At 42.1% G+C, this 132,534-nt stretch overlaps 2 protein-coding genes and 3 long non-coding RNA genes across 27 annotated transcripts; 3 read left to right on the plus strand and 2 right to left on the minus strand.

Moving 5' to 3' along the window:
* Positions 1-3,450: 3,450 nt before the first annotated feature.
* On the plus strand, positions 3,451-21,814 carry NDUFV3 (NADH:ubiquinone oxidoreductase subunit V3). Its single transcript, XM_024100536.3, has 4 exons — positions 3,451-3,853; positions 10,386-10,479; positions 17,035-18,003; positions 21,545-21,814. Exons 1-4 carry the CDS (start codon positions 3,575-3,577, stop codon positions 21,709-21,711), a joined length of 1,509 nt encoding a protein of 502 aa, XP_023956304.2. The 5' UTR covers positions 3,451-3,574; the 3' UTR covers positions 21,712-21,814.
* A 6,420-nt stretch (positions 21,815-28,234) lies between these two features.
* LOC122174583 (uncharacterized) lies at positions 28,235-34,444 on the plus strand. The gene is made up of 3 exons (XR_006176625.2): positions 28,235-28,415; positions 28,666-28,699; positions 33,844-34,444. It is a non-coding gene; the product is annotated as an uncharacterized LOC122174583 (long non-coding RNA).
* Positions 34,445-41,509: 7,065 nt separating this feature from the next.
* Positions 41,510-113,343, plus strand: PKNOX1 (PBX/knotted 1 homeobox 1). Of its 23 annotated transcripts, XM_065578037.1 has the most exons (16): positions 41,628-41,757; positions 57,998-58,087; positions 67,590-67,691; positions 68,977-69,078; positions 69,582-69,630; positions 77,084-77,211; positions 84,979-85,150; positions 98,688-98,858; positions 101,415-101,514; positions 102,792-102,889; positions 106,321-106,359; positions 106,503-106,631; positions 107,616-107,692; positions 109,098-109,270; positions 109,591-109,677; positions 110,487-113,343. In XM_065578037.1, the coding sequence occupies exons 6-16, from the start codon at positions 77,084-77,086 to the stop codon at positions 110,696-110,698; spliced, it is 1,386 nt and encodes a 461-aa protein (XP_065434109.1). In that variant the 5' UTR covers positions 41,628-41,757; positions 57,998-58,087; positions 67,590-67,691; positions 68,977-69,078; positions 69,582-69,630; the 3' UTR covers positions 110,699-113,343. The 23 variants fall into 23 exon arrangements, with proteins under 23 accessions (XP_065434072.1, XP_065434125.1, XP_005311030.1 ...); XM_065578000.1 differs by lacking the exons at positions 68,977-69,078; positions 69,582-69,630 and adding an exon at positions 52,935-53,187 and having other exon boundaries at positions 41,510-41,757; XM_065578047.1 differs by lacking the exon at positions 68,977-69,078.
* LOC135977395 (uncharacterized) lies at positions 90,564-114,524 on the minus strand. Its single transcript, XR_010594866.1, has 3 exons — positions 114,449-114,524; positions 97,744-97,858; positions 90,564-90,676 (listed from the first exon to the last, which is right to left on the minus strand). It is a non-coding gene; the product is annotated as an uncharacterized LOC135977395 (long non-coding RNA).
* An 11,396-nt stretch (positions 114,525-125,920) lies between these two features.
* LOC122174582 (uncharacterized) lies at positions 125,921-131,069 on the minus strand. Its single transcript, XR_006176624.2, has 2 exons — positions 130,333-131,069; positions 125,921-127,826 (listed from the first exon to the last, which is right to left on the minus strand). It is a non-coding gene; the product is annotated as an uncharacterized LOC122174582 (long non-coding RNA).
* Between the last annotated feature and the right edge of the window lie 1,465 nt (positions 131,070-132,534).

Consider the following 132,534-nt stretch of genomic DNA (forward strand, 5'->3'; position numbering starts at 1 on the left):
TCCCACCCCACCATAAAGGTCTCCCCCTTACTCTCACAGAGATTGTGGAGCACACAGCAAGCAGCAATAACAATGGGGATATTGGTTTGGCTGAGGTCTGACTGAGTCAGTAACGAGCGCCAGCGACCTTTTAAACGGCCAAATGCACATTCCACCACCATTCTGCACTTGCTCAGCCTGTAGTTGAACAGCTCCTGACTCCTGTCCAGGCTGCCTGTGTATGGCTGCATGAGCCATGGCATTAAGGGATAGGCTGGGTCCCCAAGGATAACTATAGGCATTTCAACATCCTCAACGGTTATTTTCTGGTCCAGGAAGTAAGTCCCTTGCTGCAGCCGTTTAAACAGAGTAGTGTTCCTGAAGACACGAGCGTCATGAACCCTTCCCGGCCAGCCCACGTTGATGTTGGTGAAATGTCCCTTGTGATCCACAAGTGCTTGCAGCACCATTGAAAAGTAACCCTTGCGGTTTATGTACTGGGTACCCTGGTGCTCCGGTGCCAAGATAGGGATATGGGTTCCATCTATCGCCCCACCACAGTTAGGGAATCCCATTGCAGCAAAGCCATCCACTTATGACCTGCACATTTCCCAGAGTCACTACCTTTCGTAGCAGCAGCTCAGTGATTGCTTTGGCTACTTACATCACAGCCGCCCCCACAATAGATTTGCCCACTCCAAATTGATTCCCGACTGACCGGTAGCTGTCTGGCGTTGCAAGCTTCCACAGGGCTGTCGCCACTCGCTTCTCAACTGTGAGGGCTGCTCTCATCTTGGTATTCTGGCGCTTCAGGGCAGGAGAAAGCAAGTCACAAAGTTCCATGAAAGTGCCCTTACGCATGCGAAAGTTTCACAGCCACTGGGAATCGTCCCACACCTGCAACACTATGCAGTCCCACCAGTCTGTGCTTGTTTTCCGGGCCCAGAATCGGCGTTCCATGGCTATAACCTGCCCCATTAACAGCATGATCTCCAAAGCACCGGGGCCCGCAGTTTGATAGAATTCCATGTCCATGTCCTCATCACTCTCCTCGCCGCCTGGTTTTGCAGGTTCTGGGTCAGCATAAACTGCACGATAACGCGCGAGGTGTTTACAATGTTCATGACTGCTGTCTTGAGCTGAGCGGGCTCCATGCTTGCCGTGGTATGGCGTCTGCACTGTTCACCCAGGAAAAAGGTGCGAAACGGTTGTCGGCCGTTGCTTCCCTGGGGAGGGTGGAGGATGTACCCAGAACCACCCACGACAATGTTTTTGGCCCCATCAGGCATTGGGATCTCAACCCAGAATTCCAATGGGCGGAGGAGACTGCGGGAACTATGGGATAGCTACCCACAGTGCAATGCTCCGGAAATTGACACTAGCCCCAGTACATGGACGCACACCGCCGAATTAATGTGCTTAGTGTGGCCACATACATTCGACTTCATACAATCTGTTTCCAAAATTCGAATTATATAAATTCGGATTAATCCCATAGTGTAGACATACCCTTAGTGATAAACAGACTGCTTTCTTAATGCTTTCCCTCCCCGGGGCTTTGCAAGGGGTGCTCATCAATAATAGTCACAGGACAGCTGAAACAGAACAAGTAGCACAAAGAGAAAGAGAAGAGGTAAAAAAGAGTGAGCCTGAGGATGTTTGGCATCCTGGGTCCCATGCTCAACCAAAGCTCCCTTCTGATAAATATAAAGAAAGCAATAGGAAAACCACTATATTCATATGTTCTAAAGGATTTTTTTTAAACTATCAGGACATACTATTCCTAGACATACAGTAAGAACACTGAATATTTTAAAATTAATCAAAAATGCAAATTGACAGTGTCCCTTAAACATTGACTAATATCCCAGATTTTGCAGACACTTTAAATTTATGCACGAGTAGTTTGACTGAAGTTAATGAGATAATTCATGTCTGTAAAATTATTCATACATGGATGTTTGTAGAAGTGGGGCCTAAGAATCAAAGGTATTTTCCCTCAAATCAGCAAATAAGTCTGTTCTACTTTTGGTCTGTGTAAATTATAACTTTCATAGGGCAAAGCTTTATAGAAAGTCAAGATTTTATTAAAAAGCAGGAAGCTTTAATTAATATTATCAGTACAAATTATACTATGAATATATAAACTAGAAGTGATTCAATCTAAATTTGCTACACTTTAGTCCCTAGATTTTTCTTTTTAATAAAAGTCTCTGCAAGTAACAGTTTATTTAAGTCTAGTTTTAGAAGGCAGTGTAGTTTAGTGGTATGAACTAAGGCAGTTTTCCTGAATTCTAAAGCCTACATCTGTCACATACTTGCCATAGGTCCTAGGCCAAGTAATTTAGGCTCTGATCCTACAAAGAGCTCTGTGTGCAGGAACCTGGATGGAAGTAAATTGTCAAACTATGCTGAGAACTTTGAGACAGAATTTATGTCCTTGATTGTTCAGTTTCCCCATTTGTAAAATATGGATAACAATGTGTACTTACTTGACATGTACTTTGATAATTATTAGTTAATGTTTGAACTGTGTTTTGAAAAAGGAGTCCTAGTGTATGTTCTATAAATGTTAGAAATTATCATTCTAGATAGTAACACTGGATACTTCAGGGGGTTGATTCTGTGCATACAGTCCTAAAATGTAATTGATAATACTTATTTCATTTAGCACTGTCTAAAAGTATTTTTCTAATATCACTATAACTAGTTAAGGTATTTTTAAAATGTCACTGCACCTTCACCTGTTATTGCAAGCAATTTAGACTTTGTTATGCATTGTGTTCATATTTCCAAGCAAAAATTTAATTATATGGCATGCTCCTTGCTAATATACTGGTGCCCTGCAAATTAAGATCTAATCTTGCACAACACTTAATACTGGAGGTAGTAAGCCCTCTGTTTAGTAGTTGGTGTTCTGCAGGATTGAGGCCTTAGAAAACTACACTGAAAAGAGCGAATAATGTCTTGTTGGAAAATCTTTGTCTTTACAAACGATCATAGCCAACCTTCTCTCCCGTTCTTCGGATGCTTCAGGACTGGCACTTAGTCTATACATGGGGCAGGATAGTCCTGTGCTGTGGCTGAAGCACAGGGATGTGAAGTCATGACCGCAGTATCAGGGACATAAGTCCTCCTTTCAGAGTAACAGCCGTGTTAGTCTGTATCCGCAAAAAGAAGAACAGGAGTACTTGTGGCACCTTAGAGACTAACAAATTTATTAGAGCATAAGCTTTTGTGGACTACAGCCCACTTCTTCGGATGCATATAGAATGGAACATATATTGAGGAGATATATATACACACATACAGAGAGCATAAACAGGTGGGAGTTGTTTTACCAACTCTGAGAGGCCAATTAATTAAGAGAAAAAAAAACTTTTGAAGTCCTCCTATCCCTCTGCCACCAGGCTGGAGGGAGTATGCACTTCCCAGTACCCAATAGGATCCCAGCGCTTCTCCTGTTTCGCTGGCCGTGCTCTTGGGCAGGTCACCCTGACTTGCACTCAGTGCTTCAGCTCCCCCAGCTGTGAGAGGGGGGCCGGTCCCCTCACAGGGACTGGGGGCTCCTCACTTAGGTGGGGCTGTCACGCGCATGCTGCCAGCCGCACCAGCGAGCGCGGCGGTGGGGCGGGGACGAGGGGCGGGCTCCTGTGGCGGTGGGCGGGGCAGATGGAACTCTGCCTGCCGGGGGCGGGCGTCTCTACACCGAGGCCCCGCCCACGCCGCGAGGACATTCAGAACGAGGCCCCCGAGAGGTGGGTACGTTTGCTGCTGGTGCCGGGTTTCCCCGAGGCGTTGGGGGACCGGTTCGGGGGACACAGACATGGCGGCCTCCTCGCTGCTGGGCTGCGGCCGGGCCGTGACGCGCAAGGTAAGCGGCTGGGACGATGCTCTCCCGTGGGCGGGGGTAGGAGAGGCGCAAGCACCTGTTCCCACTTGGCCGGCTCGCGCTAGCGGCGCTTCCCGTTCATATTACCCCAGGGCTGTGGCTTCTACCTGGGGCGCATGCGCCAGAACTCAGCCACGCCCCTCGCGCGCACTGTCTCAAGGGGCCACCGACTCCTTGGGTAGGGGCGCAAGGACAGTAGCCATTGCGCATGCGTCCGGGCTCTGCCGCCACTCCACTCCCCCAGGGTCGGTTTGCCTGGCCGGGGGAAGAGGCGGGGTGGGGCTAGTGCGCATGCGTCATGATGTCAATGCTTCACCTTCCCAGAGGGAGCCTGTATACAATGGGGGGGGCGCACCATAGGTGCTGCGCATGCGTCTTTGGGCGTGGGGTGGGTGCGCCTGGGCGGGGGCGGGGCTGTGCAAGTGCTGGGGGCGGGGCTCAGCCTTTTGCTCACCCCGAGAAAGGAGCCAGAGTCTGAGGCTGCTGCCCCTTGTGCTGGGCAGGTGGGGCAGTGAGGCCTCCGCTCTGGAGCCCAGGCTGGCCAACATTCCACTAGCACAAAACAGAACACTCTGCCCCACCCACTCCATCTCCCCGCCCCCCTCGCTCGCTCATTTTCACGGGGGAGGGGCGGGGATGAGAGGTTGGGGGTGCAGCAGGGTGCTCTGGGCTGAGATCAAGGGGCTTGGAGGCCAGGAGGGGGATCAGGGCTGGGGAAGGGGGTTGAGGTGCAGGCTCTGGGCTGCGCTTACGTCAGGCAGCTCCCGGAAGCAGCGGCTTGTCCCCCCTCTAGCTCCTATGCAGAGCTATGGCCAGGCAGCTCTGTGCGCTTCCTCCCCCCCCCCCCCCCCCCCCCCCCCAACTCCCATTGGCCATGGTTCCCAGCCACCGAAAACCAGACACCTGGCAACCCTACATGGAGACCAGCCTGCATGCAGCAGTGCTGTGGCTAGGAGCACAGAGCTGTGCTGGCCCTTTGTGGCCCCAGCCAGAGTGGTGTGGCTCAGTGCCCTGCTGTAGACAAGCTCCAGTGCAGAGGGAGGCCTATCTGGAAAATGTGTCACTGCAAATTTTCAAAACATTCCAGCTTGTTTGCCTGGCAGCATGCCTCAATATCCAGGACTGCTGTTGTCCCTCCTACCAGAGCCCAGGCTTCATATCTGGTCATGCCCACACCACAGGAGAAAGGTGTGTCTAATACAGAGGTGGGCAAACTACTGCCCGTGGGCCACTTCCGGCCTGCGGGACCCTCTTGCCTGGTCCTTGAGCTAGGGGAGGCTAGACCCCAGCCCTTCCCCTGCTGTTTCCCCTCCTCCACAGCCTCAGCTCACTGCACACTGGCGCAGTGCTCTGGGCAGCGGGGCTGTGAGCTCTTGCTGGGAAGCGCAGCTGCCGGGCAGTGGCCTGATCCGGTGTTCTGTGCTGTGCGGTCGCGTGGCTGGCTCCAGCCGGTCGGCATGGCTCCCTGTCCCAGTGCTCTGGGAGGCGCGGCTATAGCTCCGCCAGCCATTGGTGCTCCAGGCAGTGCTGTAAGGGGGCAGGGAGCGGGGGGATTGGATAGAGGGCAGGGGAGTTTGGGGGGTGGTCAGGGCGGTCAGAGGGTGGGGAACAGGGGGGTTGAATGGGGGCAGGGGTCCCGGGGGAGGCAGTCAGGAAGGAGGGGGGGTTGGATGGGGCGGCAGGGGGCAGTCAGGTGCAGGGGTTTCAGAGGCAGTCAGGGGATGGGGGGGGATGGGGTAGAGGTCCCGGGGGGGGCCGTCAAGGAACAGGCCGGGGTTGGATGGGGCAGGAGTCCTGTGGGGGAGGGGGGGCGTTAGGGAGAAAGAAGCAGGGGGAGGTCGGATAGGGGGCGGGGGCCGGGCCAAGCCTGGCTGTTTGGGGAGACAGAGCCTCCCCTAACTGGCCCTCCATACAATTTCGGAAACCTGATGTGGCCCTCAGGCCAAAAAGTTTGCCTGCCCCAGTCTAATACTTATTAGCCTTCCTCGTGAAGACGAGGCTCAGGCAGACTGGGCTTCGTTTGATGCAATCTGTTAGAATGGTGCTTGAAAATTGTTTCAAACATGGCTATAAGCAGACTTGGAAGGATTAGATTTTTACCAATAAATGTCAATATCACTGTCCATACACAAACTGATGAAAAATATTCCATCGATAATAATCAAAATTTATAGATAGGGAAAGTAGGAAAAACGCTGCCTGAGAACTTATTACACTCAAAAATCCAGTGATTTAGACTTTTAAGTTAGGCTTGTTACAAATGGACTAGTGAATGAATAATAACAACAGGTCTGAGTTGTTGTTTTAAAGATACCGCTTCTCAGCTTTTTTTGGCTAAGATCAATTATAGTTCTTGACATGATGTTGACAATTTGTGTTTTAATTGTTATAAAACTTTAATTTTTTAAGCTCAATATCTACTGTTATTAAATAATTATTGTTTGACTCCACCCCAGTTTCCTGCAACTGTGAAAATTTAAATCAATTAATATAAAAATTAATACAAATAAAAAATGCTTAAAAATAAACATCAATAGTATCTGTTAAAATTATATAAAAAAAATAGAATTCTGCCAATCCTAGTTATAAGCTCTAATATGCAAGGGCTTCTCTGCAATGAATCTTAAATGTTTCTACACAATAATTAAAGAAACAGCTCGAGGTGAAAACAAAACTCATGCTTCAAAAAGTAAACTGACTAAAATTGGCATCAGCAAGAAAATCCTACACACACATACTGTACCTCATTTTATATTTGACTGTGTGTGTTTAAATTGATTTTTGCCTTTCTTTAACAGGTAGTGGCTACTGTCTGACACTGGGCTAGATACGTAGGTAGATAATCCATGACCAGATCTCAAATTCTGTGCCTCAGAGATGGACCTGGTCTACACTGCGGGGGGGATTGATCTAAATTGCACAACTTCAGCTACATAAATAACGTAGCTGAAGTCAACATACTTAGATCTACTTACCGTGGTGTCTTCACAGCGGTAAGTCGACGGCTGATGTTCTCCTGTCGACTCTGCCTGCATCTCTCGCCCTGCTGGAGTACCAGAGTCAACGGGAGAGCGCTCGGCGGTCGATTTATCGCATCTAGACGTGATAAATCGACCCCCGCTGGATCGATCGCTGCCTGTCAATTCAGCGGGTAATGTAGACAAGCCCAAAGAGTTGGCAAAAAAGTACTGTGTATCTTTAGGCTTGGAAAGATTAGATTTTTATCAGTAAATGTCAATTTCAGTGTACACGCACACACTGACAAAAATATTTCTATTGATGATAATAGAAATGTACAGATAGGCAAAGTACAAAATTATTTATTAAAGTAAGAATTTATTAGTTAGATTTAAGGATATACTTTGTATATTTTGATGTGTGTTGTTGACAATTTGTGTTTTAACAGTTACAATTCTTTAACTTTTTGAATCTCAACATTTACTGTCATTAAATAATTATTGTCCGCCATCCCTCAGAATTTCCCACTATTGTGAAAATTTAAATAGATAAAAATGTTTTAAAATAAACATTACTATTATCTGCCAAAATTACTGTTTTTTTTTTAATTGATTTCTGCCAAACCTATGTATCTTTTTCTACCAAAACAGGATTGTTCACTACTGCATACTTTAAGAGTGTAGCCCACAGTGACAACAAATATTTGAACTTTACTTGCTGTTTGCTTTTTCTGTGTTTTTCCTTTTAATGCAACATAATATAAACGAGGACACAGTATGGCAGAATGTAAAACATGATCCAATATGGCCAAAAATGTCATTCTGGAAGGAAACAGTGTAAACAACAAATAATTGCTCTACAGAATAAGACTATAATTCTTGAATGCATACTGGGCAGCATTACCTTGACCCTTCTGGGAAAATGGTTAATTGGTTGCAGGGGGGGAAGCCCTTGAAACCTTTCGAGCAGAGATGGTTCAGTTTTGTCTAAACTAGAAAAAAATGAGTACCTGTATTACAGCGGCTGCGTGAAACAGCTTCAGCTTTGGCCTCGAGGGGAATTTTTATAATTGTATCATGAAATTCGGGTCTAAGCATTGTTATTGGCTGGCTGCTGCAGTACGGGTACTATTATTTTTTTCTAATATAGATGCTCTCCAGAAGTGTAAGTGCAAAAGGTTGTGTTTTGTGAAATTTCTTCTTGAACAGAAAAGGAGTAAAACTCAAAGGTATTTTCTTTTGAACTCAAAATTTGGATAATGCCAATAATGTTAGTTTTGGAAGAGCATTTTGGCCCTTCCTAACTGAGTCAGAGGCTCTGGTAACAAAATAGTTGTCCCCTGACCTGGTTTTACAGTACGGTTTAAAATTTGCAGAGTGAGCTATGGGAAGCCATGAACATGTGCAATTTTTAAACTTGTAAGTGCTCCATAGCTGTTTTCTTTTAAATGAACATGAAATTTGCTACTGTATAAGTTAAGGAACACTAACAGGTTTTTTAAATTTTTAGTCTTTCTCCCCTCTCTCCCCCCAGCCCTCCTAAAATTCCTAAACATTTTAAAAGCAAGGAAATAAATAGTGAAGGGTAGGTAAATAAATACTTAAATGTATTCACAGTTCATAGAATCTTACAGCTGCATGTGTAAAATCACATTGTCCTGGCTCAGAACAGTCCTAACTGCCTGCATCCAGCTTCGATATACGTATTTCATAACCACAACTTTTGAGAAATTTTTGCAATAGTTGTCTGCAAATGAAAATGTGGTACATTTTATAGACACATTGGAAACACTCTTCTATTCTGGCCGTAGTAGTCGGGTTGGGGTATTTGTGTAGAATTGATTGGATGTAGGTAGATATGTGATCTGTATATGAGTGGTAGGTGTTGGTCTTCAATTCAAAATGGGGAAGGTGTAATGGGATTTCTAATCCATATAAGACGCATGGATAAATAAGATTGGATTTTTTTGCCCCTCCAATCTTCCCCCCACCCCTCAAATTCCATCTAATATTCCATAAGGTGTTTCTGGAATGTGTATTGAGACTAGTCAACGAAATGTGGTTGTGATGGAGGAATGTTGTCTGGCCTATATACGAGAGAGTAAAAAGCATAATTTTGGTATATCAGGCTAATAATGTTGAGGGCACTGAAGGGGACTCCAAACCATATGAAGCAGGAGAGTCGTGACTTAATAGAGTTTGTAGCCTGCACTGGAAACTGCATAAGGGGGAGCTGGTAGAAACCCCTATATTTAGGTTGCCTTAGGGTGAGCAGATTACATAAACAAAATATCAGGACACATAGGGGGGCAGGTCCGGAGCGCCACTGACGCGCAATTAAAAAAAAAAAGCCCCGAGCCAGAATACATCCGTCGGGACGCGGGACAAACAACTGAATATCGGGATGGTCCCGATTTTATTTGGACATCTGGTCACCCTAGGTTGCCTAATGCTTTCCATTATAGAGAATGTAATGGATCCTTTTTGCAGCTTACCAGAAACCCTGACCATTACAAAGAACCTGGCCTGAGTTCTGAACAAGCAGCAGATACTCTGCTGCCAGAGCAGCTGTTATGAGAGTAGCCAGGGCAGTGGAGAGAGACTGGAGCTGGATTCCCTCCATAACTTCTCTCCAGACCCAGCTTGTGGTTCCAGTGTCTCATGCCACATACCCTCCTAGGGGCACCTTTATTGTAGGAGCCCTTCCACCTCCCAGGTGGGAAAAAGAGAGCCAGACTGGGCTCCATCCAAACCATGACCTGGATGCAGCAGTGCTTCTGCGAAGAAGAGCTCTGTATAGCTTGAAAGCATGTTCCTCTCACCAACAGAAGTTGGACCAATAAAAGATATTACCTCACTGACCTTGTCTCTCTAAAATCCTGGAACCAACACTGCTTCAACAACACTGCATACAGATTGATGGTTGTTCATGCAACCTTGACTTGGCTTCCTTGTGCATGTGCATTAGGATCTTGCAGTTACATGTTCGCTCCTCTTCAGTGCACAGCTTGGATGTGCAAGGAGGACAGATAACGCTATTTCTAGCAGTTCCCAAAGTATGAGTGCTTGGCTTTGCAATCTAACTAATGTTCTTTTAACATTTTTGTATATAATATAATGTAGGGTGAGTGGGCGTCATGAGGATTTCTGGTCTATAAAATCATACTGTAAGAGATTCTATGAGTTGAGTGTGTTTAACTATCTAGCTTTACCTGTTTCCTTCCATACTTTTAAATATTTGCTTAGTTTAACTGTATTATTCCTTGGTATAAGTGGTATACACAATAGCATCAGTATTTTATCTGTATAATTTAGGAACAAGAATTTCTGATTATAGTCTCTGCTGTTTCACAGAAAGCAAATCTGTGAGAGGAATCCCAATGAGAACCATTCCACCATCACCTTTGTACTGCATCCAGGGAATTCACGTCAGTCATCCCTCTTTGCATCTTACGCAAAACAGTAGTTAACAGTAAATCAGAAGAACACTGCAGATGAAAAATCAAAGTTTTATCTAATTAAAAAAAATAAGAGATTTGTTTGATTTTAATTTGCAGACTCTACAGCTAGAAGCATGGGGACTCCGAAGCCTCTCTCCATCTCTTTCTCTCTGCACCAAATCAGAGGGCTCTAAAAAAGGGCAAGAAAAGAGTAAGACATTTATTTTTCTTAAATTGATGGTTGTGTACATTTGTCATGTATATGAGCACATTAAAATAGGTGCACAGCTAATAGAAACTTCATTTTTCATTTGGTATTTAACAAGAAGCAATTTGAATGGTTTTTTTTTAGTCTGTAGAATGTCCAGATTACAAATTTTGATTTTTTCTTCTATGTCATGTAACTATTTATACATCTTAAGGGGAGGGGCAATTTTATCGATTTTGATTTTCATCTTAAACATAATCCATATCAAAGGACTCCCACACTCTGGACATCTGTGACATACATTTAATACTCCTGGGGGAATTCTGCACCACTGTGCAATGCAGAATTTTGCAGAAATTAACGTACGCACAGAATTTCCTTTTCCCCACAGAAATAGGCTGCATTGCTGCTAGCTGCCACTAGGGACCACTGGACCCAGCAGAACCCAGCCTGCACATAGAAGACATTGCTGGCGGGAGGGAGAGGGAGCTAGAGGGTTCCTGGCAGCTGCAGTTCCCAACATGCCCTGAGAGAAGAAGAGAGTGGCGCAGAGGAAACTCTGTGCAAGCCTGGGACCGAGCATCAGGCTTTCGCTGTCTCTGGGGGCAGGGGGTGTCTGAGCTGGGCTCTGGGGGGAGGGGGTGCAGGTGTCTGAGCTGGGGGGCCTCATGGCTGGGCTCTCTGCGGGAGGTGGTTCGAGTGTATTGGCTGGCAGGGCCCCGTGACTGGGCTTGGGGAGGAAGGGGTTGTGGGTGTCTGGCCCCCTGGCTGGGCTTGGAGGGGCAGGAAAGAGGGCAGAAAAACAGGAACTGGGTTGTCATAGGGGTTTCTTTAACTCTCTACTCCTGGGGGAATTTTTGTGTGTGTCTGTACTGTTACAGACATACTTGCGGACAGGTATTTGAAATAAATTACCAAAATAATTTAAACTGGTGCGATTATGTAGTGTTATTTTGACAAAATTTGCAGAATTTTAAAATATTGTGCACCGAATTTTTATTTTTTTGGCACAGAATGAACCCAGAAGTAATTAAAAAAAAACAAAAAACATAGGACCATATGAAACAGACTGTCCATTAAACAACAGCTTCTCACCACACTTCATCTTATTGTCAATCAGCAAACGAATAAAACTTAAACCCCTCACCACATGGAAATTCCACCCTCAACTGCCTCCACCTGCACTAGTGCTTATCAAACAGATGGGCTTTGCCACACGCCCATGTTAGCAAAGGACTAGTAGCAACTGGTTTGTATCAGGCAAAATGTAGACCTATGTATTGTAAGCCAGGGGTTTTCACCCTTTTTCTTTCTGAGGCCCCCCCCCGACATGTTATAAAAACTCCATGGCCCACCTGTTTCACAACATCTGGTTTTCTGCATATAAACAGCAGGGCTGGCATTAAGGGATAGCAAGCAGGACAATTGCCCGGGGCCCCAAACCACAGGGGTACCATGAAACTAAGTTTCTAAGGCTTCTGCTTCAGCCCCAGGTGGCAGGGCTCCGGGCTTCAGCTCCATGCTGTGGGGCTTTAGCTTTCTGCCCTGGGCCCCAGCGAGTCTAACGCCGGTCCTGTTTGGCGGCCCCTCTGAATCCTGCTCGTGGCCCCCCGGTTAAGAACCACTGTTGTAAGCCAAACATTTCTTTCCTGCCCTCCCCAGTGCAGCCAATACACCTCAGCTCTTACCTGCAACAGCTAAGCTATTGGATTTTTTGGCCTCAGTTTAGCAGATTGCTAGGATCCCAGTATGAAGTGGCTTTGGCATGTGAACAAAAAGTGACTGCAATGAGTCTCCAAAATTCACTTTTCACCTGTAACTAGAGATGGGTATAAACTGTAAAACTTGGATCTGGACTTCAAACATTCCCCTCAGAGCCTGGGACATTGGCCTCTGGTGGGTTGGGGTGTAGCCCATTATAAAGAAAGGTACTATTTGCAAGATAATGTTGGTATTGCACTAGCACCTAGGGACCCCAGTTATGGATCAGGGCCCATTGTGCTGGATGCTGTACAAACATGGAACAAAAAGCAGTCCTTCCCCTGAGGAGCTTGCAAGCTAAGTAGAATACAGATCTGGGTTGGAACTTCGAAACACTCAGAAAGCTCAGGGGTATTCGGATCATCTCTGCCTGCGACCTAAGTCAGAATCTGGATGTAAATTTCAAAAGGAGAGAACAGGATAGATTGATTTTTAAATCATGGACTTTAATCATGATTCAAATCTGTGACCAGAAAACCTTAATTTAAATCTTGGATTTTAATCTTGTTTTGCATTTATACTTTTTTAATTATTTTCCTAAAGAAAGTGATTCTCATTGGTTGTTAACTATTAAAACATGTTAATTTGCATTTAAATATGGCCATTACACTAAATTTAGTGCTTTTTGCAAACCAGGAGGATACACTATTTCTATACATGTTTATTTAATCAATTATGTAGCTTAATTTATATTTATTTGGATTATTAATCTTTTATCTTTCGTTAGAAAAAGTTTAATGATGCATTTCTTCTTAGATTATGATTAATTTTTCATTTGCGATTTGTATCAGGCTTTATCTGGATGGAAATTAAAATTCAATTAAATGCACAGACATTTTAAAATAGTTATTATTAGTTAAATAAACCTACCTTTTATGTGCTAGAGATGCAAGAAAAAAATATTTATCAAAACATGTTTTGCATATAAAACTAACTGCCTTATTAAACAAAGGAAGCATTATCTGTAGTTAGTGTATTCAACTGATTGTTTCTAGGTTACCAGTCCTTCAAGATTTTAGAACTAGTTGCTCTCATCCCCTCACCTCTTGTTTTAGGGTTGGAAGAGGAAAACAACCCTTCCTGTTCTACTGAGTACAGAAATTGGTTTCTTAACTTTGAATGAACTAACCATTGAACTGAACTCGTTGAATAAACTGAAATAAAGAGTTCTCTCTGCAGTTAGAGAAGAGGCCACTGCTGTCAAAAGCAGCTTCAGCACTTCAGACTCTCATTCCAATTGCTTAGCCAGTAACTTCCACGAATTCAGGGATTTGACTTTCTTTAAAACTTGGCAGCAAATGCACTGCTTAATATTATTTACATGATTTTATAGATTCTAGAACGTTTAAATTTTAATATAGGTGGTCACAATTTCAAATTTAATTTTAAATAGATTTTTTTTAAATAAACCTGTATTTAATTTAAATTTTAAAAATGGATTTTTTAAAATCAACCGATTCTTATCCACCCAGAGATAGACTTTATAAAATGCTGTAATATCTAGATCCTGGCACTTTTTTATCACTTAAAGTGAGTAAAAGTTGAGCAACAATTTCAGCTACATGTTTCTAAATAGAAATTGACCAGACTAAAGAGCAAGGCCCTAATACTACAAAAATAATTCAGAATTGTGGACTTTCATTCCTGAGCATAGTCCCATGGACTTCAAGAGCATGTGCTTGTGGATCCCTTCAGAGAGTTGGGGCCAATGACCTGTATTTTTAATGTTATCATAAAAAATGGAAATAGTTGCTTAAATGCCCTCAATCTCAGTTTAGCATTATTTTATGAAAATACTGAATGGGATTTTATGAAGAAGTGGAAAATGGTAGTATCTGATCCATAACAATCATGTTGGTTGCTTGTAATTTAAGCTTTATACATGCACATGTATTTCAGACCCAAACTTTCAGTATTTTTTAGGAGGCTAGGACTGAGCATATCTTGTTAGAAAATAACATATAGTTAGAACCCTATTTTTATTTGTTCAGACTTGTACATTGCATCTCTAAGTTATTTTCTAGGCATATGCAAAATTTAAATAACTTAATAATCAAACATGTCAAAGACAGATTAAAAAGAACCTGCTTGAAAAGTTTTCTCCAAAACAAACTCTCCCAATCCCTAACGTTGATCTCTGAAAAAGCTTGGGAAATAAAAGCTTGGATATCCTACCTGAGGGCCTTTGCTGCCTTCCAGTCATCATTGATAATGCTCAGAGAAGTGAAAACTTAAAATATTTTAAATCAATAGCTGCTGCCAGTTACTGTTTTTATAGTATCTTTGTTTTGAAGCATGGTTTTGGTAAAAATATACATAAAACAATAATTATATATGGTACTTTTAGGGTTGTCATCACTGTAGTATCATAGCATCAATTTCAGGAATCTCTAACTCTTGTAAGTCTCTGGATAGTGTAGAAAAAGACCAATTAGGACATCTTCCTTTGAGTACATGATTATTCCATCCAGTGTATTTTATTGGTAATAAAAATACATGGAACATAGCCTGATTTTTCAGATCCCAGCTTGAGGAGGTTGTGAAAATCTTCGTCTTGATAAAATGAACACATTTGTTGGGAAATCACTGAAAGGGAACAAAAATGACATTTCCATATTCTACTTTTCTGACAATGAACACATTTTAAACTGGTTTTACTAGTCCTACTGGCTGCTGTTTTCTATCATTTAGAGCCTCTGCTAATGATACCACTGTTATCTTTATCTTCTAAGTCACTCATGAGGATAATATGTCCATGCCAGCCACTGACAGGGACATGTTATTGGTTCCAACAGAGCCAGTTCAGTTCAATATTAGTTGAGTGCATCCTGTGGTACAAAGCTTGCAGCACCTTAATATTGCTAGTCAAAAAGCTTGATAATATAGCCACTGACTTTGCGAAAATGCTCTTCTGCTCAGTGCCTAACTAAACTTCTGTACCATTAATAATTTGATCGCATGGTTAATGATATATGCTGACAAATATAATATTTCACTCTTCACTGAATTTTAAATCATATTCTTTTTTTCCAGTCTTTAATGATGCCCAGTATTAATGCTCCATTTCAGTATTGCTGCTGCCTTCTTTTGTTCAGTTTCTAAAGACTTCCCAGCATGAACACAGCTCCAGCTTTTGCTCTGTTGATACTCATCCCCCCCCCGACTCTTGTGTTTACCTTGCCACTTCCTGTGTATTTAGTACAAGATCTTTTTATATTTGAATAAAATTTCTCAAATATCGGTGACAATGTCTGTAGACCATGGTGTCTGGGTTGATGACCCAGTATTTGATTTCGCTGTGCCTTACATACATTTTGTGTCTCTGAAATTATTTTTAAGTAAATAATATCTATATAATAAATCAGTATTTACCTTAAACTACTGTATTTGAAATATAAATAAAATTACCATATTTCTCTTCATAAAATGTTTTTAATTCCATGCATCTGTGACTTTACTGATGTCTTAACTCACATGTTGCTGAAGGCTTAACTGTACTCGGAATCGCTTATTTCTCATACATCCCAATTTATCTCCATAACTGTAAAACTGGTGGAAAAAGTATGTGTAGAAATAATCAATACCCTGTGACCTATGTGGTACGTTAGATCCAAGATACGCAGCATGGACTTCCAAGTTATGTGGCAGAGCCACACTAAACTACACACCAAAGTGGGAATCATACAGCTATTTGTGGGAGTAGTGGGACAGTTTAGTAGTGCTGCATGGCAGCTGCCAGCTTTTCCTGAAGCTCTCCCTGTCCTCACAAGAATAGTCTCTGTCATTGGTCTTCCATTCCTCCAGCAGGCCACACAATCTGTCTTGAGTACCTAAGGCCCATGGGTGGGTAACAGTTTAGAAGTTACTGCTTTTTTTCCAGCATCCCCAATCTGGACAGTAAAATTTACTGGCGGTACCCACCTCTACTCAGAGAAAGAGTGGCGGGCTGGCAATTTCTCTTAGCTTGCTACTGTCCCCAATATGGAATAATCAGAGAGCTGATGACAGGATCAGGAAATCCACTGAAATGTCCATGTGGAGAAATCCCAGCACAGAGAAACAGACAGAGAGGAAGAAGGCAGGAAGGCAAAATAGTAAGTGGAAAAGCTCAAGAAGAGGAAGGGACAGCATTTTGTGATCTTATGTAACAATTCAGCAGGTAAATTATGGGGACATTTTTATAACCAGTTACTTTATACTTTATATGAGGTCTTGAACAAGGGAGAGACATGTAGCCATCTAAGCAACATTCATGAGTTATCCCTCTGTTGCTTATGAAGATAGCTATTCTGTTGTGATGGTTATCAAATTGATCACTCAGTAATTATTGTTCTTTGTTGTCTTGTTCTTAGGTTTATATATAATATTTATCACTGTAGTATCTGAGTACCTCACATGCGGTAATGAATTTCTTCTAACACCCTTGTAAAATAGGAAGATATTTTTGTCCCCTCTTTACTGATGGGGAACTGAGGCACAGAGAAAGAAAGTGACATTGCAGAGCTCTCACAAGAATTCAGACACAGCAAGGAACAAAAGCCAGATCTCATGAGAGTTCCAGTTCTAGCAGTAAAGAATGTCTGATGCTAAGTAGAGTTCTTATTTTTACCACTTCAGATTTATGCACAATATAGAAAATGTAGCTGTCTGTTCCAGGGTTGTGCAATTAATGAAATAACACTTTCAAATTTGATTTTTATATCAGAGCAGTTCAGAAACTTAACGTTGGATGTTTAGGATCTCCAAATTAACAGGAGTGTCAGAAATGATAATAATCCTCTTTATGCCATTTCCTAGATGTGGTGGCACCTCAGGAGAGCACCAAACTGCTGGCCACCAAAACAACAGTTGAATTCCCTAAAAAGTTGTTTCCTAGTTCTCACCCACCATCTGCAAATAAAGGTGACACCAAGACCATAACTAGTACTAGCACTGATGAAGCTTTAAAGCTAACGGATGAAGAGGTGAGGAAATTCTTGTCAAGAAAAACTTTGGTAGCATTTCCAGAGAGAGTAACACTTTCCTCACTTGAGGGAAAGGCTTCTATCACAACAAGAGGAGGCTTGAGCAAGAAGTTGGCTGAGGAAGAGTCTTCATCCAGCTCTGAATCAGATTCTAGCTCTGATTCTGATGAAGAAGATAGCGCCTCAGGAGTTTCCACTAAAACCAGAGTAGAGTTTCCAAGACGAGATCCCTTCTTTTTTGAGAACAGAACAGTGAAGGTAATGGCATTGGCAGAAGAGCGCTTGTCCCAGAAAGGAGACCGAGACTATATACCTAAGAAGAAGCCCAGACCAGAAATTGAGGTGCCTCACATCAAGCAGATGGAGTCTGGTAAAACAGCAACAGCCAAGAGTAAAATATTAAAGTCAGAAACAAGAGAACCTTCCGTGAAACAAAGCCCAGAAGGGACAGATTTGCAGACGTCAATCTCAAAAACACAGGCTAAAGACAGCCAAAAGTCAACAGCTGTCAGACTTAAGGAATCTAGGCACTTGGCGGAGCCTCCCATTGGAGCCCCACCAGCAGCAGCACAGCTAAAGGTTCCGCCAGGGCCTCAGCAAGAAGTGGAACAAAAGCTGACTTTATTGAGATGGGAAGAAACCAAGACAAGGGAGGTACAGGAGACTGAGACAAAAGAAAAAGCTTCTCCTAAACTACAAGAGGAGTTTTTGAAGGAGACACCCTTCATGATAAACACTACAGCAGAGGAGGAGATCATTCAAGAAGCTGGAGCTCAGACTGAAGAGCAAGGCACTATACAGGGTACAGCTTTAAATTGTTTGAACTATATTGGCTCTTCTGGGGCTGGGGCTTGAAATAACATTTTTAATTATATCTACAGTATCAACTCTTTGATCTGGATTCTCCATATTCTGTTATAAAGCTAGCTGATATAGCACATTGTGGAGGAAATAGTCACACCTTGGTGATAAATTATTGCTTTCATGTGTACTTATGTTGAAAATCTTTCTCTCTTCTTTTTAATATGCAACTTCTAGTTATGATGGTGGAAGGAAACATTTTTTTATTTCATTGTACTTATTTTTTTCTTAAATCAACATTATACTTGTTAACAGATAAGGTAACCGAGCTTGTTCCAGTTTCGAGGGACCGTTCTAGTCATAGTCTGTTGTCATAAAATCAGGATTTTGTTGCACTTTCAGTAGAACCACATTGAAGACAGCCAGCGACCTGTGCCCAACCTCTGGATTCTCCCCTTTTTCTTCCTATCTAACTTCTGTATACAAACTCAGTAGTTGCCTTTCTGCTGAGCTGAATGTGCCACCATCCCATTTGTTCAAATGCTGCCACTGTCTCCCCCAGTTTTGCCATACCACAGATTGCAACAGATTTGGGTAGCATAGGAAGATCACAGGAGCAGGAGTTAGCTGTGAGACAGGCGGACTTGTAAGGCGAGTAATATGTCAGGCCAGCAAAGGACCCAACGAAATCAATAAGATAGCCTGGGGAGAAAGGGGCACTGATGTCTTTTTCTAACACACATCATGCCTTCCCCAAATCATCTCCCAGCCATATATCTGTATCTTGCCTAACCTTCTTGGTTATAACTGGTCTCCTTAAACAATTCAGTTTCCCACCCACAAATTGCATGAATCCCACACCCTCAGCCCCATTGCCAGATACTTCCTGTATTCCCCATTGTCCAATAAAAAGAAAAATTTCTCCATCCCAACTTGTTCAACACCTTCTGTGGTGCATCCTTCTCCTCCTCCAGCCCATCAGAATGCTAGGTGTCCTGTTTTTGACGTTCAAAAATCTGGCTACCATTTTGCTAGCACACTTAATTTAAAGAACCTGCCTACTTGCAAGGATGAAAGCACAAATAAGGCCTATTTGCAAGATCAGAATTATTTGCAAGAGGCTTAGATGACAAGTAATGCTTTTTGCATGTCAATTTTCAAGAGACAGTGCTGGGCGAAAGGGGTGCAGGTTTTATTTAAAGAAAAAGTCAACCACTAATTTGACCTACCTTCAGAGTTAGAATCCAAGGATATTTCCTCAATATTTTTAAAATACAGTCACTGTTATGATTAACCTTGCCAACTTTTTGCTCTTCTTCACAGCCAATGGAAGGCGCTTATGAAAGCTGTAAAACACCATTCCCTATGGTTGTCTATATTTTATGCTTCTCCTCTTTCCCCACAATACTATCTTTAACGAGCCAAGCCCTGTAGCTTCAGTCACTCCCTTCAGTAGTTAAAACCTAGAAAGTTACTAGAAAATTAAAGGAATGGGTCTAGTTAACCTCTGGTGAGTTGGAGAAAGGCTTTATTCTAAAATGCACTGCTGCATCAAAGTGAAGTATGCACCATTTTCTTAACTAGTTAATATTTTAAACAGTGGCCTGGGTTCTGCTTTCACTCATTAGAGTAAATCTAGAGTAACTTCATTAAAGTAAATGGAGGAGCTACTTCTGGTTTAAATAGGTGTAACTGAGCAAAATCTGGTTTTCATTTAACAATTTTTAAATTGTTGCTGGTCTTTTGCTGGTCTTTTTTATAAACAGAAGAGCAATAGTTAACAGCACTGGTCACAGATTTTGTGTAACCTACATTTCCTTCCTGTTTCTGTATCCTTTCATTTATCTGCAAACACAGCAGCCAGACCAACTTGCAAGACATATTGTACATTTTTCCTACTTAGAAATCTGTACTTTAAATCTGCTTCATCCCACAAAGTGGAATAGGAATGCTAAACATCCATCAAAACAAATGTGCCATTAGCTGTTGGTAAGTAAAATTACCAGCTAAGTAACTCAGAAGTGTACCTCCGACTCACTTAACAAGAACATCATGTGAAAAGCTCATTCTGCTTGAGAGAGAGTGCATATGAAGATTGAAGTATGAGGGAAGAACTCAGGAATAAAGTCTTCTTTTGAGGAACCAAGTGCAGTGCATTGTGGGCAGGAAAAAATGAGATTGTTCTTTCCTGAGCATCTGTCTCTTGACTTAGAAGGACCCTGTCTTGCAGGTTGACTGTACTATTTCCTAAGCTTGCTTATTCTTTGGGCTCTTTCCAGCAAAGATTGCAACACCTGGTTCAAATATGTATGTAGTGGTTTCTGTTGTATGTTACACTTGCAAGAGTCTCAGTTATAAAATGCAACAGATACATGTGTTGAAACATATGGTATCACTGCACCAATATAGAAGGATTAAGGAGAAAACACAATGTTCTATTTCTTGCTTGTTTATTTTTCTGGGAGACTGTCCCATTACCAAAAGAACAAATAACTGTAGAAGGTAAAGTTTTTGATATAAAATAAACAAATGCAAACCACTGCATACAAGTGGCACAAACTTTTATTGCTAGATCGCACTTAACTTTCTTTCTGACTGTCAACCCTTTTTACATAAAAGTACATGCTAGCATAGGAAATACTGTTTTGCTTTTCTTCTTGCTCTGGAAAAATTTTTCTCACAATTTCCCTGTGTGGTAAAGTGAATTGAACAGTAATGTTGTTATAAAAGATCTTATTTAAACTAGTGTAATCTTTCTAAAGTACAAAAATTAATATCAGCTTTAGTATATGTGATATCAGAAATTTAAGCTTTTTATTATTCATTCAGAATTATCTCTTTAGAAAAGAAAGCCAGTGTGAGGTTTTGAAAAGAATAAAGAGTATACAAGGAATTCCATAATGCGGGGGTAGGAGGATTGAAATATAAAGTCCTTGATATATTTTCTGATACAGCCACAGTTGAAATAATTTGTGGAAATCCTTTTTGTAACTAAGTTTTTATTAGAAAAGATCATCAGCTTAATGTGTTTTAATGTCCTTATTTTGTGGTCTGACATGATAGATATAAATGTGTAATTAATGCTCTTTTGCATCTCTTGGCTTGCTAAGAGTGTCACCTAATGTTCTGGCTGTGGGGAGAACCTGTAAAGCTAAGTGACATTAAGTATATACTAGGCAGCATTCAAGAGAGACAGACTCATTTCCATCAATAGTAAATTGTTTGTGTGTTGAAATAAAAGTACTGTTGCTAATGTTTTCCACCGTAAGGGAGTCATATATTTGGAATCCTGTGTTAGTTGATTCAAGTAATCTGTTGTTCTGTCTTTTCATTTAAAGACTTGTGATGTGCTTCCTTGGTATCTTATAAGATACAAACAGAAGTTTAGCAACTTTAGCCTTACACTGTAGCTGCTGACTTTTTTGTTTTTTTCTTCTTAAATGAATGAGGAGTCTCCAACTGTATGGAACTGATGCAGTCAGAAAGAGTGTTATCTCTGTTCTGGCATCACTAGGTTCACTAGTCTTATTTTTGTTCCACAGAGACCAAAACAGCTGCTGCATCTGCACAGGAAGAATTTGATAATTCTACCTACAAGAACCTCCAGCATCATGAGTATAATATGTATACCTTTGTGGATTTTGATGTGGAGCTCTCACAATTCAGACAGCCTCAGCCATCTTCTGGAAGGCTGTCACCAAGGCACTAAAAGAGCCAAGATAAAAACAAATGTTGAAGCCTATTTGAATGAATTGCTCTGACACTGCTGCACTGTCCATATTGTAAAAAATAAATAAACTTGCAGTAACTTACGCTGATGGTTTTGATGAGGTCTTCTTGTCTATCAGAGTCACTTTGTGTTAGAGTCCATTAGCGAGTTACAAATTAGTCACCCTGACTTCTTCATAATTAGCTTTTCTAGATCCTAGTGCATATTGACACAAGATGTAGTCTAAGCTAGGGGTGGCCAAGCCACATGCAGCTTTTTTACAGTTTAAAGTGCAGCTCATGGAGGGAGTCCCCCATTCTCTGCCTATCAGACTGGGGGGAGGAGGTTGGGGCTTCTGCCCTGGGGTGGGGAGATGGGGGTAGGGGCTTCTGTCCTGCGGAGACGGAGGTCTTGGGACTTCAGCCCTATGGGAGGCATCTGTTGGGGCTCACGGCTTCAGCAGGAGCAGGGCTGAAGCTCCAAGCCCCCCCTCCCTACTGGGCTGAAGCCCCAAGACCCTCCCTCCCCACGAGGCAGAAGCCTTAGCCCCACCACCATGCCGCAGGGCTGAAGCCCTGCTCTGCCTGGCACGCCCTGGCTTTTGAACTTCTGAAGATTGTCGTATGCAGCTCAGAAGGTCAGTAAGTTTGGCCACCCCTGGTCTAAGCTGACTACATATCAAATGTTAGGTATCTGATTCTAAACTTTGGCCTTGATCCTACCCTCTGATTCACAGCAGTGTTTATTTTGAAGGAAATCAATGAATGTGCATTTGTTTGTCCATTATATGCCTCTTTGTATTATTGTTACTTATTATTTATTTTATTACTTTTATTCTGCTAGTGTCCACATTGTGATGTTCTCTTCATACAAGAAGACAATCACCGCTTTAAAGAGTTTATGCATGCTGCATGAAGTGAGGACTAAAGCCTTTGGTTGAAGATGGGGCTATTGTAAAGAATATCCTTGTTGGTAGAAGCATGTGAATATAGATTTTCCTTATCTCCTTACATAATATACAGAGACACTCCTAGAACTTGTAATAGAACAAATGAGGGGGCACTCATAAAACTGAAAAAAATCAAGCTATTTAATATTTAAGGTAACAACAGTTGGGCAATTCTTAATCCATTACATTACATCAATTCAACTTTTAGGAGTATTATCTCCATATGTATGAGAATTGAATATTTAATAATTAAAGCAACAGTGATCATGTAAATCAATAACTCCTTGTGCTGATAGGCTAGGAGCTTTGGTGCATAGCATTGGGACCATATTTGATTTCTAATGTTCTTTCAGAATAAAAGTAAAAGTAGCTGTTGGGTCTCACTTCATCTATGAAAAATGTGCTATGATGGGAGAAGAGTAGTCTTCAATTCATAGATCCTATGTTAATTTATATTAGTCCTAGTAAATTTATATTTTTATCCTATTAGTAATCCCCTTCCATCCACTGGGAAACTACTTCGATGGTTGCCAGCTTATGTGTGTTTAGTTCCACTCTGGTTTTCTTGTTGTTTCTCTTATAAAAATTAATTGGCCTTCAAGCAATGTGCTTTGCAGCAAACCCAGAATTTTCCATTACCTGCTTTTACTTTTACAAACACTAGAACAAGTTTGGTCAAAGGGAAAATGAAGTCAGCCAGTGGACAATCTGGATATTGGCCACAAATCCCTGGGTGCCATTAATAGAGCAGTTATTTATATCTTCACCCACCAAAACAAATTTAAAAAGCATTTTATAACTGTAGTAAAAATGAGCAAGAGGCCCACATGAATCTGTTGCTCAGTGTTTTAAGTTAGGAACCAAGAGAAGTGTTTTCTTTGCTAATAAAATGAATGTAAGATGCACATTAATCCTCCATTAACTACACTTAGAGCTGTGAAATTTAAAAAGCAGCAAATGGAAAATACAGATCCATGTGTTTACTCTTCATGCACATTTATACTAATAATGTTGACACTAACATTAATGAAACATCAGGGTTCACTGGGTCAGCAAGTCCTATTGTGAAACCATATATACTGTACCTGTAAGATGGAAAGGACTGTGCTGTTACTAACAAACATAAACATGAAAAGTGTGTTTTCAAAAGTAGCATTGTGAGTTTTCCTGCTGAAGAGCCTAGTCTTACATCAATGAAGTCAGTGGGCGTTTTGTCATTGACTGAAATGGGAGCAGAATCGAGTCCTAAATGCACTGCATGTCAAGGCCTATAATACAGAACTATACCAGTGCTAAAATATCTGCAAATCATGGTTTTTGTTTTGTAATTACATATGGAGTCTGTAGATCATGTCAGATATTATTTGTATAAAGTAAAACTAAGAAGTATAGTCTAATAATAATGTGGGTCATAGATTTGCTAAATACAATCACAATGTTGTAGATCAGGGGTTCTCAAACTGGGGGTCGGGACCCCTCATGGGGTCATGAAGTTATTACATGGGGGGTCACGAGCTGTCAGCCTCCACCCAAAACCCTGCTTTGCCTCCAGCATTTATAATGGTGTTTGTTTTTAATTTATAAGAGGGGGCGCACTCAGAGGCTTGCAATGTGAAAGGGTTCACCAGTACAAAACTTTGAGAGCCACTGTTGTAGATGGTAAGCTCTTTGGGGCCAAGACTGTTCATTTTGTGTGCTCCTCCTTATTAAGTACACAGTCAGCCTCAGAAATGGGTAAATTATACATAGTTTAGTGGATCTGCTAAAATAAATGGATTCTAGTAGAGCAGAAACTCCTTTAGGTCCTAGTCTGTACTTGAAATTAATAGGAATTTGCCACATAAATCAGTGTGCACAGGATTAGCCTTTTGTAGTCGTAAAAGAAGGGTAGCAGAGACAACACACACAGAATATCCTTTTGGACTGTATGACACAGTTCAAGTAACAATCAGATGGTGACCCTTTTCTCCACATCTTTTCATAGATTCCAAAGCCAGAAGGGACCATTGTGGTCATCTAGTCTGACCTCCTGTAGAACACAGGCCATAAAGGTCAACATTGGAATAACTTCACAATTTAATCAATACATGCCCTAATACGATATTGTCTTATAGTCAGTGTTGTATTCTACAATGAAGAGAAGAGACCTTAACTGCTCTATGCTTCCTACCATCACCATAGAAATATAACTTCCTGGATTTTTGTAGAAAAGAGTGTCAGTACAGATTGGATTTCTTGTAGTTGCTTGTTATAGAAGGACTAGTTGCATTTCTTTTCTGAATGCAGTTTAATTTCAAAGCACCTCTTGCTCTGAAAACAGAATGTGATATAATGATCAAAAGATTTACAAATTTCTAACCTATCATTTTTTTATCATTTGTTTATAATATATGATATGTAATATATGATGACATCATCCAGGTCAGGATTGTGTCCCATTGTTCTACACATTTGTCAGAGGTAGACATGCGTCCTGCACCAAAAATCTTTCAGCCTATGATGTTTATACAGTTCTGTTACACCTCCAAAAGTAAAACAAATTAGGCCCAAAACAAGTTCTACAAAACCCAGCAGAAAATTCTTAATACAAATTTAAAAGCAGTGTTTGCAATCCAAATAATGTAGCACTGTGCAAGTAGATGAGAAAGTAAGAGAAACTCACTAGAATCTAACTAAAAGTGAAACTGGTTTATTTTCGTTTATTAAGATGCAGAAACAGCAGAAATCGATAAAAAATAAGATTTTTTTTAATTCAGATGCAATTATTGAAGTTACTCATAACAGAAATGTAAAGACTTTTTGTTTTGAAATCCAGCTCAAACCCAGTAAACAGGTTTAGCAGTAGAGAAGTCAGTAGTCTTTTTTCAGACCTGTTTTAAATAGGTGAAAAGTCTTTTAACTTGTTGGTGTTTAAGCTAATTTCTTCCAAAGTGTGTTCCATGTTTTGAACAGCTGAGCAGAAAAACAATCACTGCTGTTCAAAGTAAATGGTTTTCTGAACAGTTGCATTCGCCCTAGCACGTGAGACTTGAGCCCTGTCTTGTCATTGACCAAGCTGCTTTTAAATGTGCATTAAGGTCACTCTGTCTTGTCTGCAGTAAAAAGATAATGAAAATACCAGGACCTTTTCCAATTATTTAGGAAGGTCTGAGGAAGATGGGTAACTCTTCAAATAGCTCATGTTCTCTCTTCCATTAGTACTGGAATATGAGAACCAAAACTGTCTGAGCCTGCTGGAGAGGTGTGGCAGAGTGGGAATGCCAGTTCTGTGGAATGTTCTGTCCACTTGGAACTACTCGCTTGAAGAGGTCATGCTGGCTCAGGCAATTGTGCAGAGGGACTGTATCTTCAGGCTGTCCCAAGTGTGCTGCTTGTAAGGGATCTGTTTTAAGAGCCTTACCAGTTCTTTGTTCTGAAATCCTCCCCAATAGGCTAGAAGTGAACTCAGGGATTTGAAGTTGAATTATTTGTATTACCAGAACACCTAGAGGCCCCAACCAAGATTAGGGTCCCATTGTGCTAGGTGCCATACAAATACATAGTAAAGGACAGTCTCTGACCCAAAGAATTTACAGTCTAAGGTCCCTATCCTACATTGTGTAGCATACAATTGTGTAATTTAAGACTGTATCATATCCATGTGCACAAGGGAGGCAAATTAAGTTTACACAGGCCACCTTGATTTGATGTTTCCTAACTTCTGAGAGCTTGACTTTGCTACCTTAATGTTCTTTTAATATTTTGGTTAGGTTTTGCAGGGGTGGTGGTGGAGTGTTTATATATAATTTCCTTTCTCCTCTTTTAGATGACAATCGTCTGTGGGGATTAGGATTTTAAATAAAATATCCCATCAACATCCTTTCCAGATTTTTCCCATTTCTAATTCTACTCTGCCTAAATAGTTTTGGATTTTTTTGTTTTTTTTTTAACAATAGCATACACTTCATGGCTTTGGAGATGTATCCTAAATTTTTATTTCAGGAAGATAGAGTTCCCAGTGTACTTTTTCAGATCTGTTGCTGTTACCCCTTGATAAACAGCGTACATTCAGATATTTTTGGAAATCAAACCCTTACCCAGTGCTGTGAAGCACTTTTACAATATGTAATAGTGGGGAAAGCCACATGTGGTGGTGGTGGTGGTGGGAAATATAGCACAATGACACCCATTTGATGCATGTGTTGGTCTACAGCATCCGACTGTATACTATACATAGTGTATTGTATAATGTACTTGTATCATATAGGTCCAGTAAGATTGATACTTAGGTTTTTAGATGACAACATTTTTCTGTCCCCACAAACCACTGTGCAGTTTGCTGAGCACCAGCTGGTGCCAACCCTCCCTCCCACATGTGGCTATTTCAATAGCACTGGATGGATAGTTTTTAAAGCACTTAAAATCCTGTCACATAAAAGCTACTTAATTGTAACATTTGTATTTTTATTCAAATTATCTTCTGATTGCCTGCTACCTTTTTTGGAGAATTTCAGGTGCTTCAGTTCTGTATGCTAGTTCTACAGTGGAAATGTTCTGTGCCCTAAAATCTATGCAATATTCCACAGGAGAACATGTGAGTCTTGGTAAAGACAGTTGAGTCACAGCATGTACCATATTAGACAGATGCTAGTACCCCAGGTAAATCAGTGGACCGTGATCATGATGGCTTTTCCTTGAAGCTCCAGAAGGGGGCTAACGGAGGTTAGCCCACCACACTTTCATTTCCCATTCTCATACATTCCCTCCCCTGAAAGTATCCCCCACACTTAACAGTTTAAATTCAAATTCAGCAATTCAAGCTATGTTTAAGTTACCCAAACTCTCTTTGGGGCTCATGTGAAACTATGAGCCAAATTCTCCAGTCTTTAGAGGGAAAAGTAGTCTTTGGAAAATGCACGTAGGATGTGAGAAGTGAGAGGAAGCATGATCTTGTGGCTCAGGCACTGGACTGGGACTGGATTAATTGCCTAAGGTGCTATAGATTCCCTGTGAGACATTGGGCAAATCACTTAGGCCCGGATCCATACAGGTATTTAGGCTCCTAACTTTCAGTGATTTCAATGGGATTTAGGAGCCTAAATATCTTTGTAGATCTGGACCTTAATTTCTCTGGACTTCAGCTCCCCTTTAGTAAAATGGGGTAATAGTACTTACGTTCTCCCATCCTTTGTTTATTTTCAGTGCCAACTGGAGTAAAAAGTAAGAAAAGCATTTTTTAAATATATCTTCTATAAGTGATCATATAATCCAGAAACTTTAAGCTGCTGCTAGTTCCATTTCTCCCCAGGACACACATTATACACATTAACACCATCAGAAAAATATACTACAACTGCTCTGTTTATAAATTCCAGCAATTCTGAAATTACAGTCAAGCAATGGTAGACATTCAGATACAAAAGGGCTTTACAAATGTTCCAGATACTTACTAGCCAGAGGCCTACTAGTGAAGACAGGGAAAAAGGGGTTTCCTACTAGGTTATTGGATCCTGGTCTGGGAGTTTCATATCAACCTCCTCTTAGCAGGTATCTGATAAAATTGAAGCCTTATTTCCAACCTCTCCTTCCCCTCAGCTGCCGGAAGCGAGAAAGAGCTTTTTCTCCCAACTCCTCATCACAGTCTCTTGCCTTGTTGTTTGGGGTGAGGGGGAAACAACATCTGCACTACTCTAAACTTCCCCAGCATCCTCATGGATACCAATGGGCAGAGAGGGATCTGCTAGGCTACACTTCCCACAGCCTCCTGGTTGCTGCTGTAAGTAGGCTTGCCAACTTTCTAATTCCAGAAAACCAAACACCCTACCCCCTCCCACTGCCCCTCCCATTCCCAGAGGCCCTGCCCGACCCCTTTCTGAGGCCCCGCCCCCGCTCACACCATCCCCCCTCCCTCCATCACTTGCTCTCCCCCACCCTTGCTTGTGCTCATTTTCACTGTAAGGCCCAAAGAGGCATATTTATTGTTTTGACAGATATATTATGCTAATTTCAGGTTTTATTTGTTACAGGACGCTAGAGCTGGCAGCAAAATAGTCAAAAAGGGTAATTTTTAAAAAAAATTCACAAAGGTTTTTATGATTTTCCCTCCCCTCTTCCCATTTTTCATAACCAGCTCTATGATTTTTGTTCACTAAAGTTATTATAATTTTATGAGTGGAATTAGGACCACACATTATCACAGCTTCAGTGGATCCATTAAAGGCCCACTCCTGAAGCCCAAATACAAATCCATAGAGCACAACCACAGAAATGCATACCTGTTCATATACCTATATAAATAAATCTGTAGAAACTGACTCCGACACCTACATGCAGATACACACGTGTATTCATGTGTACACATCTAGCATGCACTAACACATATACTTCCACGTTATTTATTATTACAATTGTTTAGTGCCTAGAAACCCCAACTAAGATCAGGGCTCCAGGATGGTAGGTGCTGGACATACTCATAAAAAGAGAGAGTCTGCAACAAAGTTTATAATGTAGCTAGACTGAGGGAGGGAGAAATGTATGATACATCGGCTCTTCTGCAATTACTAGTCAACAACATTCACTTTTTAAGAAATAATACATTTCCTTTAGAGTTCCCTTCTCTTTTAAAAACTTGTTATGAAATGAATACACGCATATTTTATGTCATCAATTTTTTGTGTGTGCAAGCCAGCAAAAGGAATAAAAATCAAAGAGTTAGGCTGCAAATTTTATTCACACAGGTATACACACATGCGGCAAACATGCACCTCCCTACACAAAGAGAGACAGTCTCTTATACACATACAATGCATGCGTGCACACACTTGCCTACACAGAGACACCCAGACAGGAAGGGAGAAGGGTGGGCTGGAGGGGAAAAGATGGGGAATGGGGGTAGAGGAGAGAGGATGGGGAGGGAAAGAGGCCAAGGATGAGAGCAGGGTGGGGGTGAGAAGGGGCAGTAAAGGAGAGAGGAGGGGGTATAGGGGATATGGGGGGGTGGATGGGGATGCAGGGGGAGGCAGAAGGCTACAGGTGCATGAGGCTGTGCAGGGCACAGGTGTATAGGGACATAGTGGGAGTGCAGCAGTGTATGGAGGTGCAGGGCTGTGGGGGGTGAGGGACATGAGGGTGGTGGCTCTGGGAGGTGGAGAGGATGGGTGGGAGAGTGCTGTAAGGGGTACAGGGCTGAGATGGGTAGGTGTGGGGGGCAGGATGGGACGGGGAGGGATGCAGTGAAGGAGGTAGGGGTTGGGGCAGGGAGGGATGCAGTGAGGGGGATGGGGGTATAGCCCCATTTCCAGCACTCAGAGATGAGGATACATACCTCCAACTCTGGGGTCCAGCAATGGGGCAACAGACTGCGGTCCACCGCAGGGCATGAGCCACAGCTTGAGCCCAGCCACAGGAGGAGCGCAAGGAGAAGAGGGCCAGCAGCAGTGGGAGAGGCACGCGCCACAACCCCTCAACAGCCACTTGCTAGGCGTGCTAATTCGTCTCCTGCCGTGCCCCAGCCAATGGGAGCTGCGCCTGCAGTTGGGGGGCAGGGCAGCATGCGCACCCCCCTGGCTGCCCGTAAGTCTAGGAGCCGGACATGCCAGCTGCTTCCCAGGAGCCACATGGTGACTAGCAGAGAGCCTGCCAGTCCCGCTCCAAGGCGCCGCCAACTGGACAGTCAATGACCTGGTCAGCGGTGCTGACCGGAGCCGCCACGATCCCTTTTCAACCGGGTGTTCTGGTCGAAAACCGGACACCTGGTCACCCCATCTGTAAGCTGTGAGGGTCTTAATCACCGTACCCTAGGCTCCTTATCCTTGGGTATCCCTTCTCCACAAATAACTTCAGTATTTGCTTCTGCTATCACTTAGTGCTTTCCCAAGCATGGTATTGCCAACTCAGAGTATTTGAAAATCATGAGGTGTTCCCAAAAAATCATTAGATGGACTAAAAATCATGACAGTTAAACATTAATAAAGGTTGTGTTCTGTTTATTTACCTTCTGCTCTTGGAGCCTTAAGTGTTCACATTTTCAAGTTTTTCCTTGCAACCATGAGGGATGCAGAAACGGGTTTTTTTAAATGGAAGTTGAGTTTCTCAGGTAATAACATGATTCTAGCAGCTGGAGCCTTAAATAAAACATCAAATATCATGAGACTTATGATAAAATTCAAAGAGTTGGCAACACTTGCATGAAGCAGCAAAGTGAAAACAATCTGTTTATTGTCAGTTTCATGTTTGTTCAGGTATTCTGTGAACTTGACCATTCTGATCTGTTTTACTCTGCTGTATCTTAGGAAAGCTGTGAGCAACAGCAAAGGCAGTGATGCTGTCTGCTCTGAAAGCACCACTAGCGGGGTGAAAGTAACTTAAAGGACTTACCGGTACGCCGGAGTCCTTAGGAGGGGGCGGTCTCAGCCCTGGATCCTTTAAATAGCCACCAGAGTCCCGCCGCCGCTACCCCAGGGCTCCGGGGATGATTTAAAGGGCCCCAGGCGGTAGCTGCGGCAGGCGCCCCGCGCCCTTTAAATCACCGCCCGAGCCCTGCCGCCACTTCCCCAGGGCTCCGGCATCAGGGCTCTGGTGGCAATTTAAAGGGCCCAGGGCTCCAGCCGCTGCTGGGAGCCCCGGGCCCTTTAAATTGCTGCCAGGGGAAGCCGTACTGGGGCGTACTGGCTTATTTTCACCTCTGACCACTAGTGATGTTTCCCAGGGTTGTGAGGCACCTAACTACCAGTTACCCTGAGCATGAAGAAGTCTTGTCTGTGTGGATCAGCTCCCTCATTCTGCCAACCTCTGGCAACACAAACACTGCCTTCCAGGCCTCTGCTAGCTTTGCTCTCTCTGTACAGGTTAGTCCTCCAAGCATCTGTCTGGAATGCCCAGCTCCTGATCCACTGAATGCTCGTAGAACTCTCTGATTCATTACTCACAAAGGAACAGGACAGGCTAGCTTACTAGTTTTAACTCAGGATCACCACTCTGGTTAACAAACAGCACTTAGATATATTTATAGTGAAAACAAGAATAAGTTTATTATCAAAGAACAGAAATTCAAATGACAGTAAGTAAGAGTATTGGAAACAAATGGTTACATAAAAACCAAAACCATAACATGCTTTCTAGAGCCTAAACTAAACTCACAAAACATTCCTGTTTCCTGCTGAATAACTTACCCTAAGTCCTTTTCCTAGCATTTTCAACCAGGATTACTGAGATCCTCTGTTCATAAGATCATGCCTGCTGGCAATGTGTCTTCACAGATTGAAGGATGCCAGGGCATGTCTCTGCACCCCAGATTTACTAAACCAGACCTTTGATCTTCAGCTGAAAACAGGGTTCCCTCCCCACCCTTGTTTACCTTTTCCTGTTAATTTCCTTCTGAAGTCTCCACAAGCTCTTCATTAACATTTCACTCAATATGCTAATAGATTTCTATTGTAAAACACGCAGTACACAATGGTCCACCAAGGAAATAAGTATCTCCCACTTCCAGTCTGGAGAAGTTTTTTCTCAATTTGAATGACTTGCATTTAACTACAAGGCCTAGAGCAGGTAATTTTCAGCATATATACATAAATCCTCACATTTTCTGTGCATACATCTCACAGTGATTAGGATGACCAGTGTGACACAGACTTTCATTAGAGACCTTGCATGACATTCTTTTGGTGAACCCAGGGGATCCCTGCACTGCCATGTATCCCTGTGCCCTCTGCCAGTTGGCATAAAGAGGTGCTTGGGCCATCCCATTGGTGAGAGGATTTTACAGCCCTGAAATACAACACATTATAAGATTTAAAAACATATATCAGTCTAAGAATCCACCAGGATCCTGTCCAAGATGAACCATTCATAGTGTTAACAGATTTTTCATTTTTACAGTATGTATTTTCTCAGTTGGTTTAGATCATAAAACAGATATATGTTGTCTTTTTTTATACGCAACCCATAAAAACTTATTGTCAGTAAAGTAAGCAGTTCAGGCTCTGAATGCACATAAGAAGCAGCTCTGTTGAGGAAGAAAGCATTTTCACATAGTCACTTTTCTAACCATATCATTTTAAAAACTATTTGTTTATATAGAAACTAAAATATGGTGTGATCTGCTGTTGCATGGATAGCCACCTCACTGTGGAACTGCAAGTTGATTCCCTGTTTCCCGAGCAATAGTGATATTATGAAAGATACTGTACTGATACACAAAAATACAGAGTAAAACAAATGGGAAAAGACAAAACTTACTTTTGAGCTTGTAAAAGGAGTTTTCAAACAATAGATAATGAAAGATTAAGTAAAATGAAATACTCTTTAAACATTTTTGAGACTATGGGTGAAATTCTGGCCCCGTTGAAGTTAATGGCTTCAGTGGTGCCAGGATTTTGCCTTGTCACTACATAGTTTTTATGGTGAAAGTGTTTCTTGTCTGATTCATTTTTACTGTTTAGATAAATACAGAATAACATTTTCTGGTGTTTTTCAGCCCACGTAGGGCCCAATCCTGCAAGATGCTGAGTTGTTGAGCAACTTGAACTCCTAAGTTAAGGGTTTTCAGCACCTTGTATGAGGAATTTAGCATCCTGCAGGACTGAGCTCATAATTGGTGGACATGTATACATTTCCTTCCATGGATTGTGTTTACACTGGTTGATCCCTTTTTATTATTTTCTAAAATCTTCATAGTTACTCATAGCTTCCCTTTCTCTACCCTAACCTGCCCCACCCATTTCATTATTATACTGAGTTTTTATTTTTCAAATCTTGGCTGTGTTATCGGGTATCAGATTGCAGGCTGGGGGCATTGGGATCCCTGGAGATCTTAACAAAACCTCATAACTGTATATTTAAAGTCCATATTTTTCATTGTTTCTCAATAGTCACCTTATTTTTTCACTATATTATTCACTCAGTCTCAAGCTGTTAATAGTTCACTTTTGCATTATGAATTTTTATAGCTTTCTATTCCCCTTCTCTTTTTTCAACGTCCTATCTTTTGTTTAAAATAGGTAGAATAGGTTAGGTAATATTATTATTGCTACACCATATAGTAAATTTTAGGTGTCATACTGCAACTAAGAAGGTTTATAGTATACAAAGGGGAGCGGGTTACTGTAAGTGTAACTGAATAGGTAGTAGGGTTCATATATAATGTATACATCTGTGTGAGGGATAACTTTTTATTCATTATGAAATTTTCAAATGACTTGCAGATGTATTACTGCTGCAGCTGTTACAGATCTTATAATGGCATTAAGCTCTGACTCAGAGAGTAATTTTGAGCCAATGGATTCTGGCAGTGACTACAGTTGTGATATTCCCACTAAGAAAACCATTATCAGCAATAGAAATGATGAGGAGAGACTGGACAGTGGAAAAGCCTGGACCAAAGCATGGATTTTGAAACCTTTCTCTCTTTTAACTACCCCAATAATGTCCCACCACAATACTTTCCACTAGGGGAGTATCTGGAACTTATGTAGTCATTACATGTTTTCACCCACACGATATTTTCAGTTTCTAAATATCTTCTAACCAGATTATTTATACTAAATAAATGTTAAATAAATGGTAAAATATTATTGGTGAACTTTTTAAACCAAAAATGTACAGTTTTTATGGTTTCTGTAGCAGCTATAATTGGGCACCATTGTGCATCTGTGGTGTCTTGTGTACACTTTTATGTTATAAAATTGTGGTACTTTGTGCCTCTGGAGACTATATATAATAATCAATATATTTATTTGGTTGGCAGTGTGAACCATGCCATTGTTCTAAGGATTAACATATAAAATAAACAATATGGTCAAATTACAGTTGACTTTTACCTTTTACATTGAACTTCCTGACTCTTATGGGCTTAAAAATGTCCACCATAATACAGAATTAATGTGACTTTTTGCATTTCATTTTCTAGTTTTTTTATTAAAGAAAGAAAATGTTGAGAATTGATTGAACTTTCAAATAGGCATACAGAGTACATTTATCTGAATGATATCACACTGAAATAGACAATAAGTGGGTTTGTTTCAATCTTCTGATATCAAAAATATATGGGAAATACAAGCATGCTCATTTTTGTGAGCAGACATTTTAATTTGCAGGGGGCAGCATGGCAAAAAGTGAATGAGTCTGACAGTGTTCAGTGGTATTGCTCATTAAGCAGGAATATGTGAAACAGACCCTTGAGACAGAAAGCTGAATTGGACATGTGAAATCTTTACTGTGGATAACATCAGAAAGCACATATGAAGAGGGTATTTCATTGGTGTAACTTCTGATATTTCAGAATGTTTTATAGGGTGTGCCCGGTTACAGTTCTGAAAAGTTAATTTATGGTACCTCAGAGGGCTCTTGTAGTCTATGTAAAGGCAATAAAGTCACATATAATAGTATTCCTGACCCTCATTGAAAGTACTTCAGGTGATGACACCAATATTTGAATTCTGGACACAGCTCAGTGTGATATTTAAGTGTATAGTTAAGTATATTGAGATTTATAAAAGGCACACAATCAACATAAAAGTACGCTGTATTAAAATATCCTTATCACTGGTACTAACAACACTTTACTTTATTAAAAAAGAATTTTTAAAATATTGTTTACTTTTTACTATTCCTGGAATTCTCAAATATTTTGATAGTATAGACCATATCTTAATGGAGATTCCTCGTAATAAAACTCCTCATGCATTTTTAGTCACATAATATCACTCTGGGAACTACAGCAGTTGCTTGTATTGAGCAGTATTATCAGGAAAATATGTATGTATTTTAACTGCCTTAATGCAATGCATTGTGTCTTTTTTTAAAAGTTAATATTATTCTCTTCTTTTCCTCTTCCTTTCATTTTCCCCCTCCCATTTGTTCTGTTTCTCTCTGTTCATGCTTCTCTACTGTCTTGCCATCTTTTACGTTTCTTTCACTACACATGCTTGCTTGTTATGTAGACCTCCTGTTCCTCTGCATACATTTTCCCACAGCTTGATTCTCTTTTCTCCTGGACATTAGCTCCAGCAGCTACCTGGTCTTTTGGACAAACCACCCAGCTGCCTTGTTTTCTTTTCTTCTGCTCCCCTGGTCACTCCGCTCCCATTTTTTATTCTAGATGCTAAGTGTAACTCTTGGTTCCTCTCCTGTTCCGTTTATACAGCAGAGGCGGGGTGGCTGGCTGGCTGGCTCCTTCACCTCATTCCCAGCTGCTTTTGGAAAGCCTCCCAGTTCTTCTATGCTATAAAAACCCTGGAGACCTGTAAAAGCAGCTGGAAATGAAGAGTAAAGACAGGTCTCCATGGACCATAAGCAAGTGTTTTGTGGACCTTAGTTTGAGAACCTCTGATGTTTGTTTTCTTTTTGCTTTGCATTGCATTTCACTTGGGACCCAATCCATCTCCCACTGAAGCCAACAGGAGTCTTTCCACTGACTTTAGATTTGGGAGATAGATCTGGCCCATTTATTGGAAAGTGAAAGTAGACTGGTTTTATTTTTATTTCTAGTCAGTTTCATTTTCAGGTTCTCATGCACTGACTAGAACAGGGGTCAGCAACCTTTCAGAAGTGGTGTGCCGAGTCTTCATTTATTCACTCTAATTTAAGGTTTCGCGTGCCAGTAATACATTTTAACGTTTTTAGAAGGTCTCTTTCTATAAGTCTATAATATATAACTAAACTATTGTTGTATGTAAAGTAAATAAGGTTTTTAAAATGTTTAAGAAGCTTCATTTAAAATTAAATTAAAATGCAGAGCTCCCCGGACTGGTGGCCAGGACCCGGGCAGTGTGAGTGCCACTGAAAATCAGCTCGCGTGCCACCTTCGGCAAACGTACCATAGGTTGCCTACTCCTGGACTAGAACAATTTTGTTTGCATTTGAAACACTACAGGGTAACAGTTAAATAAAATGTTCTCATTTAATTTTTATATTTAAATCAAAAAAGTGTTTTGATACATATAAGGGCCCCCTTCCTTCTCTGCCCCCCTTTAAAAAAAAAAAAAGATAAAATTTAGGTTTAAAATTTACTGTGTCTTTTCAAACAGTTTATATTTTGGAAGAAAGTTTGCAATCAAGTGACCAAATAGCCACAATTCCTTGGCACCAATAAAAAACAGATAATTTCCCCTCAAACTCTGTCTATATAATTTATGATATCTGAAATGGAAAATAAATGTACTGAGTTATGAAATAATTTAGCTCCATTACCATTAAATTCCTGCAGCAAAGAGTGTTGCAGGTAGGAAGGCAATATAGCATTGTTTTGGGGTATTTTTGTAATACTATTCACTCTGCTGTATTTGTTGTGCTGGTACTATCAGCTAACTTTTCAGCCATTTGTTAAAACATTAAAATGGGAGTGAAAGGTGTCAAAGTATTGGAGAACATATAGAATGGAATATATATATATATATATATGCCTTTTATACTCAAGATAGCCTAACATTCTTTCCAAATAACGCATTCGATACCGGGTAATGCAATGACTCAACTGTATAAACAGATGGAATAACTATTATGCAGCCAGTGATTCAGCTAACGTACAGCCCTGGAAATTAGAACTTGTTTTAATGAGAGAGGGAATGCCAAACAGGAGATAGGATTTATTCCTTTCTCTTTTTGGGAAATGTCTTGAGGTCTTTACTTTTTCTCTGAACAGAGATGGGTAAATGAAACCACTGTGTGATATCTCATCCAAAGAATTACATCTTGATCAGTGTGCAGAATTCCCTTTGAGCCGTACTGCACTGCAGTGCCAGCATTTGATATGAGCCCAAAGCCTGCTGTGGAACATGATCTCTTAACATTTTTGCCTAGAGGGAATGTTATCAACTGAGTTATACTGTATTCATGGACTTAATATCTACTTAGACTCAGTTAAATCATTAATATTAACTTAAATAGATTATTATTAGTATTAACATGAGTCCCACATCTATTGTACAATGAGTCCCACAAGTTTTTTTCACTACTGATACTATGCCACGTAAAACTCTAGTAGACTATATGAATGTTCAGCATACATGGACAGACATACAAGGGCTGCTTTTCTGGATTCACTCCAGATAGCCATAGGACATCAAAATGGTTAACATAGATCTCTTATTATTTAACTGTTTTTTTCCCATTAGTAACAAAAGAGAGCAGCAATTGAACCCTTCCTTTGTTAAAGCTCAGCACTTAAAGAAACTGACATCATTGTAATGGAAACCTGTGCGAAACACTATTATGCCAATGTTATGCCAACCTGATCATTGGAACTAAAGTTTTTATTCAATATAATGTTATACACATTAGTGATTTCCACATACACAGTAACCCATCCCAACACCACTTTAAAAACATAGCTTTTAATGCTTAAATATCAAAAAGCTTCGAAGTACATAATAAAGCTATTGTCAAATGAAATGTTTCCTTTTTTCTGTTTGAATATGTTAGGTACAAAACTTACATCAATATGATACTATGCATACAGTTTTAACAATCAGAACTTAGGAATTGCAAAAGTTAAGGATGTCACAGTAACCTTAACAGGTGTACTGTGTATATACAGGATCCTGTTTTGCCCTCAGATACAACTGTACAAGTCCTATTTCAAAAAATTGTAGTTGTATGTATATCTCTGAGAACAGAATTGGGCTTGTTATCTATTAAGGCTACCTTTAATAACTTGAGTCCTGAGCTTGCAAACACTTATGCAGATGCCTGACTTTACCACCATGAGGAGTCTCATTAAAATCCTTAGGGTTGCTCATGGTGGTAAAATTAAGCATATGTATAAGTGTTTACAGGACTGGGGTTTAAGTTATTAAAGGTAGCCTTAATAGACAATAAGCCCAATTCTGTTCTCAGAACTACACATACAGTTTGTATTCAATATGTGCAGTATGAAAAAAAAGTTAAAATTAGTATGAGAACCTTGGTATTTAATTACTTGTAACTGCAAGACTTTAGTATTGCCAGTCATTTTAAGCTTTTTGAAAATTGTAATTGCAAGCATTAAACACTGTGACAGCTAGGACAATATCCTAGGCAAACCTTATTGAATTAAATTAAACCTTATCAAATTAAGTTTAAGTATTTTAACAGTTCATTAGATTAAAAATGCAAAAGTTTATGCACTTTTAAGGGACTGGATGTATTTCTGTGGGGGGAAGGGGATCACAGCCTTTCAGGAACTAAGAACAGTGGGAGTTCGGGAGTGGGGTGGGGTGGGGGGACGTGATTGGGCAAATTAACTCATTTTGTAACACCTTCAGAGAGCAACCACCACCTGGAGAGAGACTTGCCTATACTCGTTCAAACTGAATTATCCAGGGAATTGTCCAACAAAGAAAAGATTTTTGGTTAAATAGCCTGAGCTAAAGTGACTCAAGTGCTTCATTCTGATCCAGCAAACGGACAGACCTCTGCTCCAAGTGGGGCCCCAATCCTTAGGGAAGGGTTGGAAAGTTTTTGGTCCACTGAGGCCCTTTTAGATATGGGAGCAAGTTCTGAGAGAAAACTGTTATGAACTGGAGGGATTTGAAGGACTAATCACCAGTCAGAGCCTTGTTGGGGCAGGGTGATCTCTGGTAAGCTTACTAGCATGAGTGTAGGTTCTTTTATTGTTTTTAATGTGATTTGACTGTAGTGCTTTTAGCTTAAGAATAAAAGTGCTTGCTTAGAAAGAGCTGTATGGTAACTTATAACTGTGGGTAATTACACTGTCTACTGTCTCTGAGCAGAGCAGCAAAGCAGGCCTGCCAAGGCAGTCTATCTTTTGGGGTATAACACAGTGGAGGCAGGCAACTGTTCAGCCTGGAAATACCCCGGTCAGAAGGGAGAGAGACATAGGTCTCTACCCAAGAGAACTGGCAACTGCGGAGCCTGGAGCTGAGAGCCTAGAATGGGTTCCCTTGCTGGACCAAGGAGGGGGAATACAGGTGCAGTTGCCCTGAACTGTGACAACCATTTTATTCAAAAAAGTTTTTTTATTCACTTTTCAGAGTAGCAGCCCGAAGAAGTGGGCTGTAGTCCACGAAAGCTTATGCTCTAATAAATTTGTTAGTCTCTAAGGTGCCACAAGTACTCCTGTTCTTCTTTTTGTGTATTCACTTTGTATGTTTTCTAAGTCAAAAAAGGAGATTTGCACATCAATATCACCATTGGTTTATATTATGTACTCTCACAGCTATGGAACTCTACAGAGTGCAAGAGCACTCCACCCACCCCCTTCATTGTGGCTCTCCTCTACCCTTTGTTGTATCATTCCCCCTGTCCTGGACTCTTTGTGGTGCTGGGAAGGGGGAGCACATGATTGTTTGGCAGCTAGGTGTGGAGAGAGAAAAGAATGCATATTCTTTCCTCTAATTCATTTTCTACATTTTTCTTTTTCCTTGTTTTCTCCTTTCACTGTTGCCAACCCTTGAAATTTTAATGCAAGTCGCTTGATATTTTGTTGGTTTTCTTAAAGCTTTATCTTGTGGAGTCAGCTTTCATTTTAAAAAGAGGAAGTTTCTAACCCCACTGGTTGCAGAGTAAAGCCTGCCATGAACCCTAAAGGCTCAAAAGCCAGAAGGCAAATAAAAAATACAAAATGTATTATTATTATTATTAAAATCTCATGATTTTTCAGACAATATTATGAGTGTTGTCACCTGATTTTTGAAAACTTGGGGTTGGCAATACTCACTTCCCCCCTTACTGTCTCTGCCAGACTTATTCTTTATCACATTCAAAGTCTCTAACTCCACATGGATCTGAATGTACAGAGAAGTGGCAAGAGAGGGAGCTCACTTGGGGTATTGTCTACACTACACCACACTGGCACAGCAATGGTGCTGTAATGTAGACACTTCCTACACTAGAAGAAGGGGTCTTTCCTTGATGTAGTTCATCCACGTCTCCGAGAGGCGGTAGCTAGGTCAATGGGAGAATTTTTCCGTTGACCTAGCTGCATCTACAGTGGAGGTTAGGTCGACCTATGTTGCACAGGATATGAAGTTTTTCACAGCCCTGAGCAATGTCGTTAGGGCTACCTACGTTTTTGGTGTAGACCAGGCCTTGTAGGCCTCCTCAGGCAAGAAGGCGGCTAAAATGACAATATGTGACTGGCTAGGTGGTGATGGTAGGTGTAGCGTGACCAGATTCCAGAGAGAAAAACTGCAGGTGGGGACAGAGCAGGGTTTTGATAGACGGGGAGAAGTGGGGTCATGCTTAGGGGATATGGGACAGGCCTGTGTATTGCATAGACACTCAGCTAGCCTGCTGCCAATTTCACCAGCTCAGCTGGCCAAGGCTTGTCCCTTGGCCTGGGTTTGCAGAAGGCTATGGCAGAGTGCAGCAGTGCCCATTTGTGTAACACCAACAGGCACTGCCATTCCCAGGCTGCTGCTCCCCCTCGCCCCCTGCCTTTATTTTATTTGCATCCCTGACTGTGGGCAGCGAGGCCCTGGCGATGGGCTGGCTACGTGGGGGGCAAGCACAGGGCCTTGCACGGCGAGGGGGCGGAAGGGGACAGGGGAGCGACTGGGACACAAGCCACACACACAAGGGGACCTGGGGGCCCCACACTTGCCAGGGACTGGAGGGAGGGGCGCCCTGGCAGCAGAGGCATTTGAGAGCCTGGGGGCAGCAAAGTAGGGGCGCCAAATGCCAGGCCTCCCTCGCCAGCTCAGGGCAGAACCATAGGGGACAACAGCTGTAGCACGCCCTGATGCAGATGCCTGAGAAGGCGGCTCCCCCGCCCCCGCCACTCCCCGCGTCACTTGGTATCTCCGTCCCCCCGCCCTTGGGAGTTGGTTTCACCTCCCTCTAACCCCGACAACACAGAAGAGGCGGGGCAGAGACCGCACTCGCCCCGCCCCCTCTTGAGTATTCATTACGGACGTGTGGCGGCACGCCGGCGTGAGGAGGAGCCGTGCGGCCCGCCCAGCCCACTCGCTCCGGCGAGAGTAGTGGTGGGCGTGCCCTGCGCCGGCGCTCGCCCCGCCCCCTTGGTGAATATTGATGAGGCGTGATGCGCAGCGTGCTGTCGTATAGTGTGGCGCCGACGGCGATTGGCCGGGTGCATGTGTGCGCGGTGACGCGTGTCGCGGCGGTGCGGGTCCCGATTGCTGCAGCCGCTTGTCAGTGTGACGAAGATTGGCACCCAGGTAAGCGCTGTCACTCAAACCCGCTCCCAGCCATCCATCCATCACGGCGCGCCCGCCGCCGCTGGGCGGCCGGGCCCAGACACACAAGCAGACCGGGGATGGCGGAGAGCGAGAGCCCGCCACACGGAGCAGCGGGGAGGGGGGCACCCGCGCTATATCCAACCCGGGAGGGGGGGGTGGATAGGGGCGGCGGCGGACAGGCGCGGGGAGGGGAGGGGGGAGCGAGGAAATTTCTGGAACAGCCGCCGACTAACCGTTGCCTTTGTGGAAGCGCGAGGGAGGCGGCGCTCGCGCGCGCGCCGAGGAGGAGGAGGAGGAGGAGGGAGGCGGCGCGAGGGAAGGGGACGGGGAACAGCTGTTTGTGCCGCGAGGGCGGCGGGAGGGGGGATATTTAAAGGGCCTTTGCGAAGATTCCGATGGCGCGGGGGTCGGGCCGGGGGAGCTGCCGCCGCCGGGCTTTTGGGCGGGGGCTCTGCTCCCCCCCCCCCCCCCCCCCGCAGGCTGGGAGGTGGGGCGGTCGCTGCCGCTCTGGCCTAGGCTGGCCCGCGGCAGTCCCTGGGTGAGAGAAAAGAGCAGCTGCCTGCGTCTCTGCTCGCCGCCTGCCCGGGCACACGCGCCTCCGCGCGGTGTTAAACCCCCGGCCACGTCCCCGCCGAGCCCTGACCTCCCCGCCGGGCCGGGCTGTGAGCCGCCTGCCGCGGGCACCGTCTGCCGATAGCCCAGGTTATTGTTGGGCGCTGAGAGTTTGAGTTACAGTTTTTCAAGCCGGAAGAGCCCAGGAGATCATCTAGTCTGTGGCCCAGGCCGCCATCAGCACCACGCTGCTTCACCACTGTACAGGCTAGAAAAGCTGATCTGGGTTCCTGCCCCAAGGAGCCTACAGTCTAAATCCGTGAGCCTGACACCAATAGACCTGGCTTTCAGGAGTGGGTTATTAAGCCCCCACATAAACAACAAAGATACCCACTGTATAGTTCACAGCCCTCCTCAAATCCCATCTTGAATTCCATTTTTTCCTTGACACCCACAAGAAATCAGCCAGTTAATGAATAGTGGTCTGGCAGCATGATGCCTTTGAAATGACTCAGAAATTACAGGTTGTGCTCATAGCTAGGCTAGGCAGTGGCTGGTCTTATTAACTCTATGCTAAACTGACCTGCTACGTTATAGTTGTTGCAGCCTGTTTCAGTTTATATTATAAGCAATTTGAAGAATGGAGCATGACTTCCTACATGTTTGCACAGCACCTAGAACAATTTGGCCCCAAAACTTGTCTGTGGCCTTTGGCCACTATTGTACTACATATACATAGTAATAATATCGGTACCCCATTTTATCTATCCTGAAATATTTCCTCAATTAGCCACACATCCTGAGTCTATGGAAATGTGTGTCCTATGTACCAGTAGATATCACCCAGAGCTCACCAATTAAAACTTCACTGGTTAACATTTATACTATGTGTTTCTCTGCATGTCATGCTTTATTAATATTTTTTAAGGTTATTTTTCATCTGTACAATGGTGTCCCAGCAGCTAATATTTCCAATGCTCTTGGAGATGCAATTGCTGTTTTTGGCTTTGTATGCATCTTTCAATTAATGTCCTCTTTTTGCCCCAGTCATCTACAGACATGTAGCTGATGTGTGGTTTCAGGGGGGAAAGTGAGGTTTCAGGTTTATTTTGATAGCCTTATGAATTAGGAATGTTGTGCTACATAATAAACTATTTTTCCCACATTGAGCAATCCAGGCAAAACTTTTTTAATTTTTTTCCCTTGACCCTAATTGGACTCTGCTGTCTGTTCCTTTAAATATCTTACTGGAGTAGAGAGTATGAAACACATTTTGTCTTAGTTTGTAGACTTCTTTGGAGAACTTGGAAATCACAGAGGGTTTTTTGAAGATCAATTTACTTTATTATAAAAGGCTCATATAATTTAAAATGTCCAATTTAAAACTTTATTTTTTTTAAAAAGCTTTCTTGTACACAGTTATCGCTGCTTGCTTATTCTAAAGTCCATGATCTTGCTCTCATTTCCAATGTTTAGTCTATACTCAGTTTTTGTACGGGTATACCTAATTCAGTTAGGGGTTTTGTTTTGTTTTAACTTGAAGGAGTTATATTAGTTGGACCCCTAGTTATATGGGATTGGAAATAAACAATACCTATATGAGAATAGCTATATTAATATAAAGCACCTTTGTACTGGCATAACTGGGTCCACATAGGGATGTTGTACCTCTTTAACTATACATGTATAGTCAAAGTGATACATTTTAGGGCTTGTACACACACACACAAATTGTATTTCAAGAATGTTAATTGTGTATACAGGATACTTTAATCTCTCAGATTATATTGCAGGCCAGAAAACTAATGACTGCTGGAGCATCAGAAATTTCCTGATCCAAACCCACAATCTCCAGGGTAGCAGATAATAAAAATATATTGTGGACACATTTTCTTAATACCTCTGCCAAAAATTGCAAAAAATGTGTATATAAATTAGTAAGTACAAAAAGTTATAATGAACTGTCTTAAATTATGGAAAATATCTGAGAAATGAGACAAATAACAAATCACATTTATTTGGTGATATAGAACAGTGTGTCTTTTGAGTTTTTGTTTTTACTATAGCTTAGTATTTAGTGCTTCTTTATTTTTTGTTACAATGAGAATAATTTCAATGCTCAGTTTGTGTTCCAAACATACCTTCAGTTTAGTCTGTCACCATGAATACTTTCAATTTTAGATAGTCCCCTGCCCTGATTTATAATAAAGGACACAAATGTCAACGTCAAAATGTAAACTTTATGGCAAGTTCTTAATTTAGTAAATCACTTAATGACATACTTTAAGCATGTGAATAGTTTCATTGACTTCACTGACAGTGTGGTGTAGAGGATATAGCACTAGAATGGAACTCAGGAGAGCTGCAGTTCTATTTCTGGTTCTATCACTGACCTGCTGAGTGACCTTGGGCAAGCCACTTCACCTGTTTCTCCATTTGTAAAGTGGGGTTAATTATACCTGCCGCCTTTCATCTGTGAAATAGATATTTATTTATTACTCACTTGCTTTAAGTGCTCTGCTGAACTAGAACAGTATTTAGTTACCATTTGCTGTATGCTTTATGGAAGTTTAAGAACTCTGTATGGTGTGTTACAATGGAAATTGTGATACACACTTGGAAAGTCCAATTTAGCATACAGGTTGTTGGCTTGCATTCATTTTCTTTATAGTAAAAGGCTTAACTTTTAGATTTTTGTTTTTATTATTGTCCATGTCAAATATAGTTATAGAGGCCTGGGTACTCCTTTGAGGCATTCGTTATTTGTGATCTCACACTTCACGATAATGGAAGTGATTCTGATGTCCTAAGCATGGAACATTGGTAGCCCAGAATGAAAGTGGGGGAGGGGAGAAAATACAAGGCAACCTTCATCTGACCATGTCAAATTTTAGCTAAGTAAGCCTCAAAACAATCCTGCACGGTAAGTAAATAGAGGGTCCTGTGGCACGTTTAAGACAAACAGAAGTATTGGGAGCATAAGCTTTCGTGGGTAAGAACCTCACTTCTTCAGATGCAAGTAGTAGAAATCTCCAAAGGTGCCACAGGACCCTCTGTTACTTTTTACAGATTCAGACTAACACGGCTACCCCTCTGATACTTGGTAAGTAAATAGTAATAACTTAGTTTCTTCCTCTGTACAATGGTGATACTGAGGCTACGTCTATACTAGAGACCTTACAGCAGCACAGCTGTATCGATGCAGCTGCATCGGTATAAGGTCTCCCATGTAGCTGCTTTATGCTGACAGGAGAGAGTTCTTCTGTTGGCATAATTAAATCATCGTGGCAGTAGCTATGTCAGCAGGAGAGCATCTCCTGCCGACATAGTGCTGTACACACTGGTGCTTCTGTCGGGGTAACTTATGTTGGTTGGGATGTATTTTTGTTTTTTTTTCCCACATCCCTGACTGACAAAAGTGCTAATGAAGACATAACTTGAGGTAAGTGACATGTCCAAGGTCGCCCTGTGTTAGAACTGGAAATAAAACCTACATCTTCTGCTTTGCATACATGTGTTCTTCCTCCTTGCATGTACAGAACAATTTTGTGGACGACTTGTTTGATATGATAAATATGTGAGCTAGGATAGAATAGTTCTTGGTTATTCTAAGTATTTCAGTTCCAAGTGGCAAAGTACAATCAAAAATCTAATTTAAATAACCCTGGACTTCGCTGGGTACCGTATGGGAAGGAGGGAGGGAAGGGTTTTCAAGTTTAGCTAGGTCTCAGATTGTTGTTTCTTGTTCTGTTACAATCTGTGTGTCAGTTCTGTGTTATAATAGAAAGAGTATGTCAACAACTTAGTATTAGTACATAATTTAAAGCAGTGATACTCAGACCTCAGTGGTTCAGGAGCCAAAGTAGCGATCAACATTACTCACAGAGCTACAGTAGTGTGAATTCATTGTTTCATTTTCTATACATATAGAATTATTTTCCCAGCAAAATGACTGACCAGGTATTATTATTTTATCAACTACAATTGTTTAATAAGCTAGTAAAAGGATTCTGATTGGTTAATAATTAAATCATATTGTTTTAATATCATGTGATGCAAAGAGCCTCAGGAGACGCATTAAGAAGCCACTTGTGGCTCCTGAGCCTTAATCTCAGTATCACTGATTTAAAGAGTGAATATTCTGAACAATTTATAAAAAACCCAACTCTTAAAATTCAGTGGTGTGCATCAGCAGTAATAGGCCGTGTTTAAATTAATGTATTATTTTGTGCTGCTGTATTAAAAAACAAAAAACCCTTGCTATTCCTCATTTGTCTCTTACTGGTGAAGCTTTTAGTAAAGACTCAACTGATAACTGAGTAAAATACTTTATCAGAAATATGTAATAGTTGGGTCTACATTCCAGGCTTTGTAAAGCAGATCTTGACAACTGGGGATAGAATTAGCAGTTTAAGAAATAGTCATATATTGCCCTTAGAGTGGCATTCTCTGTCTGGTGGAACTCCCCATCTTCTGCAGTTCCTACTGCTGATAATAAAAGGGATATGGTGATTTACTTCTAGTGGAATAAAATAAAAATGAATTACACTGCCAGCAGATTAAACCTGTATTTATGGGCTTTCAGGATAATTTCTCTGCCCTTTTTGAGGATATAGTGAGTTTTGGGGGTAGTCACAGTGGGCTAGACCCTCTCCGCTTACTTACTTTAGAGTTAAAAACAGTGGACTAAAGAGTAGGGAAAACAGTAATACAGGCTTAGTTTTTGTTCTCTCAAATATATGTCCTATATAAGAAACATGGGGGATTCTAAAACAGGAGTTGGAACTTAAGTACATAATGTGTGTGTATAGAATATAGAGGAGTGAGAGGTGTGTGGGTGCATGTATGTATGCACTGCTCATGCTGTACCTGTTTAGCTAAAGAACTTATGTTTCCAGATCAGTCAGTTCATAACCACTAAATTCATATACACCTCTACCCTGATATAACACGACCTGATATAACACGAATTCAGCTATAATGCGGTAAAGCAGTGCTCCTGGGGGGTGGGGCTGCGCACTCCGGTGGATCAAAGCAAGTTCGATAAAACACGGTTTCACCTATAACATGGTAAGATTTTTTGTCTCCCAAGGACAGTGTTATATTGAGGTAGAGGTGTATATTCTAAGTGATGAAGGTAGCAATGCCTATAGTAAGGTTGCCTGACACTCTCCATTATAAAATCCTGTTTTCAGTTGCTTTTAACTTCGGCAAACGTAAACCATTTGGGCTATCTTAAACTGAATTATTTTGGAAAGTTACAGCTAAAAGAGTTCAAAGATTTCTGAGAATGAGGTTAAGGAAAAATACATTTTGCCAATTAAAAAACAAAATCTTACAGCCTTTGTTTTGAGGGACATGGATACAGAGACTTGAAATTTGATAGGGTGATTGCATTTGTGCCAGGATTATATTTTTGGCTGCCCTTGTGAAAACTTTCCCAAATTTATTTGAGTTATAAGCCTCTGGAAAACGTTTACATGTGATTAGCAGTTTTTTAGAGTTTGGCAGCTAAATTCCATGAAGATTCCATCTGCACTGAGCATGCAGCATCCCAGGGCTATAGGGGCTGAGCAGGACCTTCCCTGTAATTGCTTCTCCCAGTTACTAAGGGGTGGTCTACACTGTGTGTGTGTGTGTGTGTGTGGATGTAAGATACATTGACTTCAGCTATGCTATTCCCATAGCTGAAGTTGCGTATCTTATTTCAACTTACCTCGGGTCTTTACGGCCCGGGATCGACGGCCACGGCTCCCCCGTCGACTCCGCTACCGCCGCTCGCCCTGGTGGAGTTCCAGAATCGACGGGAGCGCGTTCGGGGATAGATATATCGCATCTAGACGAGACGCGATATATCGATCCCCGATATATCGATTACTACCCGCCGATTCGGCGGGTAGTCTAGACATACCCCAATACTACCGTGGTGCCAGGCGCAGGAACTGAGTGTCTCTCCTGTCAGTGCTCCTCCTACTGGTGCTCAGACTGCAAGAAGAGCAAGGAGGAAGCAGCCTGAGTGAAATGCAGAAGGATTGGTAATGAGGATAAGAACCTGGTGTGGAAGGGGAACAGGAATCAGGAAAGGGCAACAGGGGCATGATTCAATAGGACAAAAGAGGGGGAAAGGAATGAGGGGGTTAGGAACTAATGGGAACAGAGGGAATAAGGGAGCGGGACAGGAGTTGGGTGTGGAGGCATCAGGGGAGGGATGGGCCAAGAGATGTGAATGGGAGCAGAAGGGGATAGGGAGAGGTTAGGGGGAACAAGAGCAGAAGATGCTCTGACCATTACAGCACATTGGAATTAAACCCATTATTCTTGATTCAACATTCCTTTGCTAGCTACAAAATAGTTGTGAAAGCCACTGCCAGAATTTGTCTCATTTCCCTCTAGTAGCAGGTCCACATAGTTTTCTACTGCTGCTGGTTACTCCATTATCTCATGGCAGAGGACTTTGCTGTGGATGTAACCATCCCAAACCTACTGGACTCCTGACTTATTCAGTGCACACAAGGACTGTGCTCTAGAGAAGCATCGGTTTTGTAGTGAATGAGGCTTTGGTATTTAGGACCCTTGCTTCATTTGTTGCAGAAGTTGGAAGTTGTGCTGTGAATAAGGCAGGGGACTGCAGGATGAGCAAATGGTGGTTTTGTGGTTAAGACAATTGAATGCTTCACTAGAGAATTGGATTCTATCCCTGCCTCTGGAACGTAGTTCCTCTGTGATTCTGGAAGTTACTAAACCCAACATTTTCACAGTTAGATGCTTATTGGGTATGCTTTGTTTTCTGGGTGCCCAACAAGAGACATCTTGGGCCAAATTTGCAGAAGTGTGAAGCGCTCATGATTACAAGTGATGTCAATGGTAGCTCCAGTCTGAGTCTACTCATTGCTATAAAATACTAAGTACTTCGAAAAACCAGGTCTTGGGCTTCTCAAGTTGAGCACCCAGAATTAGTAGACACTTCTGACATTTTTGTCATTGGTCTCTGTCCCTTAGTTCCTCATGTCTAAAATGAGGATAATATCGAATCTCACAGGGATATTGTGAAGATAAATTCATTAATGTTTGTAAAGAACTAAGATATTACATTGAGAGCACCACAGAAAAACCTTTAAGAAATTAATAATTCTTTATTCTGTGCTGCTTTGGATGAAGTGCAGTAGATAGTGTATGGGCCACACTGAATTATGAGGCTAAAATAAAATATTGAATAACTACCCATTCAGAAAGCACCATATGTTAGTCCCATATGAACCTAATTTGGCTAATTGGAGGCCAAGTGAAGCTGCTAAAGCCAGTGGAAATAGGGGGCTGTGATGAGCATCCCAAGGTTCACTGACAGGAGGCCACAAGCTTTCTAAGGTTCATGGCGTAAGGAAGTGGGCATGAGCAGGTGAGGGAAAATTCATTTACCAGGAAACCCTAAATGGGTCCTGGAGACTAGTGAGGCACCTATGGCTGAGATACCCTTCATGGGACCTTGAGATCAAAAGGAGGGATAAGGAGATTTTTCCTCCCCCTACTCCACTTCTGAACTTCAGGTCTCCTTCCAGTCCGCTTTATTCCTCACCACTATTCCTGCAGAATTTAGGAGGACAGCCCAAGTCCTGTGTACAGTAGGAAGCTGAGAGGAAGGGAACTGTTGTGTTCTGTAGGAGAGGATCCCTGATTCTGAGTACCCTTGTAGAGTTACAGGACTTCTCTTCACCAGATGGGCGTGGGGACACTGGTTATTTGGAGACTTGGTAGCCAGCTGCCCCAGCTAGCATTCACTCCAGACCTCCAGGAGACCTTCCAATCTTTGGACCCCCTTCAGTTCATAGGAAAAAGGAGCCTTCCTCCAGCTAGTTTAAGGTTTCTTTTTAAAAAAACAGAACCTTTAAGGTGAAATGGAGATTGCAGGCATATATATTTGGGTTAAGTGAATGTTACCTCAAGTTGTATACATTTATATGTAAAAACAAAAAAAGGAAATGCAGAGTTAGGTTGCGCTTCTTAAATGAGGCATCCTAACTTGTTTAATTCTGCCTTCATAGTGATGCATTAAGAAAATTAAAAACTTCCTTATCCATCCATACTAAAGTTTCATTTTAACAGTGACCATAAAAACAAGAACAGGAGTACTTGTGGCACCTTAGAGACTAACAGATTTATTAGAGCATAAGCTTTCGTGGACTACAGCCCACTTCTTCGGATATCCGAAGAAGTGGGCTGTAGTCCACGAAAGCTTATGCTCTAATAAATCTGTTAGTCTCTAAGGTGCCACAAGTACTCCTGTTCTTTTTGCGGATACAGACTAACACGGCTGCTACTCTGAAACCTGTCATAAAAACAAGGTTCATTTAATCATACAATGGTTGTGCCACTTCACAACATTGTTAGTCATAAGTAGCACATATAAAATAATTTTACAAATTCCTGGTTTGACAAACTGTATATTGAAGGCAGTCTTTACTCACTCATCATTAAGGACCTAATCCCGTCAAATGCTGAGGGCACATAACATTTCATGTGAAATGCACAGTACCTTATAGGCTCAGTCTCTATGATGGCATGTGTCCAAGTGTCACTAGACACAAAATGATCCATATGCAGATTTAGCATGCCCAGATTATTACATTAGATTACTTACAAGAAAAAAGCAAAGATTAATGTAGTAACAAAGTAACAGTGAAGATGTCTCTATGAAACATAAATCCAGTGTTGTGTAATGCATATCTTTAACACTCCACATGCAAAGAAATGATGAAAATAAGCTTTTGTCTCCTCATGGGCAGAGTTTGGGTGCCTTGTTTGAGAAACTTAACATTTCCAACATTGATTTCCAACTTAACATTCTTGAAAGATAAGATGCACTCAAACCTTAACTTTGCCTTACACTCTTTTTCATGTCTGTGTGGGGTAGTGGCTTGATTGGATCCCAAAGCAGTCAAGGGAAAAGTTATATAAAATCAAATTTTCCTCGTACTGTAATGGAAAATCATACCAGTGACTTTCTTAGGGCTTGTCTACATTGGGCAAATGACTAGAATATTCTGCTATAGTGGAACAGTTATTTCGCTATAGCTAATTATTCTGCTATAGCTATGCTATTATAACTCCCCTGTGTGGGCATACTATTATGGAATAAAAGTGACACTCTGGAATAGAATGGCCATGCTGCAAAGTCACTCCAGCATAGCTATAGTGGAATCGTTATTCCGCTCTAGATATGATAGTCAATTTCCCTGTGTAGACAAGCTCTTTTTGCAAGCTGATACTCTGGGAATCCCATAGACACATATGAATATCCTTCAAACAAACAAAGATTACAATATTTTTAGCTATCCTGTAAACAACAAACACAGAACAACTGTAGTATATGCTCAGTAGTGTTTAGGTAAGTCAGAGACAAGTAATCACTGCAACCGCAGTGGAATGAGTGAGTCCTTGTGACACAGTACACTCTTGTACACTATGTTGCTGTATTATTGCATTAGTAAGTTCATTGATTTAAACAATATCTTTAATGTATGCATTCGTTAAGGTGTGCACAGGTCTTCGTGTTATTAATAGATGAAGTAGGCATTGAGAGAATGAGTGTGCAATGTAAATTCTTCAATTAAGATGCTAGGATATTATTTTGTGTGCTTTCTTTGATAGAATTGGGCCTCGGCTCAGGTTACCTTGTTTTGGTTTTTAGTACAAAACCTCAGTGGTGCTTTGCCTTTTTCAAGTGACAAAAGCAAACTGCCTTTGATTTTGACTTCCTAACCTATAGCGATATGCAGTATTTTACACTTGCCAAGTTACTGTACTCTCTCTGACCATATCAAGCTAAAATAGTCTCCATTTTGGCTTTCATTGGTTCCGTGGCCATTGTGATCATCTAGTCTGACAGCCTGTATAGTATGCACCTTAGAACTGAGGCCTCCTCCTCCCCTACAACATGCTGTAAAAACTCCTCTGCCCACCACTGCCACAACAACTGTTTTTCTGCATATAAAAACCAGGGCCAGCATTAGGGGGTAGCAAGCAGGGGCCCCACAAAGCTAAATTGCTCAGGCTAAGGCTTGAACTGTGTGTGGCGAGGTTCAGGGCCCTAGGCTTCAGCCCCGCACGATGGGGCTTCGGCTTTTTGCCCTGGGCCCCAGAGAGTCTAACATTGACCCTGCTTGGCAGACCTCCTGAAATCTGCTCAGAGCCCCCCCAAGGGGCCTCAGACCCCTGGCTGAGAACTGCTGTCTTAGAGCACAGCTTTTAGAGAAAATCCAATCTTGTTTTAAAAATTGCCAGTGATAAAGGAGCCACCATGACGCTTGTAAATTGTTCCAATGGTAAATTACTGTCACTGTTTTTAAAAAAAATGGTCTTATTTCCAGTCTGAATTTGTCTAGCTTCGACTTCTGGCTATTGGATTGTGTTATACTTTTCCCAACTAGATTGAAGAACCCATTATCACATATTTGTTCCCCTTATAGGTACTTACAGACTAATCAAGTCACCCCTTAACCTTCTCTTTGTTAAGCAAAATAGATTGAGCTCCTTGAGTCTATCACTATACCACATACGGTATTTTCTAATCCTTTAATAATTCTCATGGTTCTCTGAACCCTTTCCAGTTTATCAACATCCTTTTTGAATTGTGGACACCAGAACTGGATACAATATTCCAGCAGCAGTCTCATCAGTGCCATATTTGAGGTAAAATAACCTCTCTACTTCTGCTCAAGATTCCCCTGTTCATGCAGCTGAGGATCGCATTAATTCTTTTGGCCACAGTATCTCATTGGAAGCTCATGTTATGGTGATTATCCACCAGGATCCCCAGTTCTTTTTCAGAGTTGCTGCTTCCCAGGATAGAATCCCCCTCCTGTAAGTATGGCCTACATTCTTTGTTCCTAGTTGTATACATTTATATTTAGCTGTATTAAAATGCACATTGTTTGCTTGCGCCCAGTTTACCAAGGTATCCAGATCACTCTGTATCAGTGACCTGTCCTCTTCATTATTTATCACTCCTCTAATTTTTGTGTCATCTACAAACTTTATCAGTGGTGATTTTATTTTCTTCCAGATCACTGATAAAAGTGTTAAATAGCATAGGGCTAAAAAACAATCCCTGCAGGACCCCATGAGAAATACACCTACTTGTGACCTATCAGCTAGCCAGCTTTTAATCCATTTAATGTGTGCCATGTTAATTTTATGTCATTCTAGTTTCTTAATCAAAATGTCATGTAATACCAAGACAAATGCATTACAGAATTCTAAGTACATGACTTCAACACACCTTTTATCAACCAAACTCGTAGTATCATAAAAAAAAATACCACGTTAGTTTGACAGGATCTATTTTCCATAAATCCATGTTGATTTACATTGATTACCCTTCTTTAGTTCTTTATTAATCAAGACCCATATCAGCTGATCCATTATCTTGCCCTGGAGCAATGTCAGGCTGAGAGGTCTATAATTACATGGGTAATCCTGTTTACTATTTTAAAATATTGGAGCAACATTCGCTTTCTTCCAGTATTCTGGAACTTCTTCAGTGTTCCAATACTTATTGAAAATCAACATTAACGGTCCAGTGAGCTCCTCAGCCAGTTCTTTTAAAACTCTCGGATACAAGTTATGTGGGTCTGCTGATTTAAGTGTCCCACTTCAGTAGCTGCTGTTTAACATCCTTGTGAGATACTAGTGGAATGGAAAGAATGTTATCATATGATATAACTACCTCATCTTTTTTTCCCCTATATACAGAACAAAAATATATATTGAACATCTCCTGCCTTTTTTGCATTACTACTGATAAATCTACCATTTTCATTTAGTAATGGGCCAATACTATTGTTAGGATTCTTGTTGTTGCTAATACACTTTAAAAAACTCCATATTATCCTTAACTCTTCCGGTCATAGATATCTTCTTGTATCCCTTTGCTTTCCTTATCAATATTATACCATTCCTAGCTTCTGATTTATATTAACTACTATCAACTTCTCCTTTTTTCCATTTTTATATAATATATATGTGTGTGTGTGCCTTCACTTCCTCTACCAGGTAGATTAAAAACAAAAACTAATATGGTATTCTTCCTCAGTTGTGAGATTTTGGGCATTTAGTATGGTGTTCTAAATGATTTCCAATTATCATTCACATTTCTCTGATTAAATTCCTCCTCCCACCTGACGTGGCTATAAGTGTGTTAAATTTTGTGAAATTGGCCCTTTTAAAGTACCATGTGTATATATATTACTGGTCTGGACTTTACATATTTAGTGTGCAAACAGAATAATCAAGTCATGATCACTTGTATCTTAGCTACCATTAATTTTTAGTTCTGTGACCAGCTCCTTTTTCTATGTTAAGATGAGGTCTTATATAGAGTTTTCCCCCATGTTGGATGCAACACTTCTTGAATTAGGAAATTGTCATCTATACTATTTAGAAATCCAAGGATATCTTATTGCTGGCAGCATGAGACATCCAGAATATGTCACTCATATTGAAGTCCTCCATGATCATGTAGCATTTCCCCCTATATATTATAGGTAAGTGTGTAAGGAGCTGGTCATCCTGTTCCCTAGTGTGTTTTGCTGGTCTGTAGTAGACACCAACTAATACCCAATCTTGTGCTTTATCTGTTAGGACATTGATCCATAAATATTCAGGATCATTTTATTCTAAGTTGTCAGTGATTCAGAAACAGGTAATGTTATTTTTGACATAGAGTGCCACTCCCTCTCCCCTTTTGCCCACTTTATCCTTTTTAAATAGGGTGTAACCATTGATTTTAACATTCTAATTGCCACCAGGTTTCAGTAATAACAACTAGACTGAATTTATGCTTAAAAAATGAGCAATTCCTTTTATTACCAGGATCCTAGCATTGGTGTTTAGGCAATTAAAGAATTTATTCTCTTTGTCCTTTGGTTCCTTTAATTTTCTTCTCAACAGCTCAATCTGTTCTATATGAGTGCTCATACCTTCCCTCTTTTTACCCTCTTTAAATCTTGCCCTATTTCTAGGAGGAATAAAATTAGTTTTAAAAAACCTCAGCAATATTAGACTCAAACCTCAAAGGCTTCACACTGTCCCAACCTATGGAGGCCCCATGATTTCCTGTGGCACTCCAGTCTCCTCTCCCCCCCACTCCCTTTATCTCCAAAAAGATCCTTAAGAGGACAGCACATGCAAACCTCCTCCAACCCTCCCTCCATCATTTTCTCATCTGATGTCTTCTGGAGGAAAACATAGTGGTCTGCTAATGCCTCAAGTATCTTCATGGGGAGGACTGCACAACGACAACCCCATGTGATTCCCTCCCATCCAGACTAACACAATTTCCTCCCACAGCATCCTTTCCCATCCAGTCTCCACACTTCAGTAGCACCCTTCCACCTAGGTCCTGTCCTCCTTAAGCACCTTTCTCTGCTTACACTTGGTATCTTACATGAGGGAGGGTCAAGGGACTGTTTTTAATTCCTAGAGGAGCAGTGTTAACCCTCCCCCATAGAGTAGAATACAATCCCTAGCCCACAACAATACATATAACATGTACCGATAACATTCATAAAGCTAATGTGTTGTACTTAAAGTACTGCACAGGATCTTTTCAGGGGGAAAAAGGCAAAATGCCACATTTATTAATACATGTATTAATTAACATTGTATCATATGCATAGGAGATATATATATATAGTACACTCACACACACACAAGCACACTCCGTCTTGTTGTTACCAGTTAGTTGCTCCCCTTAACTACACTGGCCAGGTGAGTTAGATGGGGGAGGGGTGGAGCCGGACTTCTGCCGGTCCGGATCGATGCTCCCATGTTGACAAGATGAGACCTGGGGTCCTCTGCAAGACACCTCACTTTTATAGCATCTTCCCTCTCATTCAAAATATGTGTCTGTGTCCATTGGTCCTTTGTGCTTCCTTCTTCTGGGTGTTGTCCCAATGCTGCAAAGAGGGTGTTTCCAGAAGAAGGTGCTTGCTTCTAACCCCCGAGGCTGTCAATATGTCTGCTTGTCTGGCTCCCAGCCCCTCTCCAAGGGTTGAGACTGTCTGGAGGTGCTGCCTTCCATGCCTTTCTCATTCACACCTCCTTCATTCAACAGGACAATTGATTAAGAGTGGTCGGGGGGAGGATCTTGTTCTACTGCTAGCAAAAAGACATTTTCCTTCTATCTTATTCTATCCTTAGAGGCTATAACATTATACCAAGAGCAATGCAAAGTTTCTACATGAGACTTTGATACAAAGTTTCCATATACCAAGGCTCATCAATACACGATTTCTATATGAGGCTTTGATACAAAGTTTCATGAAAACAGAGGTCACACGTGGGTAGACCCACTACAAGGTTATATGAAGAGGCACAATGTAAAGTCATATGAAAATTATCAGAGATTTATCTACAAACGTAGTAATCCCCAGATATACTGCCTGCAATTGCAGTACTGAGGCCACAGGATCTCTCTCCACAAAGACAACAGTGGAGAGTTGCAGAAAACAAGGGGTGTCCAGCTGCTTGGGGGAGGTGGGGCTTTGGTGGATAAGGGAGAAAGTACTGTGAGCCACTGTGTCCTCATTATAGTTTATCCCAGGAATAAAAAACTGGCCCTTTGAGATATTGGTTCTACACTGAACACAACTGAAGTTCTAGATCTCAAATCCAACCATTTGTAATTCAGTTTTCAAAATTTGGATTTGGCGTTTGTCTTTTTTCATTCTAACTAAATTTTAGAAAAATTGCTTTATGATTAGAAATATGGAGTCTTGAATAAGTGAATACATAGTTTTATTTTAAATCACAACTGTGTATTAAAGAATCACTGCTTTTTAGCTGTTGTTTCACTGCTCGACCTCTCTGTGGCATTAGCATCTTGACCATTCCCCTGAGATAGTTTTATTGACCATAAATTTTGCTCCTGGGTTAACTGTCATTTTTCAATAGTGTTTTCAGGAACCATATTTTCTGAGTACATTTCATAACTTCTGCATCAGTTTTATGCTAGTTTTAAAATGTCAAATACAATTCAATATTAAGTGCTAATTTAAAGAAGGCTTTTTAAACTGCTGTGTAAACCTATAATACAACCTACTAGCTCTCTGCATATGGGATGAATAATTCCTAACATTACATTCTGCATATTTTTTCATGTAGTATTTTGAGAGAGTACAATTAAGAATGATATAAAAAAAGCTGATTAATAGTTCTTGACTCTGTGTTTAATTTGATATGGAAGAGCTTTCTTTAAGACAGTACACAGTTGTTCCGATTTGCCATCACTGGATTTATTTTGGAATTTGCCTTGTGTTGCCCAAGCAAATGGATGTTGATCCAGAGAGTAAAATACAAAGGTTCCACATACAGTGGAAAGAAGATCAGCAGTCACAATATTTGCTTTCTTTTGCAAGCACTAGCAAAAGCAACATTGGAGGTTGTAAGATGAGGGCAAGTCAACAATAAAGACTGGGCAGTTTATTCTTTTTTTAATGTATCCTTTTTTCCCCCAGCAAATAGAAATGGTAGAAAAAACATCTTACCATTTTTTTTTATAACCCTTGTTTTTATTACTCTGTTTTCTGGGGGTGGGGCGGATTCATTTCCAGCTGATAAGCTATTTACCAAATTATTATTTCCATCTGAATTTTTCCTTGTTGATTCCTAGGTGTGTGTCTGCTATCTTGTGCACCAATGAGCCTGGAATTCAATCTGCTGGAATAAGACAATGGCCTCTACGTCCAGTTGAAATAAAGGGGTGAGCAGCTTCCTTGCAGCTGGTACCATGTTAACTCCTCCTTTAACAGGCAGTGTGCAGATGGAGGCAAATTTCATTATATTTTCTTCGCTAGCCTGCCTAGGGCAGGAGAAATATCTTTTTTTTTTTTTTTTTTTTTTTTTCCTTTACTTTGCTGTGTATGAACACAAAAACATGGATGGTTGTATAGAAAGTATTGGTACTACTGGTACTGCTACTAGTCATACTGGATCAGGTCAGTGGCCCACATGCTTCAGAGGAAGTTGTAGTTTAATAAACAAAAAATCCTATAAGGAATAATTATGCACTAATAATTCCATAGAAGTTTCTTCTTGACCCTGGACAATTAATGGTTGGTTTATACCCTGAAAAATGAGGTTTTATATCTCTTATAACTATCTGCCGTATTTAGTCTTACTGCAGATGACATTGTTTATATCTGTTTCTTTATTGAATCCTACAAAGCTCTCTTTTAGCCATATCTTGCACCAATGAATCCCACAAGGTAGTTATGCCTTGAGTTAATATCATTGGGTGTCCACTTTCTTAGTTCATTATGAGAGTAAATAGGAGAACATGGTTGACCTGTATATCATTAAGCATTTTATATACCTGATTCAGCTCACCTGTTGACCTCCTGTCTAAACTACATAGACGTTCTTGTTCACACAAGGAAGTCTTTCCATGCCTCTAATCATCATTGTTGCTCTTCTTGAACCTTCTCTATTTCTACTCTATCCTTTTTTAATTGAATTATATTTTTGCTGACTAGAATTGAGTGCAATATTACAAATGAGGATGTACAGCCAATTTATATAAAGACATTATGTTTTTTCTTATATTATTCCTTTCTTAATAAAACCTAACATAATTTTTTTTTTTTTTACCACCACTGCATAATGAACAGATATGTTTCTTTAGTTATACACAATACACAATATAGGAAACTCAGTCTTTCCTCATAGACATAGAGTATAGACTTTAAGGTCAGAAGGGACCATTATGATCGTCTAGTCTGACCTCCTGCACAACGCAGGCCACAGAATCTCACCCACCCACTCCTGTAATAAACCCCTAACCTCTGTCTGAGCTACTGAAGTCCTCAAATCATGGTTTAAAGTCTTCTAGGTGCAGAGAATCCTCCAGCAAGTGACCTGTGCCCCACGCTACAGAGGAAGGCGAAAAAACCCCAGGGCCTCTGCCAGTCTGCCCTGGAGGAAAATTCCTTCCTGACCCCAAGTATGGTGATCAGCTAAACCCTGAGCATGTGGGCAAGACTCACCAGCCAGACACCCAGGGAAGAATTCTCTGTAGTAACTCAGATCCCACCCTATCTAACATCCCATCCTAGGCCATTGGGCATATTTACCGCTAATAGTCAAAGATAATTAATTGCCCAAATTAGGCTATCCCATCATACCATTCCCTCCATAAACTTATTAAGCTTAGTCTTGAAGCCAGATATGTCTTTTGCCCCCACTGCTCCCCTTGGAAGGCTGTTCCAGAACTTCACTCCTCTGATGGTTAGAAACTTTGTTCTAATTTCAAGTCTGAACTTCCTGATGGCCAGTTTACATCCATTTGTTCTTGTGTCCACATTGGTACTGAGCTTAAATCATTCCTCTCCCTCCCTGGTATTTATACCTCTGATGTATTTATAGAGAGCAATCATATCTCCCCTCAGCCTTCCTTTGGTTAGGCTAAACAAGCCACGTTCTTTGAGTCTCCTTTCATAAAACAGATTTTCCATTCCTCGGATCATCCTAGTCGCCCTTCTCTGTACCTTTCCCAGTTTGAATTCATCCTTCTTAAACATGGGAGGCCAGAACTGCACACAGTATTCCAGATGAGGTCTCACCAGTGCCTTGTATAACGGTGGCTTCAGTTAATTTAGAGCCAATCAGTGTGCATGATTAGCTCAAATTGTTCTTTTCAGTTTGCATTACCTTGGAGTTGTCTTTGCTGAATTTAATCTGTCATTGTCTTGTCCAGTATCCTCATCATCCACCGAAATCCACAGAAGGAGGCTATAGGGGAGGATAGCTCTGATAGGATTCCTTTTAGAGGTCCTCCTCAAATGTTCCATTTAGAGGAGATGGTGTTGGAGCCCTTCTCAGTGGAATGGGCTACAGATCTGCTTCCAAATATCTCTTCCTCCTCCCCTTCCACATAGGTGGGGGAGATGCAAATGTGGGGAGTCCTCTCTGTGTCAGAAACAGGCATGATGGGGTCATCCAGGTTATTGTTAGGACCTTGTTAAGTTCCTCATGTTCTTCTGTAGTGTTGACTAATTTACATAATTTATCTGCAGATTTTGCCACCATACTGTTCACACTCATTTTCAGGTCCTTTAATAATGGTATGAAATTACATTAGTCTGAAAAAGATTCCTTTGGACAGACTCCCTATTAACCTCTTTACACATTGAAAATTAATGATTTATTCCTATTTTCTGTTTTCTCTCTCGACTAGTTTCTTACTAAGAACAGATCATCATCTCTCATTCTGTGACTACATAGTTTCCATAGTAGCCTTCTGTGAGGGACTTAATATGAACTTTCAAAAGAATTTTACCAAATTATATCTTCTGGTTCTCCTTTATCCATTTAATTTGACTTATTTCAATAATTATAGGAGATCAGAGAGGCACAATGTAAATTTATAGAGCCATGTTGGTTTGTCTCTGAAATCACCATAAGACATGAAATGTGAGTAGCCTATAACAGTAGGGAAAATGTACAGTTCTTATCCTCACTGCATTTACAAGTGAAGACATCTACATGGTTTCCCCAAGCATAAACTATCAGATAAAACAGAAAGAGACACACCTGAAGATATGATGAAACTCTAAGAAAGCTGCTACTTTAGAATGTGGCCCTTCAGAATCATACAAATTTTAGTGAAACCTCCACTTTAACTGGTAAGATGAACACTGGTCATTACAAGACTGCTTAGTCCTTACAATCATGTGTCTCAGTACAGTAACAAAATATTTGCTTATAGCGCGGGACCGCACATGGATCCCAAATTTAATTACCTTAATTGGAATCCCTGCTATAACGCGGTCCCCGCGTTAATGCGGGACCGCGCATGGATCCAACACCCCGTGTTCTGGCGAGGGTCCAGTGTACAAGTTTGATTGCTAAATGCATTTGTTCCTTCTATTCCCACCTTCCCCTTTTTTATAACTTCTGTAGTGGAGAAGTCTGTAATATTTTGCCATTCCAAAAAACAGATACTGAATCTATAATTTTATGGAGATGGAGTAGCAGTTAACCTTCAAGCTAAATATTGTCCTCTAGTAAATATATGGGACAGTGGAATTTGAATAGTAAACCCAAGACAAATGTAGCAAGAATTCTGAAATGTTCCTCATTCTTTCCATTCCATAATAAAATACTGGAATGACACTAACCTAGTAGTCCTTACTTAATAAATTTAGTTTAGAAAATATAAACCTCCAAGTATCTAAGGATTTGAAAAAACTTGTTGATCTAATTCCCAAGAAAATAAATGGAAATTTGGCTTATGAAACCCTCATTTAAATACTTCATAATTTCATTATACTTTTTTATTTTATTTTTTATTGACCTTTCCTAACGTGTTATTTATAAAGTAGTATAAAATGTGAACCTTTTTATTACTCCTTGTTACATTAAAGGGTCGTGCCACACACAATATTTAGCACCACATTTAAGAAATTAAATAGCAAAAATCTATATTAAAATTAAAGTTGTTTCTTCGTGCTGTAAAACAGGTTCTAGCTGATACCTGCGGACTGGCTCATACTGTAGCTATCAAATTTGCTAGGGTAGTGAGCAAAACTCTCTCGATTCCAATTGAAGTCAAGAACTCCTTGTTCCTACATTCATCTATCAATGAAGATGGCCTTTCTTGTAGCCATCACATCCGCTTGTAGCATGGAGAAAATGGGAACCCTTCTGGCGTACCCATCCTACGCAGTCTTCTTCAAAGATAATGTCACATTAAGACCCCACCCAAGGTGCCATCTTCCTTCCATCTGAACCAACCTATCCACCTTCCACCTTTCTTCTCTAAGCCACAAGGAAATAAACAAGAGGCCCTTTTGCACATGCTGGATGTTCGTAGGGCATTGGCCTTCTATTGTAGCTTTCCTGAACAATGTACCAATACCAGAGATTTGTAGAGCAGCATCCTGGCCATCCGTGCACTACGCAATTGAGCAGGACTCTGCATCAGAGGCTCTGTTAAGGTTGACTGACTGTCCTATCATCAGTAACAAAGCCAAATCTGAAGCCCCAGCCTTCCAACCAGGGGGACTGCTCTATAGTCACCTAAGGGGGAGCATCTATAGGGACACTCCTCAAAGAAGAAGAGAAGGTTACTCACCCTGTGCAATAACTGAGGTTCTTTGAGATGTGTGTCCCTATGGGTTCTCCACTACCCACCCTACACCTCGTTGCTTTGGAGTTCAAACATGGACTCTGCAGTAGAGAAGAACTGATAGCATTTGGACTGCACAGTGCTATATAGCCACCATTCAGGGTGTGGGATGGGGTGCATATGTGGTCCAATGGGCACTGCTACCGAAAATATCCGATCCTAGGCGTAGGGACACAGACGCATCTAAGGTGGAGCACCCATAGGGGGACACATCTCAAAGAACCTCAGTTACTGCACGGCGTGAGTAACCTTCTTTTCTTTGAGTAGTGTCCCTATAGGTGTTCCACCTTAGGTGGACTGGAGAGCAGTGCCTCCTTCCGTATGTTAGCTAGAAATATGAGGCCGGACTGAGTTGGAAGGTCACCAAAACGGCATTATGAGGTCACCAAAACGGCATTATGGCTCAATTTTCCCATCTGTAAAATGGAGATACTTTCTTCTTCGAGTGCTGTCCCTGTGGATGCTCCACTTCAGGTGTCAGTGCATCCCGGCGCTGTTGATCAGACATTTTGAGGAGAAGTGTCCATTTGGGACACACATGTGCAGTAGTCATCTCGTGGCACTGTTGGCGCCTCATCTAGTGCGCACACGACCTGACCCCCCTCAGTTCCTTCTCCACCATCCTTGGCCTGAGACAGAGCTCCGTTGCAGTGTCCCAGCATCTCTCACAAACCTAGAGAAACATAATTAGAAATAGTTTTAGTTTTTTCCTAGTATAGTTAGTGTTTGGTTAGTCTTAGTCGGTTACTAAAAAAATCTCTGCAACTGGCCTCTGATCCAGGGCAACAGACTCTTTCCACAGGGGCTCCCCAGCTATATCCACCTCAACTAAGGACAACGCTTGTTCCCCTAAAAGATCAAGGAACAGAGCCACAACTTCACCACAGAGAGAGCCAAATAAAAAGAAACTGTCTCCTGCTAGGTCACTATCTTTGGTGCCCACCACTCCACGGGCGAGTCCTTTTGAGGCACAGTGCACCTCTGGCAAAGTCCGCACTGGGACCTCTGCCTAGCCCCATCGGAAGGACAAGGAGTCGAGGCATGTATCTAAGACTGCCTTCCCCTCTAAAGCACCGACCATACTGTTAAGAGACACGGCACCGAGGCCCTCACCAGTGACTATGCCTCCACCACTGGTGCCGACGGACAGAGCCAAGATGACATCATCCATACTGAACAAGTTGGGACCACAAGTCATCGGCACTGTCCCCGGTACCATCTAAAACAATGACATCAGTACTGACGGTGCCAAAATCAACGGCACCACACCAATTAATACAAAAAAAAGACCTCGTGGTCTCTTCAGTAGTGCAGTCACCACTCTTCAGCATCGATGGCTCACCTGAGCATACAGCATCAGACCATCCTCACCCCCCCTCACCCCTCATTATCAAGTGATGATGAGATGAACAGGAAAAGCATGCCTTCTCTTTACCCACAGAACACAGACCACCCTGCGGACGCATTAAATCAAAGGCTCCCTATGGACAAGACATGCAACCTTGGTATGGTCAACCATGGATGTGCCCACCTATGCCCTTTCCTATGCAATGGCCAGCCTGAGACCTATAGGCAGCATACAGGGCTCATTACAACAGACCTTTGACCCCACCCAGAGGTAAAATAAGATCACCACCACCATCCTTCATACTGGAGACCTCGGAAGCCCAGGAGGAAATGGGATGAGAGGGAAGAGGGCACCGAGCAGGACATAGCAGCACCTGTGCATAACTCTTCTTGGTCGCCACAGAAAGCCATAATGCTGCCACCTCCCACCACGGCTGATGATTTCAAACAGTTCCATGAACTGTTCAGAAGGGTAGCACTGAGTCAGGAGATCCCATTCAAGGAGGTGCAGGACACCCAGCACAAACTCCTCCAGATTCTCCAGACATCGTCTGACTTCTAAAATAGTGTTGCCCATAAATAACATCAGGGAACAGGCGGAAACCATTTGGCAAACACCAGCTACTGACCCACCAAAATGTAAGAAGCTAGATAGGAAGTATTACGTGCCCGCCAAGGGTATGGACTTCCTTTTTTTTCTCACTCCCTACCCAATTCTCTAGTAGTAGAGGCCATAAACCAATGCGGCAAACCGCAGTACAGGTCCACTCCACAGGACAAGGAGGGCAAGATATTCAACCTCTTTGGATGAAAGATCTATTCTTCGGCAACGCTACAATTCAGAGTTGCAAATTACAGCGCGCTCCTGGCCAAATATGACTATGATAATTATGGCAAACTGAATGAATTTATTAATGACCTCCCAGAGAGGAGGCATGCACAGTTCAAAGCCAAACTAACAGAAGGACAGTTGGTCGCCAGAACGGCACTACAGGTGTCCCTTGACGTGGCAGACACGGCAACGAGAACAACAGCCACAGCCGTAGTAATGCACAGAGCATCATAGCTGCAATTCTCAGGAATTCCGAAAAATCGCCAAGTAAAAGGGGAAGATCTCCCATTCGAAAGAGGAAAAACTTTTCTCTGACAAAACCGATGAGATCCTCCACTCAATGAAAGCTTCCCAGGCGACTCTCCATACTCTCAGGATGTATCACCTGCAATGATAGGAAGACGTTACCGGGCATACCAATGCAGCAGAGACACCTTGTTCCAGCATCAGCAGCAACGACATTACGAACCCAAAAGGCACAGGCAAAGACCACAGAGACATAAAGCATCTCAAACCCAATCCTTGACATCACAAGCGACATCAACCAGATTTTCAAAGTTATTGCTTGGTTGAGGGTCTGAACGACCTCCCTCACCAGGTGGTGAAACTATCAACCAGGCCTTTGGCCACCGCTTACATCCTTTTTACCATGTCTGGGTGTCAATCACTATGGACCAATGAGGTTTAGAGATCGCTTTTACCTTAGATGGAAGGTGTTATAGAAGTCTCGTGTTGTAATATCTAGGTACAAAATACATTTCTTGTTTTTGATTTTTATCCCAATATTAATGTGTGTAAGTTTATTTGTTTATGGCAATATAGCAATATACAATTATCAAGAGAAATGTTATCTACGAAAGATTGTTATAATAGAAAAGTTTTATGAAGGACATTGTTAATATCTGACGCACCCAGAGGGGTGCTGGAACTAGGGGTGTTGATGGTGTAGCAGCACCCTCTGGCTTGAAGTAATAATAGCAGCCAAATACATGGTTTCTGCTTTCAGCAGTCCCACTATAAAAATTTGTTCCAGCATCTCTGCCCACCCATATCTATATCGATTAGATTAATGAGAATGCAATGCAGTATTAATAGTTCTTGTATCTTCAGTGCTTGCTTTGGGGTTGTGTGGGGTGAGTATAAGGAGAGTTGCATTTTAAATGGAGATGGGCCAAGAATACAAAATCAGGCCTAGGCTTTCAGTTATTAAATGACAGAATCTTATGATCTGCCCTTGTGAGGTTTTTGACTTGGAATGGTGTATCTTCTGCCAAGATCAGGTGTTCTTATGCGGCTTCTACTATCTTGGACTGAAATATTGTAAAAATGCCTGTTCTCGTGACATCTTTGCTGTCTCCAGACCAGAACCAGAAAATAGCCTCCTCCTAGTTTATCATTAATTCTGTCAACGAAGGTTTAAAGGATCTAGGAATATGAATCCAATCCTTTTTCTTCACAAAATTGAATGTCTTTCTAAAATTATGCTCTAGCTCAACCACAGGATAAAGGCTTGATTTAGGAATTGCTGGGTGCTGTTCTATGGCCTGACTATGCAGAAGATCAGATGATCATAATGGACCTTTCTGCCCTTAAAATCAGTGAAAATGTACAGTAGTGCCCAGAGGCCCCAATCAGGATAGGAGCTCAATTAGGTTCCATATAAATACGTACAAAGGTTTGTCCCAAAGAGCTAAGACTAAGGTTATGATTTTGTCATGGTTATTTTTAGTAAAAGTCACTGGCAATAAATAAAAATTCACAGGAGCCCGTGACCTGTCTGTGACTTTACTAAAAGTAACCAGGAGACAGGGCTGGCGGAGGGTGGGGTAGGTAAGGAAGAAGAATGACAGCTGGAGCCCCAATGGGGGTACGGACTGACAGCACCAGCCCCACTGCCATGGGTGGGGGGCACGCACAACCCCGACTCCAGCTCCAGCCACAGCTGCGGGGCAGGGGCACCCAGCCGCAGCTCTGGTCCTGGCAGTGGCACACAGCCCCAGCTCCGGCCCCGGCCCTGGCAGCAGCCAAAGTGCACAGCCCCGGTTCCGGCCTCAGCCAAAGCCATGGGGCAGGAGTACATAGCCCCAGCAGGGAGAGAGGAGTGGACAACAACGGATGGCTCCGGCCATGGGAGGGTGGCAGCGATGTATGGCCCAGGCCGCAGGCTGGGGGGTAGGGGTTTGTGCACGACTCTAGCTCAAGCCCTAGCCAAAGGGGTAGGGGATACACAGCTCCAGCTGAAGGCGCACAGTCCCGGCTCCAGCCTCAGCTACGGGGCAGGGCACACAGCCCTGGCCAAAGCCATAGTTCCGGCTTCAGTCTCTGACAGCTGAAGCCAAAGAAGTCATGGAGGTCTGGTAAAGTCATGGAATCTGTGACTGCCATGACCTCTGTGACTAACTAGTATCCTTAGCTATGACCTTCCTCTGTTCATGATATGAAAGCCCTTCAACAAAATGAAAATGGAGAATATTCTTCAAACTATCTGAAATGTTTTCTCAATGGAAAAACTCCACTTGAGACTGTTTTTAATATCTAGAAAATAGAATACATCTGGAAAACAATGAGTAATTAGTCATCTTAATGGTCATATACTACAGTGATATGCAAGAGTGTGGGAAAAATCTGGCAACAACCAAAGCAATCCTGATGACTAGACACATTACAGAAGGAAAATGTGTAAGGTTCAGAGCCTTAAATTGCCATAGCTCAATTAACTTAAGTGTTTTGTTTGCGAGAGTGATGGCTGCCTAAAAAATGAATATAATTGCATTGTCAATTAAATAACTGATTCGCTTTGCTATTGCGCACAGAAATTTTGGCAACATTTTTTGCATTGTGTAGAATCCGTTTTAAAAAAGATTATTTTTGTAACTGACATCTTTTACTCTTTTCTAGAATATGTGTTCTCACTTGTGATGATTTGACATTATAAACCCTTCATTAACCATGATGGCAACACAGACATTAAGTATAGACAACTATCAAGATGGACAACAAGTGAGAGCATTTTTCTCCTTTATGTATTGCATTACTATTAGCAAGTGAAAAATTACCTTTTTGTTTTAGGTTAGACTCTATATGTGATGTGATATGATGTTGCATCTTTGAGCAGTGGTTCCTAAAAAGTCATTCCATTCATCCGCACTCTGAAGACCTGTTCTCCGTTATTGCTGTATGCCAGCCTGAGCAGTAGGTACAAGTCTTCCTGCCAGTAGATGGAGACAGTGTTAACTGTCAGAAGAAAAACTGAGTTGTTGCTTCCCCTACAAAGAGGCCTGGTTAGCTGAACAGTCAGTTACCTTTTATTTCCAAAGAGGCAATTCTCTAGATTGCTATCTTCTGTTTGGAGTACCTCCTGCTTTTATTTTGGAGAGCTTTTTTTCCATAAACCCTTTTCTTTGATTGGTTTACTTAGTTTAGAATACTTATGTGTCTTGGTAAAGAGCTGGTTGCAGGGTGGATAAAAATCAATATTTTTATTGAAATTTTATTTAAATTGGATTTTTTTGATAGTTTTTTTTCCCCTCAAAAAGCATTTATCTAAGATATCTTTGAGCTATAATGTATGTTAATTAAAACTATCTCATCGTGGAATAGGGATTATAAATTCTAATTCTGTAGTATGAGACAATATATTCATGTAATGTTTAAGAAAAGTTTTGTAAATGAGTTCCAATAGTTCATGGATTAGAGACCCAATCCTATGGGGTTCCAGGGACTTTTGTATAGATTATTTAGGTTAATCTTTCTGTCTACCCAATGGGACTCAGTGCTCAGTTTAGAAGATACCATCAGTAATGCTTAGTTTTGCAGTTCTCAAACAGTGGATTTGTGTCTCCACTCCAGAGATAACATGCTTGTTAACAGCAAAAATGTTTTTAAATAAATACATAATATATAGAAGTGAGAAATAAGACATCAACCCTATTGTCCCTCTGCAAATTTGTGTACACAGAGTCAATCCCTTACATCTCTCTAAAAGTGCAAAGTTTCAAAAAGTTCAATGAATAGAAGATAGTTGGGGGCAGAATAGATCTGGACAAGGAGAAGAAGTCTGGAGATAAATGTGAGACGGGAGGGACAGGCAGTAGAAACAAAAGTGAAACTGTTTGAGCAGCATATTCCAGAAGTCTTGAGGTCTTTCTGAGTGTAGCCTTCATTGATTTGAGATCTGCCATACCATTCTCTCACTAGAAGGGAAAACCTATAATGGCAGCACGCCATAAAAGAGATCCAGTTTGGGAATATTTTAATGAAGTTCCTTTACCTGTGGGTAAGACAGGCATGCGTGCAAAATGCAAACAGTGCAACAAAGAAATGCAAGGCCCGGTTGCCTGAATTGAAGATGATGAAAGGAACATGTCTGAACATGCAGGATCTTCAGGTTGGTAAACTTTTTTTATTTCATACTTCTTTCTTAAGGACTGCCTATCTTCCTTCTGGACTATTCCTGAATTCTCATGTTCGAGCAAAAAATATAGTTGTTACTCTCTGCTACTATCATTTTAGATGCAGTTGTGATCAAATAAATAGCTGAAATAGGCTGATCTTCCTTTTACAATTTCACCTTTAAAGTAGTACTTAGTGTCAGTGAATGCAATGAATAATACACCTCTACCTCGATATAATGCTGTCCTCGGGAGCCAAAAAATCTTACCGCATTATAGGTGAAACCGCGTTATATTGATCTTGCTTTGATCTACTGGAGTGCGCAGCCTCCCTCCCTCTACCTCCCCCCCAGCCCCTCCCCTCCCCCCCGGAGCACTGCTTTACCGCGTTGTATCTGAATTCGTGTTATATCAGGTAGCGTTATATCGAGGTAAAGATGTACTAAATGAGCAGTATGGTGGTAATAATTAAATAATGGCATTGACTTATTTTGTTTAGGCGACTCCATCCTCAACATACAGGATTCTGAAGACTACTCACCTTCAAGGTCACCATCATTTTCTATAGTTTCAGAGTTATCTGCCAATGATAGTGAGTCACACCATGTATGTCACATAGCCACAGTATGTCACCTGTAGCAAAAAGAAAAAAAAAATCTCCAGCATCCAGAAACAACCATAGATAAGTTTGTGATAAGAACCAGCAGATTACAAAAAGACGTAATTGATGAAAAAATTGCCCGGTTTGTTTATGCAACAAACTCTCTCCTTTCCATATGATTGAGAACCCACACTTCCTTAACATGGTTCAGTCCTTAAAACCAGGATACAGTCCACCCAACAGAGCAGATGTCGCAGGCAAATTGTTGGATAAAAAGTGTATGAAAGAGAAATTGAGCAGTGTGCAAAATGTCTAGAGGGTAAAATTGTTAATCTGAGTCTTGATGGGTGGAGCAATGTCCACAATTATCCTGGTGTATGTGCTTGTGTGACAACAGAAGAAGGGTATGTCTTCCTTACCGAAACAATTGATACATCAGGAAATGCACACACAGTAAAAGCTATAACAAACTGAAAAAAAATTCAAATGTCTAGTATGCAGCTTGGTCACAGACAATGCTGCAAATGTATCCAAGATGAGAAGAAATTATTTAGAAGAGAGTGAAGAGAGTCCCAAGCTAATAACATACAGTTGAAGTGCTCATTTGATGCACCTCCTAGCCAAAGACTTCAGTGTTCCAGAAATAAAGCCTAATGTTGTTGAAATTGCAAAATACTTCTGTAACAGCCACTTTGCAGCAGCTGCTCTGAAAAACATGAGAGGAACCACACTAACTCTCCCACAAGACGTGCGATGGAACTCAGTAGTGGACTGTTTTGAGCACTATATCAAGAACTGGCCTAATCTGATGACAGTTTGAGAATAAAATTGGGAAAAAATAGTTCTCAACATTGGGCTTAAGAGAAATGTTGAACATATGCTGAGTACCCCGAAGTCTATTTCTGTAGCCTTGAACAAAATGCAGGGAAATAGCTGTTTTATTGCTGACGCTGTTGAAATTTGGAAGGAACTGAGTGAGATCTTAAAAAGAAAAATATGCACTAACAGAGTTAAATTACAAGCATTAAAAAACGAACGGGACAAGCACTATTTACAGCTCATTTTCTTACAAATATTCTCAATACTCAGTACCAGGATCAAACCTTAACTGCTGAAGAAGAGGAGTTGGCTATGACGTGGACATCCAGCAATCATCCCTCCATAATGCCAACTATAAAAGCCTTCAGACAGGGCCGGCTCCAGGCACCAGCGAAGGAAGTAGGTGCTTGGGGCGGCCAATGGAAAGGGGCAGCATGTCCGGGTCTTCGGCGGCGGGTCCCTCAGTCCCTCTCTTCCTCTTTGAGCTGGTGACGAAGTGCCAATTGGCCTTACCCCCCCCCCCCTTTTTTTTTTTGCTTGGCCGCTTGGGGCGGCAAAAAAGCTGGAGTCGGCTCTGCCTTCAGAGCTAAGGGTGAACCATTCAAGGAATATGTTTGCTGCTGATGTTTTAAAGAAAGTCACACCAGTGAACTGGTGGAAGTCACTTAAGCACTTGGATTCAGAGACTATTGAAGTGAATATCTCACTTTTAACAGCAGTAGCTTCTTCTGCCGGCGTAGAAAAAATATTTTCTTCCTCTGGACTAATTCATTCCAAATTGAGAAATCGTTTGGGACCTGAAAAAGCAGAAAAGCTTGTTTTTATTTTCCAGATAACGAACAAATAGGAAAATAAAGGTGAAGACAACTGAGTTAGCTGCAGAAGCCAATATTTTAAATTTCTCATGTTGACCTGGCTGACATAATCGATTTTAATTTTTGTTTTTTGTTTATTCAATAAAACAATTTTAACAAAAACAAAACTGATTTTAAAAAACTTGAATGTTTAACTAAATTCAAAATTCATTTGCTTGTTTTGTTAAAATATTATGTTTCCTGTTGAAGAAAAAAATCCAGAATACATAACATTGTTGTTTTAGTTAAATAAAAAATTTTTAAATGTCTGTCTGGTGATGTTCTCCTCCTAGTACAGCAGGGCAAGAAAATCCTCCAAATATTAATGATTAACCTGTTGAATTGGAGATAGTTCACCTCCCAATGACTTCATAAATATCAGCTTCAATTACCTTTGGTAAATGAAATAACCAAACAATCATTCCTTTTCTGATATAGCTGTAAAACTAATCTGAAAAGTTTTCAAAATAAATCACTTAAAAAATGTATAGTGTGTACGTTCAAAAAATGAAACCTACATTTATCTCTGAGTTTTGTAGAATATGTATTCAGGTTATAACAACCAACAAGAATGGGGGAATTCTACGGCCAAAAAATTAAAAAATCTGCTCCATAAATTAAAAATTCTGTATACAATAGTTTAAAATTTGGCAAAAGTCTGCATATTTTATGTCAAAATAACACCATATAATCATGCCAGTTTCAATTATTTTGGTTTTTATTTAAAAAAAAAAACCTGTCAGCAAGTATGTAATTTGAGTAATAATTTATTTAAACTACAATACAGAAATGTATTTCCTGCACCCTTCAGAAGCAGTGTAAAGACTTGGAAGTCATAAGAACGGCCATACCGGGTCAGACCAAAGGTCCATCTAGCTCAGTATCCTGTCTACCGACAGTGGCCAATGCCAGGTGCCCCAGAGGGAGTGGACCGAACAGGCAATGATCAAGTGATCTCTCTCCTGCCATCCATCACCATTCTCTGACAAACAGAGGCTAGGGACACCATTCCTTACCCATCGTGGCTAATAGCCATTAATGGACTTAACCGCCATGAATTTATCCAGTTCTCTTTTAAACGCTGTTATAGTCCTAGCCTTCACAACTTCCTCAGGTAAGGCGTTCCACAAGTTGACTGTGCGCTGCATGAAGAAGAACTTCCTTGTATTTGTTTTAAACCTGCTGCCTATTAATTTCATTTGGTGACCCCTAGTTCTTGTATTATGGGAATAAGTAAGTAACTTTTCCTTATCCACTTTCTCCACATCACTCATGATTTTATATACCTCTATCATATCCCCCCTAGTCTCCTCTTTTCCAAGCTGAAGAGTCCTAACCTCTTTAATCTCTCCTCATATGGGACCCGTTCCAAACCCCTAATCATTTTAGTTGCCCTTTTCTGAACCTTTTCTAGTGCCAGTATATCTTTTTTGAGATGAGGAGACCACATCTGTACGCAGTATTAGAGATGTGGGCGTACCATCGATTTATATAAGGGCAATAATATAGTCTCAGTCTTATTCTCTATCTCCTTTTTAATGATCCCTAACATCCTGTTTGCTTTTTTGACTGCCTCTGCACACTGCGTGGACATTTTCAGAGAACTATCCACGATGACTCCAAGATCTTTTTCCTGACTTGTTGTAGCTAAATTAGCCCCCATCATATTGTGTGTGTGTATATATATATATATAGTTGGGGTTATTTTTTCCAATGTGCATTACTTTACATTTATCCACATTAAATTTCATTTGCCATTTTGTTGACCAATCACTTAGTTTTGTGAGATCTTTTTGAAGTTTGTCACAGTCTGCTTTGGTCTTAACTATCTTGAACAGTTTAGTAGCATCTGCAAACTTTGCCACCTCACTGTTTACCCCTTTCTCCAGATCATTTATGAATAAGTTGAATAGGATTGGTCCGAGGACTGACCCTTGGGGCACACCACTAGTTACCCCTCTCCATTCTGAGAATTTACCATTAATTCCTACCCTTTGTTCCCGGTCTTTTAACCAGTTCTCAATCCATTAAAGGACCTTCCCTTTTATCCCATGACAGCTTAATTTACGTAAGAGCCTTTGGTGAGGGACCGTGTCAAAGACTTTCTGGAAATCTAAGTACACTATGTCCACTGGATCCCCCTTGTCCACATGTTTGTTGACCCCTTCAAAGAACTCTAATAGATTAGTAAGACACGATTTCTCTTTACAGAAACCATGTTGACTATTGCTCAACAGTTTGTTTTTCTGTCTGACAATTTTATTCTTAACTATTGTTTCGACTAATTTGCCCGGTACCGACGTTAGACTTACCGGTCTGTAATTGCCGGGATCACCTCTAGAGCCCTTTTTTAAATATTGGCGTTACATTAGCTAACTTCCAGTCATTGGGTACGGAAGCCAATTTAAAGGACAGGTTACAAACCTTAGTTAATAGTTCCGCAACTTCACATTTGAGTTCTTTCAGAACTCTTGGGTGAATGCCATCTGGTCCCAGTGACTTGTTAATGTTAAGTTTATCAATTAATTCCAAAACCTCCTCTAGTGGCACTTCAATCTGTGACAGTTCCTCAGATTTGTCACCTACGAAAGCTGGCTCAGGTTTGGGAATCTCCCTAACATCCTCGGCCGTGAAGACTGAAGCAAAGAATCCATTTAGTTTCTCCGCAATTACTTTATCGTCTTTAAGCGCTCGTTTTATATCTCGATCATCAAGGGGCCCCACTGGTTGTTTAGCAGGCTTCCTGCTTCTAATGTACTTAAAAAACATTTTATTACCACCTTTGGAGTTTTTGGCTAGCCGTTCTTCAAACTCCTCTTTGGCTTTTCTTATTACATTCTTGCACTTAATTTGGCAGCGTTTATGCTCCTTTCTATTTGCCTCACTAGGATTTTACTTCCACTTTTTAAAGGAAGTCTTTTTATCTCTCACTGCTTCCTTTACATGGCTGTTAAGCCATGGTGGCTCTTTTTTATTTCTTTTACTGTGTTTCTTAATTTGGGGTATATATTGAAGGGTAATGGAGGAGTTGAGGGAGAGGAAAGTAATTGCTGGGAGGGAGCCTGGGTGTGAGCCTGGGTGTGAACTTGGATGGTTGTTGGGTATGGGTGGGAGAAGTATGGAACAGTTTTTGAGGGGTGGGGCGGAAGGGTTGTTAGGGAGTCTCCCCTGTGCAGACCCTCGCTGATCCCTAGCCTCTTTAATTCAATTAGGCACATCTGTCCCTGTCCCCATGTGTCCCTGAACTCCCACTCAGCCAGCCACCTCTCCCACCGTGAGCCTGCACCTTTCTGTCCCCCCACTAGCCCTTCTGAACCCCAGTCTGTAATTCTTCAGCAGTTCCATATGTTCCACCCTGTCCATCCTCCCATATCCCATGCTTTCTGACCTAGCCCCACAGGCAGGGCGCTTTGAGGACCAGAGCCTTTTCTCTTCCCTACCTGCAGCTGGGGCTGCTCCCACCCAGGAGCATCTGCTCTCTGTTCTGGCACCACAGCAGTCCCTGGTGGGCAAAAGGCGTAACTGCAGCACTTCTTGGCAGAATGTATTTTGTGCTGAGAAAAGAAAATTCTGCACTGCACATGATTTCTGTGCATGCGCAGTAGCACAGAATTCCCTCAGGAGCAGAGCGATGGTTCTTTTTGTTTTGTTTTGTGCCTCAGGAGTACTCTGCCACAAAGTAGTCTTCTGGTTTTGGTGTGTCTTGGCTTCTGTCATCAGCAGGAAACAGCTGAAAGAAAGTAGCCCCTGGTATTAGGTAACTCGTTTTTAATTTCCAGTGACTGAAGGTGAAGACTCCTCCACCTACAGACTCTGCAAAAATATGGCCCGACCTTTATGATTATATGCATGAGTCTGTTTTCCCATTGCCCATCGTTCCTTTTGTTAGCCAAAAAATAAGTCCATTGGTTATGTCTTTCTCCAGGCATAGTGGCTTCAAAATCAGCTAAGCCTTCCAAAAGAACTTCTCGAGGGTCAGGAAGTTCTGCCATTTTCTCAAAATTTCCTTTTGAGCTAGAAGAGGGCTCAGCCATGTCAGACGACAAAGTACAAACAGCCTATGCAAGACTTACTTCAGGATAGTGTCTTAAATTCCTTTTGTTCGTTGTGTGTGGAATTCGGTGCAGCTTTGTCTTTAGATGTCGTCTGTATTGGTTACTCTAATAGTTACTAAGGGCCTGACTCTTCCTTCAAAGGATTGCTCCTTTGGTGACAACTCTTGTGAGGGTGGGTCCTTCTGTGGTTTTTAATTTTCTTTCTGAGGCCTTGATCCTAGTGTGGTGGTGGTGCTTAAGACACAAACCGCCATGGTTCAAGAAGAAAAAGAATCTTCCTATGCCACTGGTTCAGTGCCCCCAGGGGGATGTGACTAATGCTCAAGTGGGAAGAAAAATGTAATCCTTTTTGAAGGGAAGATTGGATTCCATGATAGGTAAGTTCTTCTAGTGGGATGATCTTTCTGTCCCCGTTAAGCGGGCTCTTAGTCTAAAGATACCTTGCTGTAGGTGAAGAAGAATGGAAGTCCCATTTTAGAAAGCCATCAAAGTCTCGAAGGCATTCCCAGTCCATTGATGCCATTCAGGATGTGCTGTATGTGCAGATTGAATTGCCCTACTGTAACTCTAACAATGTTCTCGTGGAGCTATAATATACCCCATATGATCATGGAATAACATAAAACTACCCAAAGATTACAGGACTCTATATCCTGTTAGTAATGTTTAAATCCTGACTCTTTAGGTTTATCTTTTAAGGTGCTTTGGTGCTTTCCTGTTTTGCATCTTTTTCTTGCCTCTTAATATTGCAACTTTTACTTGTGCTCTGCACTCCCACACAAACTGCTGAGTAGCTGTTCAGACTGATAGAGTCTCTCTCTAACACACACTATTGGATGTCTTTTTAGGCTGGTATCTTTCACCTAACTTGATTTTAATTTGTTGTTGTTCTGTTTTAAGCTGATTAAGTTTGTTCTGCATGGATGTGAAGATGAGCTCATTTAGTTGAACTGGCAAACTTGTTAAAATATTTTTAATGGCAGTTACTTTGCTCCATTCTGCTGGAAAAACTAGTAAATATTGCTCTTTAAATACAACTACTGTTATTTTCTGTTGCTTTTTACATTGAGTAGGTATTCCTATATTGTTTAATGTCATCTGTGTATGTAAAGGTTTAGAGGTAAATTGTAAGGCGAAATTGCATTCCTGATTAGTGAAAGACTGCAACAAATGCTATATTTCAGTTCTGTATAACAAAGTGTGAATTTTAATGGATGAAGAAAGTAGCTCCAGAGTCCCTATTTGCATCAGTGTCTCTGTGGAAAGGGAGAAGGAAATCAATAGGAGGGTAAAGTTTTTATTGTGGTTTCACCACAATGGCTGTTAATCCAGCCTTTCCATAAACTCATTTTTGGAGCAATATATGTCTAACCTATTCCAAAAATAGCTGTTTGTGAGACACAAAATGCTTTAGCAGTTCACTAATATCAATCATTCCAATTTTAAAGCTGAGTGCTGAAACTTGAAATGACCTTTACACTATCCAACAAAAAGTGTCAAGGATTAAATGAGTTTCTTGTTACTGCTTATGCTTTTTGTATAATTGCCAAATCATACCAACCTTCTGGCAATTTACTAGCTTTTTGCATTGCTATTTACTTAGAAAACAGTGTACTACTAATAAATCTTTGTGCTTGGTGACGTAAAATAACTTATCCTCCTTTTTCTACAGATGCAAGTAGTAACCGAGTTAAAAACTGAACAAGACCCAAACTGCTCTGAAACTGATGCAGAAGGAGTGAGTCCTGCCCCTGTAGAATCTCAGACGCCAATGGATGCAGACAAGCAGGCCATTTACAGGTAGTATTATGGACTTTGGTTGTGTCTTTGAAGGGTAAAAAGTATAGTTTTAGGTGTTTTTTCTTTTTTTCTTTTAACTAGGCAGATTAAAACCAGATGAGCTGTAGTTTGCAAGTAAACAATGAGTAAGTTCAAATGAAATGGTTTCATTTTCAGACTCTTTACTTAAGGCAAAAAATTTCCCCAAATTTAGGATTCTGTTGCATGATCTTGAAGACTATTACGAAGTGCAGATATGTCAGTTATTAAAAACAGATATTCTTCTTCGAGTGCTTGCTCATATCCATTCCATTAGGTGTGTGCGCGCCGCGTGCACGATCGTCGGAAGATTTTTACCCTAGCAACACCGGCGGGTCGGCTGTGGAGCCCCCTAGAGTGGCGCCTTCATGGCGCTGAATATATACCCCAGCCGACCCGGCGCCCCCTCAGTTCCTTCTTACCGCCCCTGACGGTCGTTGGAACTGTGGAGCGCTGCTTAGCTGTTCTCCACTTTCCCTAGCTTTTCTTGTTGTATCATAGTTGTAGTTATAGTTATAGTTTTAGAGTTTGTTGTAAGTTAGTTAAGTAGTTTTAAAGTTGTTCTAAATAGTCCAGGGGGTTAAGGGGGTCGTCTCCCCCCTTTCTCCCCCGGCCGCGGGGCCGGGCTCATGCCCAACGCTCCCGGCTTCAAGCTGTGCGCCTCCTGCGCTAAACCTATGCCCACGAGCGACCCGCACGAATCTTGTCTGAAGTGCCTGGGAGAGTCACACCAGACAGACAAGTGTAAAATCTGTAAGGCCTTTCGTCCGAGAACGAAGAAGGAGCGGGACTTTCGGCTCAGGCAACTTCTGATGGAGGCGGCTCTTAGCCCGGACGCTCCTTCCACGAGCAAGGCCCCGGCACCTAGCACCTCGGTGCGCAGTGCCCCGGCGGCACCGGCTGCGACGACCACGCGAGTGGCGTCAGACAAGCCTCCCCGGCACCGGACCTCGTCGGCACCGCAGACACAGCAAGTGCCTCGGCGCCGGTCCTTATCCCCAGGGCACAAAAAAGCCCATAAGACGGGGACATCAGTGCCGAAGACGCCAGCTCCCCCAGTGTCGGGGGTAGAGCCGCGTCCACCGGTGGAGCAACGGAAACAGTTGCCTCCGGCACCGTCGACTCCGGCGCCGAGGCCGTTGAGTCCGGTGCAAATAGCGTCTCCCCCCAGGCCGGCGGTGATACAGTGCCTCCCGTCGACTCCAGAGACCTTCGCGGCGGCGAGAGACTTAATAGCTCTCACGGAGCCGGCACCGCCTCAGCCACCGGCACCGACTGCACCGTTGCCTCGCCCGGTCCAGTCGAGGGGGAAACCTGCTTTGATGCGCCCACCATCACAAGGGCTGGAACCTCGGCACCGGTCCAGGTCCCGAAGCAGGTCCCCACGCCGCTCGCAGTCCCGGCGCCGAATATCGTCTCGGCACCGGTCGTACTCGCGGCCAAGGTCTACTTCGCGGCACCGTTCTACGTCTCGGCACCGCTATGATCGTCGGCACCGATCAACGTCGAGACGTAGTTCTCGGCACCGCTACGGTCGGCGCTCGACGTCGAGGGGTCGCTCCCGGCACCGGGCATACTCCAGGTCCTCGTCGAGGTCTAGATCCGACTCCCGGCACCGACGAGGTCATCGGCACCGGTCGCGGTCCCGGCACCGATCGCCGGCACCGCGCAGAGATAGATCATCTCCGGACCGGCACCGTGCGGCACCGCAGCCCACCGGGATGGTTTCATCTCTCTCGGCACCGCCATGGCCGTCTAGATCGGTGTCTCGCTCCTCGGAGGACTTGTTGAGATCGGCATACCCCCCTCAAGGGCGCGCCGATGAACAAAATTTCGGCCACTGGCAGGAGATGGCAGAGGACCAATCTCATGGACCATCTCACTGGTCGTTTTGGACCCCGTGGGCATACCACCAAGAACAAGGGGCTCCAATACCATCGACCTCTCGCTCGGGTCACTCGGTTAGAAGGGCCCCAGAATCCACCATCTCTCGGCCTCCGCCAGGAGGCATGGAGGCTTCGGTGTCCACGCCACCCGACACCAGGGACCCAAGTGCAGGTGATGCCCCGGCCCAAGAGCAAGGGGATCAGGACCCCCCCTTGGATCCGGTACCACCGGAGGCATCCTCTTCCTCCTCTCCGGACGAGGCAGTGGCGGGCACTTCATGTACGGGTCCCCCTCCGATAGATCTTCGGGCTCACCAGGATCTCCTGCGTAGGATGGCCCGTAATATGGACCTGCACGCGGAGGAGATAGTGGAGGTGCACGACCCGATCGTGAACATCCTTGGAGCAGATGCCCCATCGAGGGTGGCGTTACCTCTGATCCGCACGATCCAATCGAATGCGGATACGATATGGCAAACTCCTGCCTCCATTCCACCCACAGCGAGAGGGGTGGAAAGAAAATACTTTGTCCCCTCTAAGGACTATGGGTACTTGTACACCCACCCCCAACCGTGCTCACTGGTGGTGGAATCAGTGAATGCACGAGAGCGCCACGGCCAGCAGGCTGCAGCGCCTAAATCAAAAGAGGCTAAGCGGCTCGACCTGTTTGGCCGTAAGGTCTACTCAGCCGGAGGGCTACAACTGAGAGCGGCGAACCAACAGGCGTTACTGAGCCGCTACAATTTCAACTCCTGGAACTCTATGGGGAAGTTTAAGGAGTTGATTCCCCAAGAGTCCAGGGAAGAGTTTGGAGCCATGGTAGAGGAGGGCAAGAAGGTGGCTCGGACCTCCTTGCAGGCCTCCTTGGACATTGCAGATTCAGCGGCGAGGACCCTGGCTTCGGGCATCGCTATGCGCAGGATCTCCTGGCTTCAGGTTTCGGGTTTGCCTCCGGAGCTGCAGCAAACCCTACAAGATCTGCCTTTTGAGGGGCATGGATTGTTCTCGGATAAGACGGACTCCCGCCTGCAGAGCCTCAAGGACTCGAGAACAATCATGCGCTCCCTGGGGATGCATGTTGTGGGCCCCCAGCGCAGGCCATTTAGGCCGCAACCTCAGCGCTTCTACCCCCCCCCGCCTCGTCAGAGACAAGACTCGGCCCGGAGGCGAGGGCGAGGTGGTAGAAGAAGGTGGACCGGCCCTCAACCCGGCCAGAACCAGGGGCCACCTCGACCACCTTCAGGCCCCAGGCAGAACTTTTGAAGGTGCGGTCGAGGACGGCGCCCCAGTCATCCCCCAGGATCCAGCCCCCTCCTTTCGGGATCGCCTCTCCCACTTCCACCGTGCTTGGTCCCTTATAACTTCGGACCGTTGGGTCCTCCGCACGGTGGAGAGGGGATACGCTATCCAGTTTTCTTCTACCCCCCCCTCCTCCCCCCCTTCCCCGTCCCTCTTCAGGGACCCTTCTCACGAGCAACTTCTTATACAGGAAGTTTCTACGCTCCTCGCTATGGGGGCCATAGAGGAGGTTCCAGTGGAATTAAGGGGCAGGGGATTCTACTCCCGTTATTTCCTCATCCCCAAGTCCAAAGGAGGTCTGCGACCCATCTTGGACTTGCGCGGACTCAACAAATTCGTAGTAAAGTTGAAGTTCCGCATGGTCTCTCTGGGGGCCATTATCCCTTCCCTCGATCCTGGAGACTGGTTTGCCGCCCTCGACATGAAAGACGCATACTTTCACATCGCAATTTACCCGCCTCACAGACGCTTCCTGCGATTCCTAGTAAACAAAGTGCACTATCAATTTGCAGTCCTTCCCTTCGGCCTATCCTCGGCCCCAAGAGTGTTCACGAAATGTATGGCTGTTGTGGCAGCGTACCTTCGTCGGCAAGGGATACAGGTGTTCCCGTACCTAGACGACTGGCTGGTACGCGGTCGTACCAAGGAACAAGTTCGCGCTCACATCCACATAATAGTGCGCACATTCAACAAGTTGGGTATCCTACTCAACAAGGACAAATCCACTCTAGAACCTACCCAGAGAATAGAATTCATCGGTGCGGTTCTAGACTCCAGACGCGCACAAGCCGTCCTGCCAGACAATCGCTTTTGCACCATCACGAGCCTCGTCCAGGGACTCAAGGCCTTCCCAACTACCACGGTGAGGTCGTGCCTTACCCTCCTGGGTCACATGGCTTCATGCACGTACGTAACCAGGCATGCCAGACTTCGGCTTCGCCCACTCCAGACCTGGGTGTCATCAATATACCGCCCACATCGGGACACCCTGAATATGGTGGTCACAATCCCGAACTCGGTCCTGACCTCCCTCACATGGTGGCTAGATCACAATGTGGTTTGCGAGGGGATGCCGTTTCACGCCCCACAACCCTCTCTGCACCTGGTCACAGACGCTTCATCTCTGGGTTGGGGCGCCCATCTCAACGAGCACCATACCCAGGGCCTGTGGACTGCACCTCAGCTAGCCCTACACATCAATGTTCGGGAACTGATGGCGGTGCGCCTGGCGTGCCAGGCATTTCTCAATCTCCTACGTGGCCGCTGTGTGTTAGTTCTCACCGACAACACCACGGCCATGTTTTACATCAACAAGCAAGGAGGAGCACGTTCGTCAATTCTATGCCAAGAGGCCATTCGCCTGTGGGACTTCTGCATCGCCCACTCAATCCATCTCACGGCATCGTTCCTCCCTGGAGTCCAGAATACTCTGGCGGACCGGCTCAGCAGGTCCTTTCAAACGCACGAGTGGTCTATCCGTCCGGACATTATACATTCCGTCTTCCAGAAGTGGGGGTTTCCCCACATAGACCTGTTTGCATCTCGAGACAACAGGAAGTGCCACGTGTTCTGCTCCCTGCAAGGTCGAGCTCCGGGCTCCCTCTCGGATGCGTTTCTCCTTCCCTGGAAAGACCACCTGTTTTATGCCTTCCCTCCGTTTCCTCTGGTCCACAAGGTACTGCTCAAATTGCGCAGAGACCAGGCACAGGTAATTCTGATCGCTCCAGCGTGGCCGAGACAACATTGGTACACCACGCTGTTGGAACTCTCGGTTCGGACACCGATCCCGCTTCCATTGTATCCGGATCTCATCACGCAGAACCACGGCCGGTTGCGTCACCCCGACCTGCAATCACTCCACCTCACGGCGTGGCTGCTCCATGGTTCACCCAGGCAGAGCAACAGTGTTCTCACTCTGTCCAACAGATTCTGCTGAGCAGTAGGAAGCCCTCAACACGGACCACATACTTGGCCAAGTGGAAGCGGTTCTCCTGTTGGTGCGAACAGCGAGCCACGTCCCCGTTGCACGCACCTATCCCTCTCATTTTGGAATATCTCCTCTCCCTAAAACAGCAAGGGTTGGCGATATCTTCAATTAGAGTTCACCTGGCCGCTATATCGGCCTTCCATCCAGGGGAACTCGCGTCCTCGGTATTCTCTAACCCGATGGTCGTTAGATTCCTCAAGGGCTTAGACCGGACGTACCCACAACAACGTCAGCCCGTTCCGACGTGGGACCTCAACCTGGTTCTCTCCAAGCTCACAGGTCCTCCATTCGAGCCACTGGCCACCTGTTCACTTCTGTACCTGTCCTGGAAGACAGCCTTCCTCGTAGCCATCACCTCAGCAAGGCGCGTTTCTGAACTCAGGGCGCTTACATCCGAGCCCCCTTACACAGTTTTCCACAAGGATAAAGTGCAGCTTCGTCCACATCCTGCCTTTCTCCCTAAGGTGGTTTCTCCTTTTCATATCAACCAGGATATATTTCTCCCGGTCTTTCATCCTAAACCACATGCTACTCGCCAGGATCAACGTTTGCATTCTCTGGACGTACGCAGGGCCCTGGCTTTCTATATTGACCGCACAAGGCACTTTAGAAAGACGACGCAACTCTTCGTTGCAGTGGCCGACCGAATGAAAGGCTCACCGGTCTCCTCACAACGCCTATCCTCCTGGATTACGTCTTGCATCCGGACTTGCTATGACCTGGCAGGTGTCTCAGCACCGCACCTCACCGCTCACTCCACGAGGGCCCAAGCTTCCTCGACGGCTTTCCTGGCGCAAGTTCCGATACAGGACATTTGTAGAGCTGCGGTTTGGTCGTCAGTCCACACATTTACAGAACACTATGCACTAGTGCAGCAGTCCAGGGACGATGCTGCCTTCGGATCAGCAGTTTTGCACACAGCAATGTCTCACTCCGACCCCACCACCTGAGTTGGGCTTGGGAGTCACCTAATGGAATGGATATGAGCAAGCACTCGAAGAAGAAAAGACGGTTACTCACCGTTGTAACTGTTGTTCTTCGAGATGTGTTGCTCATATCCATTCCAAACCCGCCCTCCGTCCCCACTGTCGGAGTAGCCGGCAAGAAGGAACTGAGGGGGCGCCGGGTCGGCTGGGGTATATATTCAGCGCCATGAAGGCGCCACTCTAGGGGGCTCCACAGCCGACCCGCCGGTGTTGCTAGGGTAAAAATCTTCCGACGATCGTGCACGCGGCGCGCACACACCTAATGGAATGGATATGAGCAACACATCTCGAAGAACAACAGTTACAACGGTGAGTAACCGTCTTTTGCTATAGCTGTAATGGGCATCAAGCTTAAGTTAGCAATAGTGTTTTGTTTAGGCTATTGAGGAATAGTGACTTGAACTCATACTGTCCCATTATATTTTATATGTTAGAATTAGCTTCAATAGTATCTGAGGCCTTTCCTCATTTATTTTATTTTTGTGATCAACCAAACCTGTACCACTTTTCCTTTAGGCTAAAAATAAATAAATAAAAATGTGCCTTTTCTCACAACTCTATAATACAAAAATACTTATCTTAGCACTTTTCATTTGAAGATATTAATCACATGTATAAACTGCAAAGTGAGGGTGTAATTGTAGAACAGATAGGCATACCTGTGTTAGCTTTAATTTAGCTAGTGTGGGTAACAATAGCAGTGTACACATAGTGGCGAGGACTTTAGTATGTGCTATCAAACAGAGTACAAGCCCTCCATGGACCCTAGGCATGTACTGTACTTTGGTTGGTAGCCCATTCTGAAACCTGTGCTGCTATGAGTACACTGCTATTGTGACCTGTGCTAGCTAAATTAAAACATGTATGCCTACCCATGCTACAATCACATCTTCACTTTGCAGTGTAGACATACCAAAAGTGCTTTACAAAGGCACTGTTATTGCCAGTTTACACATGGGGAAATGACACATAAGGAGGGTAAGTGACTTGGCCAAGATCACAAAATGAGTTAATGGTAGAATCATCTTAGTCCTGATCTGAGCCAAGTTAGCTAATTTCACAATGAGTCTCTCAAAATACAGGCCGTTCTCAGTTGTACCAAACCATAAGGTGATTTTGTTATATTGAAATGGGGCACATATTGGAGACCAAATGGATGCTATCAGGCTTATTTTTTTGTAATTTAAATCTGGTTTCATTCTTTGTGTCAGTGCTAATCCATTACACATTTGTACTAATACATAACCTTCTAACTAACTTACAATTAATAAAATGGCATTTCAGAGCTTCATAACTGCAATTATGATATCTTCTTATCAATGTCCAATTAAATAGTCATGCTTTATTATACAGCTTTAGTTGTGTCTAAATCTTATACAGTTTTACTTTTTTTTTTATAATTCACATAGATTTTTGGCTAATATTGTCAGTTGTGTGTTGTATATAATCTTTTCATAAAACTTACAGAATTGCTTTTCTGGATGAATGGTGGTTAGGTTTTTACTTTTTGGATACCTAACATTATAAAGTAGGAAATATAAAGTAAAAAAATATTTATTCAGACCTGATTTTATTATTTATTTATTCCTAGGCACCCACTGTTTCCATTGTTAGCACTATTATTTGAAAAATGTGAACAATCTACACAGGGCTCAGAAGGCACTACCTCTGCTAGTTTTGATGTAGATATTGAAAATTTTGTAAGGAAGCAGGAGAAGGAAGGAAAACCCTTTTTTTGTGAAGATCCAGAAACTGATAATTTAGTAAGTATAAAGCATTTTTATGAAGCAAATGACACTTCTCCCTCTTATTCCCAATTACTTCTCTCAACTGTTGCTCTCGGTAGATTCCCAAATCTTTTGATCCTACGATGGTGGATTGTTAATATTGCAAGTACTGAATTCTGAAACTAAAGATCAGAAAAAGTCTGTAAACTTAGTTTGTCTTTTTATCCTTTTTTTCTTATCTACAAACATCTGTTGCATCCTTCATTTTGACCACCTGCCTCACATTTTTCAAAAGTTGTTTCCAATATGTGCTCCTAAAACAGCTGAGGTTGACATTATATTTAGAGATGAGTTAAGACACATACCCACTACAATCCAGTTGACTGTACAGAGTAGTTTCTCAGAAGGCAATCAGATAATTTTTGTTCACTGTTCTATAGATCTTATCTAGTCAGATTTTCCTGTGGTGTGTTTTTTGCCTGATGCATCTGCATTGTCTGAGGGAGGAAAGGTTAGAAAATTTGTCCACTAACTTTTATACATAAAAAGAAGTCTGAGGCCTGGTATGCAATAGGAATATAAGGAAATAAAAAAAAAAAAATTCAAGTAGAACAGTTTGTGTTGAATGATAAATCAGTTTGAGACAGCATTTCTAAATGATACTCAGTTTGGTATTTTGGGCCTACGTAAAAAACTGTTCAAATGGAGAGTCCTATAAGGTTGTGTCTGTTTTGTAGTAGGGTTACCATTCGTCCGGATTTACCCGGACATGTCCTCCTTTTTGTGCTAAAAATAGCGTCCGGGGGGAATTTGTAAATCACTCAAAATGTCCGGGATTTCCCCCCTCCCTGGCAGAGCAGAGCGAGCGGCTGGGAGGGCTGCAGGAAAGTCACAGGCTGGACTCCGGAGCAGCTGTAGAGGAGCTCCTCCCCCCCTGCATTCTGAGCCGGCAGCTCCTCCTCCCTTGCAGCCCAGTGTCCTGCTCCAGCAGCACTGTGCAGGGCCAGGGACCGGGTTGTGTGTTGTGCTGGGGAGCGCAGCCACGTGTCCGGCTCGCACAGAGCCCAACACCCTGTTCTGAGCAGCAGGGTAAGGGGGCCAGGGGGCAGAAGAAGGGGCAGGGAGGTTCTGGAGGCGGCAGTCAAGAAACGGGGGGGGTCGGGAGTTCGGGGGGGGCTTTTGGGGGGGAGTGGAGAAAGTTTTGGGCAGTCAGAGTACAGGTAGGGGGTGGGGTTCTGGAGGGCAGTTAGGAGCAGGGATCCCAGGAGGGGGCAGTCAGGGGACAAGGAACAGGGAGGCTTAGGTAGGGGGTGGGGTTCTGGAGGGCAGTTAGGAGCAGGGATCCCAGGAGGGGGCAGTCAGGGGACAAGGAACAGGGAGGCTTAGGTAGGGGGTGGGGTTCTGGAGGGCAGTTAGGAGCAGGGGTCCCAGGAGGGGGCAGTCAGGGGACAAGGAGCGGGGGGGGGGCCTGGGAGTTCTGGCGGGGGAGCTGTCAGGGGGCAGGAGTGGGGAGAGGGATCGGAGCAGTCAGGGGACAGGGAGCAGAGGGGTTTAGATGGGTTGGGAGTTCTGGGGGGGGCTGTCAGGGGGTGGGGAGTGGTTGGATGGGGCGTGGGAGTCCCAGGGGTCTGTCTGGGGGTGGGGGTGTGGATAAGGGTTGGGGCAGTCAGGGGACAAGAGGCAGGGAGGCTTAGATAGGGGGTGGAGTCCTGGGGGGCAGTTAGGGGCAGGGGTCCCAGGAGGGGGCAGTCAGGGGACAAGGAACGGGGGGAGGGTTGGGGGTTCTGGGGGGGCGGGAAGTGGGAGGGGCAGGGGCGGGGCTAGGGCGGGGCTCCTCCCGTCCTCTTTTTTGCTTGCTGAAATATGGTAACCCTATTTTGTAGCAATAAATGGAATTCTGCCATTTCAGACAAGGCAGAGAGAAGGAACTTCAAATTAGGTAGCTGATGAGTACTTGCAGGTAGAGGATCAAAGATTCAGTACCTCTGAAGTCCCAGTTGCTCAGAAGAAGCCTACCAAAAGAGCATTCCAACTTACACGGAAAGAACTCACTGTCTGGTCCAAAAAGGCCAATGTGGCTCTTTTGACATGCATCACACTAAGAATGTTTGACTACCTTATATTTATGTTAGAGTGAGAGATCTTTTCTCTGTGTTCTACCTAGGTTGGTGAGTCCTGCTAGCTTCTCACACACACGTCAAGCCCAGTAAAGGCCCTTCTCCATAAATTCAACCTCAGAAATCTGTCTTAGTACATCTTGCATTGCTATTTCTTGGTAGGGTTATGATTTCAGTGTTTTTAACCATGAGTGTCAAAAGAATGTTGGCTTGGGCTTTATGGCATCCACACAGAGTTCTAGACCTATTTTTACAAGGTATTATTGCTTGAAGTCCGCCTCATTGAACCTGTTGAAAGCAGGCAATAAAGATTATTGTATTGCCTTTTGATCAAGATATATTTTACTTTGTTTTTGTTTTTTTCACTCTGTTACAGTATATTTATATTCTTCCTACATTGTTGCAAGTTCTGTATTTTTACAAACACAGCCTTGGAGTGTTAGAGACTCAGAGTAGGGATCTATTATGTATCTTTGGAGAAAAGATAGTTTCCTATCCTTAGTTTTCTAAAAGTGTGTGCATAACTATATTTTAAAGATTAAAAGACTGTAAACAAAGATTAATGATAAATGACAATAGATTGAATTGGGGAAGGTGTCTATTGGGATGCCCACAAAGGCTGGTGTTAACATTTTTAGCGGTCTTGAAGAATCAGTAAACATGTTTTTGTTTATTAATTTAACGAAATTGGGAAACAAGTCAGGGCAGAAGAATGTTGTAATAGAAAGGGACTTAGAAAGATTAAAAACATGCAGTTAATAACTTGGGGGAAGGGAATAGTGAGAGACACAAGTCAATACATCTGGGGAAAACTTAAATTCTTATTTTTGGGTTAAACAGATGGGAGAAACCTAAGTTGTTTGGAAGTGACAGAGAGGTGATATCAAGGTGATAGTGACAGAGGGGTGACAGCAAATTAGACATGAGTGTACATAGTTGCCAAAACCCAAAAATCAATTTTGGCTACATATAGAAAGACATGATATCGTGGAGCAGGGAGGTAGGTAATAGTTCTTATCTATATGGCACTTGTGTGACTGTGGTTGAAATACTGAGTTTCTTTCCGGGTACAAGACCCGAAAGGTATCGACAAACTGGAAGGAATTCAGAAAGGATCATCAGAAACTATCGGGGATTGGAGGGAGTGAAGTATGAGGTAACATTGAAAGGGCTTGATACATATTTAAATTAAGCTACTTGGAGGGAGAGGAAGACAATGTGCTGTACTGAAAAGGTTACAGTAGGCTTACTTGCAGATTATATACATTTGAGGTGCAGAGAAGAGCCCATGGTGGAGGGCAACTCCATGACTGGACTTGAATGAAAGGGAGATAGATAGCTGAGGATATTTCCATTGTCAAGTAGAAAGTTTGTTTTGGTGACTTCTAACTGAACAGAGTTAAACTGGAAAACCCAGTTTTTGTTCAAGAAAGATGGAGAAGCAGTTAAGGAGTTAGTGAAATATTTACATTATATTCATTTATAGGCCTTTCAATGGCACTCCTCTGTAGTCTGAGTACCCCAGAGGCATTTAATGCATAATCAACACCTATGTGAGGTGGAGAGATCTTACTATCTCCATTTTGCAGATGAAGAACTGAAGCACAGAGATTCAGTGGTTTGTCCAAGGTCCCAACTAGGAAGAGAATTCAGAACTCCTGAGTTCCAGTCTAGTGTTTCAACCATGAGACCTTTGTATCTCTCTAATGGAGAGGCAAAGTTTGGTGTAATTTACATAAGAAAAGGTCATTGATATTGTAAAATAATTTGTCCAAACAAAAAAAGACAAAATGTGTTTGTATCCTATAACCGTTCTGTGGCTAAATCCTGTAGTAGAGTGGCTGTTGCCACCATAGACAAAAATAATGGACAGAATGTGGAAGAGAGAAAATAAACCAGGTCCTTCCACAGGCTTTTTGAAAGCTGCAAGCAGCAGGGGCACATGGTGTTTGTTCATTTTAACTGGAATGTTAATGACCCAGTGAAGTCTTGTGAAGTACTCATACCACTATATTATCATAAATGTTGGTAATAATAATAACTGCTTCATTAACAGCTATAATAATATATTCTCTCCCATCATATGGAAAGTGTAGCCAAGCCAGTGGAAAACACTGCAGGTTTACTGACATTCTGTAAGACCCACCACATTGCTACCACCATTTTAGATTCCCCTTGAAAAGAAAGAACCCCGCTGCAGACATTTCACACCTTCAAATTGTTTTCAATTAAAATATCTTGTTTAAATATGAGGTTCATTGTCAAAGGGAGAAACACATTTAATGGTTTTAAATAGTCATAAAGATTTCTTTCTGAGAAAGATTGCAGCCATTATTTCAGATTCAGTCATCTTTGAAGTATGAGTCACATGGTACATGATCTTGTGAGTTTGTCATTTGATAACATGACAGAACTGTAAGCAGAATTCCCTAAACAGATCATTGGTTTTAGAGTCATTTTTAAGTTCATGATCCTAGTATATTGACTGGCAGGAATTCTTATAGTATTAGAATTGAGGGACAGCTCTTCTCTTTCCTCACTTCTACCAGTTTATTAGCCTGTAGTACCTCTGTCAGTTCTTTCAGGACTGACAGCAAAGGAGTGCCTGACTGCTGCTGCTCTTAAATCAGCCACAGCTTTTGGCTGGCATCTTAGCATTTCCTGTGGGGTATTTTTTTTTTCAGACTTCTATTAATCTGCCTTAGATTCTGTCATCAAAATAAGTAAAAATGAAAGTCATTTTATTCTGCATGAAATAGATCAGATGATACTGCCTCAAGGTATTTTTAACTTTTTGATTATTAACAAAGACACTGTTTTCCTTTGTCCTCCCTCCTGGTTTCTTTTGAGAGGAATAATCAAAATCTTTAAAGCTCTTTGCCCATAGATCATGTGGACTTGTTTATGTCTACTGCAAATACCTTAGATAGGTTCTCTATGGTATGTCTGTTAGCCATACTCCTCCCCTATTTGGGAGCTTTCCACTACGTTATAATTAAGAAATGACACCTTTGACCAGTGTAACCTCTTCCCCCACCTGTTGGTATTATTGGACATTCTGGATTGTTCACACGTCAATATACAGTCCAGTCAGTCAAGGGCACCAAAGAAATGAGCAGAAGAGTTCGTCCCCAAGAGCCAACCAGACACAGGGTTCTTATGTCAACCCTCCTTGAATTATTGGTGCTCCCACAAGGAGGCTTGCAACTGGTTGCAATGGCAGTCTTTCCTCCCTTATAACTTTTACAAATATATATTTATATATCCAGGTGGAGTGGGATCCTTAATTACAAGGTTGATTTCTCCTCCTCCTTCCCCCTGCCCCCCAGCTTCTCTTCTTCTGTCTTTGGCCCCAGCTCATCCAGGCAAAGAAGACAGGCACCAACAGAGTGGGCCACACAATTGCAAGACTCCCTTCCCTCCAGTCCAGGCCCCGTTGCATTTCCTGTGGACACATAAACATGTTGGGGGTAAATACGAGCTCAATAGTACACTGTCACCTTGGAACAAGAGCTGAATTAGGAAGAGCCATGCATTTCAGTATTGATTTTAAAAAAGCCACATATTTTAGTACCAACAGACGAAGAGCCATGAGCTTGGCCAAGGTGAAAAAGCTTTCTTTTTACTTTTGAGGGGGGGGCGGGGGAGAGAACAGCTTTCAGAATTTAGACTTAATGGACAGCAGGTTTAAAACAAACAAAAGGAAGTATTTCTTCACACGGTGCACAGTCAACCTGTGGAACTCCTTGCCAGAGGATGTTGTGAAGGCCAAGACTATAACGGGGTTTAAAAAATAATTCGATAAATTCATGGAGGATAGGTCCATCAATGGTTATTAGTCAGGATGGGCAGGGACGGTGTCCCTAGCCTCGGTTTGCCAGAAGCTGGGAATGAGCAACAAGGGATGGATCACTTGATGATTACCTGTTTTGTTCATTCTCTCTGGGGCACCTGGCATTGGCTACTGTCGGAAGACAGGATATTGGGCTAGATGGACCTTTGGTCTGACCCAATATGGCCGTTCTTATGACTTACTCAGTGTTGCTTCAAGGACTGTTCTGAGGTCACAGTAGCGCCACAATAATTGGGATACTGTGACCATGGTCCTCAGCAAACCCATATGGCTCAAGGGCAGCACAGAGGCTAATTCACTAATTGCAGGATATTCTGAGCAATCATAAAGGATGGTCTGGGAGTCTCCCATGGATCAGTAACAGAACTCTACAGGTGATTCATCTGTCTCATACACCTAAACTGGCTGAGATGCTCCCCAAAAAAGGGGTTGATCAAGTGTACATGGCCTCTAAAGAGTGGTTTGCCAACATGGCACAGATCTTTTGGGAATGAAACCGTTTGGCTAAAATGGGAGTGGATTGTGAGCTTTATTGGGTTGCAGAATCTTAAAGCACAGTGATTCAGCAGTTTTTAGTAAATTTTAGTCATTTTGATGACTTCCTATTACTTTGATCCTATGGGGACTACTCACTTCTTAAGTGAGCTGATGGATTCCTGCATTAATGCTATGCAAAAGATTTCAGCATGCGAAACTCCAGCAGAATTTACTTGAAATATCTCTAAGGACCACCTTAGTGCACCTGTAGTTGAGAATGACATCTAAATTCAAATAATCAGACAGTGCTGAAATTTAATTGAGAGGATTCAGTTCCTCCATGCTGCACCCAATTGAATCAACTGGCATAGTATCCTAAAGGGTGCCACTCCGAACATTGTCTCATACAAAGACCATTGAAATCAGTGGAAAGACTCCCATTGACTTCAGTGGACTTTGGATCAGGCCCCAGTGAATAACTCTGAAGTAATCTATCCTAGAGAAGATACACATTAGTAATTGTATTCTGTTCATGCTAGATGCAGTGTAATGTAATGGTACAACCATTGTCAGCATTAGGTAATGAGATTTCTTTATTGGGTCAGTACTAAGAATGCCACAGGGGCTTACCAATGAGACTTGTTAGCAGTATGTTTTGCGAGTTCTGTTGTTACAGATATTACCAAGCAGAGTATTTAGAGTAGCTCAGATCACCCAGAGTAGTGAAAAGGCTATCTGGCAACATTTAAAAAGAAGACTTAACAAATTAGCAGTTTAACATTATCAACTTCTTTTTACACCTATTTGAATTGATCCAGAGAATTAAAGATGAGTTAGAATCATCAGTTGGTTGCATTACTCAGAAGTGCACACTATCAGTTTTCAAAGGCAACACTGAGGTGTATGTGCATTCTTTTGTAACATAATCTTTGATGTGTCTGCTGACCCCAAGGTATTGAGGTGGCCTCCTGCGAGTAGTGTGTCTGACTATATTTCCCAATATATCCCTGTGGGGGACATATGGAGGTGGTGTTGCTAATCCAGGCAGTTATTTATCATATGAGAAGTAGCATAGAAACTCAGAGCAGTCCATGTTTCCTTTATCAGATTTATGGTATTATTTAGAGGCAAGGAGAGACTTTCCATAGGAAAAGTGATCTTGAGACAAATAAAAGGGTTATGGTAAAGGTGGACAAAATAATGAATAATATATAGAAGATAAATCTGCGCACTCCTGTTTATTCTTTCTCATAATACAAGAGTAAGGGATTTGCAGTGCAATTTAAAGGCAACACATTTAAGGCTGATTTTAAAAAATAATTTTCACACAACATGTGGAATTCATTGTCATTGAAGCCAAACTTAATAGACATCAAAGGATTAGACTCTCATTGAAGTCAATGGGAGTCTTTCCATTGACTTTAATGGACTTTGGTTTAGATTCAGTACAGTCGCAACAGACACAATGCAATTTTTTAGAAGAACAATAAACCCTCATCTTTTAGTGCATAAGCCAATCTGATAGGATATCTGATGAGATAGCGGAGAGTCAGAAGGAAACTTCTTCTATGGGCAGTTTATTTTATAACTGTCCTGCTACTTCAGAGGAGGTTGAAAGAAACCTTGTATCTGGTACTGGCCACTTTCACTGAAAGGATATTGAAGTAAATGGACAAAGGATCTGTATGGCATAGGCATTCCTTTAGTCCTATTCCCTGTTTTGTAGTATATGCCTGGATTTGCTTAAAACAATATCAATGTACTTTTTACTGTCTGGTACCTATGGACAAATTATTCTGCTTACTGGATTTAACCATTAGTGGATGTTCCAGATTTGTTTCTGCAACTGGAAAGACAATATCAGATGACTATTGACACCCATAATTAGGTGGCATGTAATAGTCAGTCATGCTGGGGGAAAAGAATTCTAATGCTTTGTCCACAGGAAATTAAGACTGCAGATGTACTTATTACATGCAAAAACGTGCACATCCCAATTTTCAGGCTGTGGTCTCTTTCTCTCAAGCGAATTAAAATGAAATATTATTTTTGCTGCAGTTGTCTGGAAGCATTTCTCTATAGTCTGTTCTGTTTTGGACTATTGTGCTAGAATTTTATTTTTATTCTTTTGTTTTTAGTGTGTCTAGCTCTCACTTTATCTTACATTAGTTTTGTCCTTGCTTTAATGTTAATTACAGTATCACCACTAATCTGAGACCGAGGGTCAGAACTGAGGCAAGGTAACTTATTTCAAACAAGTAAAAGTTTTGATACCTAGGTAATACTATGGGTACTGTCCATCTGATCCTATAGATTAGCATTAGTCAAGCCCTCCAGTGAATGCTACCTAACTGTTGTATGCTCATTGTGACTTTGTCCATGAATGTGTTTTGTTCCTGGTCCTCCTTCAAGCCAGTAGAGAATAGTTTGGTGAGGCTAAAAAAAGTTTATATTTAGGCTGTTTACTTGTAGCTACATCAAGTCTTGTTTTGCCACTGGTTGTTTTTGTTTTAAAGTTCTTTGTGCAAAACCCATGTTCTACCATTGCGGCATTACAGGACAATTTTTAATAATACTTCCCCCAAGAACAATATACCCTTAAAAGCAGGTGACCTGCTGGTTAAACACTTTGTTAAATATGCATGTTCATGATCATTTATATGGGATTTGGTGGTATTTAAACACAATTTTAAAGGCAACCGCTGGAAGAGGGCATTGGTCTAGAAGATTGTCTATTGTATACTTTCATAATGGCACGGTGCTTTTTTTTTTATCACTAGGACTCTGTGTGGTCAAAATATTGAAATCTGGTGAATGTGCATTCATATTTTAAATAACACTTTGAGCACATGGATCTGATTTTTCTGCAGCTTTTCTTTTAAAGACTCAGAAGCATTTGCCATCCCTACAGATAAGGTTTTGGACCGAAGGGCTAGGATTGCCTTTCATTGCTGTGAGTTCCGACATACCGCTTTCTAGATTTGCTAAAACTTCATACAAGAAAGAGATCCTCTCCTTGAAGAGTAAGAAAAACTTCAGGCACAATGTAGGCTGCATCCATCATGGAAAACAATGTGCGCACAAATTTGCCTATCTTGATCTCCTTAAGATGCCCTTAAGTAAGGTTACTTCAGCCCCTTAGCTTAGTTTCTGCAATATGTAGCAAAGTGGGTGACTGTTAAATGATCCTTTTTGATCACTGGCTTCAGTGCTCTGGCCAAATCAAAGTACATGGTGAATATGTCCAAAATAGTGCACAAAAGAAATCCAAACTTTATAGAATAAGGAGGATCTTTTTTGAGATCCAGAATAGCAAGTCAGTATTGTGGATGATGTACTTTACAACAGCCAGCCAAGGAGTATTGTGCCTAAATAGTAATTAAGTAATTAAGGAAATCATCTGCAAACACTTGGAAGGTGGTAAGGTGATAGGGAACAGCCAGCATGGATTTGTAAAGAACAAATCGTGTCAAACCAATCTGATAGCTTTCTTCGATAGGATAACGAGTCTTGTGGATAAGGGAGGAGCTGTGGATGTGGTATACGTAGACTTTAGTAAGGCATTTGATACGGTCTCGCATGATATTCTTATCAATAAGCTAGGCAAATACAATTTAGATGGGGCTACTGTAAGGTGGGTGCATAACTGGCTGGATAACCGTACTCAGAGAGTTGTTATTAATGGTTCCCAATCCTGCTGGAAAGGCATAACAAGTGGGGTTCCGCAGGGGTCTGTTTTGGGAACGGCTCTGTTCAATATCTTCATCAACGACTTAGATATTGGCATAGAAAGTACGCTTATTAAGTTTGCGGATGATACCAAACTGGGAGGGATTGCAACTGCTTTGGAGGACAGGGTCATAATTCAAAATGATCTGGACAAATTGGAGAAATGGGCTGAGGTAAACAGGATGAAGTTTAACAAAGACAAATGCAAAGTGCTCCACTTAGGAAGAAAAAATCAGTTTCACACATACAGAATGGGAAGAGACTGTCTAGGAAGGAGTACGGCAGAAAGGGATCTAGGGGTTATAGTGGACCACAAGCTAAATATGAGTCAACAGTGTGATGCTATTGCAAAAAAAGCAAACATGATTCTGGGATGTATTAACAGGTGTGTTGTGAGCAAGACACGAGAAGTCATTCTTCCGCTCTACTCTGCTCTGGTTAGGCCTCAGCTGGAGTATTGTGTCCAGTTCTGGGCACCGCATTTCAAGAAAGATGTGGAGAAATTGGAAAGGGTCCAGAGAAGAGCAACAAGAATGATTAAAGGTCTTGAGAACATGACCTATAAAGGAAGGCTGAAGGAATTGGGTTTGTTTAGTTTGGAAAAGAGAAGACTGAGAGGGGACATGATAGCAGTTTTCAGGTATCTAAAAGGGTGTCATAAGGAGGAGGGAGAAAACTTGTTCACCTTAGCCTCTAAGGATAGAACAAGAAGCAATGGGCTTAAACTGCAGCAAGGGAGGTCTAGGTTGGACATTAGGAAAAAGTTCCTAACTGTCAGGGTGGTTAAACACTGGAATAAATTGCCTAGGGAGGTTGTGGAATCTCCATCTCTGGAGATATTTAAGAGTAGGTTAGATAAATGTCTATCAGGGATGGTCTAGACGGTATTTGGTCCTGCCATGCGGGCAGGGGACTGGACTCGATGACCTCTCGAGGTCCCTTCCAGTCCTAGAATCTATGAATCTCTCTTATCAGAAAGCTTCTCATGTTTTCTGCAAATTACACAGAATATTTAATCTTTCTGACATGAACTACATCTATAGTAGCTTTTAATTAATTCTGGAAATTGCATTTAACTCTAAGTATTTCATTTTTCTTATGTGTCATGTGCTTTATTCTTTCTTGGCCCAGGACCTCCAATATTGCGCTCTGCTGATGATGGTTTTTTACCCCAAAACCCAGCAGTGTGGTTCAATGTCTTCCAGACACTTTTCAGATTTGTTTAAAATTAGGTGCGTAGATAGTCTTTACACAAATGTTTCTTAAGCATGTAGTGTGTAAATCAAGGATTGCTGTGAAAAATCAGACTACCTGTCCTTAGTAGCAGTAAATTTGCAGTTTGAAGGCTGCAACAAAGTATTAGAGAGAGATCATCTCCATTCTAAATAAAATCAAATTGTGTTTAGCAGCAGCAAGTAATGAAATTTTTAGTTAGTTTGAGTAAACGATAAACTCTGTGGAGACGGGGCAGACTTTGTTAGGTACATATAGTGCTTAGCAAAATGGTGTCAATCTCTGATTGAGGCCTCTAGTGCTGCTACAATATAAATAATAATACGCAGCCTACTTTGGCTTGGCTGAAATGATAAACCGTGGCTTCCCTTTTTGGCAAAGATACCTGACTGTCTTTGAACTACCTGACTGCAGCAGACCTCTGATCAGAGCACTTAAATCCAACACATTATCCTCAGATATGCTCAGTAGTGTGCCTTTTCTCTTATATCAGCCCCTTTCCCCAAAGCATTGCATAGCTGGCTGACAGCAGCGAGGCCCATCCCTCTGCCCAGCATCTCCTCCCCTCCACTCTCACTGGTAGCTCAGTGTTGCTGCTCCTCTCTGTCCCTGCTCTTGAGGCAACTTAGTTCTTTCTGCTCCCCTTTCCCATCCACTCTGTCCTCTGACGATGGTCTATGTTGCTGTGTCTGATGTCATTCTGGCTCTCCTAATGTCCTTGTTTGGTGAACAGGAAGTCTGATGCTTTTACTTGCCCAGATAACAATTCAACTTGTCTAAGGCTACATCTACACTACAGGGGGAGTCGATTTAAGAAACGCAAATTCAGCTACGTGAATAGCGTAGCTGAATTCGACGTATCGCAGCCGACTTACCCCGCTGTGAGGACAGCGGCAAAATCGACCTCTGCGGCTTCCTGTCGACGGCGCTTACTCCACCAGTGGAGGTGGGAGTAAGAGCGTCGATTTGGGGATCGATTGTCGCGTCCCAACGGGACGCGATAAATCGATCCCCGAGAGGTCAATTTCTACCCGCCGATTCAGGCGGGTAGTGTAGACTTAGGCTTCTGGGAGATAGGGTTTTTCCCCTGCCCTGCCACAGGATTTTTTTGTATTTTGTACATTGTAAATAATAAAGTTCTGTAGGCCAGATAAAATTACACATGCATTCCCATTGTCTTCAAATTATCCCCTGAGTGTCACCAGTGCCAACCCTCTTACCTTCAGTGAGTTTGTACTGGGATAACAGATTGGAGCTTCGTGAGCAATCCGGTTGATGCACAAGGTGAAATAGGGTGAGCTGAGGATTCTTTCTTAGACATGTTAGTTCTGCAAACTGGCATAAAAAGCAGCAAAACAATGCGGTTTTGTTACTAAAGTCAGCAGATATGGCTGAATACACCTAGGAACAGATCTGTTGAGTAAGATGTCAGTTTTATGTAGTCTTGCTTTGGAATAAAACTGCATTTTAAAGGATATGATTACAAATATGTTTATATCCGAAGGATGGCATGAATGCTTGCTTGCTTGCATGCTTGTTTATTTATTTATTTGCTGACGGGCTCTATTCTTGTCTAAGAACTGAAGGTTCCTCTCCCACTTTTTCACTTTCACAGCTCTGTTCTTGAGGCCTTATGTTGCTGCCAATGTCCTTTTAGGTAATAGGGCAGCATTAATTGGACATTTGAGTTGCTGAGTAATGGGTAGCACTCCTCCTCAGCGAGGCTAGCACTTATGGTTTCTCCTGAACCAGGGAGTGAGGGAACGGGACTGAAGAATTGAACCCCTTCTTCTGGGTATAGCTCAGAGTACTATTGTTCACCACACCTGCCCGAACCATTTTTTTAAAATTGTACAGTAATATAGACTGTGGCCAAGACAAGAAAAATCCTATGCTGTATTTGTGTTTGTTCTGTCTTGTTTGACAGTTTACCTAAGCAGTGGAGCAACACAGGATTTTGTTCTAAACACATGCCTTTCACACTCCAGTAAAATACAGCCTGGGAAAGCGTATTGTGAGCAGCCTTCTGCATCAGTAATTCTGTGTTCTGGTAATTGAAATAGTATATTCTTACATGGTTTTTAAAGTTTGCCCTATATTATTCATGCAAGTAATAGTGTTTTCTTGCCTTGTTTCTAAGTCTTTTTTCCATCTTTCTCTCTAGATGGTAAAGGCAATCCAGGTTCTACGTATTCATCTGCTTGAGCTAGAAAAGGTTAATGAACTCTGCAAGGATTTCTGTAGTCGTTACATTGCCTGTCTGAAAACTAAAATGAACAGTGAAACTCTACTAAGTGGAGAACCTGGAAGTCCTTATTCACCTGTACCATCGCAGGTACATTTCAAGTTAGTTTAAATTAGCTTTTGCTTAGAAATACCGCAAAATTTATAAATACCTTTTTGCTGCACTTTGTAAGAATTCCACTTATGCACTGCTTACCTTGTTCTTTGTAATTGTGTTTTTATTAAGGTTAGCAACCCTCTTTTGAGGAGCTGAACAGTGGACAAGTTTATTGAAAAGTGTCAACACTTAGAGACATGCCATAATTACTGTTTGCCTGCATTCCTTTTACTTCTTACCTCAGTCCAGCAACTTCAAAATAAAAAACAAGCAAACAAAAAAAAACTTGGGATTTGCTAGAGTTGCTGCCTTGATGAGAACAGATGTTAGGAAAGAGAATGGGCACAAGGAAAAAGTTGTCATAATATGCATTGCATCTCTTTGGCAATGTCTCCTTAGCTTTGACCCAGCTGTCAGGTTTATCTGCCTCACTGAAGTTGAAAGGACGGTTTGGCTCAGTGTGTGTGTGTATATAAACTGAACGTATAAATTGATCCAAACATTTTAGAGTGAACAAAGGTTACATGTTGGTTTTTAGTCATAATATTTTAGAGATGTGTCACGTGTCTGTTCTATCTACCTTGTAATATTAACAGCTGCACATAGTCTTATACACGTGCACTGTATTTGCTAGATTGTTGAAATATCTGATTACAATACCTAATCTATTGTATAAAATAATCTGAGAGGTAATGATTGCTTTATTACTCTTTTTGGTACTCCTACTATTCTTTCCTTGTAGAGTGACCAGGTGTCTGGTTTTCAACCGGAACACCCGGTCGAAAACGAACCCTGGCAGCTCCAGTCAGCACCACTGACCGGGCTGTTAAAAGTCCAGTTGGCGGTGTTGCGGGGCTAAGGCAGGCTAGTCCCTACCCATCCTGGCACTGCGCTGCGCCCCAGAAGCGGCCAGCAGGGTCCGGCTCCTAGGCAGGAGGGCCACAGGGCTCCGTGCGTTTCCCCCGCCCCAAGCACTGGCTCTGCACTCCCATTGGCCTGTTCCCAGCCAATGGGAGCTGGAGGGGTGATGCCTGTGGGTGAGAGCAGTGCGTGGAGGCTCCTGGCCCCCCCACCTAGTAGGTGCCGGACCTGCTGGCCGCTTCTGGGGCGCAGCATGGTGCCAGGGCGGGCAGGCAGGCAGGCAAGAAGCCTGCCTTAGCCTCGCTGAGCCGCTGACCAGGAGTCGCCCGAGGTAAGCCCGAGCCCGAACGCCCTGCCCCAGCCCTGAGTGTCCCCCCCCCCCCCCCCCCCAAACATGGAGCCCCCACCTGCATCCCAAACCCCTCATCCCCGGCCCCAACCCAGAGCCTGTACCCCCTCCTGCACCCAGCCCCCTGCCTCAATCTGGAGCCCCCTCCTACACCCCAAACTGCTCATCCCTAGCCCCACCTCAGAGCCCGCATCCCCCGTCCAGAGCCCTCACCTCCCCTGAGCCCTTCATCCCTGCCCCCACCCCAGAGCCCTCACACCCTCCTGCACCCCAACCCCCTGCCTCAACCTGCAGCCCCATCCCACATTCCGAATCCCTCGGTTCCAGCCTGGAGCCCCCTCCTGCACCCCAAACCCCTCGTCCCCAGAGCCCGCACTCCCAGCCGGAGCCCTCACCCCCTCCTGTATCCCAACCCCCTGCCCCAGCCCAGTGAAAGTTAGGGTGGAGGAGAGCAAGCCACCAAGGGAGGGGGAATGTAGTGGGCGGGGATATGGTGTTTGGTTTTGTGCGATTAGAAAGTTGGCAACCCTATTTCCCTGAGTGTGGACAATGTCGTCATACTACCTAGTAGTGCTTTAGTCTAGGGTGCCAATCCTGTAATGACTTACGTGCATGTTTAACTTTATGTACTATGAATATTCCTAATGGTTTAAATTTCAGTTTTAAAACTCACTTTTTGCTTTTGGTACTTTGAAGCATGCCGAGGAAAGTTTGAAATTAGATAGAGATTACTTAAAAACAATTTTTGGTGGCATGGCTACTAGCTGTCAATCCTGCTGACACACATTTGTTTAATTTTTACACGTGTACTTCCTTTGAAGTCAGTGGGACTGTTCACAGGCAAAGTTAAGAATATGTACAAATATTTGCAGGATCAGGGTGTATGAACATAATTTAAATTACACAACTGTATTACACAGTTTAATTAAATTAAAATAATATTAAGGTATCATGTACATATTGCATTTTTAAGTCAGAAAGCTACAGAAGGAATTAAGTTATTTATTAAACCTCCAAATTCACTTGTAATTTTACCTCCTGAGACCAATTGTATCTACTCTTTATCTTCTGTGTCTTTAAAAATTGTTGTTTCACTTCTGGTTTAGTTCTGTATCCAAAATCTTTTTTATCCCCAAATATATTTGGGTATTTCATGTCTGCTTTATGAAATTATTATTTAATGACTAATGTTTTCAAGCTGATCAGTTTGCAGTAATGGTCTTTGAGTGATGGAGTCTTTCTCTTGGAGATGATCCTCTTTTTAAAGCCCCAGATTTGTTGCAACTAGAAATTACATGAGCATACTTAATTTAAAAAAACTAATTATTTTATTTTTCTAGCAAATTCAAAGTGCCATTGCAGGCACACTGAGTCCCCAAGGGATTATGGTGCCTGCATCAGCATTGCAGCAGGGAAATGTAACTATGGCAACAGTAGCAGGTATGACACAGAAAAGAAAAACTGGCATATTGCTTTTTATTTTGCTTTCTTTCACAGTTGTTAAGAAATGTACAAAGATAGGAATATTTTATTATTAATAACTCCTATAATAGTAACTTTCCAAATGTCATACAACCGAGTGTCCCAGTAGTTCTTTTGAATACTGGTTTCATATGTTGTGTGTAAATTAAGTATAGTATATACCAGGGTTCTCAATCTTTTTCTTTGAGCCCCCCAACATGCTATAAAAACTCCATGGCCCGCCTGTGCCAGAACTACTGGTTTTCTGCATATGAACGCCAGGGCTGGCGTTAGAGGGGTAGCGAGCAGGGCACTTGCCTGGGGCCCCATGCCACAGGGGGCCCCGAGAAGTTAAGTTGCTCCAGCTTTGGCTTCAGCCCTGGATGGCAGGACCCCAGGCTTCAGCCGCATGCGGTGGGGCTTTGACTTTGTGCCCCAGGCCCCAGCGAATCTAATGCTGGCCCTGCTTGGGGACCCCCTGAAGCCTGCTCATGGCCCTCCAGGGGGCCCCAGACCCCTGGTTGAGAACCACTGGTATATACTTATGTATATACAACCAAAAAAAGGACATTGCACAGAAATATATCTAAAGGATTTTGTGGGAAGTGGGGGTGAAGGGTGTGATATATTTCTATGCAATGTCCTTTTATAAATGGAAAAATTATTTGATCTATTGTTGAAAAGAACATATGTTTTCTACTGTTTTTCAAAATATTATTAGGCAAAAAATATGTATTATTGAAATGCTGTGCTTTAAAGTCTTTCATCGCATTATGTAGGGTAACAGGAACTGCAAGTCAGTGAAATCCTGACAACATCAAACTGCACCATTGTGTTGGGCTGGCAGTCAAGATGAAATACACTTGAAATGTCTTGTCACTAAGGTCACTATGAGCATCTGATCTGGCATATCTAAAATGGACGGAAATTGAGTCAAACTTGTTATGGTTTTCTATGAATGAAACTTTAATATCCAAGAGTGCATCTTAATGTGTTAGAGAAGTTGTAATAAAATATAGTTAATATCAGTTATCTAAAAAATGCATTTCTGTTTGTCAGCAATAATGTTACTAAATAATTAAATAGAATGTTATTTGTCCCTCTTTAAATTAGACATGGTACAAGAATGATGTTTGTCAGTAAAATAACTCCCATCAAGATATTCACTTAATAGTGATCTTAGTGTTGAAATGCATGTTTTTCAAAAATTCACTTTCATCTACTTTATAATCATAATTTTGTGTTTGTTTTTAAAGGGGGTACAGTGTATCAGCCAGTCACTGTGGTCACTCCACAAGGTCAAGTAGTGACACAAGCACTGTCACCTGGGACAATTAGGATCCAGAATTCACAGGTTTGTTTCATGGTCTTCATGGAATAGTTTCTTGGAGTAAAAAACCTATTTTTTTAAAGTAATGGTAATGTATTCAGTATGATAAAGTGACAGACTGAGCATTACACAAATAAACATTAATTAATATAGAATTAATTACTTTAATCCAGAAAAAAATTTTAAGCATTGCTGCAAAGATCCCCACATTTGTAATATGGCATAGGATCTCAAAGATTTGCAAAAATCTCCCTTGACAGGACAGAGCATCATGACATCAACTATCAATTCCTTTCTTCTTGGTGATAGCAGAGAAGTATTTGTATAGAAGAAAAATAGTTTACTGAGTAAACATTAAGCATTTTTAAACTCTTTCTAACTGAACTAGTATTATAGCAGGATGGATGTACACAAGTATGTTATGATGCCATACTGCTGGTGTCAGAAGTGTCACTTTGCAAGAAGGCTGCCAGCACCAGTAATTTAAAACTTTATTTTTATATATTTCAGAGTTTACACTTGTTAAGAAGTGTTTCTCACTACACAAACTTTCAGAGTACTGTGTTGAACTAAATGGATGACAGCCAAATAGTGTGCATTACATCACACTCAAGAAAGAGAAAGATCAGCCTTCTTTTGCTGAGAAGCCCTTTACAGTTTAGAATAGGACAGTCCAATCAAATCTGCATTATAGGAAAGGAAAATATATGATAGCAGATTGACAGTCTCAAATCAGAACATCAAGATAGTGGTCCATGTATCAGAAAGTGGTAAATCAGATTATCCAGGAATTAAGAAGATCCTAGAGTGGATTAATTTTGTTAAACATTTGAACAGGAAGATTCATCTGCACAATATAAAGTCCATTAATAATTACTGATTTTCTTTCATGAAAGAGTATTTTTAAAATCACTTATTCTTTGTAACAGCACGTACCTGGCCAAATACTGCCCTAAGAGACATATACCTTTGAGTTAATAGGAATTGCATCCATGCCCCTGACTTGTAAAATTCTCACATAAACTGGATTGTTGGGAGGGAAAACTATTGCTTCTTTGAATGGGAAAAGTGTGGCATCCAGTGAGAAAAAATAACCTCAACTTATGCACAAATATGTCCGTTTCCTTTGACTTCTGTTGGAACTCCAAAGTCCATCTGTGGGTTGACATTGACCCTGTCTTCCACTGTAACCCTTGGGCATGAAATAGATCTTCCTAAATTCCTATTTCCAGTGTTCCATAACTTTCTGAGGGAGTGGGGAAGAAATTATCTTGTGGGAGTTGAAAAATGCAATGGTGAGCCTCTGCAGAGAAGCCGATTGCTGTGAATTTAAAAAAATTGGCTGTGTGTGTTGTCAATTCTGAATGTGTTTGGGAGCTAGGAGAAATTTTGTTTTCATATGATAATTTACACTTAGCTCAAGAACAGCCTTTTAAAAATAGAGTCACACTCAGAATATACACAATGCTTGGCGATGAACCAGTGTTCTGTCTTGTTTGAGGAAACTTGGTTTAGAAATAATGAAGTTGTAACACAGCTGTTGGAAATGATATATCATATGTGAGCGCTATGCTATTTCCTACTAGGTTTGGATAAACACTGAAGAGCATCTCTCCAAATGTTCATAGATGCAGATTTTTTCAATGTGGGAACATCTAGATACATCAATTGAGAGTGAAAAAAGGAGACAAAAGAGGGAAAGATTGATAACTTATGAAGGTTTCATACATCTATGTTAAAAATCATTAAGGTCTAGCTTTTACTTGCTATTATGGATCCTACAATAGCCTGAACTCTTCCCCATGTAGGCATTACATTAGGGTATTCCATTAAATGATCCTACAGTATAGAAACAATACAGTACAACTTTTTTTTTCCAGATGTCTTGGGGGTTGTGGGGAGACCTGGCCAGCAGGCTTTGAAATCTGTTTCATGTTCTCTATCCCAAGTGCAGACTTTTCAAATCCTGCTGACTTCGGTTTCAGAGGATTCCAGCTGACTGAGAGGACTGTCTCGTTTCAAGTCTGTATGCTGTGCTCCTTTTAATCATGCAGTGGCCTGCCAGGTTTGGGGGACCAAGAACATTTACGGGTGAAGCCAGTCAGCCCTTTCTAAAACAGCTGGTGCTACTTGGTTATGCTCTGTAGCTGAGGGAACATGGAGAATATAATACAGCCTCAGGGGCTATAACCCAGAGTTGGTAAAACAAAACACTAAATATGTGCCTCTGAAGCTGTAGAAAAGGTACAGCATAAATATAAATCAAGTGCATGCAGCATTGGTTACTGACTGAGTAGAGTTAAAATTTGTGTGGAAACTCTAATTCAGAATCTCCTGATCTTTGTGCATTTAAACTTTAAAACTTAATTTTGCTTTACTGTAGTTTTTAAAAATGTATGTGCACATATAGATAGAGATATATGAGGAAAACCTTATTAATTGGTATTTTAAGCATGTACATTTAAGTAATAGATTCTCCCTGTACAGTGGCTTTGCATACAGTTATATACTTGTTAAAGGAGCTGCTGAATTTCCACTACAATCAGTTAAACTTCGTCATTTATTTTACTCTGTTCTCATGCTCTTTTGAACTTATTGTTGCAATAATCTAAATTCATCAGGCCAAACTCAACTTGAACGTGTATGCATGCAGTTCTCAAGAAACTGCATACATACTTCAAGGACAGAGTTTAGCTGATTTTTCTCTTAAAAGTGGAGCTGGTGATAGCTGTTTATTTTACAAAGTTAGTTGTCATACATATATTCTTTGTATCTGTTTTTATATATATATATATATATATATGGCTTTCTTTTCTTGTGTGCACCTCTCACCAGTTCAGCTTTGTAGTTTCCAGAGGCTGGAGGCGGGGGGGGGGGGACGTTAAGTAGTGAGAGCTGCTTTTTATACCTGTCATTATTGTCTTCTTAGATGATGATGTGTATTGAGGCACATGCACAGACCTATTGTGCTTTGAGAGTTTTGCTGTATTTTTTTAGGCTGGGGAAGTAAGGGCCGTAGAGTTAAATTCACCTCAGTGCAGAAGACCCGCACAAGGTGTCTTACACTACTTAAGCTCCATGTTAAACCCGTAGGGCCTGATTCTTCACAGCCTTGCATCTTGTGTAGTCACACCTGCGTAAAGTGAGTGTGAAACACTACAAAATAAGCATAGCATGTTACATTCTCTGTGCACCACGCATAAATGGCTACACAAATTGCAAGTCAGTAGAGAATCAGATTCTCAATATGGTGTTTACAGGATAAGGATGATCTTATGCCGGGCCCCCTGCACTGGAATGAATTTTACTGTAAGTGAAAATAAATTGGCACTTGGTAGCTATGATGAGGTGAATACAGTCTCCTGGCAACTACAGCAATTCTTGAAAGAGGTTCTAGAAAATGCTAAAACATCAGAAACCTGATAATATGTAACCCAGAGTATGGATCTCTTTAGGATAATACTGCAAGAGAACTTCCACCACTACCGCTGCAGGTAAATAAAGTACCCTTTTTTTGACACAGATTATAGATCTAATTTATTTCATTGCTTTCACATGATAAAAACAATTTTTGTGCAATATCTTTATTCATTAAAGTAACTTTATAACTTTCTACATTTTTCTTAAATTTGTGCAGCTTCAGTTACAGTTAAACCAAGATCTAAGTATCTTGCATCAAGATGATGGCTCGTCAAAAAATAAGAGAGGGGTTCTTCCAAAGCACGCTACTAATGTGATGAGATCTTGGCTCTTTCAGCACATAGGGGTAAGAATTAAACATCAGCAGTCATAAGTATTCAGAGAAGACTTTCTGAGGAAGATAAAACTTTTTGGCCTTACTTTGTATGCATTAAGGGCCCAATTTAGCTTCCACTGAAGTCTGTTAGAGTTTTTTCCATTGACTCTAATCTGAGCTGGATAAGGCCCTAATTTTGCATATATTTAACATTTGAACTGCAAGATCTTATTAAATTTCCTAGAAGTTGTTGTTGTTTATTTCAGTGGTGCCCAGGATTTAGTGCCAGCTACTCCTCCAATGCATGGCTCACTTTTCATGTATAAATTATATGTGGAGGGGAATTGAATTTTCACCAAACCTTCCAACAACTGCTTTGTGCCATTGGCTCCATGTTATTCTACAGTGTCTTCCCTGTGCACGCATACTTGCGCTGGAAGGGGAAGATAGGTCTCTATTAGTAATAAATACTCCATTAATTTATAGTGCTCTATCTTCTGTTTTAGCTAACTGATGTTACAACTGATGAATTATGCATGAAAATCACACATGCATTTCTTATGTTACATACAGTTTCCTTGTCCTGTTTAATTCGGGTGGAGGGGGGTTGTTATTTAACCACATAAGGCTCATCAGCACTCTCATGTGACATAGCCGTCAGACAGTGTAACTAATCAAATCTTACCACATGCTGTACTGATGAAGGATCACACTGTCTAACAAGGACTCTGGCAGCTGTGAGAAGCATTTTTTTTTTCTGAATTTGACATTGGCAATTAAATGTTGGCATATACACTTTATAAAGATAAAATCAGTTTTTGTTTAGTAAAGTTTTACTTGTTAAGTGTCTGTATCAGTAAAAATTTGTTTTAAAAATTATTTGTTCATGAAACAGGTGTTTTTTTTTATTCTGGCAATTTTTAATCAATAGTAATGAAGAAAGTTTCATTTTCTTTTAAAGAAAGAAAAAAGCAAAACGTTTACATACATATTTTTTTTTTTTTTTGTCCTTAGCATCCATATCCAACAGAAGATGAGAAAAAGCAAATTGCAGCCCAGACAAATCTGACACTACTGCAGGTTAACAATTGGTAAGATCCAAAACTTTGGCTTAATGTCCATAATTGGAGTGTGGGTATGGAGGTACACTCTGTGTATGTGAGTGTCTTCCACATGTGTACAATACATAGAAATAAAATTAAGAGTCTAACTTAAACTAAAAAATCATGAACATCTAGAGTTAAAAGAGCAGGAGTACTTGTGGCACCTTAGAGACTAACAAATTTATTAGAGCATAAGCTTTCGTGGACTAAAGCTTATGCTCTAATAAATTTGTTAGTCTCTAAGGTGCCACAAGTACTCCTGTTCTTTTTGCGGATACAGACTAACATGGCTGCTACTCTGAAACCTGTCATCTAGAGTTAAATCTACAGTTCTACACTAAACTTGCCTGGAAACAATGGATGGTCTTCCATATAATAGTAATCTGCAAACTTAAAGCACCTAAAGACCTCAAAACACCCTACAGGCACTAAGAATTTTCACTTCATAATACCCCGAGAGATATGGAAGTAGTAGTATGCTTATTTTGCTGATAAAGGAATTGAGGCTAGAGAGCTTTAATGACCCGTCCGACAGACCAGAAGTCTTTGTCATATCTGGCATAGAGCTCTGGTCTCCTCATTCAAAGTCCTGTGCTTTGTCATAAGACAATCCTTCCTTACCTAACTACAGTGAAATTAATTACTGATGGCTTTTCAGGCTTTTGAGTTTATGTTCAGGAGCAGAAAAAGAGGGAAGGATAGTTCCTGTGCAGCAATTGGAGGGGCCTGAAATAAACAGGAGGAGAGCAGGGAGTTACAGGGAATTGGGAAGAAGGTGGAGAATCTGTTTGGTAGAGACTGTTGACAAGAGAGTGGATTGACTGGCGCAAGAGCCAGGCATGGGAAATTTAGTGGGACCATCAAAGGATGTCAGGCAGGAGCTAGGGACAAACCAGAGATAAACAGGAAAGAGCCAGGGAACCTGAGCAAATGACCCAAGTAGGAGGCATGTCTGGGGGGACCCTAATTAGAGGAACATCCATTATCTGGGCCATGCTGCAATGATTCACAGCTTATATTGGGTGGGTGGACCTTGGAATGCACCTGGCTAGAAGAAGAACTGTACCAGTTGGCAGTAGAGGAGGGAGGAAGAAGGGCCTGACAGCCAGGGAGAAGTAGAGAGCTGCTTCCTTAGTTAGATTTGCAATATCAAAGGACTTCAGTGCTCAAGGAGCAGGTGTTGTGGTTCAATGGTTCTCGTGCATCCCTAACATGGAGTGTGAAACCAAGGTGCTAAGAAATAGCATTTTTCATTTTTAATATTAATTTCTATTTAATTTTTATTTTTTGCATAAAACATTGGTTGAGACAGTCTCTGTGTGTGCGTGCATGCGCATGCATTCACAATTTTTTGGTCATAAGCTGTGGGGTTTTTTTTGTTGGTCATGTTTAGGTTTATCAATGCTAGAAGACGAATTCTTCAGCCAATGCTGGATTCTAGCTGTTCCGAAACTCCAAAAACAAAGAAAAAAACAGCTCAAAACAGACCAGTTCAGAGGTTCTGGCCTGATTCCATTGCATCAGGAGTTGCTCAGCAGCAATCTAATGAACTTACAATGTCAGATGGTAAGGAAAATTGGCTGGAACACGTATAGTAAAATGAATTCCTTATTTAAATGTCTTTATTACATAGAAATAAAGTGGTTTTTGTTATATTTTGGGGCATTTCCTGATGTAGCTAAACCACTGTGTTGGTAGTCTGGAAAAAATTGACAGAGTTTAGGAAAAAATGTTTCAAGAATGTTGTTTAGGTTTCTCAAAGTCAAACACTAGGAAGTTAGGAAATGTCAGAATTAAAGTTGTCCATGCAACCTTAATTCTTCGCTCTGGTGCATGTGTATTATGATATAGTTTTTAGTTACATGAACATGTATTATTTTTCCCAGAGTGGAAGAGCCAGACTTGTTACATGGGGCCTCCTGACTCTCCACGCTGTTCTCATTCGTGCAGACCACCCTGCCTTACTGCCCAAGGTACTACAGCTCCCATTGAATTCTCTTATAGTGTTGTGTGCTCAGTGCTGCAAACCAGGCCCCAAGAGTCTCACATTGGGCACTGAGAAATGAGGACTATATCATTAGTAACTACCTGTTGAACTTTTGGCTTAAATGACTTGGCTAGCATCATGTAGGAACTTTGTGGCAGAGGCAGGAATAGACCCAGTTATCCCTCCTGGGTGGCATCCAACTGCCTTAACCACAGGACCAGCCTTTCCCTTCCTGCAGACCCCTGCCTCAGGTCCCTACTCACCTTGCAGCGTCTGCATCAAGGGCCTGATCTGACTCCCACTGAAGTCAATAGGAAAGCTGCCAGTAACTGTTGACAGGGTGGGTGAGGTAATATCTTTTATTGGACTCACTAATATCCTGGGAGCAACACGGCTACAACAACACTGCAATTAATTGTTGACATCAATGGGAGCTAAATAAGGCAGCAGTCTCATCCATTTAAGTAACCCTGATTCATTCCCTGAGCACCTTCCAGCCTGTGCACTGAATGAGGTAGGGGTACAGTGGGAAATATTAGTTTGTGATCATGTAATTAAAGACTGTATCATGCATGCACACAGAGGGACCAAATAGAGTCTTGCAATCTCAATTCTGACATTTCCTAACTTTTGAGTGCTTGACTTTGCAACCTAAATAACATAGTTAGTTGTTATATGTAATTTCCAAGGTATCCTATTAAAAAAAACAAATTCTCTTGTGTAATGTTAAATCTAAATTCTGATTTGATCATTGTTTTCAGTTTACTAATTGTATACATGTTTTCACTTCTCCAGGAGCTGTTGTAACAATTACAGCTCCCGTCAACATGAATGTAGACAGTCTCCAGTCTCTGTCATCTGATGGTGCTACTTTGGCTGTTCAGCAAGTTATGATGGCAGGACAAAGTGAGGATGAATCTGTGGATAGTGGTGAAGACGATGGAGCAGACCTCTCAACAACAAACATCAGTGGGCTTGTTTTGGATAACAGTGATTCTCTGCAATAGGAAGCAAGAGAATGTGACAAAATATTTAGGAAAATGAATGGACTGACTGACTGTTTTTATAGTTTGCACAGCAAACATTTTACACAAGTTTTATTTCTAATATGTTTTATATGTAGATATAGAAGGGTGCACTTTTTTGTATTTCATAGTAAGCTTAAAGAGTGTCTTTGCAGGTGCAGCAACTTTTTTCAAATGTGTTTTTGAATTTTGAAGAGAGGTTGAGTTTGTTTGTTTTTTTAATTACAAAAAATTGCATCTAGTAATGTAATGAACCACATAAATACCCCTTTTGTTCTCTCATTAGATTGAAAGTGCTACAATTTCTAAAGAATTATGCAGTTTCAATTAGACCTGTTGTTAAAGACAGCTCTTGGTTGACTAACGATGTAAATTCAAAGCATGTGGCACTTGATCATTAAGTTAGACACATTTGAAAGATGCTTCTGCACCTTAAAAACTGCCAGTCTGAGGTGGGCAACAACACACACCCACAAAGAAAATGGAGATGTGTGATTCAGTAGCGAATGTATGACAGTTTAAATAAGTTTAATTTCTCTCATAGTCAGTGAGCTTGTTTATCATTTGCTATAAAAACTCCTATTTTTACCTTGGCGGGGATTATTGGATAAAAAAAATATTTTTATAAATTGAGTAGGAATTGGAATGACAACTGTATTGAGCATGAGAAAAAAATTTCCAGAAGGGGAAAATAAATGTTTAGTATTCCTATTTGGAAGGTTCTGAAAATTTGACCAAATTTAATAAACATGCCTAATGCGAGTGTTCCATGGTTCTCTGCTATCCCATAGTGGTATAGTATATTTGATAATAGCATAAGAAGGGCCCACAGTTTGATGGGATTTTGATATTGTCAAACTTTGATTTATATATGTGTAAACTAATGCTCAAATTACATTTAACTCTGTATCTAAACTTGTATCTGAAGATATTTGCTAAATAGGTATTCAGGTAAGTAAGTACAATTATCCACAAAATTTCTAGTAATCAACAGAGAAACTTAATAGTTCATGTTTTTTCAGTCTGATTTTTAAAAATGAAAAACTGACTGGCTAGTTTTTCCACCTCAGTTATATTATTGAATTTGAAATTTGTTTCCACATACAAAAAATATAATTTATGGATTATATAAATAATCTTTTCAAATACAAACATCACTACCAGAATTTACAACAGGCTTGTAAAAAATCCTTGTGTGTCTTTTAACAAACTCAGAACTAGTGATGAAAATAGATTTATCTGTGATAATGGTTAATTTCAGTTTATCCGCAGATCTTGAGTTGTGTATTGTTATTTCTGAACACCTGTTATTGACCCTTCATGCTGAAAAAGTTGGTCTTTCCCCATTGTTAAGTGCAAAGAACAGTAGACTCAAGAAATCTTGTAGCAGGACAGTGTGAAAAGGAGGGTGCTACCTTCAAATCTTAAGCACTGATTGAGCAAAGCACTTAGTTATGTGCTTAACTATAAGCACCTACTTAAAGCCATTCCTCTTCCACAAAATATCCAAGCATGTGCTTAGATCCCGTTAACTTCACTGGGGTTGAACCATATACTTGAAATTAAACACATGCTTAGGTGCTTTGTTGAATTGGGGCTTTAAAGTCTGCCTTACTGAGCAATTTATAGGCAGCATGAACAGAGACCTTGACAGGAGATGCTAAAAAATTGTTACATGTACATAGAAGGCAAATTTATTTTTCAGAGGTTACCATTAAAAAAATCCTTGTTTTACTGGCATTGGGCTACATTCACCACTAGCATAAGCAGCTGACTTCGCCACTATAGCACCTAATTATGCCTGTGATGAATTGGGCCTGTTGACTCAACTGCAGTAATGAGGTATTATTATGGTTAGAATTATTAAAGTAAAGTTTTTAAAGTATTTGTTTTAATCTATCTTCTCTGTTTTTGCCTCTAATACCCTTTCCATATGTACTGAGCAATTTAAAGAAAATACTAAGAGTGTATAATGAAAGATTTAATTATGAAAACTGGTATAATGTAATTGATTTAAGGCATACTGACAAGTCCAATTTGACCCCAAAATTAAAAGGCACAGTCAACTTTAAAAATCAAACTCCTGTATGAAAACATTTGCCTACTATTGTTACAAGCAACACCCAAGATGAATATAACTGACTGAGATTGGAAGCAAAAATACTTTTCTCTATCTTTTCAATTTGTTTACTGTTTGCTTCTGCCAGCACTTTTTCAGTGTTTCCATGGTAGAGCCATTTTTTCCTATTGTACTGTGTATGTTTTTCATACAACAGAAGGTGAGAGGAAAAATATTTTTAGGGCTAGATTCAGCCAGCTTTGTTCATGTTTAGTAGCAGTTGAAGCCACAGAGCTGCAAATACTTACATACGTGAGTAGAATAATGTATTGCTCAATACGAGCAAAGCTGGCGGAATTGAGTCCTCAAAAAATAGGAAAATGTGTTTTTTTTTTTTTTTTTTTTAAATACATATATATTGGCAGGGGGACTTAGGTGGGTGTAGTACCTGAAACTTTTAACTCAGTTGAAAATAAGTAGATTTCAAGTTGACAATGTCCCTTTTGATTTTATGAAAGCAAGCTTGTACAAATCATTACACCAATTAAAAGTGTTTCCTTGGATTTTTTCCTTCGTTCTAGTGGAAATATATATATTTTTATTCAATAGAATAAGTAAGCGTTCTTGCTGGTGTTTGCAGCGTTTATCCAGTGCATAAGTACCTGGAATGTGAAATTGACTGGAAAGTTACTAATGACAAAAGAAAATGGAGTAATCCATTTTTAATGTTAGTCTCAAGAAAACTGCAAAAAGTAAACAGTATAGTGAAAAGTAAACTATATTTGTAAAATTACTTCAGTTTTAATAATCAAAGGTACTATTTAACAAACTATGGGGCCCAATTTTTTTCAAGGACTGACATCTAATAACTAAAACTGCAACATTTAAAAAAAAATCATGGAAATTGTGCAAAATTAAAACAGATGCACTTGATTGTAATTAAGTGAATTTAAGTTACTAATGATTCAATTTTTGGTACCAAACCTGCTTGGGAGCAATTAATGAATAATTATTCAGTCTATGCAAGATGAAATTACCTCTCCAGCCATAACTGTGTGATTTATAGGTACGCTATTGTAGTATTTTTGGTCTTCTTTTATTTTTGATAATCATTCAGACAAAACATTCACTAAAAATTCAGCTGGGTTTAAAGTTGACTAGGCAAAATATAATTTGGAAAGCATGTTGGAAATATAAGTAACCTTCATTCCCTCATGAAAATCTAAGATGTTAACACTAGTGAAACATTTCTATTTCTAAACAATTTCCCCCTCTGCCATAGTAAATAGAATGCATTCAGATAGTAATCATCTCCCCCGAAAAGTAAAGCTAGCCAAGAAAAATCAATGAGAATGCAAGTTTAGGTTTTACTTTGTTCATTTAAATACTACAGTTAAACACTTATTACTTCTGAATTGTTAAATGTATTGCTGAAGAGTACTCCTGGAAACATTTAGGACTTGACTGAACTTTGTTGTTGTTTCATTGTAGATTGAATAGCTAGGTTGGCTTTGCCAAACCCAAATCTGATTTTTCTAGGCTTACTAAACTCTTTCAAATATTTTATTTTTCACATTATAAAATAATTTTACTTAATCATTCAACATGGAGTAGAATGAAAGATGGCGCAAGTATGCTGTGAAAAGATCATGCTAACCATGTCATTTGGTTACCTGTGCAACGTGGTAATATAAGGTTTGTTCTGCTCTGTAGTTCTGTAGGATCTACTGAATAATCACTCTTTTTTTTTGACTGTGTGAGAGAGCACGCCTTTTTACAAACTTACTAACCTTGTGGTCTACTGTCAAAATATTTACCTAATGTTATTAGATGCCCATGTTTTCAGATAGTGACAGAAATGACCCTCAATCTTCCACTGTTTTAGCAACATTTGTTCTATAAAACTGACAATCTTTAAAATGTGAACACTGTACATTTAGCTTTTCTTGGATAGTTGTCTTTTAAGGGATATTGTGAAGCAATTGATCTATCAAAGCAAAGAAAAATTAAAAATCAGAACATGCTTCATGGATGATGGATTTTTACATGAACAGTTTCTGTGAATGGGAAAAGCATGCCTTGTCTTTAAAGTTGAAACATTCACATTGCTTTAATTATATTAGCATTATTTAGTTCAACATCAGTCGTATTTTCAGGAATCTGTAACATAGCTGGAAAATATCATATCAGACTAGTTACCCAAGATTTTTTGTCTGGGACAGTTTTTTGGCCTGTTTTGTTTTGTTTACCCAAATGCAGAAAAAATGGTTTACTGGTTCTTAATGTTTTTGGGTGGGAGAGGGGGACTGTGATTTTGCAGCGCAAAAGCTGTTTTGAGGAATGAAAGACTTAGCAGGTAGTTAGTCTATGATATGTGTTCTTTGTTTTTGTTGCTCTGAAATTGTTAATTAAAATGGTATGGACATTGAACTTCCAAAAAGTGGCTTCCAGGCATGTACAGTAACTGCTTTTTCAAAACACTTTCAGAACGATTTTTCCTGTGCAATGCAGTACAAGTCCTATGTGCCAACTTGTTTTTTCAAAGGCAGATAGTTCTAGAAATCCATTATAGTCTATCATGCTCTATTAGATCAGAAATCCTCACTTTAAAAAGTAGATAAGCTTTTTATGTGATTACAGTTGCATTTTCTCCAAACTCATTACTTGGCTGGATATGTAATTATAAGTTCATAAAAATATTTTCAAGGACAACGAAGATTTTATGATTACTCTGCAACTCTGGTATGTGTTCATGAGAGAGGGAGAGAGATTTTGTTGGTCACACTTCATACTAGGAATACATTTATAAATAGTTAATAAAGGGTTAATGATTATAATAGATGTTATAGACATAAGTAGTATGTTATAGTAGTTGGTCTTAGACACATCAGTATTTTATTATGTCTTTAATGTGACATTGAAACCACAGATTTAAAGCTGTCCTGACAATAATTAAACTTACAATAACCACCTAGCAGCACAGCATAATTACAAATCAATTAACTCCACCAGCCTTCCCTAATGAAGGGCAGGTAACAATGTACCTCAGATGAAGACTACAAATTAAAAAAAAAAAAATCTTGGAAAAAAGTCTTTCAACCATAGATCATGGACATACATCCTCATCCTTCCCCCAAAAAACTTACAGATGGCTTTATTCGAAGGTGATAGAAATGGCTCTAAAGCAATCTATTTCTTTCTTGATACCAAAACAATTGATTAACCACTTATTACGGTATATAATAAGCCTTTATTAACCCTTTTGTAAACAGTTTATAAATGCACCTTTTAATACAAAGTGAGAGTTTTTTTTTTTAAAAAACCTACACTTAATAAAAGGAAATATATGCACACAAAAAGATGAAAATAACCCTCTAACTTAAACTGACACAAGTCATAAAATCAGAGTTCTGCGAAATGCCTGGTCCATCCCCCACTCAATAGTGCCGAGGATATTGCAGGACAATGCAAGTGCTCAGTACTGCATTCCTGGCATACTCAAAATCCTACTGAAGTCAGTGGGAGTTTTAAGTGTGCAAGGCATGCAGGATCCGGCCTGTCGGATGTTAAATTACCTACTGTTGGGAAACTCCTGCAAAATCTAGAGCTGGGACAATAGGCCAGATCCCAACTTTACTTCTTAAAAGATTAATAATGCAAATAAGGCATGATCCAAAGCCTACTGAACTCACTGAAAAATCTCCCATTGCATTAAATGGACTTTGATTCAGGCCTGTTGTTCCCTTGACTTCAGCTAGGCTATTCACACAAGACACAGGAGATTAGAATAATTTCCAGCTTCCTTTCTCTATATATTGGTTTGGGTTCGTTTCTGGCAGACCCTGAATGTTGCTTAAAGTAGGTTTTGTGTGAGATTAGTATTAAAATAAAAACGTCACAGTGGAGATGAGAGGAGATTTTTGTCTCAATCCAAATGTCTTTCCGCTTTATGGGGTTTTATTACTCGTGAAAAGTGTGCAGATTATACTGATGGTCCCTGGTGAAATTGGGTATTTCTTACCTATAGTACTTAATCTGCAAAAGAAAATGAACAACATTTAATCATAGGGAAAAAATCAACCGGATGCTGCATTTTGTTTTAATGTTTATAAAATTTATATACTTCTAATGTGGAATACAATTCTGTTACAAACCTTCGTTGGTCTTGCAGTCCTTAACCTCTATTAATTTTTGTGGGGGTAAACGTGTCAATACATCTCTGCTATGTCAACTAATTCAGCCACCGGTCTGGAGCAGGTATGGTGTCTTGGAGATCTTTTACATTTAGATTAATCTGTTGTAAGCATTTTTGACATAAAACTGTGTGCACGTTTTCTTCCAAATATTAAGGAAAAAAGATTTTCAAAGATGACAGGGGGATTTATCTGCATCACTTCTATTGATTTCAGTGGGTGTGTTATAGCTAAATTGCCTAGTCAGCTTTGAAAATCTTAATCAAAAGGACTAGAATGCTATAGTTCTGATCTTCAGATGTGTTCACCTAAATAGAAGTTGTGGATGCAGAGCACATCTCAGGGTCATGTCCTTTCATCAGAGAATATAATATCTGGAAAAGATTGACAGCAGTCACAGCTATAAGCATATTCATGTAAAGGTTTAACAGGTGTTCAGGTGGAAAAATATGGCCCAGAGATGCCAGACCTTTGGAGAGAGAAGCTAATCTAGATAAGCTGCCTGGAAACCTTGCTTTTTTTGAGATGTGTTGTGCACATACACATTCCATGACCCTCCCACCTTCCCCACTACTTCAGACATTACATACAGCAGTGGGAAGGGACAGAGGGAGGCGGCAGACACACCTCTTTTATGTTCTTGCCTGAGAGCACCAGGAGAGCAGGAGCACATGCACCACCTTGTGGTACTGCTGGCAAAAGTCTCTGATTCGAGTGTATTGGGAACACATACACCTGCAGCGGAATGTATATGTGCACAACACATTTCAAAGAACAACATTTACTGTACGTAAGTAACTGTTTTTGCAGGTAGCTTTGACTTTGTCCATTGACATGCTGAAAGAACACATGATAGGTTTCCATTCCTTAGTAGTTCACTTTAATGTTTCATAGTTTTATGTAACAGGAATTTAGGGGGTTCATGTTAAAAGGAGAGTGACAAGTAGTATAGGTTCAAAACTTGACACACCTTAATATTGTTTTAATCTGGTGAAGAAAACCCCATCAATTCTATATATGGCTACAGAAAATAATAACTGAGAATGGTTTGCAGAATTCACATGGAGCTCAGGCTACTTTTAGAAGTAGAAAAAATGTTTGTGTTTTCATTGACTATTTTCCAACATTTTCACTATATTTCCAGGGCAGAAGGGTGTGTGTGTGTGCACACAAACATTTTCAGGGCAGAGGGGTGTCTGTGTGCAGTTTTGCAGATGTGCAAACTAATGATCACATGTAAATCCTGACTTGCATACAGACATACTTGTATATGCTGCAAAATGATATGCAAATTAAGTACCTACAGAAGTGTTTGCACAGCTTTGTGCAATCACAGTTGAAAATCTGAGGCTCAAAGTAAATTTATACACAAATACAAGCAATACTGTATTCTAAATACAGACAACAATAAACGAAACAGGACAGCACCACTAGAACTAAAATACACTTCTTCCCGCATGAAGTTGTGAATCAGACATACTTGGGATATATGTCTTCTTTTTTTTCCCCCCTCTCTTTTAATTAAGTGAATACATTCTGGCAACAATTTAAATGAAGCTTTATCACAAAGTCTATTTTTTTATACAGAGTTTTTTTCCCTTTAATATGTTAATTTAGTTGATCTAAGAAGGAGTAACATGAACTAATTCATTCTAATATAGTGAAATATATACACAGATCAAAAGAGTGGCTGTTTCTTGTGCTCATACAAATATTGGTATTTGTACAAAACAAGATTATTGTTTATTTGCTATTCGTCAGGTCTGCGCGGGAGTACCCTTCTCCAACCCTCAACCAACCCTATCCCTGGTAACAGATGCATTGGATCTGGGATGGGGGGCGCATCTGGGGAATCTCAGGACCCAGGCCTCTGGTCCCCAGAGGACCTCTCCTTGCACATCAACCGCAAGGAGCTGCGGGCGGTGCGCCTTGCCTGCCAGACTTTCAAATCCCACTTGACAGGCAGATGTGTAGCAGTCCTCATGGACAATACCTTGGCGATGTTCTATATCAACAAATGGGGGTGCACGCTCCTCTCCCCTGTGCCGGGAAGCCCTCGCGTTATGGCATTTTTGCATGCAGAATTCAATCCACCTGACGGCATTCTACCTCCCGGGGGGTGCAAAACGGTCTAGCAGACACCCTCAGCCGCTCAATCAATGGTCATGAGTGGTCCCTTCACTAGGATGTGGTAAATTCTATCTTCCGTCTCTACAGCTATCCCCAGATAGACCTGTTCGCCTTGCAGGACAACAGGAAGTGCCAACGGTTCTGCTCCCTCATGGGGCGCAGCCCAGGATCGCTCACAGATGCCTTTCTCCTCTCGTGGGAAGGGGGCCTCCTCTATGCCTTCCCTCTGGTTCCGATGGTCCACAGGGTACTCCTCCACATTCGCAGAGATCGTGCTCGAGTCATACTGATAGCGCCGGTGTGGCCCCGCCAGCACTGGTTCACGTAGTTACTGCAGATGTCTGTACAGGTGCCCTTCGCGTTGCCTCTGCTCCCAGACCTGATCACACAGGATCAAGGCCGCCTCCAGCACCCGAACCTGGAGTCGTTCCACCTCACAGCTTGGCTGCTCCATGGCTGAACCCGGTGGAAATGCAGTGCTCACAACAGGTTAGGCGAGTCCTCCTTGGTAGCAGGAAGCCCTCCACCAGGGCCACATATATGGCCAAGTTGAAACATATCTCCATCTGGGCAGAACAGCAGGGTCAAGCTCCATTGCTCGCCCCGATTCCTCATACTAGACTACCTACTTCATCTGAAACAGCAGGGACTTTCCCTGTCCTCGGTCCGGGTCCACTTGGTTGCCATCTCTGCGTTCCACCCAGGAGCCGATGGAGTATCAGTCTTCGCTAACCCACTGGTCAGCCGCTTCCTCAAGGGCCTGGATAGACTCTTCCCGCATATGCAACAACCTGTCCCGGCCTGGGACCTTAATTTGGTCCTCTCTGCCCTCACGGGGCCCCCTTTCGAGCACCTTGCTACATGCTCACTATTGTATCTCTCCTATAAAGTCGTATTCCTTGTGGCTATCACCTCGGCCAGGAGGGTTTCGGAGCTCAGAGCCCTGACGTCTGAGCCTCCATACACCGTTTTTCACAAGAACAAGGTCCAACTCAGGCCATACCTGGCGTTCCTCCCTAAATGGTCTCTCAATTCCACATGGGTCAGGACCTTTTTCTCCCTGTGTTTTATTCCAAACCACATTCCTCCAGCAGGGAGCATAGGCTGCCTTCCCTGGACGTTCGCAGGCCCTAGCATCTTGTATCGAAAGAACCAGGCCATTCAGGAAATCAGTCCAACTTTTCGTTGCTGTGGCCAACAGGATGAAAGGGCTACCTGTCTTGTCACAGCATATCTTCTCCTGGATCACGGCCTGCATCCGTGAATGCTACAATCAGGCTAAGGTGCCTGCTATGCCAATCACAGCCTACTCCACAAGGGCACAGGCCTCTTCCGTGGCATTCCTGGCTCAAGTCCTGACACCGGAAATATGCAGAACTGCCACATGGTCTTCAATCCATACTTTCACGTCGCATTACGCCATCATGCATCAGGCTAGAGACAATGCAGCCTTCGGCCGCGCAGTGCTCCAAACTGCAGTGAACTCCGATCCCACCGCCTAAATTCAGGCTTGTGAGTCACCTACTTGGAATGGACATTAACAACCACTCAAAGAAGAAAAAACGGTTATTCACCTTCTCGTAACTGTTGTTCTTCAAGATGTGTTGTTCATGTCCATTCCAAATCTTCCGGCTGCCGTGCATGCGGCGCACACACACCTGCTTGGAATGGACATGAACAACACATCTCGAAGAACAACAGTTATGAGAAGGTGAGTAACCGTTTTATATATTCTGCATTTTGCAGGATTGGACCTAACATTATTGCCCAATAATCTCAGTGTGTGTGGGAAAAAGAGAGAGGTTTCCTAAAGCATTCGAGCTTGTCTACGATTCAAAACTGTGTTGCATTCATAGGCGCCAACTCCATGGAAAAAATGGGTGCTGAGCATCCACCGGCAGCCCCCCCATCAGAACATCCCCCCCCCCCCCCCCAGCGCCTCCTGCCTGCCGGCGGGCCCCACCAATCAGCGCCTCCCCTTCCCTCTCCCTCCCCGCACCTCCCTCCCGCCGCAATCAGCTGTTTCGCAGCGTGTGGGAGGCTCTGGGGGGGAGGAGGGTGGATGCAGCGCATTCAGGAGAGGAGGCAGAACTGGGCAGGAAGAGGTGGGACAGGGTGGGGCCTTGGGGAAGGGGTGGAGTGGAGGCAGGCCCTGGGGTACTTTGGAAAGTCGACACCTGTGGTTGCATTCAAACATCATTGTGAAGTGTCAAATTAGCTGACGTAATAGTGTCCACAACAGACCAACCAGAGCCACGCAAATCGTGTCAGCTAGTGATGATGATCAACATTAGCTGAAACCATGATAAGAATGATTTGCCATGATCTGCACTAGCCACTCAGGCATGGTCAGCAGTGTGCCAGCCAACTCTTCGCAATTGAGTTTGAATACTACAATTTATAATAGGAGTACTTGTGGCACCTTAGAGACTAACAAATTTATTTGAGCATAAGCAATATTACAACAAAAAAACCTTCAAAAACAGACTCCAACGAGAGACTGATGAATTGGAATTAATTTGCAAATTGGACACCATTAAATTAGGCTTGAAAAAAGACTGGGAGTGGATGGGTCATTACACAAAGTAAAACTATTTCCCCATGTTTATTTCCCCCCCTACGGTTCCTCACACCTTCTTGTCAACCACTGGAAATGGGCCACTTTGATTACCACTACAAAATGTGTTTGTTTGTTTTTTCCTCTCCTGCTGGTAATAGCTCACCTTAACTGATCACTCTCTTTATAGTGTGTATGGTAACACCCATTGTTTCATGTTGTGTGTGTGTGTGTGTGTGTCTGTGTGTGTGTGTGTGTGTGTGTGTGTATAATATATACCTACTGTGTTTTCCACTGCATACATCTGATGAAGTGGGTTTTAGCTCACGAAAGCTTATGCTCTAATAAATTTGTTAGTCTCTAAGGTGTCACAAGTACTCCTGTTCTTTTTGCGGACACAGACTAACACGGCTGCTATTCTGAAACAATTTATAATGTAGACCAGTCCCTCCCACTCCCACTTCCCCCCCATTTAGATTAATTCACAGCCATATCTGGCAGCTTGCTCTCATTTCTGCCTGGTTAAGTTCTTCCAACCCTTCTGTTCCTTGTTCCCTTTCTTTCCTCGTCTCTGGCCACTGCTGCTTGTGGAATCAAACAAGATTCTCCCAAGCTCTTTAACTGGGTTAGCGCCAACAGACTGAAATTCAATATTTAATCACTGTGCAGCAAAACAAACTCTTTTGCTTCAGACCCAGTTTAAAATCAATGTCTTGGGTATTAAACAAACATCATGCTGATAGTTTGTGAAGGCCCCACAGTCTCAAAGCCATCAATGCTAAATAAATGGCCTGCTGACGGGAATTACTGTCATGCTGGGAGAGAGAAAGCTCACATCTAGCTTCCAAAAATAGAACAGCTGGTTAAAGAGAGATTAGACGCAGGCCATCCAATTGAAAAAAATAGAGCAAAATACCTGAGCAATTTACATTTCTCAAGAAAGGGCATAAAATGCCCTCGATTTGCACACGTGACCCCCCCCTCCAGCCCCATGGCATTAATGGGCATTCCGTGTACAAAGTTCACAATCTGGCACTAATTCTAATGTTGTTTTTTCCCCACAGGCATAAGGGATATCTGCAAGAGTGTTTTAAAATGCACACATCAATTGCTGTAATTTAATTTTGCCTCAGTGAATCAGTTTTTGGTTAGGCATTATTATGCCATGTCTACACTAGTCAATGCAAGATACATTGGCATACATACAGCTGCCAAAGTTTGTATATAACTTGGCTGCTTGCATCGGTACTGTGCGTACTCACCAGGAGTGCTTGGGTCAATGCAAAGTGCAATGCACCATGGGTGGGTATCCCAGTGTGCCACACAGGGCTGGCTTTAGGCCGATTCCCCCAAATCGGGCCCCGCACCTAAGAGGACCCCGCACCCTAAAGAAGAGCGCCTAACTTAGATGCCTTTTTAATTTTTACTCAGCCGGCAGTGCTGTGGGCCTTCAGCGGCATTTCAGCGGTGGGTCCTTCACTTGCTCCGGGTCTTCGGCGGCATTTCGGCAGCAGGTCCTTCAGTGCTGCGGAAGACCTGGAGCACCACCGGGTGAGTCTTCCCTACCGGGGCCCCGTTGACACTATTTGAATCTGGCCCAGCACTTCCTAAAGCCGGCCCTGGTGCCACATGCCACTTTCTGGCACAAAGCTTTTTGGGAAATTTTCACCGTGTGTTGTGAGACAGAAATGACTCTCCCAGGGATTTCTCGGAGGTAGGGCTCAAGTTCCCAGCATGCAACTTTCTCCATCCCATAATGCCATCCATATCCCATAACTTTCATGCCTTTTTTTAAAAAATCCCACAAACCCATGCGGCACTCTTGTGTGTCTGCTATCCCTGACAGAAGCATGGAGATCATAGAGCTCTGCATTATTCTCATGGACGTTACAAATACAGGCCCCATGAGTCTCCTGTATTTGCAGACCCACAACAACAGAGGACATGATGATTTCTTTGAGGACAGTTCACTAAGGGACATAGCGAAAAACAATTAAAGGTTGTTGGTGGCTTCAGAGAGCAACTGCAGACGATGGAAGGCTGCTTCTGGGCCTGAGAAATGAGCACTGACTGGTGCAATTTCATTGTAATGTAGGTTTGGGGCGATGAGCGGTGGCTGCATAACTTCTGGATGTGCAAGGTCACGCTGCTGGATCTGCGTGCTCAACTTACTTCAGCACAGGGGCACCAAAATGAGAGCTGAACTGACAATGGAGAAGTGAGTAGTGATTGCACTGTGGAAGCTTGCAACAACACCAGACTATCAGTCCATGAGCAATCATGTTAGACTTGCAAAAACCACAATAGGGGCCACTACCATGCAAGTGTGCAGGGCTATGCAGGACTGTGATTCTGGGCAGTGTGCAGGACATAGTGGATGGATTTGCAGCAACGGGGTTCCCAAACTGCAATGGAGCAATAGAGGGCATGCATATGCCTATTTGGCACCAGCGCCCTTGCCACAGAGTACATCAAAAGAAAGGGCTACTTTTCAATGGTTAGGTAAGCGTTGGAGTATCACCATGTATGCTTCACCAAGATCAGTTTGGGCTTGTCCATGACACTCTCACTTTAAAACCACAAGCCTGTTCAGAAAGCAATAAACACAAACATTCTTTCCCAACCGGCAGAGCAACATTGAAATCCTGATAGTGCTTCTGGAGGACTCAGTCTACTCCCTGTTCCCTGGCTCAGGAAGCCGTACACTGGCCACCTTGACAGCACCAAAGCAAGATTCAGTTCCTACCTCCACAGGAGCAGAATGACAGTTAAATGTGCTTTTGGTAGCCTGGAGGAACATTTGGCTCTCAGTGAGAAAAATATCCACTGGGTTATAACAGCCTGTTGTGCATGACCCTTTCCCCCAAACTCCCACCCCTGCCCTGCCTCTTCCCGCCCAGTTCCACCCCACTCCCGCGAGCACACCCTGTCCCATGCTCCCCCTCAGCCCCTCCTGCACAGCACAGAACAGCTAATTGCGGTGGGCGCTAGGAGGGAGGGGAAGGAGTTGATCAGCAGGGCTGCCAGCAGATGGCAGGTGCTGGGAGGGGAGAGGGGGGAACTGGCTGCCGCTGGGTGCTAAGCACCCACTAATTTTTTTTCCGTGGCTTCTCTAGGGCTAGGTACAGGTGGTGGCAAGCATCTGTGTTCTTGCCATGTGGGTGTCTCTTAAGGTCTAGCCTCCTCTAGTACTTCAGTGGAGGAGGAGGAGTGATGTGAGTAGAGAGGGAACCCTAGACTGAGATTTGAGTGTCAACATACTCCAAGGGAGGGGGGAGAATAAGGGTTCTGCTCGTACTGTAGAAGAGAGTAAGCAGGGGATACTCTAGGTGATGGGGGGGGGGGGGGGAGAGTTAATCAGGGACTGAGTAAATCTCAGTAGGGATAACTGGCAGGGGAGGAGGGGCCTAAGGACCTGCTAGTCTCCCCTATTAGACTCTAAATTCTTGCTGTACCCATGCCATCAAAGTTGAGGCTGAGCAAAACCACCCCACCCCTCGAACCCCTCCGGAGGTGGGCCATGGCCCTACACCATGGGGGGTGGGGGTTAACTAAATTGTTTTAACAGGGCACCTACAGTGGCCAGAGCCAAATTTGAGCATAGCCACATGCACAAATAGGGCAACGCAAAGAGTCCTAACTTTGAAGTAAAGACAGGGGCTACGGTTGTTCTTAGTCTTGGCTATCTCAGGGACACAGTCTTTTTGTGACCTGACCCTTGGATTACAGCTGCATTCCACCGAGACAAGAAAAGTGGTGACCAGTTGGGGCAGGCATGTGGCCACAGGTGACAACATTTTCACAGGAACTAGCCCTAGCCTATAGCACTCATGGCTAGACAAAAAACAAGCACTCGCCTCAACTGCCTTCAGAATTAAATACAAAGCCCACCTTTCACTCTGGCATTCCCACAATCATGTTTAAAGCATATCTGAAACTCTCTTCCTCAAAATCTTGTATGAACAGATAGTCTTGCTTGCTAGTATGGAGTTTGACTAGCTGTCTCTTGGGGCTGGTTAGGTCAGAAACACTGTAAGAACGACAGCCTCACTCTCGACTTCCAGATTTCAGCTGGGATCAGCCATGGAAGTGGAGAGGGACATGGAAAAAGATTAAGGAGGAAAGAAGAAAGACACTAAATTTTAGAACCTCCTCGGTGTGCTTTGGCCAGAAGTTTAGCTTAAGTCCTGTGTGTTATCTAAAGAGATTTGTCTGGCCACTAGTAATAAGGGCTAATGAATAATGATGTACAAGTACACTGAAGATGAACATTAAAATTGCTTTTATTGGGATTCAAAGAAGAAAATTAAAAATTTCTCTGCAGCTCATTCCCTGCTGATGGTGATGTACGGTCATATTTATATATATAAAATAAAGTTGTGCTGTGACCTTTTTCTTGTAGTTGGAAGAGAGGCACAGGTGGATGGAGGATAACTGTGCTCTTATGTGGAGAGCCATTTCTTGTAGTAAGCTTGCTGCAGCAGACCCTACAGTCATTTGTATTGCCATGAGGTGTACAGTAATGAATGGAAACGGATACTTTATTTCTGTACATGGGCACACCAAGGGAAATTATATAGAAAACACATAAAGAATGATAAGGTTGCACCATCAAGCACTGGGAAATGACAGAATGCAGGTTACCCAGGGACCCTTAGTTCACCTCCCCTATGGTACAAGAAACTGTCCCTTGTCGCAGTACTGCTCCCTGGAACCACAGCCTTGGAGCAGCAATTTCAGAGAGCACCCTCAGACCATGTTGAAGCATGCTCAGCCCAGACAAAAATCTTCAAAGAATCTATCACATCTCCACTGAGCATCTGCAAACCGAGATTGTCAAAGGCTCATAACTTGGCCAGATTAGGAGAGAGTTTCATGGGAGAAGGCAAAAGGCACAGCTCTTACATCAGGGTGATCCCTCCGCCAAATGGCAACGCCATGCTTCAAAGTATGGAGGTGAGAGAGCTTCTTATATAAAAACCATTATAAGATGATTTTTAACATGGAAAAATACACTGTTTTGCCCCTCATCTCATTCTGAGATGGGGCCAAAACATTTATACTGAAGATTAAAAGTTATATGAGGCCTGAGGCTGACAGCTGGTCTAGAAAATTTCTACCCAAAAGGTTAAATTTTGGCAAAGTAAGCAACTGAAAACAGGCTCGTATAATGGAATGTGTCAATGAAAAATGTTACTATACACACACACACACACACAAAAGTATAGTCATCTTATAAATATATAAATAGTTGCATTTTTTTTTTTTTTTTTACATTTATGTTCTATCAGCAGTCACTCAAACATTCCTGGACACCATCATGGAGAATGCCTATAGGTTATAACAGAAAATAATAACTTACTACAAATGTTTGGAGCTGGTTTTGAGATTTAATAGAGAATGGCATGCCTTTTTATAGTTTTCGTTTCTTTTTTAGCCCTATGCAATTCTATAGCAAGACTATACTTCACTATTCCATTTTATAGAAGAGTTTGAAACACCTATAGCAAGATTAATTATTTTCTTGTACATTCTATAGGATTTTCCATAAGGGTGCCCACAGATATAATGGGAGTTCTCGTATATTCTAATAACAAAAAGCTTTGCCCTCCTACAATCCTTAGCTTACTTGGAGAACAGAGCCTCTTCATTGTTAGACTGTAGTGGGCTGAGGGGTGGTTGGGGTGCAGAGTAATTTGCCTCCCTCCGGGGGACATACACACATCTCACTGTCCCTGGGGATGGTGCTGCCAGCAATTACGATTCTGTTATTGTCAATGGGACATACACACTGGGGACAGCCATCAGGAGGGCTTCCGGTCTCCTTGCATGTAGGTGAAACCGTGGGACAAACTGAAGTGCAAGAGATATTCCCTGTAGAAACACAGGTGCAGAGTTGGGTGGCAAAGTCTATGTGGAAAGATTTCCCCACAGGGACGTTTCCATCCTCGTAGCCTTGCATGGCGCATTCCAATTGCTGGTAATCTGGACAGGAACATGGAGGGGCACATATAGCACAGCAGTTCTTCTCCGAAGTCACCGCTGTGTGTTGGTCAGGGCAGGGGCTACATTTGACAGGAGTGCAGTCTGCTTTCAAGGGTTTACAGGCAGCTGTGGGTAGCAGAAAGCAGCCCAGCAACTGGCAAAGCAAGTGTTCAGGCTTCATGTTTTCTATTTAAAAAGAGAGAGAGAGAAGCAAAGAGCAATAGCAGAAATTGCTGCTTCAGACACACTTGAGTCACTTATACAATTGTAAATGTAAGCGTTCTGGGTGGAACTGTGCTACTGAAAGCAAATGGTCACGTTCCCGTGAAATAGTTACTCACTGGTCAGCTGTACTATTGTAATTATAATCTGTGTAGCGATAGCACCTCGTGCCCCCAGGCCAACCATGCTAGCTGCTGTACAAAGCACAGAACAAAACGAAACCCCCTGCCCCAGAGAGCTTCAATTAGTTCTTCCTTTACTTACCCGGCAAGGCCAGCGTTCCAGTTCTGGGTTTCTCCTCAAGAATGGACTCAAAGTTAGTCTGTTGTAATGGACTGATCATTGTACTGGGAGCCAGGGACCATGAGAACTAATGCTGGCTTTGCCACTTACACTCTTTAACCTTGGGCAAATTACTTAATCCTCCTGCCTCAGTTTCCCCATTTATAAAAATGGAGATAAAATTTACTTTCCTACTTCAGAGGAGTGATGTAATTCACAAAGTGCTTTAAGGATGAGAACATCTAAATATTAAACTTTTAAGTCTATTTATAAAAGCTGGTTTGGTCATTTTTAATTTGCATGTCACTGCCTGCTTCAATAAAGTGTCGTGTTACAAGATTTGGAGATTTTTTCAGGCCAGGAGGGATCATTAGATCACCTACTCTGACCCTGTGTACGGTACAGGCCATAGAATTTCATCTAGTTACCCCAGTATTGAGCCCAATCACTTGTGTTTTGGTTAAAGCAGATCTTCTAGAAAGACATCCCGTCTTGATTTGAAGTTTGTTCCCAGAGCCGGTGCTAGCCCATTGGGGTCCATAAACAGGAATATCCTCCCCTCTCCTCTCCCTAATACTAAAGCAGGCAACAAAAAGCAAATAGGGGGCCCTCCTGAGCTTTCGGGCCCATAAGATATTGCTTAGTCTGCTTATGCCTAACCCCAGCTCTGTTTGTTTCAATGGTTGATGACTGTCACTGTTATTCCGATTAGAAAGGCAAATTTTTTTGGTCTGGCTTCAGCTTCCAGCCTTTGGTTCTTGTTCTGCCTTTATCGTCAATTAAAGAGCCCTGTAGTACCTAATATTTTCGCTCTGTGAAAGTACTTATACGCTGTAATCAAGTCATCTCCTGATCTTCTTTACGATAAACTAAACATACTGAGCTCTAAGTCTCCTGCTGTAAGGCATGTTTTCCAGCTCTCAAATCATTTTGTGGCTCTTCTCCTCTCCAAGTTTTCATCATCCTTTTTAAAATATGGACACCAGAACTATACACAATATTCTAGTAGCCAAGGCCATATACAGAGGTCAAATCACCTCTCTGCTCTTACCCACTCTGCCTGTGTTTGTACATCCAAAGATTGCATTACCCCTTTTAGCCACAGCATCGCACTGGGTGTTCATGTTCTGTTGTTGTCTTTCTGACACTAAATCCTTTTCAGAGTCACTGCTTGCCAGGATACAGTCCCCCATTCTGTAGGTATGGCCTGCATGTGGCGGTATTAAAGGCATTTTGTTTGAATGGGCCCAGCTTACCAAGTGTTGCCAACCACTCTCCTGATCTAGCATGAGGCTTGTGATATTTGGTGCATTTCTTAAAGCCCCAGCTCCTGGAGTTATGTGAATGCACAAGAATCTTAGTTTATTTTTGTTAAATGAAATTCTCTAGGCTTCATGGTTGCAGAGAGAAGCTTGAAAACATTACCCAAATGCACCTTTAAAGGCTCTGAAACCAAAGGCAAATAACAAGAACTCAAAAGGGATTCTTTTAAAAAATTCTCATGATTTTTAAGCCAATCTTCCAATTTTTGAATGCTTACCAGTGACAATATTGTTTCCTTGTCCTCATAATTATTTACCAGTCAGCCAATCTTTGATTCATCCACAAATTTTCTCCGCAGAGATTCTACATTTGCGTCCAGATCACTGATAAAAATGGCACCAGACTTAGAACCGATTCTTAGAAACACTTCCATTAGATGGTGATTTCCCATTGAAAACTTTTTGAGATCTGTCAGCTAGCCTGTTCTTAATCCTTTTAACGTGTGCTTTATTTCTATTGTCTTGTGCTAAGCTTTTAATCAGAATGCTGTGCAGTACTAAGTCAAAAAAATCTAAGTATATTACATCAATGCAGTCTCCTTTGTCAACCACATTTGTAATCTTCAAAAAAAATCGGGGTTGGTTGACAAGACCAATTTTCCCTAAAGATACAACATTAAAGAAATTTGTTAGTTAATAGTTACATAGAGATGAATTTTCTGCTCAGATCAGTCCAATTTTCTTTAAGATACCCCATGTCTCCTGACCTGATCTCCAGACCCATTCCCCAGCTACCACACACTCCTGGAAAATGGCCTCTCTAATTGAATTGACTGCTTGTAATTTATATTTCAGAATAGTAAAAGGGATCCTTTTTTAAATCAAATATGTGACTGTGCTCTAAAATATAAAACAGTTTTAATTACCTGGATAGTCTTGATGCCAAATGTGACAGATGATTTGGCCCAGCAATGGTGATCAGCCTTTTGATCTTTCTCCCAGCATAACCATACCAGTTCAGCTGCAAGGTCATCTATTTATATGCAATGGCTCTCTGAGCCTTGATGCAGTACAAACAGGGAGGGAAAGCCTTTGCAACACTAAATGCATGGCTGGGAGTGGCCAAAAAGATTTTTATCTTGCTAATGGCTTCAGTTTAGTCTATATCTCTCTTGGTGATCTGTATATTTGTGAAGTCTATTCCAGATTGTGGTGCAATCCTACCCTTCCCCACCCCGCTTTAAACTTTGACTGAGAGTATTGAAAAGACCATTAGACTGATAGCCTGCTAAGCACAGTAAATATAGTGTATATTTGTATTTGGTTTTCCATCCACAAGCGTACAGAAATGATTCGAAAGCTATGAATATACACTACTGAACTGCATCCAACACTGGGGAATAACAAACTCAGGGGTTGCACAGCTGGTAGCTTCTGTAGGCCGAGTGCATTGCCCATTCCAGGGGCATCCTGTGCACCACCCTCCCATCCTCCTCTAACTGTGAGTCCCTGCAACTCCCCCACACCCACCTCTGCTAGGCTGCCATATTCTTTCCCCCCATTCTAGAGGCTGTGAACACTCTACATGCTCCTCTACCAGATTCCCTGCCTTTTGGTCCCCATGGCAGGGGATATGTTTGCTTCCTTTTCCTCCATGCTCCTCATTCACTCCCAATCTCTTTCCTGCCAGGGATTATGTGTGACCCCCATTTACCCCCACCCCCAGAGCAAGGTCCCCCCCATTCCCTATCAATTTTAATCCCATCCTAATCTTCTTGAAGCGTCCCCCTCCCTGTCGGATTTCTGTTCACCCAACCACTTTCGGTGGGCTACTGACAAATGTCTATTGTTTCTGTGGAGTCTATTAGCTGGGACAAGCTTTGCCCATTCTTTTCTAATTCATCAGTGCCACAACTCTTCCAGTCTCATCCCACAGCTACAGTGCCAATTTCTGGGGGCAGCCCAGCTAAGCATCTGTCTCCTGTCTTACTTTCTCAGGTGCACCCCTTAAACCTGAGAACCACTTTGCACTTCACAAGTTAGATAACACCCAACACTTGGCCTAAATGAGCAAGGAAGCATGTGATCCTTATGGTAAATGCAGGTGGTTTGAGTCATGCCAGCCACGCCCCAGATGGCATTTGCAAGTAGGGGTATTTGGAGGAATGGGCCCATTGAAGGAGTGAATTTTGGGCCTGATGTTGCAAACACTTATACATGTTCTTCCTATAACTTCACTGCGACTCCTCCTAGTGAAGTGACACAAATGCTGAAGTGTTTGTTTGCAAGATTGGGCTCTCCCAGTCATTGTGAAAATAAATGTCCTGGTTAGTTTTTAGCCACAAGCCTGACATGGTCTCCAAATTTAGCCTGTCTAATAGGGGAAGAAAGAAAAGAAAAATACACCTCATCTCCCCACCCACCCCTTAAGCTTAAAATTCCACTTCACGTTGTTCCTGTCTGATGCCATCCCTGTGGCATTATAAATATGCTCCCACCTAAGCTCTAGTTCAAAGGTTAAAATCTTTAAAATTCCTGCACTGGCCAAAGGAAAAAAAGGCAAAAGTCACACACAAATAGGAGCAATTGCTGTGATAACTCACCCCTGAGTGGCTAACAACTTCCAAGTGGCACCTCAGTTGTGTTAGCACAGGCAGCGCGCGTTAGGCAACATTACTAACAAAATCCTCTTTCAGCTGTCACACTTGTTCGTAGCCCTCCTGACTTGAGCACCAGTCCCATCCCCCAGCTGCCACACACTCCTGAAATCATCCAGTAACCACTCAGACCCACCCCCATTCCCAGCTCACCTGCAAACCCCTCCCATGCTCCACCGCATGCAACATGCTTCATCTTCTCAAAAGATTGGAAGGTAAAGGAACACTGCCCAGGAGAAGGGTGGCAGAGTGAGGAGGATTATACAAGACAGACAAGGTAGGTGAGGTAATGTCTTTTATTGGACCAACTTCTGTTGGTAGGAGAGACAAACTGACCGGCTACACAGAAGAAGAGCTCTGTGTAGCTGGAAAGCTCATCGCTTTCAGCAGCGGAACTTGGTCCAATAAAAGATGTTACCTCACCCACCTTGTCTCTCTAATATCCTGGGATCAACAAAGCTACAACACCAC

The sequence above is a fragment of the Chrysemys picta genome, chromosome 1, assembly GCF_011386835.1.
Source record: "Chrysemys picta bellii isolate R12L10 chromosome 1, ASM1138683v2, whole genome shotgun sequence".
Taxonomy (NCBI): domain Eukaryota; kingdom Metazoa; phylum Chordata; order Testudines; family Emydidae; genus Chrysemys; species Chrysemys picta.

What these genes read in the sequence shown, in the direction of transcription:
- NDUFV3 (XM_024100536.3), top strand. Translation starts at nt 3,575, where the DNA reads ATGCTGCCAGCCGCACCAGCGAGCGCGGCGGTGGGGCGGGGACGAGGG. An exon ending in GCCGGGCCGTGACGCGCAAG is followed by an intron (nt 3,854 to 10,385) that starts GTAAGCGGCTGG and finishes TTTAATTTGCAG; the next exon opens with ACTCTACAGCTAGAAGCATG. An exon ending in TAAAAAAGGGCAAGAAAAGA is followed by an intron (nt 10,480 to 17,034) that starts GTAAGACATTTA and finishes GCCATTTCCTAG; the next exon opens with ATGTGGTGGCACCTCAGGAG.
- PKNOX1 (XM_065578000.1), top strand. Translation starts at nt 67,641, where the DNA reads ATGATGGCAACACAGACATTAAGTATAGACAACTATCAAGATGGACAA. An exon ending in ACTATCAAGATGGACAACAA is followed by an intron (nt 67,692 to 77,083) that starts GTGAGAGCATTT and finishes CTTTTTCTACAG; the next exon opens with ATGCAAGTAGTAACCGAGTT. An exon ending in CTACTGCAGGTTAACAATTG is followed by an intron (nt 107,693 to 109,097) that starts GTAAGATCCAAA and finishes GGTCATGTTTAG; the next exon opens with GTTTATCAATGCTAGAAGAC.